Below are 144179 nucleotides of genomic sequence, written 5' to 3'. Positions count from 1 at the left end.
ATATCACTCAGGACCAGCTGGCAGCTGCCCACTCTCTTTTGCCACTGTTTTGGTGGTGCCCATGTACATCCTGGCTAGCGGAATATGGTTGTCACCTTCTGGGGGTAACCAAGGTGCTTGGGTGAAATAAAATGCCACCTGAGTCAGGCTCTTAAAAACATCCCCTGAGTAAAACCCAGGCTGGGTTGTGGGATGGTGCAGGACTGTCTATCCGTGCCACCACCTACCACTGCCTCTGCTTGGAGGCCAACACATGATCCACCAGCCCAGACGGCACCATCTGAGCTACTCCCAGCGCATCCCTCCACCATGATCCCAGCGCATCCCTCCACCGTGACCAGCCACCACTTGTCCTCCCTGGAGAGGTCAAACAGCCCCTGAAAACTGCAGTAGCATCACAGCAGTGAGTAGGATGGTGCCAGTTGAAGTGCTGAGCACTTGGTCCAAGCATCCCTGATGTCCCGCAGTAGCCGTGCCTGCGTGCGCTGCCCGGGCCATCCCCCGGCTCTTTCAGAAACAAAGCTCTTTCCAGTTCAAATGTTCGATGCAACATGATTCCAAGAAAGGAGCCATCAGTTAAATTGATCTCTATGTCTGAGGAGGAATCTTGGCTGAAATCTCTCCCTGCGAGTCCAACAACAACAGCACATCAGTTACTCCAGTGGATTTCATTTCTCAACCCTTTAACATGTAATTCCTGGACAGATGCCCTAAGCTGAAAGAGTAAAATACTCCGGCTCCTGCCCACTTGAATTGCATAAGAGTGCATGCCCACTGCTGAGCCATGTACAACTGGTTATTTGTACTCTGCCTGAGACTGCCACAAAGCCTGCAGCCTCGAGGGACCAGTATTTTTATATTGGTTTTCCTGAACAATTAATATAAATCACTCGGGAAAGACCAGAAAGAAATAGTGCTGGAATCTCTTACTGAAACTGCTGCATTTCACCAGGTTAACAATTATCACACATGAAAATAATATGTAAGAGCTGAAACTCCTTGGTATGGCTTCAGGATTTTGAGGAGGGAGAGGTAAGATCCTACTGGGCTTGGACAGCCCTAGAGACATCCTTTGCTTTGGAATCTCTCGTCCTTGCCCAGGACAGAACAAATCCCTCAGGCTCATCTTTTCTGTATTCCCTTGATCTAGTATTTGAGCTTTAAAAGAATCCTTTCTTTCTCCAAGGGCTGTGAATATCCTGGAGAGTTTACGTGGAAGGTGTCCAACAAGCAGGAGAAACCAGGAAGGCAATTTAGTGGGCTATTGCCTTCTATCACACTTTAACAGGTGTCTGATGGTCTATTTGTCATTTAGCTAACTGATCAACACGTTCAAGGAAGATGTAGACCTTCTCCTCATTTCCTCCTTAGACACCTTAATCATTACTGTAGGAGCCCTTATAAATCCATCAAGGAGAAATCCATTCAACAGTTGCAACCCAAATTGCACAGAGAGCAGCTTACCAGGCACAGTAGGAGCTGCCTCTCCCCTTTCCCGGGGAAGGCTGGATAAAATTCAGCCCCCAAAACTGGATACCAAGGAGGAAGTGAGGGTTCAGCTGCTGTGCCCACTATTTTATTTTATTTTTAATGCACTGAAGTATATCGTGCCTTGAACTGGTCCTTGTAGGAGCAACAGAGCCTTTATATCCCTGGAATATTTGCCTTCTAGTCCTTCCAGCACCCACCAGTGCGGTGTGAGAGCAACGTGCCCCCACTTTCTGCATCCTGACAGAAAGATGTTGAGGGTCCCACAGTCTCACACTCCCCACACCTGGGGCTGTCCTAAGCAGCAACTTTTAGTTAAGTGTCATTTAAATCAGGCCCACCATATGATTTATTGGCGTGTATGTGCCATTAGCTGTGCTCTTGGTCTGCTTTACAAATGTTACTGCTGGTCTTTCAGCAGCCAGAAGTCACCCTTTCCAAAAGATTTCTCTTCTCATACATCAGTGTGAGGCAACATCCAGGCTTAAGTGTTATATCCCATCCCACTACACAAGACCTTAACGAACACCTTATCTGATTGGCCATCACACAGGACATTAGAAATTCCCCGTTTCTTTGGGCATTTCTCTTCATTTTGCTCTTGCCTGGGCTGTATTTGACAGAAGGCATTTCAGGCAGCAGGAAGCGTTTAGATGTATTAGAACTTCCTCACAGCAAATATGTTTAGTTAAGAGAGCGATAAAAGACCCCGGGAGGGTCAGGCTGACACCGGGAGCACACGGTGCCCGCTTGTTCCCATTGTTAGTAGCCGGTGCCTCAGCCAATTCCTGCAGGGACCAGGGACGTGGCTGTGAAACCTAAACAGGGAGAGCGTGCAGATAAACCCCATTACCATGTTTCCCCTGAACAACAGCCGCTTGTTAACACCACTGTAACGGCGCACACGCCAGCACATGCTATTCTCTCCAACGCTGTGATTTCTTCCACCCCATGCTCTCTCTGGCTGCAGAGCCCAGCTTTCTCCACCCATCCCTCCTTCCTCCGAAGAAGGGAGGTAGAAGCTGCTGAACAAAGCCAAGCACAGCCCATAGTTCTGCTTTTTATCTCGCTTTTGAAGACTTGCTGCTTAATCTCTTTCTGAACGGGAGCCAGTTCCAAGAAAGCGAGACAGCAAGGTCCTTAGGACAAGATGATGGATGGAGCCATGGAGTTCAGAGCACTTTGTTCAGCCTCTCAGGTTCTTTCTTTAGATAATGATAAAGTTAAATGGATCAATTTTAGAGCTTTATAACAGCAGAACGACTATGGATTGACAAGTCATGAAGTGCATAACCCACTTAGATATCATCAGGCTGACACAACACAGACTGTACCCAGAATATCCAGTTCTAGTGTATTTTTAATAAACTAATTATCTTGCAGATTACATGTCTTGAATAATACTAAAATCATGGCTTACCTGTTCAACGTTGTCCTGCTTTTATTTTTAATATCACCCCCTACTAACTGGGCTGATACTCAGGCTTTCCCAAGTCCATGCCAAAGCACCCATTAACTGCTGTGAGCTGATACTTCTGAGAACAGGAGCAAATCCCCATGGAAGTGAATTAGTGTAACTCCATTAACTTGAATGGAGCTTTATTTCCTCACAGCAAGTGAGTAGCTCCCTCCCTTGATTTCTGAATTAGTCCCACATGTAAAGCAGCACCTCTTCAATGAGTTAAATCAACTCATTTTGTTCTGGTGCAGCACTGCCCATAGAGAAATGGTAGAGCCATGTCAAGTTTCAATGGACTGTGGGCTCCAAAGACACTTCCCCTTTGCTGTGCTCCTCCTCAATGTGCTCTTTTAGTGAATGTGAAACTAGGAACCCACAGAAGAAGCTGCCATGGTAGTGTGTTGTCCTTACAACTCCACCAGTATTTTATCTGCCCAACTGGAAACCCAGGTGTTCTTCTAAAAGCAGATACTAGCCCATCGTTTTACAGATGAATGGTATTTTCAACCCTTAGTAAATAGACAGAGCCAGGGTCCCCTTTCATTTACACCATTTTTACAATGGTTTAATTTCAATGAATAGAGGGTCTTGCCTCTCAGCAGAGGAAACAGGATCAGATTTGTGTCCACATCATTTTTGCAGTTCAAGGAAAACTTGTTAATTTACGCTGCAAAGGGGCTGGGCACTCTTTGAAGAGGGCAGTGCTGTATAAAGTCATATCAGTTTTTTAGCATTCCCCTTCAGATCTACACCATGGTTCTCTCCAGATCCATCCATTTGTCCCTTTTTCTTCGTGTTTGTGGTCTCCTGAAAGAAGCCACCAAAGGTGACCATGAAACACAAGCTCACATTTTCAACAGAGCAGTTTGTGAAAGTGAGATATCAAAAGATACGCAGATACGAGAAAATAAAAAACCACATTTTGTGATCCACCAGTTGAAAATCTTGACAATTCCTCACCATTGAGGTAGACTGGTGGAATTGCAAAGGAAATGGTGCAGAGGAGAGACACTAAAGGAGAGGGGAAATCAGAGGGGAAACCCTTGGTTTTGAATGAAAGCATTGTAAATTGTGCTGTAAATTGTGCTGTTTGTACAAGTTTGTACAACTTTTCGTCTTTAAGTAGTCGGTTCATTGCTTCCGGAAGAAGAAGCAATGGAGTGAAACTTTGATATTGTTTAACAAAGCAACCTGTGTGTGAGACTCGGGGCGAGGTCTTGGCTTTCAAATTGGCTTCTGGCATGCGAGGAAATCCGAGAAAAAGCAACTTTTCCCAAATCAGGGGAGTTGCTGCTCAATTTCCAGCCCTGATTTAGGAAGAGAGATGACTGCCCTGGGGATTATTTTACATAGCTACCCTGATAGCAGTGGTGTCATGATGGAGGCTGGTAAAAGTGAGATGAGATGAGACTTGTGGAAACACTGTGCCAACAAAATTCTGCATATTGCTTGCAGTGAAAGGAAATGACACTGCAGATTAGGGGTGACCTTCCCAAATTCAGAAGGTATAAACTCAATATATTGAAATAGCCCGGGCGAATTCTGATGCCTCTTACAAGTGGAGAATTCTGGAAACATATTGCTGAAGGTCATCGTTGGACCAGAAGATCTCACCTTCCCATCTCACTTGTGCCCTAAGCTTGTAGTGGTGTAAGTCATCACCTGAGCTCACTTCACTCATTCGTGCCCATTCCAGCCTTCCATGTAGAGCTGGGTGAGATCACTCTTTGTTTGCTTGTCATTATTTCTTGTTTTGTGCCTCTGACAATTTCATAAAACAATATCGAAATTAATGGCTTAGCCCAGCTTACAAAGATTTACAGATTTTAGCCAGCTGAAAAAGCAAATAAATTTTACAGTTAGCTCTGAGACTAACACAATAACTTGTCTGGGACAAAATGTTATGTTTCCCTTCAAGTTTGAGAAATTTCATTAAAATTTGATTTTTTTAATTGGCATGAAGGATGGTGGCAAGTGTTAAGATATTTGTTCTGACTGGAAAATCAAAACATTCTGTTTTGAAGGGTGCTTTTTCTGAATGTTTGTTTGTTTGCCTCAGCAGGAACAGTTCAGCAGAGATGAAGCAAATTCACAAAACGTTTTCATGTTACTGAATCCATGTTATTGCCAAAAAAAAAAAAAAAGAAAAGAAAAAAAAGAGCCTTTCCCAGCGCTACTTCCAAACTATTACAGAAATTAGAGTGAAATGGTACTGATTAAGATGGGGTGGGGGGGCATCACCCTCGCAGTAACTCTATCCAAGGCAATGGATTTACACTGACTCTTGGCTCTTGGTATTTATAAAGCCTATAGTCTTCAGCGGTTCATTTTCAGAACATTCTTCTTCAATGACATGAGAGTGGGATATTGCAGATAATAATCCCAATGTTTAAAAAGACAAAAGAAACAAGATTTACTCAGACAACAACACACAGCCTGGGCGATACTGAGGTGTGGATGCTGATGGGCAGTAGGTTCACAAGAGTCTACAGCCAACTGGTCAGGAGAGCAGTGTCCACACATGCCTGATAGGGACCAGTCTACTTCTTCCTCTTCCTCTCCTCACTTCTTTTATTAATTCTATTCATTGTTATGTCAGGTCCTTCATCTATTAATTTCCTTGTGTCATTAACCCTTGTTTTAAAGGTTTCACTCTTCCATTTTGCCAACCTGTGGCACCCCCATTGCCCACGCAAACCATTGAGGTTCCCCAGGAGCCAAACTTCATACATGGGAGTGAGTGAGAGGACACCCATGTGAAAAGCCCATGGATCTTTCAGACAGAGGTATGTGTCCTTCCAAAGAGTGCACATAGTTCCAAAGGGGATGCAGAGGAATTAGCGTTAAATTAATGTGTTGGTTATGGGACTTAAAAAAATACGCATAGCTGGAAAACACTCTCCCCCATAAACTGGAAAAATATCAGCTATTATGGGCTATTTGCCAAGGATTCAAATTCTCATGAACAAGCTCCTCTGAGCTCATTAGAAAACTCTCCTGAACTCTGCTGCCATTTACCCATTAGGTTCAGGATGAAAAGAAAGCCTGGAAGCTGCTGAGAAACCAGAGGGCTGCCAGCCCTCCCAAATCTGAGCGTGGGACTCAGCCGAGCTCTCCCCACCCCAAGGAAAGCAGATGACATAACGCTTGGGCTCCTTCTGTCCATCCCTGGTGTGGTGGAAGCAGAGGCAGGAGCCAGCTGTTTTTTCTGTGAGGTTTCACAACATGAAGGGGGTTGGGAGAAAACTTGGTGCCTGCATCCACATTTGCAAGTAAGCCCAGGCCCACGGCTGCTCTCCAGGTCCAATTCCCCAGTGGTCCACATTGTGGGCAAACAAAGATGCAGCCCATCAGGATGATCTGCTCATGTGGTGGGTTCAGTCCATCTTCAGGTCCTTGGGCCCTTTTCTTCCTGTGTCCGGTTTTTGACCGAAGCTAGAGTTGGTGACATGCTGTAGAAGCACACGTTCATGAGGCTGGATGAAGGGAAACCCTCTCCCAGGTCCTCACAGCACAGTCAGAGTTGTGACAGCCCAGCTTGGTGTTCTGCAGAGCTTGCTTTTGTGTGAATCACGAGGATGGGCTCCTCTTGTGCCCTGCAGTGTGCCACATGAGGGTCACCATAAATATTTCACTGTTCTTGGATACCTCTCCGTGAGATTAACTGCACCCACAGCCATCCTTACCTGTACCTGATGTAAACCAATGACCAACATATGTTACTGGCCCTATGGACACGTGGCACTACAAGTAGGTAGACGTGTCCACGTGTCAGCCTCAGTGAACCGACTCAAGCGTGCAGCAATGGGGCAAACACCACACATTGCACAAGCTCCCTCAGGTGAGGAGGGAGTGCAGGACCCCTGCCATAAAGTGCTTATTTGATTTCATTTTAGATAAGGACATTCCAAAGTTAAAATCCAAACCTTGATAATGGCGATGAAAAATGAAACGAGTGTTGAATGTTCACTGCCATTCCTTTTGTTTTTTTCGTTTTTTTTTTTTTTTTTTTTTTTTTTTCCTTTTTTTTTATTTTTTCCACAAAGACATGAGCAAGATTTTTCTAAATTAAAAATAAAATATGATACCTGGGGAAGAAGGAAAATTCAGAGGTAAGGCTCAGCCCCATGACCTCCTTGCTGTGCAGCTGAACAGCCAGCACCAGGACACGATCAAGTCTCTGGGCACATCCAGGGCTGTGCAAAATAGCTGTGCACAGCTGAGAAAATAACAGACCCTCAGCCGGGGCAATAACCCAGATAAAGCATCACCTTTCCTCCCCACCCCGGCACCCAGGGGTGTCACTGATTTCCCTGAAGCCACAGACCAGAATCCAGTGTCACCCCCAGTAACAATGTTGGGACATGCAGTGGCAGCAGCACATGCCTCTGAGATGTGCTCATAAGGTCAGTGTCCTCCTGGTTTCCCATTGAGTGGATTTTCACCAGCTCCAGCTGCAAAACTCCAACGTCTTGTGTGTTTTCCCCTGGTGTGGGATGAGTCTGGGGACTGGGGGCACTGAGGGTCTCTGGGTGACCCTGGTGGGGCCGTCGCTGTTTCCAGGGAAAAGCTGCTGAGGAAGGATTTGTAACATCCAGCATTCATTTGTGGATGTCAGTGCCCAGGAAGGCAGAGATAGTTTGGGGGATTTGTTTTGTTTTGTTTAAGAGAAACATTCTTTTAAGTCTTTTTTTTTTTTTGAAGGGCTGCTGATAAACCTCAGCACCGAAATCCAGGTTAATGGAGGAGGGGAGTTTTGCATGGGAGAGCCTGACTTTTGGAAGAAAACCAATAGGGATCAACCTGCTTTTGCCACAAATCTCACACGGGCTTACAGAGAGCCATTGCAGGCTGCTGGCTGCACAAAGGGAGCTTCATCTTTCAAAACCTGCTTTGTCAAAAATCCCTTTTTGCAGTTTGCAAGGGAAAAGCAGTGATTATTTCTGATGCAGTTTGCTGCGGAGGCCACAGACGTCTGCCACTGCTTTCCTCTCACCTCCCCACGCACAGGGGAAGGTAACGCGGGGAGGAGGATGATATTGGTGTTTTCTTTGCTGCTGTTTCAGTGCACGGTTTGCAAATATTAATTCTAGTGATGGCCTGATGGTGTTGTCCATTGACACGTGACCAGAGCGATGTCATCTGCGGCAGGGAGGGAAGAGCCAGTTGTGGGGCAGCTCTCGAGGTGTCCCACCGTGGAAGTCCACAAAGTCACGATGCCTTTCTCAACAGGGAAAAGTTGAAGAGAGTGATTTAAAGGTGAGGAGCAGACACTGGCTCATTCAGGGAGAACCACTCTGCCCCTTCCCTGAGCCTGCCTTTAATATCTAATTATCGGGACTAATGACTGATTATGTGTCTCCAGTCTTTTAGACCTTTAATAATTTCTGTACCAACATGCTCTACCGCTTTCCGGGGGAAATGTTATCTGAAGTGTGAAATTAACCATTCTTTTGTTATGAACTCACCACTTGGCCATAGCTGCTAAATAGTTTCAAACCTGAAACATATTTGAACTGTTTCCAAGTTCATCTAGAGCGTGACCTTGTGTGTTTTAATAATTATAATTTCCTCAGTAAAGTACAACTCTAGAACCAGAGAAAAAAAATGTGCAGACAGCTGCAGGGGTGGGGATGGCTGGCTGTAATGATGAGCTTTACAAATATAGCAGGAGGAAAGCAATAAATCTCCCAAAACAAAGTGCCTCCTCATTTTAACCCTTAGTGTGCAGCGGTGCCCTGCTGGCACAGAGGAACAGACCTTCCCCAGTGACAGTGGAGATGGGAAACATGGAAGGAGAACAGGGAGGAGAAGCAGGTATCAGGTTGATCTTTCTTTTCCCAGTGAAGTGCTCCTGTTTCAGACCTTTATCTCTGCCACACTGGTGTAAATCAGCTGGAAACAGCAGGATTTAGCCCCCTTTGCTGGGAGGAGAGCTGCGCACAGTCGCGGTGTTGCCTGCACATGTGAGTAATCCCATCGGAATCGCGGACTTGAAAGAGGAGCGCGCCCATGAGTAATGTTTTGTAGATACAAGGGCTGGAATCTGGGCCACATGGCTCAGGACAAAGAAGCGTGTCAGTTCTGCATAAATAACTCAGGGCATTCAGCTTTCAAACTTCCACCTACTTCTCTGGGGAGAAAGTCACTCATTCCTCAGGTCTGGGAAAGCTGGGAGCTGTGAGGTGACCCTGGTGGCATCACCAGCTGGGGTGAGCCTGGGTGGTGGGTCCTCCCAGGGAGAGGTGGGTGCACAGCAGCCCTTTGCCCACCACCTTCATGCTCCTGTGGGACAGGGGATGGCATCCTCACTGTGCATGCAAGAACGTGCCATGATCTTGCTTGGGAGAAGAGCCTGCTGGAGGTACCATCCCAGCTGGAGGTACCATCCCTGCTGGAGGTACCATCCCTACTAATGGTACCATCCCTGCTGCAGGGAAACTGGGACACAGACAGAGGAAATAGCCTTTCTTTCTCCTCTGAGCACTTTTCCTCTGTCTAGCAATCACCTCCTAAAACCTCAATGAATCAGGGTTAAAAAACAATAAGAGCAGAGAGCCAGAGCCGCAGACCACCCAGGTCAGGGCACGTTTATCAGGCAAGCATCACTCCGTGCGATGTAAGGCTTCTCTCAGCCACTTCTGGGAGATTTGACCAGGAATATGACTAACACAACACTTGGCAAAGCAAAGACTAATAGTGTGATTGTTCTGTCGGCTTCTCCCCTTCTTGAGTAATATCGTGCTGAGCAGTGTTCGAGTTAGCGATCTGAAAGGCCTTTTCATTATTGTATCGAAAACTCCTCTGACTGCAGATCTCTTAATCAAAGGACTTTTATGTAAAGTCACATTTTTTCCAAAACCAGAAAAGTTCAGTCTCAGAGCATAAACATTAGACTCATTATTTAGAAATAGCAAGTAAGTCCTTTGGGTTCTGGTATCAGATCAAAGCTAAAAAATTAAATTGCTTCAGAAAAAAAATTAGTTCGTTTTGGGAATCAGCATATTTCTTGTTTGCTTTTTCATTATGTAGCTAAAAAAAGGAATAGTGAGATTCTGTCGGTGGTTTTCAAGTGTTTTCCAAAACTGGATGGATGCTGCATGCTAAGTACTTCCACAGGCTGTGGAGGCAGAAAATATTTTGTTGACATGACAATAAAAACATTCTGCAGACTTATCGAATTATTTTCTCCTTCAGCCTGCGTAGCCACAAGAAAGCAGCGTGATCACCACACTCCCGAGGAGCAGGAACCTGCTGCTGCCTTTGAAGCGAAGCGCCCGGGCCTGCCCCGACACGTGGAGGAGGAGATCCCCAGCCAGGTTGTGGGTGAGTCTTGGGAAGTGGCCTCAGTCCAGCAATGTCCCCTTCTTCCCCCTCCAACACGTGGCCTGGCCACATTGTCCCAAAGAAATCACTCCTTTTGGGGCTGCCCAGTGGGAACTGGTTTACTAATGGCAGTTTGGCTAAAGATAATTAGCTAATCAGATCACCAAGTGTTGAGGGGCCATATAATTTCTTAAATGAATCAGTCACATGATACTCTTTTTTTAATGTTTTTTTTTTTTTCTCCTTTACTGGGTAATTGAAACTTCATAGACATTAGGAATTTGAAACATGCGTAGCAGTTATTTATGTACAAATCGCCTTTTCACTGCAAACTGAGGTTCTGGTAGGGAAGACAGTCCTTCTGTGAACACTGGAGCGATCAAGCACCTGTTTTCACAAATGTTACAATTCCCACAACTGGCATGAACAGTTGATATTCAGGTTATAAAAGCAATTTTTCCATCTCTGCATTGCAACTTTAACTGGAGTGTCCCCAACTAAAACCTCCTCAACCAACAAATAAATAAAGCTTTCCAAATTACCATCCCCTTCTCCTTCTAATGAGGTCTGCCTTCATCTGAGCTAACATCTGCCCAAGTCTTTGCAATGAGCATTTCCTATCAGCTCAGCACTCGAAGACCATCTTTCTTAGATGTCCTTTCCTTAACTACCTGCAGCACAGTCTGATGGAGCTCACTGATCACGCCACCAGATCGCTTTGCACCACAGGTGTTCATGGCCAAAATCACTCACTCCATTCTCACACTGGGAGAAAGAAGGGAGTAAAGAGAGATTATTCTGTGTTTGAAGGAAAAACTCAACCAGAGACTTATTTCTCTTTCTGTAATGGAGTAAATTGTCCATATCTGCAAATGAACTGCAGTGATCCACTGCAGCTCAAGACAAATATGGAATTTTATTTTGTTGTAATCTGAAATGTCAGCATTTATGGAAAAGAGAGCATTGATTTAAAAAATAAAACATTGTAAGATTTTTTTAACCTAATACATAAAAGCATAAATTTTTAAGGCCTGTAAATGGCACAAAAAGGCCATTATGAGCCTTGGAGGAGCACATAGGAGTCTAAGACCCAGGAAGACTTCTGGTTCCTTAAAGTGGTGGTCACATAAATATCTTTTAAACTCTGGCCTGCCTGTGTTTTTGCAGGTGGTGGAGATGCCCCACTTGCTTTTCAAGCTCCAGCTTCACCCTTTGGTTCCCCACTTGTTCCCTGCACACCTGGAGTCCAGGCCATTGTTCTTTGCCTCTGTGTCCTGAGCCCCTTTGAGCAATTTTCAAATGTCTCTGGGCTACAGTCTCTCTCTGTTTCGTATCTGAAGCTATCCCTTCCCTTCCATATCTACACTTCTAGAGTGTCTCCTCTTTTCTGGTATTACTTACTCCTAATAACTCTGTAATTATATTGTGGAGCCCTGTCAGGCTTTCAGGAACAAAGCTGGTATGAAGGATGCTATAATGGACCTCTATCGCGGGGAATTTGCGCTATGGGGAAGAGACGAGGAAGTTGTTTGATCATTACTCTTATCTAGAACAAATTGCACATAATAACCGTTAGCATTTTCTATCAGATTTTGTTTCTCAGACAGACACAATTTTTTGGAAAATTAATCTGTATTTAACTGAATCATCTAAGTATATCTGAGTCCCCAAAATAAGGTACTCAAATGTGCATTAAAAAATAAACAAATGACTGGTTCGCTGAATGCAGCCCTTGTTTCGCTGCCCTTGACATAGGCTTAGGAACTCAAAACTTTTGTATTGACATAAGATAAATGCCACAACCATTAAGCAATCCATTGTTCTTATGGTACCCAATAATCTAGTCTTTTTATTTAAATATGATAGTAAGTAATCCCAGAGCCAATGAAAGCATGGAACCGACTAGGTGCTACGTTCCACAAATACTATATTGCATAGAAGAGTTTAACTCCTTATCTGAGAAACAGTTGGCTGGAACCGTATTAACAATTATATTATCAGTTTTACTTGGCAACATTTATGTGTCAAAAAGTATCATGGGTTTCATGGCTTCATTCCAGAAATAGGCAGTGATGGGGGTGACGTCATACCTCCCCGTAAAACCCTTTTTTTCACTTTTCTTCCTTCCATAAACACTCGTGCTCCCAGCCCTGCTCTGAACCCACTCAGGCCATTAAGGCATAACGACCTCTTCCCGCCGTTCAGCTCTTTGCCCTGTCGGAAGGGTTGAAAAGTTTACCAAAACAGGAGGGTTTGAGGCTGGAGGACAGGAGTCTCCGTGGTTCTGCTCTGGTAGAGCAGGGGAAACACCAAGGCCATAATAAAACCACAACCGTTGGGCAATGAGGAGCCACCAAAGGCTGTCGATGAGTGAAGAGGGCTGTTGGCTGGGGAGACTATCAAAATCCAGGAGCAGGCAGAATGGGAAGTCCTCTCGCAGGAGTGTGACTGGGATTTGTAAATAAGAAGCAACCGGATTCTTAAAAACAAGGTGGCAGAAAGTGGGGTTGTGAAATTGCATTGCAAAATTCAATGCAGTGAGGTTGCAAACAGTGATGCAACTGTCGTGTCAGAGCAGGGGATGCTGGGGATTGGTTTGATGATTCATGATCAGATACTACACTCTCTTAAATTTTTTCACAAGTGTCTATTAGGAAAAAAATTCTATAATATTTGTATAGCATTCAAAGGAGAACAGACATAAGGCCTTCTGCTCTCTGTATGTTAATCCTTTCCTTCAAAAAAAGAAAAAAGGGTGGAGTATAAATAAAATATGTAATAAGTTGCCATGGTCAACTTAGTGTCTTCATGAACTAAGCCATAGACCAAAGCATTATCCTTTATTTTGAAGGGCCAGGGATTAAAAAAATCCACCACTGAATTAAAAAGGTGTCCTAGGAATCACTCAGGAAAACTAAAACAACTAACCTAAATTTTGAAATGGAGTGTTTGGACCACATTAAACTCTGGGGCATCGTTACTCAAGTTTTAGCCATTCCAGCTTTGATTTAATTTACTTTGGAAAAGAGTTAAGCACCAGTGAAGTTAAGGCACTTCTGTCAGAAGCTGAAGAGAAGCTTTACAATGTGCTTTAAGGTCTTTAGGGGTTTTTGGAAGCTCCTGTGAGCTTCTTCATGCAAACAGCTCTTCACTGGACAAATAACATCTGGGTATTGGGATGTTCCTATCAATTCCTATGGAAGTTTGGAAGTGATACAAAGCCCAAAATAAAGAAATATTTGAGAATTTCTTCGTCTGTTTTCTTCTTTTCCATTTCCTTTTTTTTTTTTCCCGAAAAGCCAGAGGCAAAATAAAAACGAGAGGGGAAAATACAGTGGAATTGCAGAACAAACAAGATGGCAAAATAACAGAGCTATTTTTTAATAAGCTGGGAATTCACCTCAGTATGTCGTTCTGGAAGGAGAGGCCGTCGCTGCGAGCTGGCCAGATTCCCCGTTGCAGACATATGGACACCTGGAAGAAAAGACAAAAGAAAGTTTTCTTCTTGTATAATCCTAAAGTTACATTTTTTGTGACAAGCGTAAGTACTTCTTATTAAGGAAAGCTTGAAAGATTGCAGAACCCATAAACTGCAGCTTTTACTGGTTAAATGATAAAGAGGTTTAAAACTGGGGTCTCTGCTCTCCCTACAAAAGGAGGATAACGCCGTCAACACTGATGGAGTTACACAGTCAGAAAGTTGTTTTTGAGAGGATAGTCCAGCTGGTGAAAATAAAATACACTGGGAAAAGTGCTGTGAAGATGGGGAGGGAGATGAGAGGGAAATGCTATAAATAAAATCTATATTTGAATTAAATTCTTCTTGATCTTTAATGAGTTATGATTCCTAAGGGAAGAGAGGAATAAGAACTGTGATGATGACAAATACATGTTGAAGATTCAAAAATACATTTTCCAGGGTCCCAGTCTTTCCCTTGCACAGAGCTGGACTCACTCAAGGAAAAATACAAGCTTAATGAGGAAAACTACAAAATCTAAGGAAAAAGAGACATCCAAGGTATGCTTCTCTCACTGAGACTGAGCAAGGGGCAGAGGAGGATTAAAAGCCTATATATTGTTCATGTGTCAACTTTTTTTCAAACCTAAGCTATGGAAAGCTTCTTAGCTCTGTGATGATTGTGCTGGTCAGTTTTTAATTCTCTATTGTGACTAATTATTTTAATCTATTAAATGGCACTGGCACTAACTGTGAGGAGCTCTGCAGCACCATGGCATCTCCTGGAGAGGTGACACAGAGCATGTTCCAGTGGCATGATGCTGTGGGGAAAGGCTGGGCAAAGGGAAGAGGTAGCGCTTGGTGCAGTTTATCCTCAGCTCTTTTTGAGCGTGAGATGACCTGAATTATGCCTAAATATTGGCAATTGGCCTCAGCTGCTTTCCAGGGTTCTCTGGTAGCTCTGGGCACTCTTGCTGGGGACATCTGTGGTGAATAAGCAACAGCAAAAAAGCCAGCATGCTTCATCAAATGTTCTCTGAGGGATGTCTGCTATTAAATGCATTTATTTTGTTAGTTATCTGTTGTTAGGATCCGATGGGCGACTGCACTGAAATCTCCCTTTATTCAGGATGTCTGGAAATGGACATTCGGTGCTGCCTGTGATTTTAACAGGAGCTGAATTTCTAGAAACAAGTGGGAGAGGGGGGAAATCTCAAGCCTCCTTAATGCACCAAAAAGGAAGGAGGGTATTTCCTTCCCTTCCCTTGCAGAGATTTTCTTTAAAATGAAGTAGTTCTATTTCGGGCAAAGTTACGTACTGGTGTGTATGGAAGTGCGTCACTCAACTGGATTTCACCCACCACTTGTGACATTCATTTTTTAAGGGAATTGTGTTTTGCCATCAGGACTTAGAGCAGTGAGATTACCAGCACTCATCTTCATACACCATGAGCTGCAACTGCATCAACTTAACCAGCCAGGCAGCTATTACAAGGCAGTATGCCATTATCTAAAGGCAATATAAAGCAGCTGCACAGGTTGCAGGTGTTTTATTGGAGTGCTTTGGGGGCACTTCCTCATGAGGGGTTGACACAGATGTGTTTGTACATTTTAGAATTCATACGGGGTCACCAAAGCTCTTAACACGTGCTTGCTGGGAGGCATTAAAAACCTTACCCTCACCTTGAGAAGGGCTTACGCTGGCCGTGTCCGTGTCTCAGGGTAAGTACAGCTCTTGAGGTGCTGCTTGGGTGCTCCTGCGTCAGGGTTTAGGACTTTTGAAGGCATCTTCTTCCCACCAGTACACTGGAAACAGGCATTGTGGGAACTGGTAGGATTTTAGCTCCATAGATCTAGTATTCATTTGGCCACAGGACAAGGGTAGAGCTGAACCTCTTCATTCACATAGTGAAAAAGAAGGAGGTGGAGTAAAGTCAGATGTGTCCCCAGCAGAAGGACGTGCCACACTCAGCTAAAATTGATGAAAGCCCCAGTCTTACTAAATCACTGATTTGAACAGAAACATGATGGTGGACATTGATGCAGAAGAGTAAAAAGGATGCTTCTGCCCACCTTGTTGCCAAGGTTTGCTTCTCTCCATGTCAGCAGTGCAGAAGGGCACCTCTGGCCCATAGATCATTCCCACACTCCATGGCTTCTTCACACCAGAAAGGGAGCTGCAGGGGACAGGTAGCAACACTCACAATCTGTCATGAACGTCAGATTTATGCAGTCACACACATCCTGTCCTTGAATGTCGCAAGTCAACATGTGTCAAGAAAATGCATTTGTCAAACGTATCTGTTGACTTTTCTGAACAAGTTGCACAGATGCTCACCTCTTCTTTCTAAAAAAAGGATTGTGTTGCAGCCAACACTGCCATCAGAGCTCAGGAACAAATAAATGTGTGGCTCACCTCCAAGGGGTTTTCCCCCCTGTTTCCTCACAATTGACAAAGAAGCCAATGTTGTTTAAGAGTACAGCAGGATGACAAATCCATGCATGTGCTCTACTTCATAGCTGTCTGAGCCTGCTGCTGCAGAGTTTTCTTAAGAATGACAGTATTATTATATATTTCCTGGCAATCTAAACTGATGCCCATTTTCTTCCTTCTGCCCTGGGAACTGCAAGGAAAAAAAAAAAAACCAAACAACCAAACACCAAAAAAACCAAAACAATTGTACCAGTATGGACTTAAAACAGGAAATAACATCTAAAATGTTGGAAAAGCTGGTTGAAAAGCGAAAAAGAAATAATGTTAAAATAATAATTCAAATCTTGCCAGTGGACAGATTTCTATTGTAGTTTCATAAGTGGATGTAAACCTGGAATAATCTCAGCAGAGCAATTGCATTCTGTTACACCAAGTAGTATCCCAAATTACTTCAGTAACATTCTTTGGGATGTCTACTGGCATGAAATAGTCGAGTGGGGATTGTTTTTATAACAGCTTGAAATACACATCCAGCAGAGGAAATCTTAGCCCGTTAGAAAAAACACAGACAGGTGCCCATCAAACGTTCACAGCATGGTCTTGATGTTTGTCAGGGTTTTCCTAATAACAAATGACAAATTAACGTCGTCCATCTTACCAGGGAACCTGCAGGGCTCGTACACAAAGGGAACCAAGCTGTGGCATGGAGGGATGTCATGCAGTTGGTTGCAGCCAGAAAGAACGGCTCCTCTGCCTCCTGAGCTGCTCTCCTGCATCTGAAATTTCCCATCTCCAGGGAGTCCAGCTTGAAAGTCAATCTGGAAGGGCTACAAGGAGGTCGCCGTGGAAGTTGCTACTGTGAAGTTACGATCTGATAAGAGGGAGAGACAAACCAGAGCCAGCTCACAGCTCTCTCCCTTCTCCTGATTCTGCCACTTACCTCTGGCTGCCCTTCTCCTAGACGGTCTGTTGGGATGAAGAAATATGGATTTGCAATTGCACGAGAACTCCTTGTGACCTCTGACATGATTGCCAGCTTCTCATATCTTGGAAGCCTACTTAAATTACAATAAAACACTCTGAAAGTCACCCCTTCTTCCTCCTGTTTCCTGTAATTAGAATTATGCTCTGCCCTGGCTCTCGTAACGACTGTGGGTTTATTAGCTACCCACATGTCGAGCCATTCCTGCTGGAAGATTCATGGGATCTTCCATGAGAAACAGCAGTACTGAGAGAGCTGGATTGCATGTAGAAGAAAGGTCTGATGGAGTCATCATTGAATTTTGATGGGGAGGAGTGGAGTATGTCCTTGGATGTTTCTATGAAATGGGACCACCCGGACACAGTCCTGGGCAACCTGCTTTGGGTGACCTGCTCAAGCAGGTGGCTTTGACATGGTGACCTCCAGAGGTCCCTTCTGACCTTTACCATTCTGTGATGATGGAAACCCACTGATGAACTTCATTTTGTCCAATCTATGCAATTTCTCACTCCCTCTATTTGCAGAAAAAAAGAACTTCCTCACACATGTCTTGTGCTGAGACAGACCAGTAGATCTGATGTCACTCTCCATTTGACCCATATCATTGGTGTGTGGGGGGAGACTTCGAAGAGAGATGGGGGACTGGAATATCTTTTCTATTTTGTTTCCTAAGGTTAAATATCTTATATCATTTTCTCTTGTTTTAAACTGGCAATTTTCCCATTGACACTCTGGGTGATAACATGGTCCCATTGAATGCAAACTCCTTCTTGGGCTCAGTGGACTCAGAATTTTGGCCAGTGTCTTCTATCACATTGTCCTAGGCCAGCTCTAACATTTAGATCTTTTAAGAATGACATGTAGGTCCCCTGAATCTCCTCTTCCCACTGAAATAACTGAGTTAGGAAGATCTTCACCCCTTGGAAAATTTTTCTCTGTATATTCTAACAACTGAAGGTTTTGTTACATGATCTGGTCTGATCTACTCTATGACTCACTCAATGTCATTTCAACTACAGAGTTCTCTAACTCCTTGATTAAAAAATGTCTTATCTGTAGGCATCTAGTCACCATTTGAAGACTTCAGGAGACAGACAGATAAAACCCAGTCCTTCATCCCTTTGCTGTAATTTTCTTCTTAGACTTCATGACGTCCTCTTTGCAACCTGTCAGTGCACACAGTAATGGGAGAATATGAAATATAGCAAGAGCTCGGTAATTTACAATCAAAATTAATGATATCCCTCAAAATTAGGGATGTGTGAAACTTATCAGTATGTATTAGAATGTTTTTAATTTGGGGAGAGAATTTCAGTAGGGTCATTTGGGAAAATAAACAACCGTGCTTGTTTTCATATTGCTGGGATTTTGACTTTGTTTTTCAGTTCTCAAAACATGTCAACCAGCTCTGAGCCTAATGAGAATTCAACCCACCAAAAACAAATTATGTTTATAATGAGTAGAAATGGCTGAAAATTCTGAATTCCAAGTGCTTGATGAAAGTGTGTTGATCGCTTCATTTTTCAAAAGGGGAAGAACAGATTCTGATGTAAATATTGTCAAAGGCTCTTTTCCATATCAATTTTTTATGTAATTAACAACATGTTGGTTGGTTTAGCTCATTTTTTAAGTACAGAGGTCTTCACAAAAATTGTGGTTCATCCTGAGGTAGAATATGGTTTATATACAAATAACACTCAGAGCGTGGAAGCCATAAATCAGTCTGGTTTACGACTGTAAAAAAAGATTACCTTTGCACTAATGCTTTGTCTTCACTAGCGGGGGAAAAAAAAAAGAAGCTAATTTATAAATAATTGAAATAAGAAATACATGGAGACAACAAAAATTTTTTACTTCAACATGAGTTAGTCACAACTAGTACACCTACCCAGTCTCCACTAGCAATTGACTATTTTGGTGTAAAAACATAATATTTTTTTCCTATGGTTGAGACACACTGAGATCAGGAGGAAGATACAGAGAAAGGTCAGCAAGGATCAGACTTTAAGGGGGACAGATTGCTCATTAGTGAATGCAATTGACTTACCGCCACAGAAAGAATAAAATCTAGTGATTGTATCTAAGAAGTATGAATGTTTTCCTTGTCAAATGTCATTCCCTTTAGAATTTGGCAATAGTAACTTAATGTCATTTTCTTTCGTGTGAAATTCAGCTGGGCTGTGACTCTGCTTGTAATCGTTTTCTCATGATGGTAGTATAATTTGACGTATCGGCTGTATATTTATAATGGAAATAAACTTCATTATGACTCCCCAAAGGGATCTGATCTAAATCTCATTGAAAGAAAAATGGAAAGACTCCCATTGACTTCTCTGATCTTTGGTCAAACTATTGTAGCCGTAGAATTCTCTCGCTTTCCTCCTTTCTGCTTTGCAGCCGGAAACCACACGTATTTTAAAGCTGTGTGTTCGAGTCATCTCTTGTTTTGTTCCCATTGTGTCAGAGACCATCAGAGGTGCACTTGCAACGTAAAACTGACCAATTATCATCTTGTTTCAACGTTGTTATCTCAGTAGCAGAGAGCACAAGTGTGATCCCACTGAAATCTCACGTTGACATGAGGTTGCACGGAGCAGATTTTGCAGGAAGGTAACTCTGCCGAGTTCTGTAACATCACAATCAGTTACAGGGGAGCAGAATTTGGCCCTCTTTTTGGAAAATAGCTGTGGCTTTCCTTAGTAGTCTGATCATGTCATAATTCACTTTAATGCTCATGTATACTAGCCCAAGGGCTTGTATAATTATTACGCCTGTCTCATCATGAAAGACGGATAAATCACACCTGAATACAAGAGTAGGAACTTGTTGTTTTGTTTAGATTTTAAACATTTTAAAATCATTATTAAATGAGCAAATTACGTATGCCCTGCAGTAGAGGGTACAAGTCAAAGGTACCTGGATACCTCTTACTACGGCTGCTGTGGATTTTGAGGAGTGTGCTCTCATTAGAAGCAAACAGTGATTGACAGGGTTGTGATGAGTTTATCTGAATATAATGCAAGGATTAAAAATGAGAAACTCATTGGACATAAACTACAGTCCAGTTGGATTTTAGAATAGCTCATAGATCAATTAATACTTTATCTTAAGCCACAAGATACCGTCTTCATGAGGGACTCTAATTATGCAGACATGTGTCAGGAGTGTTATTTACATAAAGGTTTCTCAATAACCCAGCTGATCATTTCTAGTTAAGGTAAAGTCGCTGAAGGTGGGTCTCCCCTGACTGGGGAAGCAGAGATTTCCATATTAGCTGGGTCTGCAATACACAGGGAAGCAATGAAAAATCAAATATTCTATGAAAGCAAACATCAGAGAGATAAAGATGTCTAGGGTCTGATTTAAACCCTAGGGAAGTGAGTAAAAGAATCACTTTATTTTCCATAGCCTTAAATCCAGGTCTTCTGAGGCGTGCAAATGGAAGTGTTAAAGCCCCGGAGTGTGGTAGAACAGAGAAGATGCTGCAGACATGGGATGATACCAGATTTCTTATTAAGGAAACACGCCATGCTGCTGGGAAAGCACTCAGAAGCACTGAGCAAGCTGTTTCCAATCACTCCACAGTTTGAGTAAATCACACAGTTCCCTCCCTACACCAACTCCGGATACATTCAGACCTTCACTGTTAGCAGGTATATATTTAACTTTGTGATTTTCTCTGATTCATTTAATACTTGTGCAGATAACTCGTGTAATCACCCCGAGTATTGGTTGTGGTAGGAGCTGTGAGGAGTGGGAGTATGGGGCTGTAAAAGGCAGTTTCTTTCTTTTCTTTTCCTTATATCTTACGTTAATGATCTTAATTTTCTTTCTTCTAGAGCCAGATCAGCAGCATTTGTATTAAGACAGATACTAAATGACTGCATTATTCAGGGCCAGCTCCACTCCTTGGGTCACTGTTACAGCAGACTGTAACTGTATAATTATAACATTCTCCCTCTTCATAATGAACGCATGATAACTAGATCAGCTTTACCTCCTGTGAGGAAGAGGACGAGACAGGGGCTGACTGTTAACATCCTGCCTTCTCTGTCTCAGGAAAAACCAAGTTTTGAGCTGCCGTGTCCACTCACGCAACTTCTGCTACTCGCTTGCTTTCACGCCAGCTCCTGCTGGCACCGTTTCATATAATCCTGAGATCTACAGCTTTTCTCTTTCACTCGCCGTGATGGCAGATGCCATGTGCAAAAGACTGGGGGAGTCACGGATATTGTAAAAATCCAAAGTCCTCCTCTGTTGCAAGACATGTGCAAGCAAAAGGAGACAAAAGCTGAGGAGGCCACGAACTCTTCACTACCTGCTCTGCTGATTCAGTTATTCACATCAGCCAGGCTCCTGTCTTTGTCCTTCCCCATGCTAAGCAGGTCCTTTCCTTGTGACAAGGGCAATGTCAGCAATTGGTATCTCCACTCAGAGGTTCCTTCCAATCTTCCCACACCCAGAAGCAAAGCAGGAGGTGGCGGGGAGAGAGGGGAGATTTACCCCAGCAGGAGCGTGCTGCCTGTTTGTTTGTCAGAGAAAGTGTTTATTTACAATGCAGTTAGGTTTTGTTTGTTGCTGATTTAATTGTGAGGCTCCCTAATTAAGATAACGCAGCTGGTATGAGGTGGGGCTTAGAGCATGTCTGGCAGCAGGAGGAGAGGAAGGGGCAGAGTGTGGGCAGCCTGTGGGGCAGTGGGGATGCTCGCGGGGTACTGGGGTAAAACAAGCCCAAACCGAGAGAGGAGGGACCATAGGGAGCCAGGGAGAATGATTTCCCCACTGTTTAGTACAGTCACAAGGATGTTACACCCCCACGTTTCAGCCCTGGCTCAAACTTCAGCTCCAAAGCTGTCACACGGCTTTAGACACAGTGTCTGAGGCTCTGACCATGGCAGATATGTGAGTTGATGCTAATGACCCTTGCTAATGATGCTTGACCCATCCTGGATGCAAGACCTTTTGTCTTTGTGGTAAAGCTAATCCTAAATGAATATTGTCAGGCTGGCATTTACTTTCTCCACCAGAGAAAGTGGAGAAACTTCTCTCTCCAAACCGAAACCTCAGATTTTGGTTGGGCTGTTCTCAGCTGTGCCCTGTGTTATGGTGTTTGGGTACAGCAATATTCCTGAAACCAGCTCCCTGTAAACCCCTGTGACCTGCTTAAATCCAAGCCAGAGTGACATCTCTAGCACCTGCTATAGTAAGTAAAACTCAACAAATTGAGTTCATATCAGTCATTCCCTATGGTTTTCCTCACGACAGTTATCTTGCATTTTTTTTCTAAATGCTCCCCCCACCCCCATCATACTCCAGTGGGAATGAAAACACAACTCAGTCCTGTTTTCTGCTTAATCTTCTTTTTCTACTATTATGGTGACCTGCAATGGCTGTCCAACCTAAATCCTTGCCTTTTGTCAGAAATTTGTTCTTTTGGAGTGAAATCTCTAGGTGCATCTTATGAAATAAGTCGGACATCATTAGGACTTGTAGGAAAGCGAAGGGAAATTTCAGACTGAAAGCAGTGGAGGCTCTGACTGCAAACTTAGGAGGGTGGCAGGGAGTAAATGGGGCGATTTGTCCCACTTAACAGTTTTGACCAAGTTTGCAAAATCATGGTTGGCAACTGTGGAGCATGCGAATATCAAAGGGAAGCACGGGTTAAAGGGAGAAATCTAGTGAAAGAATGCATCCTTTGTGCAGGGAGGGTATGCGTTTAACAGATCTCTACTGAGTTACTCAATAACACACCAAATGCCAGCGACTTTACAGAAAAATGGAATGACTTAGAACTTCCATGTTAGAATGTTAGGGGGCATTCCTCCTGCCTGACCATACATCGCTGGCGTGCGAGACGTGCCTTCTGCCACAAGAGCCCCAGTCCTGTGTTCCCTCTTTTCAGTGTTTTTATTGTGGGTCTATGAAATTGGCCTGGCTCTGTTCACCGTGCAAGAAACAGACATTCACGTTCCATGAAATCACCAGCTGAGGACAGGGCCCTGCCACCCCACCCCAGCTATAAATAGGGGAGCTTTTAGTGAACCCTCCCTTCTCAATCACCAAGTCCTGTGATCTACTGGGGGCTCTGAGTGAAGCCGAGGAGGACGAAAAGAGTTTCTCCAGGACTAATCACATTAAGAATTTCAAGCCTGGATGCCAGAAGGGTGATGAATAAGAGCTAAACCATCTTGATGGACATAGAAGTTTCACTGGAATTTCTCTTGCCTGGAAAATGGAGCTCAGCCATGATAAGAGGTGCCACGGCTTTCTGCACTGATGCACCTTCAAAGAGATTCCTCCTTCAAGGTATATGAGGCTCCAAGGAGAAGGGGGAGATTGGGGCTTTATTGAGGTAGTGGCCAAAACTTTAATTTTATCTCTTATCATTAAGACAGCAAATCTTTAATAGGTGCACCGCTAATACAGCTCCATCAGGCAACTTCAGAGACAGCCTGGGGCTGAAACCACCCACTCCACCTCCTGCGATCATCCTCCTCCAAGTCTCTGCATCAAAATGGTTTTTGAAGCAGCTGCCCCAAGTTCTTCCTCGGCGCCTGACCATTTTTGTCCTTAGCCCAGCACTTTTAGGAGCCTTTACAAATCTTAATGCAGGATTAAACATCTCCTATGGCGTTATTGGGAAACTGAACTTTGGGGAAAGTTGGAATTTGTTTGCAACTTTTAAAATGTCTTTTGTAAAATTTCTGTATTTCTTCATGAACCACAGGGCATGAAACTTTCATTCATTAGGTGTTTTCTTGATGAGGTTTTTCTTCAGTAATGTGGTGCTAGTTTTCCAGCACACTGAGGAGACACTTCCACCAGTCCTTTCAGTGCTTGCAAATATTTTGCAAACAGAGCAGCATCCCACAGGTGTGGTGACTACTGGACTACCGGAGAGAAGAGGATGGCTTCACAGTTAAATTCCCTGGATATGGACCAGAGAGTCCAAAACCTGCAGGGTTTTCATGCACAAGCTGCACAAACCACTTAATCCCTTTTCATCTCAGGCTACAAAATGCACCAAACCCCCAGGATAATAAAGGTGTTTTCTAACCATTCTGTAACATCTTCACAGCCACATCTCCAGCCATCTCCAGCCTGGTCTGGGGACATGAATTGAAGGTACAAACCCAGAGTCACCGTCACTCACCTCCCAACCCCTGCCCTTCCTGGGGCAAAATGGGGATTTATCCTCAGGAGCTACCTCGTTCCTCCACCAAGTCCAGCAGCAGCAACAGCTCTGTGCTCTGCTCAAGAGACATTTTACCCTCACTCAAGTCCTTCCTCAGGACTTTGCTGAAATAAATTCCCCTCCAGTAACTGTTTGAGCTGCACAGGATTTCATGTGAATTAAGTTTTTTATTTTGCAATATGCAGACCAATTTGTCTTTCTGATTTAAAATGTGATGTAGATGCAGAGCCAGTTTTATTCTTGCATGGTGTTACCACCAGATTATGAAAGCTACTAATGGAATAGAAATGATGTCAAACAAAAAATGAAGACTAATCCCATGTCAGCACAACCTTTTAAAAAGTGCTTAAGAAAACACAGTTGTTTTTGATATGACATATGTTTGGTACATAAAAGGAAAATGACATAAAATCTGTGTGCACTTCAGACCAACTGACCTCTGAGCACATCACCCTGTGGTCGCACACATGAAAGAAAGGAAAGATGCATTTTCTTCAATGACTTCACTGAAATGTTAATAGGCACCTGGCTAACGAACCGGCACACTTTCACCAGACTCCAAGCACATCGGGGCTGGATGCTGTTCAATAAACAAAGGTCTACAGGAGCAGAAAGGCTCCCAAATTTCCCTAGCTTTTCCCAAGTGCATTTGTGTTTCTTTTTAAATTCTGGGGTCCTCTTTTGAAAAGTTTTCAGAAAAGAACATATGGAAACAAGACTTTTTTTACAGGTGAGAGAAAATCCATACTAGACAGATCCCATCCACCCTCATGCTTTGTTTTCTTACCTGGTCAGTAACACTTCTGTTATGAGCAGATCCCTCACTTGTGTTGTATTTGTGTTGTAGGTGAACCCTCATTGTGAAGGAAGAGCATGACTCATGTGAGTCATCAGCTTAAGTACCTTAGTGGTTTAATGCTTTCAAGCTGCTTTGAACCGAAGGTGTGAGGATCTAATTAGGTCTTTAATTCCAGAGACTGAATCTACTGGCTGGAAGAGCCATCTCCTTCTGGTCTCCTAAGCAATCAAAAGGAGCAGAACAATAGGAGTGGTGATTAGTGCTCCCCAGGAACGCTGGCAGGGATATTATCTACCTAAATGGGATTAGTATGATGAATACCTTTATAGTGTAAAGCTAAATAAGAAGATGATGATACCACGAAGTAAATAAATAATTAATTTTTTTAAGAGTCAGTGTGATTGGAGGAAGGATCTCCCTGCCCATCTGCACATTTGATCTTATATTGCCAAGTGGTTCGTGGTCCTGTGTAAAAAAAGGGGTTTTATAAGCTTTATAAGTATCCTGTACATTCATTCTGCCTCCTCCTCAGCTCCTCACCTCAGCTGACTTAGAACCAGCACTATCTACCCTATCTGAAAGAAAAATAAACAATTCTTGGGCCCTCATAGTAAAAAAGCAAGTTTAGCTGGTGCTCCAAAGTCCCGCACTGGGAGAAATTGATTGATTTACAGTATGAGGGACCTCACAAGGGGTCTCTTACATCAGTAAATTGTAGATTTAATTCTGTTGAAAATAACTTTCTCATCCCCCAAGGTAAATTAATGAATCAGTAATTTACTGAGTCAGTCAAATGCTAAATCTTTCAATAGAAGGGGAGAGGTGAAAAAGAAGTATGCTTCAGAGGAGCATTAATGTGTTATCCTCTTTATTTGGCGCAATAATCACACTAATTAGGGCAACTTTTAATTAAACTATTTTCATCTAGATTGACTCAGAAAATTGCAGTTATTAACCACAAGCAAGCTAATGGCTCATATGTGCTGCAGTGGATTTTAATAACGGCCATCTTAACAACGAGAACTTGCACCCCACAAGTTTTTCGGAATAAGCGTGTGGGTGTGTTGCACCCACTGGACCGACAGAAATGTCACTATTGTCCACACTGTTTTTATTTATCTCTTTCCCCACAATAGCCTAACTCACTGTATACTTGCTGCCTTTGTCTGCCTTGACATTTGGTCCCACTCGACCAAATACTGTCTGGTCTGAGGTAACCCAGTAGGAGTTGGTTGTACTTGGGGGTGTTTTTTTTCTTTCTTTCCTGAACAGGTCCTCTTGATAGCAGAGCAGCAAGGCATTGCTGAATGCCACAGGGGCACCCACTGTGGAAAAGAAGCCCCTACCTACGCTTTTATGGTCTGTCCACACATGAAAAGGTGCCTTTACAAGGTGTCCTTCTTCGTACTCTAAACACGAAACCTGTAATTAAATGGGAAAAAATGAAGTTACCAAGCAGTAAGCACTAAAAAGGCTCATGCTTCAATAGCGTTCTGTTTCTAGGAGCTCAGGTTTAGCCTGAAAGGATAGAAATGGTGCAAAAAAGCAGGTCACAGCTATTTCTAGAAATTGTGGAAGTGACTGGAGCCCCTTGACGCCAGGAACCGGAATTTCCAGACGCGAAAGTAGCACTAAGGTAGAATATATCTTAGTGATGCCAAAGAGTTCACAATTATCATTAATCCAACCACAAGTAAGTGCATTTCAGGCAGCATTAAAAGGTTGGATTAAGGCTACAATAGGGAGGACAGTCAGCTGAGGGTACAGGTCCAGACGGATGGCCCAAGCTCTGCCCACCAGAACGGCCCACAGAGAAGAGGCACAATGACATAAACAGGGATCAAAATGATTTAGCACTTAGAGGTCTTGTTTTCCCTATGTTTTGCAAATGAAGACACTTAAAATGGTAGAAGCTCTTGTGATTAGATTAGATTAGGTTTTTAATTACTTTTGCAATCTTCCTTAAAAAAAAAAAAAGCCCTGAAATAGAACAGTAACTATTACTTACATATAATAGACTTTTTATAGTCTTCCTAATTACATGTATTTCACCAATAGCTATTATGTACAGTCAATTAAATGTGCAGTTAAAACACCTTAAATTGCATAGCATGGACCATAGTGAGTAAATAAATAATTAGAAAGTTATTAAAATGCAAATTCCTAACATAAAGGAGTGATTATGGAAGAAGAAAGTATTTTAGTTCATGACTTATTGACCATATCAGCTTTTCTGGTGAGTTCTTCTGCATTAATGGGAATGTTGCTGACACAATAGACGCAGCAGCAAAATGGTTTGTTTCGGTCAATGCCTAATTACTTACAGCTTTTAGATCCTGAGGTCTTGACTTAATGGTTTGTAATGACTCCGAAGGGAAAAGGAAAGGGAAAAGCTCCCTGCATGCCCAAAGACTTCATAACGTTCTGGAAAATGAAAACTTCTTTATCTTTATATATTTTCTCTGTAGCTGTCTTTATCTTTCCTATCATTCAAAATTGGTCCATTTCTCCTTTTTTTGCCAGGCTCGTGTCAGTGAAAATTGAGATCAAACAGAGCTTGGTTATCAGAAATTGGCAGAGATCCCATCAGGGTTGTGATCTTTCAAACTACAGATGAGTCCGAGCTGATGCACAGACTCCTCCTTTGGATTCATGGAGCTGCTCTTCACCTCCAGCTTCAGACGAGTCTCCTGGCTCTTCAACACAAAGCCCAGTGATTTGATCACCCTGCCCAAGAGCCCACCCAAAGCAACATCGGGGCTTATCTCTTATGGGCACACACATTTTAATATCTTCAAAAGTAAATCATTGGATATTCACAGCTGGAAGTGTCTCAAAAGTGCTGTCCAGGGAGGTCTTTGCAGTGTTTTTTTCAGTCACTTGTGTCCTGTTTAATCATGAAGAGACAAGTTACAGCTCAGGAGCTTTTTCCCTTGGATTAGCGAAAATTCTGGTATATACATGGTTTCTCTGCATTAATAATCAAATATGCAAACAAGTCCCAAGTGCCACACAAAGCAGTGAAGGCTGTAGACCCCAAAAAGAAGATCTGTCCACTGATGGCCGTCAAACAGGAAGGTTCAGGTGTTGCCTGATGTTCAGCAGTCCCAGAGCCACAGATCAGCCAAAACCCAAAGGAGAACTGAGGTCATCTTCTACCATGTGGGTCATGGCTATCCAAGGCTGGACTTGGCTCCACAGATGGGGCTGTCATAGAATCATAGAATGGTCGAGGTTGGAAGGGATCTTTCTGATCATCGAGTCCAACCATCAACCCAACACTGCCCAAACCCACCGCTAACCCATGTGCCTCAGCAACACGTCTGCCTGGCTTTGGAAGCCCTTCAGGGATGGTGCCTCCACCACTGCCCTGGGCAGGGTCCCACCAGGCAGTGCTCGTGCATCTCGCACTTTTTGCTATGTGGCATTGGCAGCTGCTTTTCCATCACGGTCTACGAGATCCATGTTATTTCTGAAACACAGCACGTTTTGTTTGTTTTCTTGTCCCTACACAGACCAGCCCAGTGAACTTGCTGCATAAATCAGAGAAACTGTTGCCCTTTGGAGTGTGTACAGTGGAGCTGTGTGTATGCATTACTACAATATATATGCTTTGCCATCAACTTCTTTTGTCTCTTTCCAAATGAAAACTAATATGTAATGTATTAAGGATCGTTTTCCTTTGCAGTAAGGCATGCTGTGTAAGCTGAATGAATTTTATTCATATATGGAACTGACTCAGATTTCTTAAACTGATAGTGTTTTCAATATTACCCTAAAAGTCCTCTATAAAAAATGTTTTAAATGAGTTTTGAGTCCTCCACTTTCTTACAAACACTTTTTTTTCCCCCCAGGATCTAGGAATAAATTTCTATGCATTTCTGCTCCTAACAAATGATATTGACATTATTTTATTGATATTGTTGCTTTGTTGCAATAATTTTCTTCTGATGCTGTCAGACTTTGTACACATACTGTTATCTCTCCAACAATTTCAACTTAACAAGTTTCAAGAGGAAATTCATCTAAATGTTGTAAATTTTTTCCTATTTAAAAAGAATGAATAGTTCCTCACAAAACCATGAGAATTAATTTTGTATGCAATGTAACTAGTTTCAGTAAATTAAGGAAATCATGTGTAGCATTCTTCTGTGAAAAAAAATTGAAATCCATATTTGCCATTCTGCTTTTCCTTAGCTCTCCATTTTCAGCTCTATACTTTGCAAGACCATGTGGGTCATATCCATTTAAATGTGGACTCCTCCGATACAGCATCTTTGCTGTGTTTTAGACAGCAGCAGATGTAAGTAACTCTGATGTGGTCCATTTTTCTAAAGCTTCAGTAGACATAACTGTTCTGAAAGGCCTGAAGGGACCTTGAGTTCATGTCCTGAGCGAGTGAGATACCCCCTGAGCGGTTCTTGTTTGTCCCATTTGGGTTTTCCCCATCTATTAAATAACTGCCCCCTCTTACAGCACTCTGGGCTGGCTAAGAATCTATCAATGAATATAAGTATGTGGATAAATAAGTGAAAGGAGGATTAAAACTCGTTATTTCATTAGTGACCCAGTCGTTAACTGTCACTCCACACTAAGAAAAATTTAGAAATACATAATGTGCTCACGCCATGTTATCTTACAAGCAAATGTTAAAGGAGCCACAGTAACCAATTTAAAATATGTGTGAATACATATAGTATGTTTAGATTGGTAAACCCAGCCTGTTTGCACTAGGAAATATTTTTAGCAAATAATTTTATTTATAACTTCTGTGCAAGCATTCCAGACATAGGTGGTCTGTAAATTCCACAAGATACTACTTAAAAGGGAATTCTTTAACTAAAAAATAAAAGTACTAATATCCTCTTGAGGTGCTAGATACTGCTCCAGCTGGTACCAAGTGTTAATCTTTGGAGAAGTGAACTCATTTTTGTTTTGACACTAAGATAATGCTCTATGATTTCACAGAGAAGACATTATCTACCCCTGCTCTTTCTGCCTCCAATAAAGTTTTACAGGCAATAAAAGTCCATCCATCTGGCTGGAAATCAGCGATCTTCCTGTGGGTGCCTCTGACTGGTTCCTTTTGATGCCAACCGCACAGAAACCTCCCCAGGGGATCCCTGCAGGGACACTTCCACACCACTTCTCCATCCAGTGTTTAGTCTGGGCTCCTGAGTCTGGGGATAGACAGACACTGGGAATGGCAAGAATATTCCCAGCCAGGAGGAAACCCAGGTTAAATCTGGATTGAAAGCACCTTTTTCTTTCTGAGTTCTGCATGTTTTCTTCTTGGCTTCTCCTGACTCTTTGCCCCCGTGCCCAGCAGTGGTGCCCTCCCCGGGTGGCACAGCAGGAGCCAGGATGGGCTTCACTCCGCCACGCTGCATGATAGGCTTCAATCTAAACATACAACGACTCTGGAGACGGAGGAACTCCCACTTCCTACCCTAAATAACTCTCCTGGGGATGATCCAGTTTGTTCTCAGCCAAGCACCGCGTCCTTTCTAACTGGTATCGCTTTCTTACTAAAGTAGCAATTAGGAGAAGCATTGCCAATTAGCTAATTGCGTTTCTCGCTGCTGCCTCAGTACAGATTGCCTTATATGTCATAAACTTCTCGGCGCTTCACAAATGACTTATCTCGGAAGTATTTTTTTATAAGCAATGTGTTCATTTATATTTTAATTCCAGGAAAGTTGTTGGCTTTTCCTGTTCCAGCCCGCGCAGAACAATGCACCCGTCAGATTTCCTCAGGGGGTTTGCTAACCCTGGGCTCACGGAGACCTGATGGACACCCTCAGCACCCTCCAGCTCAGGAAATTCCCAATGATGCTGCACGCAGGAGAGTATCCACGGGGACACGTCTCCATAAAGCCACCCAGCTCCTCGTCCCTCGTAAGCATCTGCCTCTGCCCACCCTCAGGAACAGGATATGGCTCTATATGGCCTGTGAGAGCTGGAACTGCCCAAAATGGCAATTCTTGGCTTATTATGCTCTTTGGCTTTTAACTGGAGTGCACCAAGCCATGTTAGTCACTTCCTCCCCTTCCTCCTGGACCCCGTTACAGGAAAGGAGGAACAATGCACCCTCGTGCAGTCCAGCCCTCGCCCGGCAGAAGACACGGGGCAGTGGTGGCACCGGGACACTCACCCCAGCACGGCTGCCCGTGGATGGAGCAGCAGCAACAGTGGAAGAGCCAAATCTGATAGGATGTTCAAGATGATGTCGTTCAGGCTTTCCAAGACTAATTTGAACTCATAGGCACCCTTATATCTTCTTTTTCCAGTAAAGCAAAAGCTGTGGTTGCACTGCTGCAATGTTCATAAAGCTGAGCCTTGAAGTTCTGATTGGCTCGAGCCAGTGACTGAAGCAGAGGGATTGAGCTAAACCACCAAAAAAATAAAGCTTCCACTAGAATCAAATGGCCTAAGCTCTGCCCAGTAAGGTCCAGCCTGTGCTGCAAAGGAAATTTTTGCTGCAAGCTTACTAGGTCCAGCCTGTGCTGCAAAGGAAATTTTTGGTGCAAGCTTACTATGGTTGATGGTTGGATTCGATGATCTGAAAGGTCCCTTCCGATCTGGACAATTCTATGACTCTACCAACAAGTAGGGAATGTTTTCAAAAGGTTTGAACTTCCACCACGGCCAGACCAAGCTGCAATGAGACCCAAACTTGGCAGGAACTTTTAGAGGATGGATATGTGTGGACTGGTGACATGGAGTTGCAGGGAGATAGGGAAATTAGACCTTCCTTCAGGTAAGTAATGAGAACATCTACTCTGTCCTGACCAATTCTGTTGTTGCCTCTAATGGAAAATACAGGCCCTTCCCTCCCATGGTTTATTTCTTCTTTCTAGATTACATAAAATGAGTTATGATAAGGGCAGATCAAGAATTTCACAAGAGGAATCATGGGGTAATAAATACTTATGAACCGAGTGCCAGGTATTGTTGCTCATCATCACAAACCATCACAAGCCCATGTTCAGTGGGAACTGAAGGAGTTAAACTTCTTTATTCCATGTTTCAAAAGGTTTGAACTTCCACCACGGCCAGACCAAGCTGCAATGAGACCCAAACTTGGCAGGAACTTTTAGAGGATGGATATGTGTGGACTGGTGACATGGAGTTGCAGGGAGATAGGGAAATTAGACCTTCCTTCAGGTAAATAATGAGAATATTTACTCTGTCCTGATCAATTCTATTGTTACCTCTAATGGAAAATATAGACCCTCCCCTCCCATGGCTTATTTCTTCTTTTTAGATTACATAAAATGAGTTATGATAAGGGCAGATCAAGAATTTCACATGGGGAATCATGGGGTAAGAAATATATATGAACCAAGTGCCAGGTATTGTTGCTCATCGTCACAAACCATCACAAGCCCATGTCCTGTGGGAACTGAAGAAGTTAAACTTCTTTATTCCACCCAAGAATGAGGATAAATGGTCTTCTTTAACTAAATTGTCCACAGATATATTCTTTAATCCCAGGAATAATTACCATGTTTTCTGGTATTGTGCCGCCTAACCTTTTTTACCTCCTTGCACTGTATCTTTTTAAGTTGCATTTTAGTGGTAAAGATATTTTTGCTATTTTGTGTGAGTTCAACTCCCGCCAGCGTTTCAGGGCAATTGCAAAGTCCTGCACATACTTAAAGCGATAGGCTTGTGCCATCTTTCATCTGAAGCCAAATGGGTTTTAATATAGTTATCTCTTTAAAAGCAGCGTTCCCCTCCTCCTTTGCTGCTCCACCAAAACGGGGCCGGCAGGAAATTCTTTGCCCAACTTTCATTCACAAGCTGGTCCGTAGTAGCTGTTGCAGACAGCCAGATCCAAAGCCCATTGAAACCAATACCCCAAAAAATCCCATTGGCTTAAACGGATCTTGGATCAGGCCCAAATAGCTTTCTGGACCTTTATCTGAGTTTTGGGTTTTTCCAAAATATTTATAAAGTAATCCCACTCCTTGGCTGGCTGAAATGTAACCTTTCACATTTGCGGAGACTCTGTTCTTTACATGGTTGGATAAAAAGTGCTGGAGACCATGTTGGAGGTTCCTAAAGGCAGAAGGAAGGACCTTAATGTCAAAGGGAGTGTTTGGGCCGTGCCTCCCCATCCCGGCGGATGCTCCCCAGCTGGAGAGGGCAGGGGGGGTCAGACAGTGCTGCCTCCCCAGACCCACTCCTTCGGCTCTTGTGCAAATATTGACAGAAAAGGTCGTGTCTCAAACCATCCTTTCTGCAATGAGCCCATGAAGGGATAAGGGAGATCTAGGGATAAGTCCTGTGTGTTTCCACCCATTGCCTTGCTCCATCTGGGCTGGAGGGAGGGAGGAGATGGCACAAGTGATGGTGGGGGGAGAAACTGTCCTGTTTACCAAAGGGAAACACTGAGATAAAATATCTACTTCTCACATAAACCACCTCACATAAAGGCACCTTGTCTGCGGAGATGTGTTAGTGCGGAGTCTCGGGAGCATGTAGCTATCACACCCCCAGAAGAAAGGACCTAAGCCCTTTCTAAGAAGACTGTTCTGTATGTCATTTTCAGGAAAAGAAGGACACCAACATCTGCTTATAGAATGGAAAAGAAAGGATGCCAAACACATGGCTTGCAGAATGGCAGGGAAGGGAAATGTCCTTAAGACTGTGGTGTAAGCCCTGCTGCTTGCCCTTCGTTGCCCCACCAGAGCCCAGATCCTGCTCCTTGCTCCTCCAGGTCCGGTTTTCCAAGCCTGCAAAGGCTGGAGTTACTCACATTTTGGTTTTTGGTTCAGATGACAAATTCCACTTTATTGCCGGGGTGTATTACTAAATCACTGTGTGCCACATTGCGAGTGAGTTGGCCTTTTCAGACGCCCTGCGCTCCAAGGAGAGAGCCATTTGTACGAAAGTCTGTGCAGTGTATGTAGGCATTTAGGAGGGAGATTAATATTAAAATACTCAGCTATCCAATGAACTTATTAGGATAATGCAATGACTTGAGTCTAGATGTTGGAGTTCACTTAAAGTTCACTGACTATTATGGGACTGATGGTATATAGAATAGCTTAATCTTACCGTGGGAAAACTAAAATCATGTAGGGGAAAATTAGGCAAGACATGGAGGATAAACTTCCATTCCTATGAGAGATACCACGGGACATGCCAAAAAAAAAGGCAGAAAAGGAACCATTCAGTTGCACGGCAGTGGGAAAGGCTGGGCTGTCACCAACCCGTACAGTAGCCATTTGCAAGCCCCACCGGTTTTGTGGACATTTTGCAAAAGCAGGGAGGGGAAAAAGAGCTGCTTTATGTTTCTTTTTCAGACGCACAATGCAGAGGGGAAACCAGAGATTCAAAAGGCAGCTCTGTTTTGCAGGCCAAAGATTCCTGCTTCGTTTACTGACAGGACCTTTCTCTGCATAAGAGGAGACCTCCCACACCTTAAATTACTGCGCTGAATGGATTTACATTCTGCTTTATCCTCTGCATTCCAGCTCCTGCCCTTAGCCTTGTGACTGTGTGCATGCGGCTCCCCAGCCACACGCTCGGGTCCCTCCCCAATAAAACCCAGCACCAAACTCATAGGAAAAAGAAAGAATCCTCATGTAGAGGATATATCCTCCCCACGCACCACTGCTTCCCCGGGTGGAATCAAACTTGCAGGGGAAAACATTGGAGAGAAAGTTGGAGCTAATGAAAGCTGCACAGGGTTCTTTGGCTTTGCTTGTCTGGAGAAGAAAAGGATAGCTCAAGGCAAGCAGGAGCTTGCTGAGCTTTAAGAAATGTTACCTGCTTAAAGGCAGGTAAAATCTGGCATAAGCTGTTAATCCATCATTCAGGTTTTTACATGCCAAACTCCTGTAAATGTTTTTCTACCACATCCTGTCTCCTCCTTCCCCAGCTGAAAAATAATAATAATTTTGGAAAGGCATGAATTAGGCCTGCCATTCTTTTTTTTTTTTTTTTTTTTTTTTTTTTTTTTTTTTTTTTCACTTATCCTTAAACTACATAATACAAACTCCCCATCTCTCGGAGGACTTGATCCTGCACTCCTAGTCAGGGGGCAAAATCCATCACCATTTACAATTTGAAGTGGGGCTCTGAGTTTTCTTCCAAGAGAGAAAAACTAAGCCCTCCTCCTGCCCATTACATATTCCTGCCCATCATCAGGACCAGGTGCCAGTGATCCAGGTGGGGGTCTCCAACAAATGACCCTGAAGACTTTCACCTGGAGGGATGCAGGAGGGGAAGGGGAAGGGAGAGGGAGGTTGATATGGATATATAAAGTGGGGCAAGGCCAGATTTGAGTAACTTCAGCCTTGGCAAGGAGAAGTGTTGACAAAACAGGCAGCTGGCTGCCAAGGGGTTGTTCTGGATGAGCAGCCCCTGCGTGCAGCAGGATGGGGCTCTCTGTGCCCACACTCCTCCGGGCGGCACCGACGCCGTGTCCTCTGCACCTTCCCATCTCCTGCCGTGTGCTCACAGGCACGTCTGGGCTCCTCAGAGTAAGAAGGAAGATGATTTTTTTTATTTTTTTTTCTTTTTTATTATGGATAAGAGGGACATTGTGAAGGATTCAGCACCCTGTGCTTGCACAGAGATTAGCGGGGAGGGGTACTCTGCTTGTTGCTCTATGGAGCCTGTGATATGATAGATCCTGTCTCTCTATATCTATGGATACAGAGCTATGTATAGATATATCTATGGATATGCTCTATATCCACTCTTACTACTATAAACCTATGCATTATTTTAGGCCCCAGTATCCCTGTCTAATGGCAGGCTGGGTCGCTCCCTGATGTCTTCCACACTAAGACCAGAAACCCAGTGACTTGAGATGTCTCCAGCGGGTCTCTTTGGCATTGTCTCAGCAACAGACCCCATTCCCCTTTGCAGGAGTTGAGTCCTTCAGCAGAGGTGTCACCCCAAGCCTTGGGACAGCCCCCTCCTTCCCCCCGGGGTGCCCGTCACCTTCCTTTCACAGCTCTGGGGTGTTGCAGGCTCCCTGGTTCACTGCTCTCCTCTCCAGATGTGGGGAACAGCTGGAGCACACAACACCTGGACTTTCTAACACAATTCTGCTGCGAGCCAGACACTAAAAGAAATATGCAGATCTAACAAAACATCTGAACTTCCCAGTGCACCTGCAGGCCCTGAGCTTCCTTATCACTCCTCAGCATTCCTTGGTCAGAGTCCTACAGGGGGCCTGTGGTCCCTCCACCTGCACAGGGCTCTCCCTCAACTCAGCCTCACTTCTCTTTGCTAAAGGTCTTCTCTCCTCTGCAAGGTGCCTCGTAAGATTATGGTCCTTTCTGCTCTCACCCTAAGCAGCGTCACTGATTTTGTCTGATTTCCAGGGATGGGCTGTGATATTTAGTGCCGGGTGGACTGGTTTCCCTGGGGGTCTCCCCCACCAGTAGCACTCCCAAGCGCTCAGAGCATCACCCATGTGCAGGACCTTCTGCCACTACAAGGAGATAAAGTCTGCTGAGAAAGTCAGGGACTCCCACATGAAAAACACAGTTGGCAGAGTTGTATAAAATACGCACCCTATCTAGTTAGATGCTTTGACTTGCCAAATTATGATTCTTTTCCAAGAATTTTATATTCCCCAGAAGTAACAAATTTATGTGTAACACCTTTTATGCAGCTTTTGACATTTACCATATCTATGGAAATATGAGTTGCCTCCCTGATTTCCTGTTTACAGTGTCACCTCACTGAGGAATGCATAGTCTCACAGAGGCATTGGTCTGCTGCAGAATATTTTTCTTTTAAGATTTGCACACACAGAAGAGAGCATTGACACATTCTAACTTTAGGTCTAACTCAAGACCAAGCTCCCCATAGAGTCAATGCAGCCTCCAGAGAGCAATTCAGGATACCTGAGCTTGAAGTCCTAAATTAAGCCACGTGAATGCTTCCCAAAGTGTCAAGGACTCCACACTAGGCATAAGGAGAGATCCCAGTATGAATGAACCAAGAGGAGCCATTGACCTTAAGAAGACCAGGATTTTCATTCACAAATTTCATGACCTTTTGTTAAAGTGAATTCTCGGGGGTTTTTTTTAAGCCACTTACGAACTTCCTTCAGAGCTTTATGAAGCTGCATGGAATAATTAAGCAAACAAATCTAGTCCCATGCTAAGTTAATTACATGCCTTGTGGTTTCATATATATTTTTTCCCCTTTCATAGTTACCTTTTAATATCTCCCCATATTTCTTTCTGACTTTTCTGTATTACTCTCTTTAGTCTTCAGGAAACCCATTATTACTCATGGGACCAAGTAATCAAATAAGTCTCACCGAGTGCAATTAATCTCCTCAGCTCGGAGGCTGGCTGGGAGATGGCTTTCACCTTTATATTTTTCAGTTGCTATGGTTCAGCACAGCTTCCCCCTAAACTCACGTGTTCATGTCCCTCTGGACCTTGTGATATTTAGGACGTCACGCCAGGGATTGTTTCTTAGCGCTCCTGGACAGCCACAAATTGACCCCTTGCAATTGACTATGTTGAGGAAGGAGGGAAAAGAGTGCTTATTTGGGTATTTCAATGATACTCTTAATTAGGCAAATGATTTATCTTCGGGAAGAACAGATTAATGACAGTTCTATCAAATGCGTGGATTTAAAATGTTAATATTGCAGCAGAATTATAGCTAAGTGCATTTTTATGCAGCTGGCAGAGTCATCAACCCGGGGACAGGGCTCTTGGTCTGAGCTCAGAAGACAAATTCTCGGGCCAAAAATGATCATGTGTCCTGCAGAAACATTAGAAATAGAAGATTTAAATCTTCCAGACTGTTTGGAGATATACCTTGACTTAAGTGAAGTTTTGGTAGTGTCTCATGGTCTTATTATCAGTGAGTTTGAGAAACAGATTGAAAATAGACTCATGCAAGATGGGAACACAAAGTGTGAAAAACGGTTCTCAGGAAGACCTATCTTCAGACTACTCTTAGAAGAGAAGGGTAAGGGTTAGGACATTCTAAAAGCCTGTTACTGCTCTGCCACTTTAAATAATAACTCGTACAATTGACTAGATAATATGCTTATTAAATTTAGAAATGGCATTAAGCTAAAAGGTCTGCAATATGCTGAAAATTCATAACGATCTTACAGATCAGGCAAATGGCCAAGAAAGGATGAAAGTCAATAAGAACAAATAGAATTTTCTGCAATCAGTTATAAATAATTGATGGCACAAACACAGGATGTGACTGACCCTCGACATACCAGTTCTGCATGCAAGGACCTGAGGTTTACAGCAGATCAGCAACTAAGAATGGGTCAGGAATGTCCACGTTGATAACAACAAATGCACAAATAGTATCGTGAGACGTAATGCCCAGGAGTCTTGTCTCTAACAGGGACACACACAAAGTCGTTTCCATCCACATTGTGCTGGGAAAGCCTCAGCTGGGAGATTTTGTCCTATTTTAGCACTGCAGTTGAAGAAAGATGTAGGCCATTGGCGGGAGTCCAGAAGACTGCAGGGATGACCAAAGGTCTTGAAAACAGGGACCACTGAAGTTCGAGGATTGTTTAGTCTAGAGAAGGAGACAGAAAGTCTTCAAGTATGTGAGAGCTATAGGGAGGGAAGACACAGATTCTTGTCCTTTTCCATTAAAGATGGCACAAGAAGAAATGTTCATGAGTTGCAGGAAGGGACATACTGCTTAGGCCTTAGGAAAACTTTCCAGCAGTAAGGATAACTGGCACTGGAAGAGATTGCCCAGGGAAGCTGTGAAGTTGCCATTTATTGGAGGCTTTTAAACCACCAGCAGAGCACAGAGGAGGAGTAATCCTCCCCTGGGGCAGAGGGATGAACTAGATGACCTCTTGAGGTCCCTTCCAGCCTGTTTTCTGTGCCTCTATGTAAGTAAGACAAGAAACAAATGAGCATGGGAAAATATCCTGTAGCAAAATACTATAGATCCAGTTCACATAGCTTTGAAGGGCAAGTCAGAAATTAATTGATCTTTAAGGAATTTTAAGCAAAGAAATTATGCTATTACTCTCTTGAAGGCGTTACATGGATTTTTCACAGCAGTGTAGTACTTATAAATTATTCCACTATAGTGTTGAGGTGAGTGGGAGGACAGTGGTGTGGGTACCACCAGGACTTGAGCCAGTATTGAGTATTTGAGTACTTAGGCAATTATTCAGAAGAAATTAACCTGGGAGACATTCACGGGCAGAACCAGCAGGAAAACTGGCCAGACAAACAGCAACCTTAGAGGTTTGCAAGCTGCTGTGTCTGCCCACAAATAGTTAAGTTCTGAAGATGTAACCTTTTCTACATTTCTCTTGTAAGCTATTTAGCTGCCTAAAAATTGAATAAAACATGAGTATTTTTGACTGCACAATCTGACGTTCATCTTTCCCTATGGGGAGGATAGGCTTGCAGCCCTTTCTGAGTGGAGCTCACGCTAATTAAATTGTCACGAAGATAAATATTAAAGTAACAACGCAAAGGAAAAAGTTAAACCAGGCTGTTCGTAGATGGCAGCACAGTGACTAATCATAATTTGTAGTGTTCCCACCACTCCTGGTGGACTAAATACCTCCGCAAAGCTATTAATGCAAACTCATGATGTTTACAGAGCTTTCTTGATTTAATGAGACATACATTCTGATAGCCATATAGGAAAGCTTAACACAAGGCAGAAGGAAGGAGAATATAATACAACTACAGCGATATTCTGAAACTGAAAAGAGGAGAATAAGAGGGAAAAAAAATCATCCATCAGAATTACCCACTGCAAAGTGGATGCTCGTTATGTAATTGAAGAGTTTGCTGCGTTTCAGGCATTTAATTTTTATTTTGGTTTCTTTCTGCAGCAAATATTTATAGCCCTCTCTTTCACTTGCAAGAACATCCAGTGGCATTTTAAAAGGATTTAAATAAGCAGTGTGTCCCTGTTAATATCCACTTTGCAATCAGTTTGACTCAGTTTTCTGGGAGTTATTTTTTCTCAGCGATGGCAAACGAAAACTCTTGCCAGACTGAGATGGAATCTGTCAGTTGGGGGTAAACAGACCATCACATTGACAAGTCAAATGTACTTATCTGTATTTTAATAAAATTTTAGTTCAAGTCATATTGATACGCAAAGTTGGGTGGGGAGAAAATTGTATTATTTTGCATTTCTTAACTGTGTACCTACAGTTATGTTTTAATCCTGTTCTTCCCTATTCTGCTACCGAGGCTACACAAAGGAAATAAGCATGTCTTTTTTTTTTTTCGTTCAGGATGTTAGTTCCCTGAAAATGCACCAGCCATCACCAGAAAATTAGAGAATTGCAACCAGGGTGTGGGGAGATGGGACCTCAGAAATCTGAACCTCTGTTTTTTTCATGCACCTGGTGAACCCCACACTGGGGTTTTCCACATCTATAATTGCAACCAGGGTGTGGGGAGATGGGACCTCAGAAATCTGAACCTCTGTTTTTTTCATGCACCTGGTGAGTATCTGCCATCCCCACTGGGGTTTTCCACATCTACGGGAGATCAGGCCTCTGGACACCATTCAGGGTGCTCAGGATTCATCCATGGTTTTAAGCACGTAGGTCCAGGTGACTGGCCAAGGTCAAGGGCAAATCTGGAGCTGAAAAACACACCTCTGTGCCCATCGCCCTCATCAGTCACTGCCCGATGGAAAGCACTGCTAAGGTAACACCACGACCAGCTGAAGCTCACTCCCTCCATCCCTCCCTCACCCCCTTGGAGGACTGGATGTGCCAACCCAGAGCTTCCCCCAGCCCACCCCCAGCCCTGTTGGGGGGCCAAGCACCCATTTCTGAGACCAGCACCATGAAGGGTGGTGGTAGATGACATTTAATTTCAGCATCAGGTGTTGTACAGAAGGCAAGTTAAATAGCATCAAACTCTTATCATTGTTATAGGAAGGTTGTTCTGTTTTGGAAATACGGTAAAACATTTGCAGCATTTTAGGGGGGGGCTCATTCCTCTGAGTTTTACCACGTAGAACTGGATTAATAATTTAAACAAACATTTTGAACAGTTTTGCAAAATGCGTTTAATGAATTATTCAATGAGCTCTCTTTGATCATCCTCAGACACAATACCGCTGTCAACAGCACTGCAGAACTTTCTAAGTAGGTCTTAAATATTCATTTTTCCCCATTTGAGAAATAATGTGTACTCTGTCCTATCACCCGTGTTAGCATGTCTTAGAGAGAAATAGTTTCACAAGTTGTCATCTCTCCCTGTATTTGTGTTAAACTTTAAATTTAAGATTAGATTATCTCTTACATATATTTTTTTTAAAGATAAGTGTAGAAAAATGTTTGCTGTGCCAGTTAAAACCATGTCTACAATGTAAAAGTGAGTGCATCTCTGGATTCGAATAGTTACATAAAAACACAAGAGAAACAATGGAGAAGGAATGGCATTCCTGGAATGCAGTCCAGATGTATATGGGCTGGGTAAGGCTAGATAAAGTTTTAGAATAAACTCTGCAGTAATAATCACTTAAGACAAAAGGTCTCTAAAGCTCTAATTGCTGATGTAATCCTCGGGTCTTAGGGTGAGATGTCTGAAATTTAGATCAGAAATGAGTGTTATGTGATTTTGCTGACAGGTAGTGAAAGAAAATTGTGGTTATTGAAAGGGAAAGCATGAAAATGAATATTCCCCAAATTTCGCATTAGGAGTGAGAAGCTGCTAAAAGGAAGCCAAGTTCCCACTGGGCTCCTTGGGGAGCTGGATTGCTCCAGATTTACATTTAATATCTGTCTGATGAAGGCAGCTTGATGCTGGATCCAGCAACAAGAAGAGAAATGAGAATAAAGGGACGAAGGGGAGCAAAACTATGGCACCAGACTTTACTATTTACCACAGTCCCTTTTTTCTGCACCTGTATGATAAAACTGACAACAAAGGCAGTTTCCCTTTGCAACCCATTGCTGGGAGGGGGAAGGCAGAAAAAGAGGGAAGATACCTGACGTGCCAGCTCTGAATCTCTGGTTCTTGGGCGGTTTCAGGCTGGGTCTGTTTTTTGCTGACTCAGCAGCAGCACAATGGCTCCACTGGGGTGGATCATCCTGGAAAAGCAACAGCATGGACTGGAGCAGCAGCACGTACTAATGCAGGGCTCTTGACGTGCTCCTAGCCAGCCAACAGCCCTTTGTAAGCCATTTGCCTGAAGGGCTTCTTGTTCTGCTGCCATAAAATAACACAATTCAGGTAGAATCAGGCCCGATGCACAACCTCCTCGCGCCTCAGGAAACAACTGACCTTCATTTAATATCATTCCACTGGCCCCGACTGCTCCATGTCCCACTGTCAGTGTTTCCTCCCCCCATAATGTCCCACTGAATATCAGATGGAGGGATCTGCTGGGCATTTGGCTCCCACCAGCCACTCCACAGCCAGCAAGGAACTAGAGCAGGCAACAGAAACCTGACTCAGAGCCGTGCGAGGAGAACGCTTCCTTACAGGAACATCAGCATTCACTACAGCCTTGAAGAGAGAGTCTAGTAATCGGAGCTCTTTGGTGGAAAAAAAAAGTGTATTGTATATATTTATGCAGAAAAATGATTTTATACACCAAGCAATGAGGGTGTTCGACATTACAGGAAGGACAAAGTCACTCATGTGAGGGCTCATGTGCACTTACTTATTCAACTTGCATTTTTCTAGCTTGAAGCTTTCTGACACCTGTTAGCTCATCTTCCTGAAGAAGCATCTCTTCCTGTAAATGCAACCGTGTTAAAAAAGAAGAAAAACATTCCAGCTTTTACCAAAAACTCTCAAGTCTTTATGTGATGTGTTTTTCTTTTAAGACAAGGTGAAACTTTAAAGCTTCTGAGAGGAAGTTAGTTTAACCCCAGCACCAGAAAGCTTTGTTTGCACGTTAATGTTCTGGCATTATTTGAATTGTAAGAGCACTAGAGCTCCTACACGACTTAGAGGAGACCCAGGATGCCGGGCTCCCGAGAGCCTCTGCTCTCCATCTCAGCTGCTTTGTTCCAAAGTCCTCCAAGAGTGCTGCAGAGCCAGGGGAGGACCCCAAATCCCCCCCATCACCTTTGTCTCGCTACCAGCTGAACCGTGATGCCTGGTGGTGTAACGATCACTGGACCTGATGAACTCATGAGTCTGCAGTGGGCAGAGAAACTGAAGATTTCCCCCCCTCCATGAGACACTGTCCATGTTTATTCCTAGATGGGTACACGGCTGCTCATTTTATATTTTTACATTTTACCAGAATTTGGATTAATGTCATCGAGGTCACACAAAGACCATCAGATTGCTCATGGAGGGCTTTTTAAGTGGTAATTTTAGGCAGCAAGTGGACAAGTCACAGTATTCATTTTCAGTTCATGTCAACCCCAGATTTCACAGAATCTACATCCATGTGTCTAGAAGGTGAAGCCTGGAACATTTTCCCAGAGCCCCGACATTAACAACCTTGCTATAAAACTCACAGGGGTGATTATTTATTAATTTTCAATCCAACCCTTTAACAATTAATACAAAATTGACTTGTGCAGATGTAGCACTGATTTACTAGGGCTTCACTAGTTTGCCTGTTAATCCAGTGAGGCTTCCTGGCTTTCTTTTTCCCTAGAAGTAATGACCTTTCTTGCTAATTTTACACGTTTCCCTTTACCGTACATGATTCTCGATTCTTCATCCACAGAGAAATGTGTCAGACAAGCCCTTGCTGCTGGGGGACATTGGGTACATTGTGGAGGTTTTGTACTAATCGAGTTTCTGTGCATGAATGAACACAGGTAGAAGCTGCATATTACACCGTGTCCCCTTAATACTCTCTTTGGAATGTTCTGCAGCAGCTCCTTACCCTGTTCAAAGACAAAATGTATAACTTAACAATTTACTCCTAAACGGGTATGCTCGACATCCCCCTCCACTTAACCCCGAATCACAGGAACCACAGTCTAAGGTAAGAGGCCAATTCAGTCCCGGTCCTCAACCGGTCTTAATAGCTGTTTTTTTGTAGCAAACACTGCCAAATGTGGTCAAACACATACCGGGGCGGTGGTTTGGAAGTGCTGTTGGCTGCCTGCAAAGCACTAACTTGGGCTCACTGAACTTCTTTAATTTTTCAAATGTTGCAAAAAGAACTCAGGGGACGAGAAAAGAAAAAAAAAAAAAAAAAAAAAAGGAAGCGGGGAGACAGTTAAAAGGCACCCTTGGAATAAACTCCAGGACCATCTGTGTGAATCCCATTGAGCAGGGCTGCAGTGAGACATTGACACACTCATACCCGTGTGCCTTGACTGAGGAAGAGCCCCAGGATTCAGCCCTGGCAGATTATATTTCCAGGAAAGATTTTAGAGCAAGCTTTAAATTAGAAATGTCAGGAAATGCAGCATCTGGTACAGGACGAGGGAGTATTTTAAAGAAATGGAATGTCAAAATAAATGTCTTTGTATCTCTATCTTCCTTAAGGATAAACTACTGGAAAGCTCTGGCTCACCAGCTCACACAGCACAAGTTACAGCTCAGAAATTTATAAGTCTGCTGCTTTTTGCTGTCTTTATACACTATCAGTCCAACTCCAGCTGATTCTGGACTGAGATTAGATACAGCCCTGCTTTCCATCTGTGCTGATAAAATGGGAGAAAACGCACTGATTTCTGCAAGCTTGTAAATCCGTTTTGCTTGCTGTTTATCAAGAGCTGGCGAGGGGCAACGACAGAGGCAAAATCCCCAAGGTCACTCCAGCACACACGGTGCCTCTGAAGGACTTCTCCTGCTCTCTCCTCAATTAGCTCATGCGGAAAAAGAAAGAGACAAGAAGACAAAAACGAAACAAAACAAAAGAAAAAAAAAGGAGTACAGGCAGATCCAATGTTCCAAAAAGAAAATAACGAGGCCATGTCAAATTGCTTTATGTTCCCTTCTGAAAGAACATGCGTGTTCAAACAGGTTCTGCAAAAGTATTTGCCTGGCTCCCTCCGAACAATGGGGAAGAAGCTCCCGTGTGCAAGGGGAAACGTCACTCGGACTCGGATCTCAGGCTGTTCTTGTAGATCAGGAGAAATTTGGGGGGGGTTAAGACCTGCAGGATTTTGCAGAGGATTATACCTAACGCTTACAAGCAAACTATATCTCCTAATGAGAATTATTACACGGGACCTGGATCCACTAGAGTATATGTCTATTACTCACCTATATAAAAGTTATTGCAACCTTTTTGCAAAGCAAATTGCCTTCCAAGTACCCCATCCTCCACGGAAACTGGATTATCTGGGATTCTGGGATGCAATTATCCAAACCTCTACTGATACAGAATCCCAACAGACTCCCGTCTATATAAATGTCTGTTTCATATTCCATGAGGTTTGTTTTCAGTTCCTGGTGACAACAAACTTTCTTGTGAGGTCTATCTGGGTCAAGTTTTCAATCTGTTTTTATGAGCAAAATTTACTTGGGAACGTTGTGATGTGATGAATGTGAGCTTAAGTATCTGTCAATAAAAGCCAATTCATTCTTCGGTATCAATATGGATTCAGTTTGGCTTACAAGCTGCACTAAAAGCTTATTCTTACTAAATCTTCAAGCTATATGTACAGAAAAAAAAAAAGAAAAACAAGTTTGCAGAAACCTGGCACCCAAATGCTTAAATCTTCAGAGCCAGAGCCAGAGCTTTGCAATCTCTCAAGCTGATCGATACAAGAGATAAGCACAAGACACGGACAGATAAATGCAAGAGAGAAAGGGAGGTACCCAGGTCATCAGCTTTGAAAACCAAACTATATCATGCGATGGATTTCAATTGCTTCCTTGGTCACATGCCTTTGCTGAAGCAGATGCCTGCAGGGCCGGGAATGCAGTCAATAAATAGGCTGGAAAGTGTGAACTTCTACTGTAGGAACCTGCAGGGTTTGCTGGCCCACCAGCGCTGATGCTGAGGAAGCAGAAAGCTGCCAGCAACGTGTTTTGCTGCCTTGATGCCCAGAACGGTTGTGGCAGAGGCAGTTTTCCTCAACTGTTGGGTCTCAGTCGTGTTTCTGGGCTCCAGCCATGGCACTGCCCCCGGGAGGAGGCACACACGTGGCCCAACTTGGCCACCGAGCCAACCCATACCTGTGGCTTAGCCCGCAGAACACAACGGGAGGGAGACAGGCAGCATCTCTCCTATGAGACAGGCTGAGAGAGTTGGAGGTGTTCAGCCTGGAGAAGAGAAGTCTCTAGGGAGACCTTGGAGCCCCTTATAATGGGGCTCCCCTTGGAGACCTTATAACGGCCTCCCAGTCCCTCAGGGGGCTCCAGGAGAGATGGGGAGGGATTCTTGATTAGGGAGGGGAGCCCTAGGAGGAAGGGGAATGGTTTGACACTGAAAGAGGGGAGATGGAGCTGAGCTGTGGGGAAGAACTTGTTTGGTGTGAGGGTGGTGAGAGCCTGGCCCAGGGTGCCCAGAGAAGCTGTGGCTGCCCCATCCCTGGAGGGGTTCAAGGGCAGGGTGGAGGGGGCTTGGAGCAGCCTGGGCTGGTGGGAGGTGTCCCTGCCCAGGGCAGGGGGTGGCACTGGATGGGCGTTCAGGTCCCTTCCAACCTGAACCATTCTATGATTCTATGATCTAGAGGAATCATCTCTGCTTCAGGCTCTCTGCGTATTGACATAAAAGGTGTTAACAGGGTAAAGATAATAACAGGGACAATAGGACAGTTCCCTCTACGTGCGGTTGAGGATTAAACCCGAGAAACGTGGGGTGATCCATGTGCAGGCAGATAAATAGCAGCTGCACACTCTGCAGACACCAGCACAGATGGAGGTTACCAACCTACGGGTGTCTCTTCCAGTTCTGCAAGAGGAGAAAAAAAAAAAAATACCAACCTGCAAATTGGAGGAATCACAGTGAAAAGGGAGAAAATAAACACCAAGGATGGGAAGATAATTATAAAAGTATGTTGCACACATTCACAGCAGTGAAGCTTTTTCATCTGTTAAGGAACACAAAGTAAATGTTCACTTCAGAAAACCACATGGGAAATGCCAACAAAGGCTGGTACAACACCGTGTCCTTCCTTTATTTGCAGTAGCATAAAGATCTTTTTATCAGACGTTCTAATCTTGCTTAGCATTTAATAGGACAGTGTGCTGGGATATCCACTCCGCTATTTACTATTTAATTAATTTGACAGAAGTCCAAAAATACCGAAGGCAAAACAGTGTATCAATATTTACTGTACTGATTCACTGGAATTAAAATACTGTAAAAACATAACTGTGCACAGACACCGTTTGTCTTGGCCAACAAAATATTTTGAAGGTTCATGTTCAAAACACAGGTTTGGAGTAAAATTATCACTGGAAGGTATTGATCAAGCTGTTCTGTTCCTACCTTTGTCTGACATCATGAAATATTTTGAACAACTTCATTGCCTATGGGATGTTAATGATCAAGACAAGGTTAAAAAAACAAAGGCTGACATTGGTAACTAAATAAATATTGCCATTAACACACTGGGATCTGGAATTTCTATTGGCCAAAGCTGGACATTTCAGTAGAAGTATGAAGGGAAAGGTGGAAATGCAACACCAATTTCTAATACAGCAGAATCTTACCCAATTGTTTCAGTGCAATCCGTTCTCTTCTCTAAAATGAGTAGAAAATATTAGAGCTCATGAGTGAAAGACCACACCAGAATTTGCAAAGACAACTGATGCATCCAAATGATAGGGGCTTTGATCTGGAGGATGCAGAGAATGTGAAGACATTAACTGAAGGCTTAACAAGCCACTGAAAAACTCCTCCTTTAATCCAGGTTTTTGTCAAGAGCACTTCAATCTGGGTTTCATTCTCAAGCAAGTATTACTCATTAACTGCATCACAGAAGCTCTCTATTGGCAGCCTGTCCCCAAACTGAAGTGCCCAAGTATCAAAAAAAAAAAAAATCAAATGCAGTTCCATTAAAAACATGGAGGAGGGGGCATGTGCTTTAAGGAAACAGTGAAATCCAAGAAAAAAAAAAGGTTGGGTTAAGAGTGACCTTTACAGACAAGATTCTTGGAAGAATCCAGCAAGAAAGTCCTTAAATGATGTTTTTATGTACCATGGCCATGATCCTTCTCTGGTACTGTGTGAGCCCATCCAGTCTCCAGCATACCAATGGAGGCATGATGTCTCCATCACAACACCACAGAGTTGCTCTCTCTCCTCCTTCTCCATGTGCTGACAGGTCTAAAGTGACATGGACAGTCCCAGTGCTTGAGCAGAGGAGCCTCCAGCATGAGTGGGAAGGTGCCCTTAGTCAGGATGGAGTGGAAAGGTGTCCTTTGCCTGGATGGGGTGGAAAAGTGTCTTTTGCCAAGATGGCCAAAGTTTAGGGGGCTTGTGAGAAAAATGGCTTGTGAGAAGAATGGTGGAGGAGGGTCACTGGTGAGTGCTAGAAGTCCACACGTTTGAGAAGCAAGTGTGTGAAAAAGGGAGTTCACCAGCACACGGGGTGTATAATTACTAATCCACCTTTCTTAGGCAGGCAGGTATCAGGACTACATCTCAGACATGTGTTTTCTTTAAAAAAAAAAAAAAAAAGAAAGATAAGTAAGAGATATGGTATCTCTAAAACAGATACGGAGGTTTCTGATTGCCCACAGCAGGGGTGAGCCATTGGGCATCGCTCCACACGTCTGTGGTGGCCTGAATTTGACTGTCAGTCCCTGCTTTTGTGGCCAGTGCACATCAGTGTTTTGTTTGGTTCATTTTCTGTAAGTTTGGGCGGTTAGGCAGGATCTAAATCAGGTCAAGGGAACTACAGCTCCCCACTGCCCTGGCTGGAAACCAGAATCTCCAGACAGGCAGCTGGGGAGAGCAGGGGAGAGCGCTTGTTTAGCACATTCCTGAAGGGCACTGACTATCTACAGCCATTTTCAAGTGGTTCTCCTCAAATCGACCCAGGAATGTGCTGATGGGCCGTGCAGGTAGGGCCAACCTCGTGGAGAGGACCTCCAGTACATGGGCAGGAATGTAACGTCCCTTGGAGAGTTGCAGGGAGAACCATCTGCATCAGGAAGCATCACAGACCAGCGCTCCCCTGCACTTAATTTGTTATTAACTCCTAAATTGAGCACGCTTAATTGCTTAGCCCCCTTCTGCTTTGTGTCAGGAATAAATCTTGTGCAATCATATGAAATAAAAGGAGGTGACAGAGGAAGAGCAGGGTGCTGGAGTGCCACCAAGAAGCCAGCACTCACACCAGCTGGGGAGGTTGTGCTTTTAGGCTTCCCGAGCCTCTGGCCTGAGCTGAAGCAAAGCAGCATTTCTCTCTTTTTGCCGGATCACTGAGTCTGAGGGAGGAAATAGGTTGGTTGAGAAACTGCTTTTCACAGAAGAGCCGACATCCTCCAGGATGGAGCACTTAGAAAAACTTTGCATGAATTAGCAAGCAAATGTGAGGCTGGAACAAGTAAAGAGGGACAAAACTTGTCAGTTTGTCATTCATGCAATAATCCTGTCAAATGTGAAATTTACTAAATCGGTGAATTTTGGCTTTGTTTTTGGAAGGGAGGAAGGAAGAGGGATGTTTTGCTTTGTTTCTGCTGCATTTGTATTTTTCCAAACTGGAGAAACAACCCTATTATTTATGATCATTTTTCATCTTTGGAATGTCACGTGGCAATTTCAGGATCGTCTGTGAGTTCCATACTGATGTGCAGCATCTGAGCAACCCAGCTAGCTATTTCCTTCACTAATGGGGAGAATACATAAATTCTATGCTCATTACATATCGAGAGCAACCACCAATGCCAGTTTCAATTCTTCATTAATTTAAAACCTGGCTGGAATACAAATCAAATCATAACCCTATCTTTTGTGAGACAGTCCAACCTGTTCCAGTTTTGGGTCTTTTACAAAAAACTTTATTCCAAAAAGTCCATTAGAGTCTCAAGATCTAGTGTTATGAAAGGCTAAAGAACTGCTCAATTACCAAAAAGGCTCTCAAAAGACTAGTCTGTCTTCTGATTCCTTGGAAAGGGGAGAACTAAATTCACCCCAATTACATATACATATGGTACTACAAGCAACACTGCAATACCCCAATTACATATACATATGGTACTACAATACTGCAACACTGCAACACTCGTGACAGGTTGGTGTAGGTGCCAGCCATCTTATAGCTCTAAGAGGAAAATGTAAATAGTTAAGAGCATCAGTTATTGCATTTATGGTGATGGAATGGGGACCCAAATCAAGAACTGGAGCTCTACAGAGCATAAGAAATGGCACCTTGATTGTCACCCAACAAAGCATCTTTGTTTGAGAGTTACTGAACTCACTGGCAGAGCTCAGAAATAAGTCCAAGTTTTCAGATTTAAAACTGACACGGAAAAGCACATAGTTTCTGATCTGTGAAGTCAGACAGAGGAGCTGTTATCTGAAATAGTGCACAGCGTCTGAGTAATCTGCCAGACTTAACACATCCTGCCTCAGGAGTCCAGGTGGGAAACTTTACTATAAGGAACAAAATGAAATGCAAAAATACCTGCTAATAGTTCAACTAGTGCGTCATCAACACTCCACAAATAAAGCTGTTAAACTACACGTATCTCCACCGCTGTAACTGCTATGCCAGCTGGAAAAAGTCTGTAAGGATAGGTTTGGGGAAATAGGACGTCCATCACCTGTCCTAATTAGGGCTAGATCAGAAGATGGACCGATTTTTCTGCATTAAACAAAGCAAGGAGCTGGAGTGAGTCATTGGCTGTAGAGTTATGGAAGAAATCCTGGGCCTCTGCTTGGTGCAGCACACGTCCACAAAGACCATCTCATGCAGGAGGAGCAACTGACATCCAGGCACTGATCCGGAACAGATAAGCAAGCAATTCGGGGAGAAAAACACATCCCATCTCCCCGGGAGGACGTCATTCCAAGATCAGAAGGATCCAAGTTCTCTCCTCTTTAGACACTCTAAAGCTTTTCTGGCAGATTCTCCCTCCCGCCGGCTGTGCCAGGTTCAACCACTTATCACAAGCTGGAGGGGGATGTTTCCCCACATTTATATTTGGCACGAGGATTTTCAGCTCGAAACGATGGAGCTGTTACAGAGGTAGCGCTTACAAGAGCAACATCCTCCCAGATGGCCTCATAAAAGAGGGAGAGGATGAGCTTGTCTCGCTGAGGGGAATTGCCAAGTCGGCAGAGCTAAAGAACAGGTTCTGAAAAGAAAAGATCACGTTGCATCATATAAGTGCCACCCTCCCCCGGACAATAGGCAGCCTTGATCCAGCATCACTCAAATCAACGAGAGTTTTTCCAATGACTTGAACAGCAGCAAGATCAAACTTCTGAGGACACCGTCTAATGCCAGGGAAGATAACGGGAGTCTTTCTAATCACTGGGATGGGCTTTACATCAGTCCCTAAATGACTAAGACATGGATCTGTGCCTGGAGAGAGTAAATCTTAAAAGGAATAAAGCATAGTGTTGCCGGTTGATGACCTTACGTTAGTTTAATTTTCACATTTCCTGGGTGCACGAGCAGTAAGGATTCAAAATCCTTCTGTAAGGATTTTGAAAGCAATCAACAGAGCCAGGTGAAGTTTTGCCTTGCACAGATGTCTCTTTGGAAAGGTTTGTAGGTATCAAAGCCAGCTCAAAAGCTGCCATCAGCCGGCAGCAGAACCTGATACTAAACCACACAGGGGTTCCTGGTAGGAGTAATATCGATGGCCTGCCACCCACCAAAGAGACAGAAGCCCAGCTCCCACCAAGAGTGAGTCTTGGCCATGGAAAACTGGCACTTATTTTCTTTTGGGGGCAGCTGAGAAGGATGGATAATGCACGACGTGAGTGCCGCTTTCCTGCCAGCTGCTCTTCAGAAAAACCGGGAACCTCTCACTGCTGCATCAGCTTTTGGGAGAGACCAGCACCAAGCAGCTACACAAGAGCCTTGCACTACACAACTGCATAATTTTTTTTCTGTTTAGTGACAAGGCTGTGGGATTTTTTGCCAAAATAAAAATAATTTATAAAAATCAACCAGACAATGCCTCCTCTCTCTCTCCTTGCTTCCCTTCACTGCTGAAAAGTATGATCCACTGGTATGTGATAAGGGTTCAGCTTCCAGGCAGTTAAAAATTCCCAGTTGGAAATCAAATCCAGACAAATCGAATGAAAAAATAAGATGACTCTTCTAAGTGATGCTGGTTAACCACTGGAACATCTTGGCTTGGCCTAGTATGTGTCAGTAGACTTGTAATGCATATTCCTCTGGCTACCTGCTAATCTCTGATTTGGGAAGGGTGTAGGATAAAGTCTGAAAAAATAAAAAATCATTGATGATGGACCCAAATTGAAGGAATATGTTTTCAGAAGTGAAGCTCCTCTTCCAGCCAGGGCTGCATTGCAGCCTTCAGCTGTTTCACATAATCTTGGTGGCAAAATGCTCGACCCATGAAATTGAGCTTAATTTTCTCTAGGGCAACAATACCCTGAAATTACAGCCCGTACCCTTGTGGCTGACATTTCATCTTGTAGTGGGGTATTTCAAACCACAAGGATGCCAATTGCACATGTTCCCAGATTCATATGTATTTCCTGCTGTCTCTGACAAAAGATTTATAGCTTGATTCTGTGTTTTTTTTTTTTCTGGTGAGTTTATTGGTAACATCTTGATAAATAGGGCATTCATTGAATTATCCTGCATCAGCCATAAACTACTTCAAAACTGAAGATGCCTGTTGTCAAAGGAAGATTTCTCTCCACCCTACTTTATACACAGAAGTTACTTCTTGTACTTGCATAGGAACCTCCCTACACTAAGGCAGATGCAACATGACTAATAGGCTCATCATGACTAATAAGTTCACCCCAGTTACAGCACATTAGTCAAATCAAGTATTGCTTTTCACCAGACATGACACATCATGATGTGTAAGGCTGGGAATTTTGAAAGATAATGTTAGTGATAGACTGCACCCTGATGCAACATCTCAAAATGCAATTTTAACTATCTCCGGGGTAACCACATGGAATTTCTGCTGGGAAGCCTTGGGCCAGGATCTCTGCTGATTCCCCTGCGTGAGCATCAGGTGTTCATGAGGATATTACTTTGCAGTGTCCATGCTGTCTGGTTACACAGGGGATGTTTTTAGAAGCTCGGTCAGACAGGTTGGTTTCCGAGCTTATTTGGATTAAGGTTTGAGATGGAATCATGCCTTAGGTAAAATGCTTAAAAAGATCAAACCTTTGAGTAGCTTTTAACTAGGATTAAGGGGTGAATAAAACAGGAAAAAGCAAAAGTAAGCACCCAGCAAGAGGGTCAGTCAGTGTGGCTCTGGAGCGGGGAGTTCCTTGGTGGCTGTCCAGCAAAGCACTGAGGTTACCTGTCTGGTATCATGAGAGGTGGGTGCACCTGACTGAGGTTTATAGGAATACTTCATATAGAAGAAGAAATAGTTTGGTTTTTTTAAAAAAAAAACAAAACACACCAGAATCTGTTACGAAAACAAAACCTTGTTGCTTTCTGCCATAGCCACGACCCCATTCTCCTACTTCTCTCACCCCCTATCCCAAAATGCATCATTTTAGATGAAGAAGTGTCACCTTTCCTTTAACCCTCACAGCCCAAGCCATGGGAATTATGGTTTCTTCTTTGAGTTTCAACACACAGAGTCCTGCAAAGGTGCGTAGAGTGAGGATCTGAAGCTTTGCCATGAGAGCATCCCTGTCTCTTAGACACCTTCAAGACTCCAAAGTTTTATGTGAAAACCTCAACTCTTTGACATTTCTAGATACTAAATCCCAAATCATAGCATTTGGACTGGCACTGGTAGGCTGTCACTGGTTTGCTGTTAATTACTCCCTAGAGGTGTCCATGGGGATCACTCTGGCTTGTGGCATTCATGAAATATGCAGAGTGAGACATATGTAGGCTGATGGGAACATTTCCTTCTGACCTTTGCAAATGTAAATGGTGATGTGGTGGTCGCACTGATGGTCAATTTGTTTTGGGGATCCTTTCTTCATTATTTCTGCTGCTTGATGCCATAAGGCTAACTGGTGTGGAAGTTAATGGCAAAAAACTCTCCTAAGCTGCAGTTAAGTATGACATAATGAGGACATCAATTAACTTAGGGCAAGCATTTATGATTAACTATGAAAATCAGTAGCATTTAGTGGTGCATAGCAGCAGAGGGAAGACTGTCTTCAGGACCATTATTTCACTACAAGGTCATAATCTCACAGCAATTTCTTCAGTGTCCTGACTGAGAAAATATAAATTTTCAGTAGAGCTTTTATTTTGGGTGTTAACTGCATTTGTAATATCAGAAAAGGACATTACCTTTTCACATAACTCTCTATAGATGTGACTCTGCCTTCTAACTCTTTATTGAAGCAGCAGAAGAGATGTTACATACTATAGATTGCGACTGCTAGCTGGTATTACTGCATAGTTGAGATAAATATGCACTCTATTCGAGCGTTTACCAAGAGGAGCAGAAAACTATCTATTCGGATATTTACCAAGAGGAGCATAAAAATTATCTACTGATTCCTGCATTTATAAACCATCTCATGATCTTAGAAAGGGGGTCAGGGAGAAATCTTGCTAGGAACAAGAGATTTATGGATAGCTACGCTTCAGCCTGGATAAGAATTTGAAAGATGATGAGGTAGCAGAAAAGGAGATTCTCTTGAGAGCTGGTTTCCCTCAGCAGAGACCTTGTAGACACAAGGCAGAGAAAAACCAGTCTGTTTGTGTCCCGCTCCGATCCCGCTCACCTGGCCAAGAGGTCAACCCACGGCCCATAAGAGGCTGGCAGACCTTGGGTATCCAGCCCAGCCTTTATTCCGGGTGATTAACAATGAGAAAGACAGTGACAAGCTAGAAGGTGTTCAGCAGAGAGCAGCAAGAGTATTACAAGGTGAGAGGAATTGAATTATAGGGGGAGATTATAACAAAAATGAAATATTTCTCTAGGCCAGGTCTGTGCCTAGAGCAAAACTTAACACATATAGAGCTGCACTGATTTAAATTAGTAAAGGTTTTAGCTTCTATTATCCTTACTCGCTTTGCACAGAACATTTTGGTCCTCGGGTGGTTATATGGAATTCAAAGGGAATGTTTTACCTCTTCTCAGACCAGGATCTTAACAGATTATCAACAGGAAGAAATCAGTTTGTTTTTTGAAGTACAAAAGCTGTAGCCAGTAGCAGAGATTTCTTTAGAAATTAAAAGGGAAATAAAATCACACAAAGTGTCAGTAACAAAAGTGGGGATTTGTTAAGGCCTAAAATTGAGGAATGGTGTTTATCTACCAAAAGGTTCTCTGGCCCGAGTGAGAGCTGTTGGTGCTAATGGCTGAGCAAGGTGTCCCACGTAGACCTCATTTGTGTAAAATAAGTGTCAGCCCAGCAGCAGAACCACAGCTAAATGCCTTGATAGCAACAAAGGCAAGAAAAGCCACAGCAGGATAGAAGGAAATACCATAGTGAGAGGGAAAATGAGGTCTGCAGCACTCACACGTACAGATATTCATAGTTCCCCCCACCACCCCGTAGCAGATTGTTTGTTACGGAGCTAACAGGTCAGTAGACTGGGTACAACAATAGCTCTGTAGCCTCTGTGATCTACTGCTGAGCTTCTGATCAAATGCTGCTCACATAGTGCCTAATAGCCATTTCAGAGCTCATTTCTAAAACTGCACAGAACGTTTTATAAACGGAAGCGCACCACAACATGCCATTGACAAAGATGTCTCAGTTGCTCTGAAAAAGGGTCCACCATGAGGGAAACAAGTGTAGCTCAACATCTAAATAGCCCAGACAAGCAGTAACAGCCAGAAAAATGCATAAAATTCCACTTGCAGCAGCTGCCAAAAAAATAAAATAAATAAGAGCAGAATTACTTCACCCATTAAATCCATCAACCCCTAGGAGATCCATTAACAAACCTACTCTCAACACCCCAAGGGTCCCACTCCCCGGGATGTTTTGCGTTGTGGCCAGAATTGCCCTACCCAGATACATGCAGAGGTGTCTCCCCATGTTCCTTCTGCAGGAACCGAGGCTCTCCACAATGGATATTATTTTTTTTCCCCCCCTCCCTGTACTCTGGCCAAGTGTCCTGCATGCTGCGTCTTCTCCGCACACTTCATCAGAGAGGGGGCTGTGCCACCCCTCCCTCTGCGCTCCCATCCAGGGCTGGGGAGCTGGGGGCTCGAGCACAAGGTGTCAGACCTGGCCGGGGAGCGGTGCTGGCAGCCTGTTCTGCTCCACTTGGCTCCAGGAAAGGAAATCTCCGACAGTTTGTAGCCCTTTTACAGGAATCCTACGGGCTACGCCCCCCCGGGAGACATGAACATTAGAAGTGCCTGTGTAATGAGTCCCTCGCTGCCTGGTGGGACTGGTGTAGGACTTGCTGTGAACATAATTTTCCACAGCTCTGGGACATTTTGGGGTAGGATAACCCGTAATGAGCTGATGCTGACACACAAGGTGCCAGACACTGTTGCACCCAGGCGAAGTCCCCATCCTTTGCTACTCTGAAAGTCAGTGTCGCGTGTGACCACTCCAGCTCAATGTCTCACTTTCCCTTATTGAACTTCCTCAAGCCTATGCCATGTAGCAGTCTCCAGTTCATGGAGAGTACCTTCTCTTTGTGCCCATGGTTTCCTGTTGCCATCCAAAAAGGCACTGCAGAACATGGGGAGTATGGTTATGAGCCTGTCTCTTACTGCTTTTCATTATGTTCTGCATAAGCATGGTTGATTCCTGGTTGCTATCGTAGTTTCACTAGGTATCTAGAGATATAAACATAAATCAAAGCAATGTTTCCCGTGGTACAGGCAAATCAAACCAGCAATTATTTTCTCATTTCATTTTTAACCACTGAACTCCTGTTTTATCTCCAGATAATGATGAATTTGGTTCTGACACCAGAGGTCCACACGCTCCTGCTGCACTCATTCAGCACGGAGCACAAATAAGTTACTTGTTAATATATGAACTGTCATGTAAGAAGCCACAATTATGCATGATTCACCCCTACGAGCTATGTAAATCTGTGGTGTGTGTATATGATAACAAATGACTGTTACTTGATGGGAAAACACAGGTGCCAAGAGCTAGGACTCTCTGCGCTGCGGATGTCAGATACGGCATAGGTGTTAACACCTCCACCAACCCTTACCTTCAAGCAGACGTGTTTCCAGAGGCTTATCGAGCATCCTCCATCACCACAGCCTGTCAGGGGGCTGGCAGGGAGCCAGGCCAGGTCCCGAGCACGCAGCAGTGGTGGGTAGGAAGGCAGGGGAGCAGGGAAAGGACGTGTCTCCTTCCACAGACCAAAACTTCAGCTTTACATGGCCAAAATTTGGACCCATGCCTGTTCGTGCCACAGCAGTTACTCAACGGTGGTGACACACCATAACAGAGCTCTACCACCTATTCATGGAGCACCAGGGTTGTGGGTCTCACTGAAGACAGCCACTGGCAAGGGAATCATGGAATTGCAGAACGGTTTGGGTTGGAAGGGACGTTAAAGATCATCTAGTTCCCCCCCCACCTGCCCTGGGCAGGGACACCTCCCACCAGCCCAGGTTGCTCCAAGCCCCCTCCAACCTGGCCTTGAACCCCTCCAGGGATGGGGCAGCCACAGCTTCTCTGGGCAACCTGGGCCAGGCTCTCACCACCCTCCCTGCAAAGAAGTTCTTTCCCACATCTCAGCTCCATCTCCCCTCTTTCAGTGTCAAACCCTTCCCCCTCCTCCTAGGGCTCCCCTCCCTGATCCAGAGTCCCTCCCCAGCTTTCCTGGAGCCCCCTGAGGGACTGGAAGGGGCTCTAAGGTCTCCCTGGAGACCCAACTCTCTCGAGCAGCTTTCTCCCCAGGTGTGCCCAGCCTGGTTCCTGTGCCCCCGTGCCAGGGACAGGCAGCAGAGGTGAGTCTGAATTACTGACAGAGCAAGAATGCAAAGTTATGCTCTTCATTCCAGAGAATAATTATACAAATCCACCAGTTGCTGGACACATCCTGACCACTTCAAAGTAAAATTAAAGGTTACGGTGGTGGAGAGCTTCATATCAGCACAATTTTTAACATTTTGGATCCTTGATGAAGCAGCTATTAAAAAGAGTGTTTTGTGCTATTTGGCTATGATTTATTAATGTTATAAATTATAGTGTAGACCACCCTCTAATCAAGTGCTTGTGAGCCCTGTGTGTAGCACCTTGAAAATGAGCAAGTCGGTAGGTAACAGAAGCAGTTTCCTTCTTTAGATAAAAACGTAGGGGCTTGAAACACAAGCCAGAGCAGTCCAAGGGTCAGAGTGAAAAAAAACCCTGCTTTTGCTCACAGGTTTTGAATTCTTCTTCGTGCCATTCTGTTAGTTATGGTATTGGATAACATCTTGGGTGTTTTCTTAGCCCCCGGTGGACAGTAACACACAAACCCCAGCTCCACACGCAATTGGAATAATCTGTGCCTTGGGGAGACAAAGGGCTGCATTGAGCCCCCGTTACCCTCTGTAAACAGGAGCGGGCACGGCGCCACTTCGGGCAGGGGATACATTTTGAGATGTGTCCCCCTTTCTCACCCACACAAAGGAAAAAAAAAAAAGACCACTTCATTTTTCCTGCTCCTTGCTACAATGCTTCACGCTGTAAAGGCTGGGAAAAAAAATAATTAAAAATCACTGATTTCTTTCCTTTGAAAGGAATAAAAATGCTTCTAATTTGTGCTCCCAGTAGGGGAAGAAGCCGGTGGGCAGCATGAGTGAAACACTGATTAGGCTGACGGTGCAAAGACATAGCAAGGGACTGGAGATAATTACGCCAGACACATCGCGTTCATTGTAAGGTGCTATTCGCGGGGCTTCTTATCTTCTGAAAACTTTAATTGTCTGAAAATGACTTAGAAGTGAGAGTGTATCCAGGTGATACCCTGACAGGTCAGGTCTCTCTCAGGTATTTCGGTATTGTCAATCAAGGCAACATGCCGACACCAGAGCATGCCATAACTCGGTTTGATCTCCCTTTTCCTCTCCCCTCTCGCCCTGCACGACCAGGTGTGCGGGGCTGCCGAAGCAGGTTCCCCTCTGACTGCTCCTGGTGCACTCTTGGCACTTGATTTACAGATGAAAGATGAATATATGTGGCCGCATCCACACAAAGGAAGAGCAGATCTTTGGCTTTCTCTCTGCCGTACAAGTTTTGCGGGGCAATCACTTGTCAATCATGCTCCATTCCTGTTCACATCCCTGAGGTGCAGTTTTGATTCAGGGAAACACAATGTACTTTGCTCTGTACCCTGAGGAACAGCATGTGCATCAGGAAACTATATCTCTTCATCTCTGCATTCATAGTGCCTCCACTTCCAGTTTCAGAGCTGCTCGCAGATTCTTTGTGATGTTTCTCCCTGCAGAACATGCTTAGTTAGCAACAGCATCTTAGATTCACAGATTTGCAACTAAGACTCAAAAAAGAATGAAATTTCAAAGATCTTTAGGTTTCTACATTGCATTTTCTAGTTTAATTTTGAAAACACTGAAGACCCAGATCTCCATGACCTGCCCAAGGTCACACAGGGAGTCAGTGGAAGAGCCAAGATCTGAACTGCAACCTCTGAAAAACTGGGAGGAAAGGACTTTCAATCCTTCCATAACATGTACATTAGATTTCTCACCAAATAGGTTGATGGACCCTGAATACTCCAGGCTACAGGAACCAGAGCACTGAAGGTCAGGTAAACACTTCCCAGAGTGGCCTTCGTGAGTCCCTCAAGTGTTTAGCCAAAACAAGGTCCTCCTGAGAGCAGCACCCCTTAAGCAGAGAAACCAGCTCTCCATCCCCCAGAGAAGGCAGCAGGGGATGTTCGTTTTCAAGCCTGTGGTCCAAAGCCCATGAAGCTGGCAGCAGAAACCAGTATGGCATCATCTCCAGAAGAGAAACAGCTGTCAGAGACACAGCTGGCAACTCAGCCAAGTGGGCCAGACAAAAGGAGATCCAAAAGGTGTCCAAAGTCCTGACCTCCTCTCTGAACCAATGAAAATGTTTTTCTTTTTGATTTTTTTTTTTTTCATGACAGCCTGGGATCATGGTAGAAAACTCACTGGGGTTATCCCTCTTCCTTGCTTGTTTTTCCTCTCAAGCCTGGATTAATGTTTTTGTTTGGAGGACTTGCTAACAAGCTGAGGTTTTCATCTTAGTAGGTCTGCTAATAGTACAGGACGTTCCCCTGGATTTGTGATTTCAATGCAGGGTTTTCTTTAGAGAGTGAGGAATTTTTTTATTAGAACCAGCCAGCCTACAGAACTGAACTGTACCTAAAAATAGAAGGGATTGCTTTTTTTTCAGATGTTAAAAATAGAGATGCATAGAAATGGTCATGTATAGGCTGCTTTTTACAGGAAGGCAGAGGTGCTCCGAGTGGAAACATTTGCTATCTGCCATCTAGCCGAGAAGCGTTGCATTTCACAGGGCCATGAGCTGCCACTGGTGAAGAACAAAGAAGAACAGAGTAGCCCTAGATGGTCTGAAAACTGAACTGATACCATACTGACATGCACATGTTTCCAGGAAAAGAAGGAGACATTTGGCCTTTTGAAGCATAAGCACACCCAGATCTTCAAAGATGGGGAGGTGCAATGGGATGGATGAAGCAGGATCATCCCATGTTGCTACTGAGCTCACCTAATTCTCCTGCTGGTGGAACCTACCTCTGTCCTTGCTCTGAGCACTGTGGAAAGTTGTATTCCTTCCAGTTTTGCTGAAAAAAAATTATCAAGCCCACTTTTTTCCTCTGCAGAATCCCTCAGTGTCCACCCACGTCACTCAGGCCAAGCAAGGAGGAGAAAACACAGGTCCCAGTGGGGAGAAATGCTCCCAGAGATGCTTTCAAAAGCAAACAAAACTCACACCCATTTAGAAAGCTGCATCCTCTGCTAAGCCCTGTCTTTTTGGGTGATCTGGCGAGCTGAAGATCGTATAAAGACAGACAGATTGTGTTTGCTGTGCTCTTCTTATTCCATGTTCCTCACAGTTAATTCATGGCCCTATTAATCTGCCATGTTATAGCTGAGATGTTCAAAGCTGTTAAAGTGATTTGTATAAAAAGTTACCAATAACTGGAACTGGAACTTGGCATCTAGATCAGTTAAAAGGGGAAAAAATCTGAGCCCAGAGGTCTATATGCCATTTGAAATCTGCTGTATTCAGAGTTTCTGTTAAGTATTAATAGCTTATTTCAAATGCAAAAACCCTCCACCCTTATTTTAAAAGGATATTTGCAGTAACGAACTGCCCCATAAAGACTCAAGGTAGATTTCACACAGCAGGGCTCAGAGGGTAAGAAACACTGTAATGTGCTACCCCAACTCAACTAAATGAGTAACTGACTTCTTTTTTTTTCTTTTCTTTTTCCTTGAGCATTATAAATGATACACCAAGTTCTTAAGATACATTAACCATCACCTCCCCAACCTCCCATTACCACATAAATCCCACCCTGGAGAACCAGCTGTGTCTCCAAAAATCTCAGGTCAAGCGTTCATGACATTTTATGAGATGTCAGCACCGTGTGTGTCAAATTCAGTCCTCGATTGCCTCCAGTTTAGAGACACTCATATTTCCATCAAAGGATCCGATACTCCTTGATTTAATAGCTGGGGCAGTTAAGTTTTTATTGTCGTATAGATGTCCTTTCAGCTACAGTTATGTGAAGCAGCCACAGCTCAGTTCAATCCTCTCTGATACCAGCAAAAGAAAGTGCCCCACAACCACCTAATGTCTCGTGAAGCTCAGCGTGCTGCTTGACCTCCTGGTCCATGAGGACTAAAATCCAGAATAGAAGCTTCCTTCCAAGAGAGAGCAGAAAAGAAGCTTAAAAAACCACCATGGGACATAGAAAACAGGGAATGCCTTCTGCCTGGTGTGATTCTCTTTCCCTTGCATGACTGTTCCCTGTACAGATAAAAGGAGGGGTAGACGCACAAACACATAACCAGACCCGGTCTGAAGATATACCCAACAGATGTAGCAATTTTGCATATGATCATCAATTATGCAGAGGAAAGATTTTGACTAGGACCTCTGAGATGGTCTCAGGAGTTGGAACAAACAGCTGTGGATGGATTTGCTGGAGAAGGAGGTCCTACCATTTGGGTTCTTACTCCTTTAACTGATTGTAAGTTGCCTACCAGCCATGCTAAAATGCACATCTGAACAAGTGCTGGTCCATGCTACATGGAGCTAGGGTCTTCTTGCTCTTTACAAGTGAAATGTAAAAGTCCTGATGATTTCCAGAAAAAAAATTAGTTCATTACACTGTTTATGCCTAGATGCACCATATATTTATAGCCTCATACATATTCCAAAAGCAAAGCTGAAGTTATGTTTTGTTTTACATAACTATAGATAGATTTGGCAGGGAATCATTACATGAATGATGTTCCTTTTGAAATGACATCGGTCCCCCAAAACAGAGTAAGTAATAAACAATGCAAACAATACAAACAATACATTTGTGAAGAGAAGTGTGCATTCCCATGACCAGCAGTAGCTCCAAACTGAATACTTCCCTCTTAACTCCGAAGCTATAAGTCAAAGGGCTTTTCCTGGACTTCATGGCTACTGAATCAGCAGCATCTCCTGAGCAGACAGAGAATGAAGTGCTATAAGAGAAGGCATGGGGAGGTGGGAACCCTGTGATTGAATCTTCTGATACAAAGCATTTGCCCCTGAGAACTTAGAAGTTGAAGGAAAAACTTCCCCTCGTCCCCTGAATGATGCCTTTGTGTCTACCATGTGCATAATTAATTGTAAGCAAACTATACGTGCCCAACTCAAAGCTGCTTCATACACAGGACCACATGAAAGGAGCTGCAGGCCACAGAAAGACCAGAGCTGATCTAGGCATCAATTATGGATGAGAAACTTCTTCAGTATAAATAAACTTGCTGGTTCACCACTGTACACAGAAACCTCTAAATATAATAATTGAATATTCAGAGGCAGAAATCTTGCAGTTCTTCTCAAGGACATGTGTGCTGTTTGAGAACACGCACGCACACACGCCACCATGAACACACACTCGGTGAAACCCCCAAACCTCAACCAACCAGAAACCATACCTTAGTCTATTGATAGACTCCTCTGGCTTCCTTCTGAAGCCTCCTGCCATATTTGCAACCCTGGATGTCCCAACTAAATCCCACCATCCCTTCAGAAGTTCTCATGAAGGGTGAAACTGCAGTTCTCCCTCGAATGTAATTATTCCGCTTATTTGTCCAACTTCAGGGCATTCCACACACACACACGTGTGTATATAAATATATAGCTTTGAAGGTGACCTATTTTCCAGCTGCAAAATACTGTCGCTATCAGGGGGTTTTGCCAGCAAGGAGGGGATCCGACCTGGTGAGGTGAGAGCAAACTGCAGCGTCTGCGTTATGGAGGGGCTCAGCACACCAGGTCCACAGGTGTTCAAACTACCCAGGAACCATTTGGCCCACTGGTACGGAAAACATGATTTTAGAGATTGAAATCAGCTGGCAAGAAAAAGGTGTTTAACCCACTAGCGACTGCAGGACAAAGCAAAAGAGGGAAGGTTTTCCTTTACATTTTTTTTTAATTGTTTTTGTTATTTCGCCCCCCCAGAACCTGCAATCCCGCTCACCTGACATCCTCAGAAACTGCTGGTGGTGGAGGAATTTATTAGCTAGAAAATTCCTGAAGTATCTGTAGGAAATACTACTCACAGTTGCAAGGGTGCAGACAGAAAAGGACTTGCAGGAGGGAAAGGGACAAAAATTCAGTTGCTGAGGCTGGACTGGCTCTCTGACTGGAGAGACCATGGATATTAACAAGACACATAATATCTTAGAATATTTTCCATGTGTAGCTTTGCCAAGGCACCCACAGACCAGCATCGCTGGGGAAGGAGGGCAGGAGAAAACAGGCAGGGGGTCTTGCTCTTTTCAAATGGCTTGCTTGAAACTGTGGATGAAACTGGGGGAATGATGCCCAAAGGATGATTTCCACCATATTTCTGTGCCAGACTGGGTTTAGGGAGAGGGCAGAATTATTCTCCAGCAGAGACTGAAGCCCAGTAGCAGCCTTTTATGGGGTCACAACTCTAACTGGGTGTCCAGAGAACATGCAAGTACCAAGCAGGGGTTCTTCCCTGAATATATGTTGCCTGGCCCACCTGGGAGGTACCAGGACCATTCAAGCCCCATGTGCTCTGTCTCCCTCCCCACTTCAGCAGCTAAAAATAAAGCAAGTCGCTCTCCTGAGCTAGAAGTCACAGCCACTGTGCAAAGTTGCTCTCAGCTACCTCTTTCTGCCCTTGCAAGTCTATTATTATCGAGCAGAGAGAGAAATATTATCGTAAATATCTCTCTGAATATGCAGAGGCATCTAAAAAAAAAATCTCTTTTCTCTCTCTGTTCCTTCAGTTCCAACTCACTGCTAAATATACACCCAGAAGTACAGGACGAAAGCGTATAAAATTGCCTCACTGACTCTGAACTCAAAATCCAATTTCTAAAGGAATTTGGACCTGACAGCCAAAGAAATGTAGGTACCTGAAGAAGCGGTTAAGAGTATTCTCAAATATTCAGACATGGTCAAGCCCTATAATCCATTGATTTAAAAAGACTTCAGGCTCCTGAATCACCTTTGAGAACTGAAAGTCTGTTTCTGCATTATTTAGACATTGCAAAATATGGCCATATATTTTTCCTCACATTTCCTACTTTGCAGAAACCAAATTATTTTCTTTTCCCTAAATATATATTTATAAATACACACGCACACACTGTAGTTCTGCACTAATTGGTATTTGCAGTGTAAGCACTGGCCTTTCCTTCCTTTTCGTCAATGAAAGTAAACATGATCAAAGCCTGCCAGCATTTAATGATGAAAATGTACCGTGTCTCTGCAGTCTTAATGTCATTGGAATGAACTTGAAGATAGGTTTACAACAAAAATAATTTTAAAAGGATTTAATAACAAATTCAGGGGGAAAAAAAGCCATATTTAGCTTTTCTTTCCTTAGTATTTTTATTTTGTCTAAGGAAAACAAGAAATAAACAAAGATGCTTTAAAATGACGAAGTGCAGGGCAAAATAAATGCATAGAGATTTTATCCAGCACTTCTAAGGGTCTTGGAAGTGCTACGACTACACTGTAGTTCCTTTGTGACGGCTCTGTACACATTTATACAAAAGAAAGATGAAAGGGGGGAGAGGGTGGTTGATAGGGGCTGTGAGGAGTTGGAGGAATGAGATGGCAAAGGGTCAGGTTACAGACAATGTAAGCGAAAATGCATCAAAGGGTACGGAGCAAAGGACTAGATCAAAGTCTAAGAAGCCAAGTACAAGAATAAAAGAGTGATAATTGTAGGCAGCGAGAGAAAGCCCTGGAATAGAAATGTGATAATGGTATGACCTCATGACTCAGACTTTTTTTCCCCCCCCAAGTCACCAGTTTCCTTGCACGGGGCCAGGGGCTGGGGAGGGCAGGGGGTGGGTGGCAGAAGGGAGCGGGGAGGGGGACCAGGGAGAGGAGCCCTGGGGTTGATAACCCCCCTGGGCTCTAGGGAAGAATTCACTTTGCCTTTTTGCAATGTGTTTCATCCTTCAGTTTTCCATAGGATCAGGGGGCTGTCCTCAGGCACTGGTATGAAACGGGGAGTGTAAAGCTGGAGAGGGAAAACTGGAGGTCGGGTCCTGCTCTCCTGCAGCCCAGCAGAACATAGAAGGCACCAATGGGAGTGGGTCCATCTTAAAGTGACAATTGGCCCCTATTTTGGAGAAATTATTGAGCACCAATGCCTGTCTGTTCTGTGGCTGAGACATCATGGCTGGGAAAGCTGTGGTCATCCAGAGAGATCCAAATTCATACTCATCTTCAGCTGTAGGCTTGTTCTGAGGACACTTGCATTAGACACTCACTCATCTTCAGCTGTAGGCTTGTTCTGAGGAGGACACTTGCATTAGACACTCGCTTCAATAGGAACCAAATACATTTTATTGCCAAGAAGAAACTTCCCCTTTGTATTTAACAAGGTCCCTCAGTCCTCACTGTTGTAGAGCATGGAGAGCAGGTCCCTATACCCCCAAAACATTTTGGCAGACCTGGGGATCTCTAAGCTTTGCTGGACTGATGATGCAGAGTCTTCTCAGCTCTCCCCATGCCCCAGCAGGAGTCAATGGCATCACTTCAGCTACTGCATCAAGGGTAGGGTTTGTTCTATGATCCCTGAAAGGACACATTTCCCCATTCACACGGGGTTTGGTTGGAGACTGAGTGATGGCCTTCATCCTCCATCACGGCCAGCCCATACTGATACATTTCCTGGTGTCTTCGAAGGCTGAGGCCAAGGCTGCCCAGAGTGAAAGCTCCACTTGTGAACTCGTCGCTGCACTTTGCTCCACGTTTGATCTATGGGAGCGGGTCACAAACAAGGACAGTCACCACAGGCAGATCTCCTTCTGCTGACCACAGGGCTGAACTGGTGCCAAGACCCTACCCACTCCAACAGCTTTGGAAACAGTGGAGAGAGATGCCAGAGGGAGACAAAATAGCAGCTTCTCTGTCCCCTCCTTCAGCAATGCAGACACCTATGTCTGTTTTACCTGAAAGGCAAAGGAGACACCACTCTCTTCCCCTCTCCAGCCCCTTTGCTTGCAGGCTGCCTGTGTCTCTCCAGCGAAGCCTCAGGACATCTGTTGTCTCTTACAGGGGTGAGCAAATCAAAGTAAACCTCTCACTGGTCGCTCAGAGCTCCATTTCTGCACCATTTATCTCTTCAGCTCCTTCCTTTCAGCAGACCACTCAGAGTCAATTTGGGCAATGTATTTGTTTATTTTTCTGACTTACTGGTTGAGCTCAATCTCAGGACAATGTTATGGGACAGGGGATCTGTCAGAGGGTCCCAGATTAGTAGATTTTGAAGAAGCAAAAAATCTTTAGGAAATTGAGTGTAGGTTAAAGTCTTTCCTTGCTGGACCCCAGGCTCATATTCAAGTCTTTTCTCCTTGAAAAAATAAGTTATTGAGATGTGAAAGAGTCAGACAGCTCCTTCTCTGCCTCACTGAACTATCTCTAAGCCTGACTTACCCCATCTTTGTGGAGTTTCCCCCGTGAGCGCTCAGGCAGCTATGGAGCTCTCATTGAAATGTCTGTGTCTGGCTCATAGACGTGTCTAACCAGAACTATTCTTGAATGTGTTGAACTATCCTTTAGTTTATACCCGTGTGAAACAGCTCAGGAGACATTCCAGACAAAGATTTCCACTTTATCCATGTTTGAGTCAAAGATTTTAGCTCCTCTGGGCTGGATTCTTGAGAGAAACCAAAGGCAATTAAGACGTTGACTGACTTGGATGAGAAAGGTCCTTGCTTTCCAAAGCAATTTTATTTCTCTGTGTATTTCATTTCTTGCATTTTCAGCCTCCATAGAACACAAAATCTGTGTGATGCATCTCTGACATGCTGTTCTTGAGCTCAGACGCCAAACAATATTTCCAATGTTTAGAGGTTCCTCTGCATTGTCCCCAGGAGCTGGGCTGGCAGAGATACTGGAGGAAAATCTCAGGCATTTTGAGGACATGGGAGGGTGTGGGAGAACAGGCAGCAGTGTGACAGCTTCGGGTTTGATGTGTTTGGCACAAAGCGTGTGAGAAATTTGACAGGAGGGTGAAAATCCTCAGTGTTGCATCTTCTCTGGTTCCCTACAGGATTTGGCGTTCGGGTCGGTGGCTGATGCTCCCGAAGAGCAGGTCATATTTGGAGCCTGGTTTTGCCGTTGTCTGGCCCCAGCGCACCTGTGGGGCAGCAGCAGCAGGTTTTTGGCCAGAACTCCAGTAGGCCAGAGCTGTTGACTAGTGGTCATGGCTGAATGCCAGGCAGATACGCTGATGTTGACATGGACCAGAGGTGGCTGTGAAGTGCGTGCCATGTGCTGCTCTCTGCCCTCTCTAAACCCTCCTGCCCTGTGCTGATAAAACAGCTCCAGAAACTTTGCCAGGGCTGATCATGGTTCAGTTGTGTAGGGCCTGGTATAACTAATGTGAGTCATGGAAGATAAAGAGAGTAAACGTATAGGAACTTTTGCCTTAAACCTGCTTAATCCTATCAACTGTTCAAAACTTAGCATAGAGAAGCTGCAATTACAAGGTCTAAAACATCTTGTAAAGCTGAAAAGAGACCACTCCTCTACCCACTCTTGGGTAGCCACATTGGCATCACCAAGACCCAGAGCCACCAAAGATTCATCCTGTTGTGCACTGAGCCACCAATGGTCCCCCTCTGAAGCCTTGGGACCATGCAGAAGTCTGGAGGAACCTACATGGAGGGTAGAAGGAAGCATGTGGCCTGCACAATGACATGGAAATTGGCTTGCACATTGATGGAGAACTAGCCATCAGGAAGAACAGAGTAAAACCCATTTACATTATTTTTGTTTGAGGTGAATTTATGCTGTGAACTCTGACCTTTATAGATGTATTAGAAACACAAAATTTCATAACCAATGGTCTTCCTAAAACATTATCTTGATAATGTGTATGTGCTGATTCCCAGATGTGAAGGGTGTGGAAGGGTTAAGGAACAGTGGATCAGGGATATTTAAAGAAATCCGAAGGTATGAACAAGAAGCGAGTCTGAAAGGTTGCATTTTACCAGTCAATTGCTTGTTTTTAGACACCTGTACAGTTCCTGCACCCAAAATTGATGTCATACAGTGTCTTGTGGTTGTCTACCCCGGAAATGTGGGTAAAAGCAACTTCCCTAAAACCAGTTCCTGTTTTTCTTTTCCATTTCCATTCTTCTTAGGTTTCTGCAAAACTTGTGACTTGCAATGACTCACATCTTGATGAAATGGCAAATTTTGACAGGAATTTTCCAGAATGCTGTTAATTTCAGTGTTGGTTGGTTTGGATTTGACCGTATCAATTACTTTCCAAAATATCAATAGCTATCGATCCCTGACCCTGGGAGACAATAGAGGAGCATAGGATGACCCAGCAGCCACCCTGCAACTGCCACCCTACATCTGGCCAGGGGACATAACACACAAAGACATTGACACTCCTCGTTACTCAAAAAGATGAAGCAAGCACAACTCACAGCTGTAAGAGTGGGGTCAAAAGGACAAAGAAGCCTTATGTTCTTTCACACAAGCGCCATGGGCTTTCTGAAGAAGTGGAAGGTGAAGATTCCTCTGACCTAAACCAGCCTGGGCAGTTTCCTCAGCCAGGAAGCCCCTCTATTTTATTGCATCCCACAGTATTGTCATGAATCTGGAAATTTTTTACTCCTTTTTACCTAGTTGTCTTCCCATTGACACATTAAGAAACTGTAAGAGATATCTTAAATGTTTCTTACTGGAGGGTGCAAAGGGAAAGCAGTCAGTGATGGGTGTTGGGTGTGCACAGGAGTGTGAAACACTTGTAAGATCTTCCAAAATCACCAAAGAGAAAAAATTTCTTATACATAAATCGCATTAAATATTCTTTCTTTCGAGGGTATTCACAAAAAAAGTTCTAATTTGGTCCTTGTAGGTTCACTAAGCAAGAGTTCTATACTCATCAGGTAGTTTGGCCAAAGTCTTCAATGAAATCTCTGTCATGAGAAAATTGTCAGGTAGTTACTATCAATCCATAAAGTCAGATAAGACTACAATGGGGGAAGTTTCCTTGACTGGAGTGCAGCTGGAGGGACAAACATCCTCTTAAATTCATGTTTGACAAAGTTGAGCCTTTTTTCAGTATAATTTCAGTGGCTTAAGTAATGCTATTATATGATATTCCTTCAGTGTCTTTGTTCATTTGGATTATTTGACCTCAGTTAGAAAGAAGAACCATGTTTACCTGGATTTGGTCCTCTCAGCACCAAGAATTAAGGTCACACCTGCATACAGTTTCCTCTAGTCCAACCCTGCTTGCCAGAGCAGAGTCACCCAGAGCAGTTTGCATAGGAATGCATCAAGGTGGGTTTTTAATATCTCCAGAGAAGGAGATTCCACAGCCTGTTCCAGGACTCTGGCCCCCCTGTAAAACTTTTTAGATGTTAGAATCATACAATCATAGAATGATTAGAGTTGGACCTTAAAGATCATCGAGTTCCAACCGCCCTGCCCTGGGCAGGGACACCTCCCACCAGCCCAGGTTGCTCCAAGCCCCCTCCAACCTGGCCTTGAACCCCTCCAGGGATGGGGCAGCCACAGCTTCTCTGGGCAACCTGGGCCAGGCTCTCACCCCCCTCACAGCAAAGAATTTCTTTCTAGTATCTAATTTAATTCTCCCTTCTTTCAATTTAAAACCATTACCCCTTGTCCTACCACTACACTTCCTAATAAAGAGTCCCTTTTGCTCTTGTTTTAGGGTCTTCTCTCTCCCTGTACACTCTCCTTTGCACCTAAGCATCCCCTTCAGCTAGGAACCCCCCAACAGTGAGGAGATTCCCACTGGGAAACAGCGATCATACACTTTGCAGATTGATTCAAGCTATTCTTCACCTCCTCTCCTCCTTTCTCCCTTTATGTTCCCATTTTGGGGAGATTAATTGCCTTGCAAGTTTCTTTGCTTTCTCAGGCCAAGAATGAATCTCTCCACTCAGGCTGCATTAATGGCTCATCCCTGTGACACTGAATTTTAAACCCTGGCTCGGTGCAAAGTTACAATTTCTACCATTTTGCAAAATGAGAAAAGGCACAAATTCCATAAGGCCTTGTGACTAGGAGTTAAGTTCAATATAGCTGGCAGCTTCTCTTAGGCAGGTCTGCAGCAGGACTGACCTCATTGACTGAATGAATCACTTGTCCCCCAGGGGCAGGAATGTTTCTTCCAGGACAGGATTGAAGCTGCTTTCTTACAAAAGCCCTATCAAGTCCCAAGCAGGGAGTTGGAAGCTGCCTGAGCCACACACCTGCCTTGTAGATAGTTCCTAGGCCTGCCAGGCATTTACCATTCAAAAATATACATTCTTCATCAACTTGAGCTGAACTTTGGCAAAGGGTGGAGGGGGGAGAAAGGAGAGGAAAGCAGGGGGGGAGGGATTCCAGGGGTTCAACTGGAAGTTTTTGTTCAACCCCTGGCAGAAATAAATATCCAAGTCTGTCCATTTTGTGCATTTGTTAAATGTGCCAGGGCTAGAATTGTTACCCCATACCAGATTTCCAGTGATTGGTTTCAAAAATAATTGATTTCTCACTGACAAGATTATCCCAGCGTCTTCAAGCAGAAGGAGTCAGAAGTAACCTTGAGGGAGAAAAGTGTGAAATGGACCAATCTGGTCCCAAAAGCAGGTACTGTCCATCCTGCCCCAAACAGTTCTGTAGGTGTCCCAGAAGAGAACCTCTTTGCCCACCACATCAGGTCAGGAATGGTCAGAGACTGAGCTGAACGTTTAGACTTGTCAGCAAAGCAAACGTGCACAGAAGTCCAGCATTTTCTGACTTTTATTGGTCCTGGTTACACTCCAAAGTTGGGTTGTGACACACTCTGTGAACTGGCACTGGACACATCAAACCAGACACGTGGTGGGGCCCCTGGTCTGTGCTGATCACCAGGATTTCACTGGGGCAGAAGCACAGAAAGATGAGAGCTCAGGAGAGCTCGATACATCCCAGCTCTTCAGCCTATTTTCAGTTCCAGACATGGGAAGGAACTCTTCAGGAGATTCCCACTGGGAAACAGCGATCATACACTTTGCAGATTGATTCAAGCTATTCTTCACCTCCTCTCCTCCTTTCTCCCTTTATGTTCCCATTTTGGGGAGATTAATTGCCTTGCAAGTTTCTTTGCTTTCTCAGGCCAAGAATGAATCTCTCCACTCAGGCTGCATTAATGGCTCATCCCTGTGACACTGAATTTTAAACCCTGGCTCGGTGCAAAGTTACAATTTCTACCATTTTGCAAAATGAGAAAAGGCACAAATTCCATAAGGCCTTGTGACTAGGAGTTAAGTTCAATATAGCTGGCAGCTTCTCTTAGGCAGGTCTGCAGCAGGACTGACCTCATTGACTGAATGAATCACTTGTCCCCCAGGGGCAGGAATGTTTCTTCCAGGACAGGATTGAAGCTGCTTTCTTACAAAAGCCCTATCAAGTCCCAAGCAGGGAGTTGGAAGCTGCCTGAGCCACACACCTGCCTTGTAGATAGTTCCTAGGCCTGCCAGGCATTTACCATTCAAAAATATACATTCTTCATCAACTTGAGCTGAACTTTGGCAAAGGGTGGAGGGGGGAGAAAGGAGAGGAAAGCAGGGGGGGAGGGATTCCAGGGGTTCAACTGGAAGTTTTTGTTCAACCCCTGGCAGAAATAAATATCCAAGTCTGTCCATTTTGTGCATTTGTTAAATGTGCCAGGGCTAGAATTGTTACCCCATACCAGATTTCCAGTGATTGGTTTCAAAAATAATTGATTTCTTACTGACAAGATTATCCCAGCAGCTTCAAGCAGAAGGAGTCAGAAGTAACCTGGAGGGAGAAAAGCGTGAAATGGACCAATCTGGTCCCAAAAGCAGGTACTGTCCATCCTGCCCCAAACAGTTCTGTAGGTGTCCCAGAAGAGAACCTCTTTGCCCACCACATCAGGTCAGGAATGGTCAGAGACTGAGCTGAACGTTTAGACTTGTCAGCAAAGCAAACGTGCACAGAAGTCCAGCATTTTCTGACTTTTATTGGTCCTGGTTACACTCCAAAGTTGGGTTGTGACACACTCTGTGAACTGGCACTGGACACATCAAACCAGACACGTGGTGGGGCCCCTGGTCTGTGCTGATCACCAGGATTTCACTGGGGCAGAAGCACAGAAAGATGAGAGCTCAGGAGAGCTCGATACATCCCAGCTCTTCAGCCTATTTTCAGTTCCAGACATGGGAAGGAACTCTTCACAGGCTTCTAGCTAGGCATGGGCTCTATTTAGATATTTATGTCCTGATTATGCAGAATAAAGGCATAAATAAGAGTCACCTATTCCTCTGGCTATGGCTCAGAGATGCTGCATCCAAGACTGAAATATTTTTGCGTGCCTGATCCATACCTCCCATGTGCTAAGAAGCCTTTAAGCTCTTTTTAGCTGATGAGACATGAGCAGGTGGTCCAATTGTGAACAAAATGTCAGAATCCCTTCCCAGGTACAAAACCCCACTTAGAGACACAGTCGAGCTATGCTGATAAACGTCAACTAGCCCCAGGCACCACCAACCCCCAAATCTCTGCTTTCAGTGCTAACATTAACTCTAATTATGTTCATCCTAAATCTGCTTCCAGTCTGTTTTCATTACCTTCATTCACGTTACTTTACCATCACTTGTCCCTGCTTGCTGGTCTGATCTATGACCAGATCCATTAGCCCATCTGATGCAGTGTATTTATCTTCCTCATCAGTTTCCAAGTGGCACTTCTCTTCTCCTTGACCTGCAACGTAGCTGGTACACTTTGGATGCAAATTTCTTACATTGGAAAACGGCTCCATGACTGGTTTCAGGATATTATTGAAATGTTCCTCTTTCACTGAGGTCAGCGATGAGAATAAATGTAAACCCTGATATGACATTAGAGGGAAGCTGTCCTTTACACCACACAAACAAATAGTGTGCATGTTAGACAAGGCATGTAAATAAGGTACCTTTGTACCTTATTTAGCTCTGGTGGCTTAGAGGTGAGAATAAATGTAAACCCTGATATGACATTAGAGGGAAGCTGTCCTTTACACCACACAAACAAATAGTGTGCATGTTAGACAAGGCATGTAAATAAGGTACCTTTGTTGGACTTCCAGGAGCTCTGGTGGCTTAGAGCTCTGCATAAAAGCAAGTTTGTTTTTACCAAGATGCTCGCTCTCCAGCAAATGGGTCTTTCTAACACGTGGAGAGAACAGTGATGGAAACATACTTGGGACATGGCAGCTCTGCTCTCTGCAGGGCAGCCACATACAGAGCTGTGGGACAGCAAAGACCTTTTCTGATTTCCCAGTTTCAGTTGTCCTGTGCCGGACAGTGCTGTCACAGGTCAGCGTTCTCCCCCTGCTGTTTTGCTGTTTTACTGTTTCACACTTGGGCAAGAAGTGAATGCAAGAAATATGTCCTGGACCCAACCCTGAGCCCACACCATTGCCACCGAGGTGTGGAGTCCCCCGTTGTGTGAAGCTTAGCGCTTTCCTGGGTTGGACCCTCAGAAAGTCAGCAAAGAGGAGTGTCATTTGGGGTTACTTTTGTGAGAGGATTAATGCCTCTATCAAATGACTTTGCTCGGAAGAGAAATTAGCAGATGCTGTGGCTTTTCAAGTGTCCTTCAAAACACCAGTAAAAATGCTTTATGCTCGCAAAGATCAGATACATGTACGGCGGTCCCCATTCAACTTGTGTTTGCAGTTTGCATATTTCTGTGTAAATGTGTGTCTTACAATTAGCTTGAGGATGTGCTTACAGTTGCTTTTACAAGTCCTCATTCTTGACAGTTTTACGGATGTTTGCACTAAGTAGCTTTTAGTGGCACACTGGTGAAACTAGGCACCTTGTTTTCCTTTCTTAAAGGCCCTTGGTTCTAATACCTACAAAGACTAATCCATTTGCCTCAGCTAATCCAGTCTAAAAGTACCCCAGCGCACTTGAAAGGATGTCCTGTGAGCAAAACATCTCACCTTGAGAATGGGGAAAAACTTGTTTTGGAGGTTGCTTCCCTCTGAAGCAGCAACTCCAATTGGCTAATCTATTTAGCAAAATTAATTAGAGGGCCATGGATTGAGTTTCATGGCAGACTAAAGCCCAGATTTCTCAAAGAAAGGAATTCATTGTTGAACCTTTGATGGTCTAAAGGAGGAGAGGTGCATTCATATGTTTTGGGTAACTCCCTCATCATTACTAAGATAAAATAAAAAGGCTTTAAGGTCTCTTTCACCAATCACCCCACAAGTTGGCAATTATATAGGATTACTAGTATCCCATAGACCTGAGCTACCATCAGCTATTTTATTCACTTGTGTAATGCATTTTATGGTAATAACAAAAGAGCCCTTCAGGCTATTTTGTGGTCCATACAGATTTTGAAGGAGGGGGAGCTCTTATTTTTGTTTGTGTTTTGAGTGGGGGTGACGGGCAAAAGGGGGTTTGTTCTGCCAAGAGATTAGCGAGAAAGAATGAAATGAAATGTTTCGGTCTTGTTCAGTTCTAGTCTAATCAAGCCTACTCTCAAATTAATGAGCTCTTACCGGGGGGAACATCTCTCGATGCTGGAAGGCAGCAGTAAAGCTATGCACTTCTATTTCGAAAAAATGTAAAGCAATATCCTTTTTGGCTTCAGATAAAACAGTGAAAGAAGCATTTTTCATCTTTTAAGGTTTGATTTAATGCTACACTGACTTGCTGGGTTTGTGTTTATTGGAGGCATTTTTCTAGAGAGCTGAACAAATTGCCAATAATTTGAGGGTTAGTATTCTGGTCTATTTTGGCTCATGGTGAATGAAAAGTGTAGGACAAGGAAGTCTAGTGAGGGAAAATAAATTCCAGTTATTTTCTGAAAAGGACTTCAGATCATACCAATCCCCCTCAAGTGCCATCTTCTAATAGACCTTCCTTGCTCTCTCCCAAAGTTGTTCTGTGCTGCCCTGGCCAGCTACAGGAGAGTCATTCCACCTGGAGGGATGGTTCTTCCATGAAGGGAGAAAACTCCCCTTAAAATGTCCCATGGACAAATGGGTCCTGAAACCACAGTTTGAGGGGCTGCCCCTGGCCTGGGTTAAAGCACAGGCTCAGGTTTGCAGAGCATGTGAACAGTAGATCCTGGTGTTGGTGAACAACACCTCATGGGAGAGGTTTCTGTGGGCCAACAAATTCAGGTCACCTTCAGGTATTCCACACTGCTTGGAGCAAAATCCAAACATTTTCTATAATAACACCTGCACACAATTTTATGCTCACAAAAGCTAAGGCTGGCAGATCTCACACTTGCACAGTAGGAAATGCCCATTGAAGTCTCCTGTGCAATTGTCACTTGCCCTTTTTCTTGCCCATTGTAGCACTTTTATGAATTATCGCAACACATGCTATTTTTCTCATTTTATTTAACACAAAGGGTGGCTGGGCTCACTGAATCTCTCTGTGGTTTGTATTCTCTTGTAACTTCATAATTTCAACAGTATTTTCAGTTCTTATCTACTGTTCTCTATATCCAAGCATTGTACTGAAGCAAGGTGTGTTCACACATTCTTTGAGTTTCCAATTATATTGCTACTATAGTTTGAGAATATTCCACTAGCATCAGTTAATCTTTACAACATCCCTGTGAGATAAGACCCAGAAGGATTAAGCCCAAACTTGTCACGTTTTCTAATGTGAGTCACATAGGGGCTGACTAGAAAAATATTCCGTACCTTGATAGGATGAAAGTAGAAAAGCACAAATACAAACCTCATTGTTCCAGATCTAGGTGAGATCTTTATTTATTTTTTTAACAGACTGGATCCTTCTGTGTATCAGGGGAATTCAGGAAAGGAGGAATTCAGCATGAGTGAGGTTACGTGGAAAGTTTCCTCTAAGTTATTTATCCAGCATCACATCGGAGCTCCCTGACAGACTCCAGGAGAAAAACAATGATTCTGGTCAGGCATTCAGGTCCCTCAATCTCACCATCATCTGTGTTCTTCACCAAGGTCCCTGCCTCATTTACTGTCTGCATTCCAGCTCCTGGGATGTGTGAGGCAACGGCCAGGCTAGCAACAGCCTCCTTCAGCACAAATCATGATTCATTTCCTCAATATCATTCTCAAATAGTGCTAGAGGCCAAAATGCCAGACACTACAATTCACTTCTTCTAATGTTTGCTAACAAAATACCGTTGGATTACTTTTTTAAGAAGAAAACAAGACAATACCAGGGCTTCCCACTGATAGAAACCTACTGAGTTTCACCCACCCAACCAGCAAGACTGAACTTTGAGAGAAACAAGGTGTACCTCTACCTTTTGAGCTAGGAGAGGAACTGATATCAGGATTTATGCAGCATTTTCCCCTGTGGGCAAGCCCTGATGGGGCATGAGGCGTTTGCCAGATAGTCTGCAAAGTAGCAGCTTGAAAGTGTAGGCAGCAATGCTCAGTGGCCTCAAAAGTCCTCCTTTGAAAAGCCATGTCATGGTCCCCAGGTGAGTTCCCCAGCTCATTTTCAAGCTCCTACTCCAAAGCAAAACAGCACTGCAAGCTTCTGGATGAAATATCTGCAAAAATTGTTTTAAAGTTGTTCAAATTATTTTTTTCCTCATGTTTCATCCCTTCAAAATAATGGAACTATTTTTGCTAGAACATTCCCCAAAATATTCAGGCAGAGGAATACACCCAGCATGGAAAATTCCAGTAGAGACCATTACAAGGCCTTGTTACCCATTCCTTGTGATTTTGCCAAGCACTAACAGGAAGAGACCGGCTGCTGTAGCGATAGCTGCTGGTGTCAGCCCCATGTGGAACGACACCAGCAGCCAATGTTGTTGAGTTATTTCTACAAGGGCTCAGAAAACAGAACTTTTTCTTAGTAAACACTAACATGCCAGGCCACAGTCTATTTTAAATAAGTGGCTTTACACTTATAATGAGCTGTAAAGATGGAACAAAACGAGGAAATCTGTAGGACAAAGTCCTGAGGGTTTGTTTGCCCAGAAAGAATTGCTGTGCTCCTGCATCCTGGCTTCCTCCTGATCAAGGTCAACAAACTAGAGCCTGAAAGCTCCAGGTGAAATGTCTTCATTGCTGCAGAGCAGGGACTGATTGCAGGCAAGGCATGTCAGTGCGAAGCTGGATTTAAGTTTATAAAATGTAAATAGGAGCAAAGCAAGACAGATCCAGTGTCAGAAAGGGCTGGGAAGAGGAATCAGTGCAGCCTGTCCGCAGGCCAGCACGAAGGTGCAAATTTTTCTGGGATGTGGCAAAATCAAAACCAAATTGTCTTTCAGCTACAAGACTTGCCAAAATGCAGCAAGTGCTCTTTTCAAATAAAACCTCCCTTTATTTATCTACCTCAGCCACATACGCTTTTAATTAGACTGTGTGCACAGCTTCATAGACAGCTCCCTGAAAGCTGGAAAACTCCAAGAAAGCTTTTCCAAAGTGAAAGCCATATCCAGTTGCTCTTGTTCACAGCATGCCCTTCTCTGGAGAAAGAAGCAAAATCAAGAGTTCAAAGCAAATGACAAACACCAACACACCTGAAATGGCTTAAGAGCCATTATTATTATTTTTATTATTCCTATGTCTCGCAGCAGTCGAATGCATTTCAGCTCAGAGACTCCAAAGTCCAAAAAGGAAAATCCAGCTGGAAGTACTGTTGGCTCTTTCTCCTTATTTACCTTCTCAGATGCCATCTCGCACGTTTTTGTGCTTGCTTTCATGGCCAATGTGAACCATTCGTGCACAACAGTGTCACTCAGACGAGCACAACGTCTCTGGCTCAGCTCTCCCCACAGCCATGTTAGGGGGCTGTCTATCACTCCACACACTGGCAGTGATGCGGGGACTACCACGGGTCTGTTTCTGATCATATCTTCCAGTTACACTGCAAATGAGAACTCCTAATATGGGGCTATCAGCAGACAAATTGCTTAAGCCTGACAATGCCACATGAAGAAGTGTAAACAACTGGAATCTGCTCCATTTAAGCAATGCACAATGCTCGCCTTGTGTGCCCAAAAACAACAACGGGAAGGATCGTTTCTGGATTTTTAAGCCGGCCTGTTGCCAAAGCAGAATGGGAAAGCACACAAAAAAGGGAATGTTTTAATGCATCCACTGACACCACTTCAAACTGGAGCAGGATCACAGAAAACTCCAGCACTTGGAAAAATCAAATGCTTTGCCCTTGAAATTCTCCCTGTGAAGTAGTTTTGGGAAGACTGGGAGGACTGAGAACAAGCAGTAAACAGAAAAACATGTCAGGGTCTGGGTTTATTGGCACAAACAAACGAAGGTGCAGCTGGAAAACTGGCCATTCCATGAACCTTACCCTTCCTCCAGCCACCACAGCTGGGGGGAGCGGAGGGCTGCAGTGCAGATTGGTGGTCCTGGCTTCAGAGTTTTTCTTCTTGTGTCTCCCCCCAGTAGCACTGACACATCCCGGGCCATCGTATTTTTGCCAGATTAAATGTGTAGGTTTCTCTATCGTTTTCCTTCTGTCCCAATTCATCTCAAAACATGGGCAAAGAAAGTTGGCTCGCTCTCAGGTGACACGCTGTGGAGCTTCATCCTCTCCCCAGTCCAAGTTATTTAGGAGAGCACTGGAGGCAGAAGAAGGGGGCATACATTGAAGGAACCTGCTGAAAGTTGCTGATACCCAGCTCCAAGGACCGAGAACTTTACCCCAGGAGGAAACGTCACATCTTCAATGCACATTTTTACTCTTATAAAATTTAGAAAGTCTTGCGGATGTATCTATCAACAGGGGATTGCTTGCTGATAGGTGGTACACACAATTTTCATACAGCAAACCAGAAGGAAATGCATCAATGTGTTCTTCAAAATTTCAGCCACCGGGTCTGGAATCTGAATCTGGAAGAGGAAAACTTTCCATAAAATCTGAACTGCAGCATTTGAAACAAAACAAAGGAAGTGAAGTTAGAACCCAAAAGACTGCAGGACTCCGGGAAATGAATGCGTTGCTTGATGCATCAACACATTGTTTGCTTTTGGGGGATCTTTTTCACCACTGATAATTTTGCTCCTGAACAAAATGAAGCAGGGAATTGAAATTTCATCGCACAGAGATTTGAGGGTTCCAGCAATTATATCATTCCTTTTCAGTGAAAAATTTATTTTCTTTCACATGGAAAACTTTTGCTTTGATAGAAATTAAAAGTTATGTTCCACCCATGGCTGTTTTCTAATTTAAAGTAATATATAATGTAGTATTGATTTTTAAAAACAAATGACACAATTTCAAAAGAAAATAATATATCTGCAGGTTTTTTTCAAGTATGGAGCTAATTTAGGATGTTTCAACATTGTTGGAACTTTTTCATCACTTTTTTTGAAATGAAATTTCCCCAAAAGCAACATGAGCTCACAAATTGCTTTTTTATTATTATTATTTTAGCGCTACTACATTTTACTGATGGGAAAAAAAAACCTTTCTCCATCAAAGTTTTTTTCCAATGAATACTACTCCTGAGTCAAGTAGGAGCGTGTCTGAAAATCTTTCAGATGGAAGATTTATTATGTATCATTGGGGGAAAAAAAAGCTATTCAGGGCCAAATTCTGATACAAGCTGGTTTGTGCAAATATACTGAGCTCCAGCCAGTGAAAATGAGATCTTTTCAATGTACTTTGTGCTCCTAAAACAGAGAAGTGCCCAGTAAAAAGGGCCAGAAATGTTAGCGTGTGCATGTGCACGTGCACACACGTATGTGTGGTAACACAGCCACGCTGTTCCTGCTCCTGGCACTCCAGAAAAGCTTTCTAGATCGTTTCAGAAATATATATGTTCAATGGGATGGCCCAAAGCAATATGATTTTCAGGTGTTTTTATTCTTTAATGTTATTTTATTGACTTTCACTGTTTTTATTGACTTTCACTTCTTCAATGTTCTTTAATGTTATTTTTAAAAGGTTGTTTGTTTTTTTTTTTCTTGTGAGAGAGAATTTTATAATCCTATGGCCAGATACATCAATTAAATATTGATACCAGTGAGCGAGACCACATTTACCAAGAAAATCAGCACGGAGCTTGCCTGTCACTGAGAGCTTCCCCACAGGACCCTCATTGGATGTTAACAAAATACTCACTTTATGGAATAACGACAATTTGTGGGTTACAGAAGTGCCCAAACCAGCCAAAGGGTTAAGGAAGTTGTGGTAGAAGTAACCCGGCGTGTTTTTTGAGCACAATTAATTACCCTCACTGCAACAACTTTTATTTTTAGGAAGATGGTAAATAGAAAGATCTCTCTGCTGCCAAGCTCCAGAAACCCACTGAGGGCGAAGGTTGTCTGAGAATGTTAGTCTGATAATACAGCTTTACAGTCAAAAACATCGTGATGTGTATCAAAATATGGCAAAGGGGTAAGTGCTCTGCCAAAATGAAAGCCAGCCCTGGCAGATGTGAGACACAACAGGCCAGGGTGATTCAGCCCCTTCCTATAAACAAGATGCAATGGAAAGAGGTTGCATAATTAACCCACTGCCCCAGTAAACAATATTTAATATGCCTCCTATTTAAAATTAAGCTGCTGTCAGAAGCAGCGTTTTTATTTCTCATTTTATTTCTGTTCAAAGCAAATAAAGCCCTGTCTGCGGTATCGCCCTGGGCAATGACATTAACTGTTCCAAATGTGGGTTTTTGCAGCCTGATTTACAGTGTTATGGAATGACCAACATTATGTTGCTGTTTGAGTGACCTGGATACCCCTGAGAAACACCCGGCGCTCCTTTGGAGGAGCCGCGGCTTCACGCTCGGCTCGGGCCACCTGGATCCTGTCGAGTGCAGGCATAAATCACAGCAACCTTCACGTGATGAAGGCTTGTCCGGGCTGAGACTGGGTCAAACCCACTCCTTCCAGCAAACTAAAGTGAAACTGTAAGAAGTTTGTGGCTTCGTTATTATTTGCTTATTATGTGGTGAATTATTATTCGCTTTGTAGTAGCTCGGAGAGTCGTTCCACCGTGCAAGCTCGGGGGGAAGTCACAGGCCAGAAGAGTCAAACTTGTCTTCTCTCCTGTGCTTTGGGCTCATCCGCACCTGCATCCAAATTTCTTGGGCAAGTTTGGCCTCAAACAGAAGCTTGGCCTGGACTGCAGATGTAATATTGACACTACCACAGAGGACAAACAATTTGTCTATTTTCACACCCAGAACAGATGGCAAAGGCAAGGACAGGACTCGGTGCTGGAGGAGCCAGTTCTTGGGCTCTGCCCTGGCCCCCAGGACCTTCAGCAAGAACAGAGATTCCAGATCTGAGCTTTTCAGAGGAGCTTGAGTCTAACTGAGGAGGATTTCTGCAGGTGGTAGGACTTCGAAACAGCACCTCTCTGTGTGGAGGGAAGCTTCTAGTTTCAGGAACCATTTACCAACTGCACAATTTTTAGCCTTCCCTAACCTAACCAAGATAGACCATAATAAACACTCATCTGACATATATATTTCATTTTAAAGTAGTAAATATTTATTCGCTAGAGGTCCAGAGCTGAGCAGCACTGGATAATTGAAGTTATTCCTGTACATACTGGCAGTTTTCGCCTACCCCAGCACTACCACATGTTTACTCCAGCCCGGACATGCAAGACCACCCTTCCGTATTTATCCTCCGTTGTGGCCATCCTGTGAGCTGAGAATGCCCATCACCCCGGGCTGTGCAGAGCTCGTGGTAGGGCTGGTGTTGCGGTGACAGCTGTCCTCAGCAGGCAAGGAAAAGATTCTCCATAGGTGGCCTCTAAAAAACGGTAGGTTTTGTGGTAGGTGGAAGTACATTGGGCACTTCTCATATTCAAATGGAGAGAATTGTGGTTGAAATTGTGTATAAAAATGGCAGAGAGAGAGCAACAGGTAAAACTACTGAAAATAAAGAAGAGTGGTTGAAATTGTGTATAAAAATGGCAGAGTGAGAGGCAGGAGCAACAGGTAAAGCTACTGAAAATAAAGAAGGTGTAATTGCCCATTTACACATTTTCTCTTTTCCCTGTTGGTGGAAAAGGCTAATAATTACCCATAAAAATCCATTTAAAAAATCCATCCCCTGCTGTGGAATTCTGCTTTATTTTTTACTGGCTCCTGTGCAGTCCTTATCACCAGAGTATAAACCATTTCACTTCTGAAGCATCATAAAATCACTGCCATTAAAAAGCCCTGGTAATTAAAGCTCGTTTGAGGTGGAATGGCCGCAGAGTTTGTAAACCGCATGAGAAAATTCCTAAAGCCTTCTTTTACAAAGGGCTTTGATCAGAAACTCTTCCCAGATATGGGCAGCTGAAATGTTATAGAGACAATCTCAAGGCAATCTTAATTCATGTAACATTGATTTACTTAGGAGCTCATAGCTCGAAACAGGCTTTGATGGCAATAGCTTATCTCCTCGAATCTGATAAACTCTGAGGACAGATGTATTGCTACAATTAACATAAAGTATATACTGCAGAAATCATGGAGGGAAATAACTAGGCTAAGAAAACAGGCACTCCTTAATGCCACCTCTCCGACAGCGTGCACTTCATAGCCAGGCTCCACGCTAATTGTAGGACTCTCGAGTCAGCTCCAAGGAAAGACACGTATACTGGGAGGCTCCCCATCACACCTGAGCTCTTTCCAGAGGTGATTTTTACAGCTTAATTAACATCTGTCACCAGTCTCTTCCCTCATCTCCTCCTAGGGAGGCAAGCTCTGCTGTGGTCTTGTGTTTTGCGAGGCCAGGGGCAAACCTGAATCACTAGATTGGATTTCTGAATCGCTGCTTCAGCGTAATTTTGCTGTGTATTTACATTTTAAAGGTCCAGGCACTTGGAGAAGAAACTGAGGACATCTGTGGTGAGGCTACATTCCTGTAGAGACTCATCCCACGCTTTCAGACCCACCTGAAGAAAGCTCTCCATTGTCCCGCAAAGACAGGTCTGGTAGAGAAGGTGTTCCATGGTGTTCATATATTGAGTGTACCAGACACAGGCCTGGGGTTTGGACTCAGAGAGAAGGTGAAGGAAAAGAGAGGCTGGGAACTATGCAAGGACCATAACAATGGTTTTATCAATCCAAGTAGTGCAAGGAAGACAGCCCTGTCTGAGTAAGTCTCCAGCAAGATAGCATGAAACACTATCTGAAAACCAATGTCTTCTCTAACACCAAAATTCTTCAAAAACTCTTCAGCAATGGTCAGCAATGGTCAGAAATTGCTTCTTGGAGCTATCCCTCAAAACCACACGAACAAAATCAAACCCCAAGTTACCGCTATGTCTCGGTAACTTGATGAAAACACCATGAGGGTGGTGGCAAAGCATTTCCAATGACCCATCGAAGGTTGCCTGTGCCACGTCGTGTCACAGGGATGGATGGACAGGGCAAGAGAAGAGGTGCTGCTTCTCATGCGCTTTTCTCATGACCTGACAAAATGGGTGTTATTTGCAAGGAAATGTCTACTCAAAGAAAGAAGGTGGGAGAAGGGAACAAATATAACATGGTAATTCCATAAAATTTCTCAGGAGCCTGCCGTGGCGCTGGCCCAGTGCCAGTCAACAGTTGACAGGTGTTTAGTAAAGCTGTTTGAAACCTGGAGTTTCCCTTGGAAGCCAGGGATAGTAAAATCTTCTGATTTTTTTTCATTCCTTACCGGAAAAAGAACAGGAAAAGTTGAAATTTCCTGCGAAATGGAAATCCTGAGCAATTTTGCTTTAACAGCATCAGAACATTGTATTGCAAAGACCTGTTTGAACATGCCTGCAATCTTAACAAAGTCATGATTCTTCACTTCCACAGAATCGTTTAGAGTTTTATAGAAACACAAATTCAATGAGAATTTTGCAGTGAAAATCAGTTTTTATCAAAATGGTGGTTTTCAGTAACTTCGTCCTGAAAAAAAAGAAAAACAGCTTGGTCATAACTTTCCTTCATTAAATGAGTATAGTCTGCTGGAAAATTTCCACAATCTCAAGCCCATTTCCAGTTAAGCCCATGCAGAGAAGTTTTGCAAGTGCTTACATGTTTGCAGAAGCCACGCCATGGACATATCATTACAGTTCCAAGTTATTTAATCTTTTGTCTAAATATAAATAGATGAGTGAATATCTGTAATTTCCTCTGTCCCTCTAGCTCTAGGGAGTTTATCTGAGCGAGGGAAGGCTTTAGGATTAGGGCCAGCCGTTGGGGCTGTTTCCAGCCTATCTGTTCAGGAAGGCTCATGAGCTGTTCGAAGATAACACCCCCTTCATATTTGGCCTGATCAGCCCCGCTCCAAAGGGCACCCCACACCAAACTGCAGCTCTGATTTAAAGAAACAACAGCTCGGCTGTTCTGGGCTGTGCTGCTTCTGGTGAAAAACGGGAATTTTCCCATGAGGTTCAACTGACTAAAATGGCCTCTTTTCCTCCATTTTGCTGCTTGGGCCAACCTTCCATTTCTTTCATTCCTTTGCTGATGTGGGACCTGCCGGTGAGCACAAATCACCCATTGACCTGACTAGGCGAGTAAAACTGGAAGCTCTAGTTGGTGTTCTTCAGGACAGACCTCCTGGAGTCTCATGCCGATTTACAGAAGCTTTTGTTCCTCTTGGCCATGGTCACTGCTCTTATCTTTTCCCATAAGTGTTATCAGTGTTTTCCTTTTCAGCAGAAATGTCTTCTTTTTCTCTGATGGGTCTCTCACTTACCAAATATTCAGCAAAAGGATGAGCATTCGCCCTGATGAACTTGGATCCACATTTCTTCCCAGTCCCACCACTCTCCTCACACGACCCCAGTTTCTGCTTTCCCCGTCCAAGTCCTATAGCTAAAAAAAACATCCCCATCACGGTGGTTAGCTGACACCACCAGATAAAGACGCCACAGCTCATAAGGAAAACTTGGAAGGGAAGCCCTAAAGTTTGTATTGCACTACACAGGGAGTTAAGCACTATCAAAATAAAAAGCAACCCTTCCAAAAAATAGGTTCCTTTGTGATCTCGTTACTCCCATAAGGGTTAAAACCTGTGCTTAAGCTGGGCACCTCTCCGGCTCGGAAATGCCATAATTCAGAAGTTTGCTGAGCTGCAGCTATTTGCAGTTGTTAGATTGAAACGTCCTTTCATCTCTGCAATCTCATTCAGTCCCCTGGCATTGTGGGGATGCAGGCAAACCACTATAAATAACTGAGCCTTTTCATGTCAGCTGGTACAAATACCAGCCACTTCGAACAATCTGACCTTTCTTGGGGATCCTGACCAATCTGCAGTAGAAGACGGCTAATATCTTTCAGGATTTTCCATGGTTAAGGTATATATATATAAAAATTGCTGGCTGTTTGTGTGCACTCCAAACGCTTTCTGGCTTGTTTAATCTGGCTGTGACACTTTGTTCTGTGGTTAAAAAATCAAAGTAACGTCCCAGTTAATGATTTTTGATGAAACCCATTATTCTCACGACTATTTTTAAACACCAAGGAAGGCAAATCAATCTAACACACCTACAAGACTAATATTTTAATAAACTAACAGAGACAGTGGTCTAAAGCTGTGGTATTTTTCCTCTGAACTCTTGTTTTTAAACTAAACCCTTTGAGGTTACCTTGGCATTCCTTTCATGAAGAAAGTAAAACTTAGAAAATAAATTGCTGTTTGTGTCTCCTGAAGTTCATCTTCAGCTTTAAATGGAAAACAAAATAGAAAATGGCTTCAGCTTCATAATTAGCAAAAGCTGATGAAGGATGTTACTGTAGAAGGTATTAAATGATTATGAGATTTCCCCTTCTTCCACACACCTGTTAAATGGAATGTGATAATGCCTCTCTCTTATTAATATCTTATGAGAAAAGTCAGAGGGGATGTATCCTTGATCAAGAGATCCATTTTGTACTTGCTGCTATAGTTCATTCTGGAATAGAGGACAGATCTTGCTTCTTTGAGAAACCAAAGATATTGACCCTGTTCCCAGTCACTGTAAGCAGAAAACTAATGAGAAAAGGTTATAAAATATGGAAAATATTGTAGTCTGTGGGTTGCTTCCTAGCTTTTCTAGAAGCTGTACTGATTTTTTGTGTCTGGCATCCCCCCATTAATTCAGGCTGCAGCTGAGCAATTCACCCCCAGCCGCCCCATTTATAGGAAGGATGGCAAAAAGGATCAGAGTCCTCATCCACTGCCAGAAACAGCTTAGGGAGGTAAACCTGGGGAAAAAATGAGACTATTCACAGAGCGAGGCAATACCTGACAGGAGCGAGAGTGGATGTATCTGGCTCGCCAGATTTGTTTGGTTTCTTAAGCCACTTTGTGGTTTCTGAGATGCATAATGCATCTCAACTATAGAAGTTCATCTTGTTTCAAGATAACAAATATCAAAAAATGTACAGAGAGCAGAAATTTATCTTTACTATGCCCTTTCTTGGGGCTTTTTTCCTTCCATTTTGCCCTTTTGCAGCTTAAAGACAAGTTCCTTGTTGTTATAGTTAGCTGAGAAGCTGTGTACCTGATAGAAGATGCTCAAGAAAACCTTCATCCAGTTCTGGGCTCCCCAGTTCCAGAAGGACAGGGAACTGCTGGAAAGGGTACAGCAGAGGGCTACAAAGATGATGAGGGACCTGGAACATCTCCCTTACGAGGAAAGGCTGAGGGACTTGGGTCTTTTTAATCTGGAGAAGAGAAGACTGAGGAGGCATCTGATCAACACCTATAAATACTTCAAGGGTGGGTGTCAGGAGTATGGGGCCAGTCTTTTCTCAGTGGTGCCCAGTGACAGGACGGGGGACAATGGGCACAAACTTGAACATAAGAAGTTCCATCTAAACATGAGGAGGAACTTCTTTCCCGTGAATCACTTTGTTAGCCTTGGTTCTTCCTGGTGCACATCCCAGGGAGAGAGTTAAGGAAAGCAAGAGGTTTCATACCTGTAGTAGGTATGAGTTTACGATGACGGGGCCCTTGTTCTCACCGCTGTCCCAGCCTTTAGGGGCCACCACTCTGCTCACAAGGGCTGTCCCAGCAGTCCTCTCCCAGACCCACCACCAGCACCCGAGAAACAGCAAAGGGCTGCGAGGTGATGACCCAGCACTGGCAGCTGGGCCTGTTAACTTATGGGAAGGGATGACTTTTGTCACTTGTCTCCTCTCAGACACGCTGCAAAGTTCAGCTGCAAGCTTTTTAATGGTCCCTTGATGCTGAGCCTGCAGATACAGAGAGATAGAGAGCATAATAAACTTTCAAAATATGATCTAACTGCGTAACACATCAAATGTGTATCTCAACTGTATCCAGTGGAGCTGAGTGGAAACAAACACACCATTTCAAACCAGACCACACACAGCAAGATAGTGCACATGACTAATTTTGATGACTGATTTCATATAAATAAAGTACCAAGATTAGTAGACGCACTGTAACATCCCTTCATTTCACTCCTATAATTAACTTTTCATTGAGACTCCGACTGGAAGTGGCTGATTAATAAAGTGCTTGCTTTTTACTACTGAGATTAAAAGTACATCCTGTCCTTACCGAAAGCAGTGAGAAACTGCATGAAACTTAGGGAATAGCCTGCTTAATGGCATTGAAAATAATGCTGGCATTATAGCTCTTAGCTGGGTGGCAAAGGAAGAAATAACAGGTGTAGATAAGGAGTGGGAAGAGTAGAGTATTATGGGTGCTACGCGTTGTAAATTGCTATGGGAACCAAACAGTTGTGTTCTAGATCACTTTTGCCACCTACACAAAAGGGGAATAAGACATAGATAACCCTACAGCTGAGTTCTGTTCTGCTGATGTCTGGCAATGTTTAAATGAACTCATGAAGGAAGTGTTGAGTAGCGAAAGACAAATGACCTTTTCCATCTGGGAAAGGTCTCAAAACCTTAAAGCTGCAACGCCTGTGTTTATCAGAAGGGAAAGAAGGGAAAATGCAGGTGAGGAAGAGAGAAGCCAAATCCACGCTATCTGCATTCAAAGAGGATGGCAGGATTTAAAAGAGCGAGTGACCTTCAGGAAATTGATCCTGGTGTTGATGGATCACTATATTTAGGACGCAGACTAATAGGTCAGCTGTTGCCTCTTCACTGCAGAAAAAGGTAAGATTTCCTACCCCTCCAAAGACAGAAACTTTAAATGGCTTTGAATGAAGCAATTTTAACACTTATTACACCATCCCCAGGGATTTTCAAACTATTTTGCAAATAAGGCTGGCAGGTAGGGCAGATAAGTCCTCCCATCCTGTCATTACTGATGGAAAAACTGATACACAGAGATGTGACATGACTTGTCCCAAAAAACCTCCCTAAGAGGGACTCTCATCGCTTCCTTCTCAGGTACGTGACTAACCACCAACCACCTTTCCCTTTTAACAAGTTTCATCAGCTTTCACGTTGGAACTGTGCAGAACCATAGATTTCACGTATTTTTTTTAATACTAAGCCATCAATTAGTCCAGGTTTACTCGAAACAGTGCCTGGGATCTCTTTATAGGTCGATAAACCTGAGAGGACCTATTTGTGATCTTGGGCTGAGATTCAAGTTTTAAAGGAAAAGTGAAACTGGGGCAATTTTTTTTATTACTTGAATTTTCATACTGAGTTCTCATATTCTGCATTTGAGTGTGCCTGAAGGGCTTGCGGGGAAGGCAACTTGCAGGTTTCCAAGGCCCTTTTCTATTTCAGCCTCGATCCCACATTTTGAGTCTCCTAAGGCTGGCAGCCCCTCCACACAGCACTCCTAATACTAACTTCTCAGATATTGTTTGGGTTGGACCTTCCAGGACACATTGGCAATCAAAGGCCCATTTACGAGATCCATCTGTAATGGGCATTGCCCCTCCGTCCCACCATGCAAAATACCGCAACAGCAGTATCAAAGCTGGATAGGGGAAGCTAATAACAGCAAACAGAACAAGAAAAAATAAATAATAAAAGGATTACCCACTGCATGGAAAGCTTCCCAAGGTTCAGTACGACTGTGGGAAAGAATTCATAATCCCAGGTTTCATTCAGACCATGTCTGGGAACAAAGGCACCTGTATTAAAATCAGTGTTGTTGATTTTGGCAAATGGTCATCAAATAGAATAGGAAAGAATATAAAAGATGGTAGAAATCTGATTATCCTTGGACATATAGTTCTTGGTGCTGCACACATCCTCTCTACCCTTCCCACATACATCTTGGCATGACCCGATATCCTTTGTTTTGAGACGCATCTTTTTTGATTGAGTGAAAGCTGAGATCTGAAAATATCCTTAAGATGGAAATGGGGTGAGTATGAGAGAGTGCTCTGTAGCTGGAGCGAGCAGGCTTCACGGGGGCAGCCCTCCTACCTGCCATGTCTCACCACAGTCTCCTGTCCCCTGGATCCTTTTGGAACCCACTCTGAGAAAAATTCAGTCATATGTTTAGTTAATTTTAAACTGAAAGCCAACCAGAAGACAACCAGAGTTAATAGTACTCATTTAAATTAGATGTTCTCCCATAAATGGAAAAAGTCCTTGGCCGGGTTTCTCAGCAGCTGGAAAGGCTCACAGCTCCTCGTGGTCCATAGGCTGCTTCACAGCAGCTAAACACCTTCCCAGCACTTCTTCCCGAAGGCATCAAGGAAAGCAAGATGAGAAAATGAATAAATTTTGGAAGCATTCAATAAAATGTTAGAGAGATAAGAATAGCTAGTGATAATAATAGCTATTATTAAGGAGGAAAGGGGGACAGGATCCTTCCACGGCGAGGTGTGGAGCAACTGGGGACCATCGCTCTGTGGGCACCTCTGCTGAAAATAAACCTGTAGCACCTTCACATGCCCCCAGGACCCAAAGCATTTTACAAGCAGAAAGAAGTGCTACCAGCTTAAAGTGTCATTCACTGCTGAGCTGTAGCATGGAGTGCAAAACAGCATCTATTCAATGGCTGTTTGGGACAGAAAGTGAAAAACAACAGGAGCATTGAAAGGGCGGGAGGAATTTCTGGTAGGCAGAGCGTGATTAGCTGAGTTGGCCCGTGGCCAGGACATGGAGGTTAGTCATCTCCTTTTGTGAAAAGTGCCATCAGATCTTCAATGACTAAGAGCATTCAGGACCTTGGGTTTATGTCTAATCCAGAAGATGGATAACAATGCTGAAGAGGAAACATCAGAGGCGAGTGTGATTATAAACAGGGAGGATATGCGAGATATCTTCCAGATAGAGGGGGAAAAATGGAGCTGTAGGCACTGGCCAAAACAAACACAAGTCTCCATGAGCGGATGGGGGTCATTCCAGGCTACTATGTGGATTACATCAGGAACCAACATTGCCCCCCGTGCGGCGTCACAAAGTTTGGCTTTGACACCCAAATGCCACTGGCAGAACAAGAGAAAAGTCCTGCACCCATGGCCAAAGAAAGCCAAGAAGGAAACTCGGGAAGATAGAAATTAGGAGTCTGATTTCACCTGGGGGAACAACTAAGAATTATTTATCGAGGATGAACTAATGGATCTTTATTTTTAGAGGAGAGCTTTGGGGAATTTTAAGAGTTTCCCGCTCTTAGCGTATATGTAAATAATAAATAACTATCTATCTGAGTTCTAGGGAAGGTTCAAGAGAGCAGTTCATTCAGTTGCAGCCAGGCCACGAGAAATTGTTCTCAAAATTGAGACAATAAGAACAACTAGCATTCCTGGAGCCAATTCAGATCTTCTTCCATCTTTTCAGAAAACACAAAAGTAAATAATTTCACCTAGTGGTGTCATTGCTGTTAAGTGCTGTTAAGACACATTTAGGGAAGAATCCTTAAACATACTTTTCTGAAACTACAGGATAGATCAGTAACACATCATTCAGCAAGGAAATCTGCAACTGTGAAAAACAAAACCTGCAAAAGTAATCCTGATGGTTTTTCAGCCATCGACAGACTGAAGAAGCCTGGGTACAAATGTACATAAATTGAACTTAGTCTGTGGCTCATATTTGAGCTGAAAGAAGGGTTGAAAATCAAATCTGATGCTTTTCATCTGCCTTGAACTCTGACTAAAATGCAGAAATACAGAGCTAGCTCTAATTAATTACTTTAAAAACTTTATGCAGTTTTTTTAAGTACAACTTTTAACACGGTCTGTAAGCTATTTATAGGGATTGTGTCTTTATCCTTTTCACATACACACTCCAGCAAAAGGTCTCTCATAAGCACATATCAGAAGTGGAAGAGAGCGAAGAGGGATGCTAATCAGAGTTGCTCCTAACCACTTGCTGTTCAAAGAGCAGAGCGGGGCTGGGTACTAATGCATTTGACCCCGCAAAAGCTTAGTAGCCAATTAGCTTCCTAAAGGCTGTGATGAGCTGCACTCATTTACTGTGCATCCACACGTTCAACCGTCATGTTTAACGAGCAGCAGGACCACCTACAGCTGCCCAGCAAGACCCCTCGCAAACTCAACGCTGAGGCCAGATACGCAGTCAGCAGAGAGGAAAAAAAGATGTGAAAAGCACAGCTTGGGATGACTTCCACAAAGAAAGCAATGTCATTTGCAAAGCGCTAAGATTCCAGTCAGTTCCGTAATTTTCCCGTTTTCCTTGAATTCTCAGGAATGGCTCCAGAACATCAGTCCTCTTTGCTGCATCAGGGGCAGGTCTTATGTTTCCTTCCAGAGTTCTGTAGACATAACCACCCTGGAAAACCCAAGGTGATCCTTGACATCTTCATTGGAAAGACCATTACTAAATGCCAGGCACATCTAAAGACATTCACACACTTGTTTGAGATGTTGAGCTCATGTTTCCCTCTGCCCTACCACAGCAGGCTTGGCCAATATTGGAGCCCATCACGTCAGAATGGTTCATTCCCATCCAAACTCACAAATTAGCAGTGCAGATTTGCTGGTTTTCTTCTTAGCCATCAAAGCAAGCCAACCAGGGCTCATGAAGCAAAGTCGAGGTAGATAAATGCAGAGACAGATTATCAGAGGTTCCTTCTATCCCTCAGTGTCCTTCAGTCAATGCAACACTTGAAGATGGGCAGGGCACAGCAACCAAACCGTACAGCTGAGAACACCCTTTTTCTGAGAAACAACTGCACATAATTAGTCAGGTTCTTGGGAATGGCATTTATGGGTTCGGTACCACGTTGCTAAAGACACTTGACATATTCTTAAGTCACACATGTCCCACAAGTGATGTATGTCCTTGGCAGGAGGCTGGATACGAACAGACTTAAACACATGCTCAAACATAAGCACATACGTAAGTGTCTCACTGAACTGTGGCCGTGCTGACATTGGTATTACTAGCCAAGGTGTCAAGCAGAATCATTTATTAGTTTCTTTTCTCTCCCCATTCACTTTTATTTTTTGTACTGGAGTCTTCATGAAGAGAAGTTGCGTTTCATGCCAAGTAGACACAACTAATCAGTCCTTTTTAATAAGGAGAGAAATTAGGCAAGAAGGACAACGGCGACTGTGAAATTGGAGAGAGATGTTGGTGTCTTGTTTTTAAAGCCCCTAATTTTTTAAGAAGTGCTGTATTTTAGCCCTTGGCACCAGTGACTACGCAAAAATAAGGCATTGCGTTAGGCTACTTTGAGCTAAAGTTTTCTTTTTATATTTTCAGTATGTTAAACTCAATGGAAAGTCAGGGATGTTTGTTTCGCAAATTGAAAGGAAAGTTTCCCCTTTCAAGAAGGGAAGTGAGAGATGGGGATACGTTGCTTTTTTCTCAGCATATACCAGTTATGCTGCTGTACTCCCAAAACTTCCTATGCTTTTTATGTCTCTCCACTGAGCTGCCATCATCTGCCTAACAGCATTTCAGCCCCGTGTCAATTTGAGGGCTATGTCTAAGACTCAGCCATAATTCATCAGGATCAGATGGCAGCCAGTCCCGAACGCGTCTCCCGGGAGCTGGGACACTTCTCACCCGGCATGGAGCAAAAACAATTATCTGAAGCTCCCCACCTGCTCCAGGGCCGCTTTGTCAAATACGATACTTCGGGGGGTGATACCTACCTGTCACACTGATTTTTTTGGATGTTGACACAGCAGTTGGAGCCAACATCTGTTGCTGCTGCTCTGCTGTGAGCTCATTTAGGCGCTCCAGAAGCAAAGATGAAAACATGCTTCGGTGCCTCCCTCCTGCCTGCTCCACCTGAGAAACCCTCTGCGTCTCACCCGAGCGGCTGAACAGCTGTGACCAGATGACACCTTATATCCCCTTCCCTCTTAGGAACACCAGTTTAATTCCCAGCTACTGGCTCACCAAGTCCTCATGGCTTGTGGCATTTCTCTGGGTACCATTGTCCCATCCTTCCCTATAAATATCTTGGCACCCAAAGCAGGGGGAAATTAGACCATTTTTTTTGTAGCTGATAGAAACTATGGAGAAATTTTAAAAAAATAATAATCCAAAACAAACAAAAAAAAACCCCTGGCTCCAAATCACAGGCCAGGTGTCCCACGGAACAAGAGTGTGTGGAAATAATAGGACAGGATAAGGGACCCAGTCAGAGCAAGGTACTAGAAGCAGTGTTTTGCAGCCTGTTGTCCTCCCTGCTATGTCTTTGTGCCTCATGCAAACCATTTAGAATGCTGCACACTGTTCCTTATCTCCAGGATTTGCTCATTATTCAGGTTTTGGGGCTTTTGGGTGGTTTCTTGTACCCTTCCTACCTTGTTCCAAGCAAAAATACTTCCCTTACCAAGCAGCTTCAGAGCATCTGGGTGAGCTGAAAAATGTCAGAGAAGCCCAGGCTCCACCACCATGTGATGCTACTGTAAAAGAGCCACGGGCAGCAGAGTCAGGCTGGGTGATGTAGAGAGGATGGTCTCTTTGGTTACCTGCTCACAATTAATCCGTGGGAAGCTGCCAGGGTCAGTCCTCACTCTGCATCTCAGCCTAAATGACTTTTTTTTTGGGCTGCAGAAGTGAAAACTCAAAGCAAAGCAGCAGTCCTGCTGGGCTTTAGGCTTAGATACGGTATCAAGCCCTCTTTTCCAAAGCTGACAGCAATTAGAGGAGGATGGCAGATGCTTTCTCCCAACAGCCTCTGGCTCTAATGAGCACCTCCTCTGCGTCTAACTTAAGATGCAGCTGGAGACCCTCCGTGTCATGCACAAAGCTTACATGCAGTGTCACTCGGTAAATAATAAAGACAGCGATATAATCCCAGCTACCTCTGGGACAGACGTTTTCTCAGCACGACAGCTTCCAGAAGTTCAAAGCTTCGCCTGAACAGAATACAGGCAGGCTGTGCGTGTTCACTAATCAGCCTCTCCATCTCTATGTGATCATTTTCTAAATTGCCATAAAAGTGGTACCAAGAGCACTGAAGATGAAGCTCCTCTGTCTGGGTGCTGTAATCACACTGAGCAGACTGCATAGCAAATGGGCACTGGAGATTTTAGATATCTCAGTTTTCATCATTAAGCATCGCAAGCTAGTTCCTGTTTCCTTCTCAGTCACCTCTCCTGACTCCGTCAGGCGACAGACACAGCACTGAGTGATGTGTGGCAGCACATTACTCTCGGTGGAGATTAATTATTTCTTTTTTTTTAAGGCTTCTACAACCCCCGCCCCCTCTGGGTCTCTCCTAGTTGGTAAAGCAGCACGTCAAAAACTAATGGGAAGGTGTGAGACACGACGTGACTTTACAAGAAAAGAAAAATTGGGCCAAGGGAGATGGAGTTTGGGTTTTGACAAGGGACTTTGTTTTTCTGTTTGTTTCTTCCCCTAAGAGTAAGTTTCTATTTTCAAACCTGAATGCACTGCTGTGATTCATGCTGTAATTGCTACAGGAAATCAGGAGGGACTGCACCTGCGTGGGACCGTGAGGGACCACAACGTGATGCTGGTTCCTCCCCGCGCTGACTAATCCCCGTTGTCTGCTGCGCACAAACACCGCTACCTGCCCGAAATCCCCTCAGCCCTCAGATTTCCATTTACAGCTGTCTCCGGAGTGTCGCAAGGAAAGATGATGGATGGGCAGAATTTTATTTCCATTAGAATGAAGCCAACTGAGTATTTCCATCTGCTTTATTAAAAAATACTAGTTCTCGCTTTGCTTAATCTTGAAAAATGCAACATGTTTCTGCAGCTGAGTTTGCATTTTGTCTAGGAAATGGATGCCTGAGGTGGAGTGATTTTCTGCAGGAACAGGGCAAGGTGGGATTCAGTGCCTTCCCTCCCATAGGCAGAAGGCATCCAGCTTGGCAGAGAGAAGCTGATAGCTCTGCAACTACCATCTCCCCGAAGGGGTCATACTTGAGGTTTTTGGCAAGGTGGCCCCTGAAGTCCAGCATAAAAGCAGTCAGGGAGATAACTGGAACTGGAGACCTCCTTGTCATCTCAACCTTGCCCTCAGGCTCGCTGCTCCACTCCCTGACCACGTCCCAGCCCTGCAGAGCATCGCTCTCCCTCCTTGATGGGTTTCTGTAATTCCTCCTGCTGACACACTGCTTGTGATTCGTAGTTGGCATCAGTTACAGAAGATCAGTGGAAGAAATGAGCACTGAAGTGTTTGGATTCAATGGGGTGGGAGGGATGGGGAGGGAAGCATATTAGAAGTGCAAGAGCTTGGCATCTAGTGTAGGGACCTGAGGGAGTCAGCTGTGGGTGCAGAACCACTCTATCACAGTACTTTAGAACTCCATCCAAAGAATAGAGTTTGTTCAAATTTTTTGGTGTTTTTTTTTTTTTCTTGTTGCTTTTCCTACTTCCCTCTTGTTTTCCCAGAAATAGAACATGACATTTATTTTTATGGACAGCATGATCTTATGGCTATTCCCCTGTGACAGGGTAATCTGAACACAATTATGTTCTGTTGACAAAAAGTGATAAAACTGTATTGTGTCAACACTCTGAACTAACAGATTTGTCATCTGCTCTACTCTCAGATAATAGAAACAGATTTAGAAAATGCTCTGACAGACTCTATCCTCTTGTACAGTTAGGTAAGCCCCAGCTCTGTGCTTGGTTACTGTACCCCATGTACCCCTTTTCCAGAACAATCTGCCCGGTTGTGTTTTAGATTCAAATGTAAAGTTTGCTTCGATGGACTTCTTTTGGCAGCTTATAGTAATTCAGCCTAAGTTCTCCACTTCACATATATTACTCCTATTTTTTTCCACAGCTTTGGAGACCACAACATTTTTGTGTATCACTTTTTGCCATGCAAATTTCCTTTTAGAAAATGTATTTGACAATAGTACCTGCAGTACATCTTCCCTCCAGCTGACTTCTTTGTGAATTCATGTACAGCAATCTACGTGGACTGTTGTTTTCCTGAGAGAGGCACCCACATCTGGCCAATGTGTAGGGGCAGCCCTTGGGACACCCACTTTTCAGCAGAAAGACGTGTGTACATCAGACATAAACCACTATCCCATCCTAAGTCTGAAGACAAGTCTGCACTTCCAACTCTTGGTTAGTTGGATGACAATTACTGCTTGAGAGTTAAAAGAATGATGATAGCATTCAAGCAAAATACAAAAAGCTTTTTCATGGCCAAAAAAAAAACAAACCACCAAGCCATTTCCAAAATTTCTGTAAAATATTTTGTTTTGCAGTTTTGCAGCTGTGAGTCCTGGGCTGTTAAATGCCATCAAACAGCATTTCCATTCAAAAGGTGCATGTGCAATGTCTATTAAGGCTTTCCAAAAATAGGAATCAATAGCCACCAGGTGCAGGTGTGCCATGAGTCAAGCACGAGAGCATCTGGCCACCGGGCTAATGCCAGTCTGAAAGGATCACAAACATTGGCCTCCTCATCAGTGCAAGAGATGAGGTGCCATGAAGATGTTCTTAGCTTACAGCTCTGGTCCTTCCTCAGCTCATTCCCTCAGCTTCCAGGTTAAACACTATGTCAGACGGGGACTCCTAAAAATCAGCTCTTTTAGGACCACAAACACCAGGGGAATCCAAAGTCTACTCTAATTTGAGGTGCAAGCTGGGCTCCCCCTCTCCTCTCACTGGTCCACCACAGACAGCTTTGCTCCTCAGCTTCTGCCCCAAAATATCCAGCCACAAGGAGCTTGTCCCTCTGTAAGCAGCTTTTTGCACAGACGTTTCCTTCGGTTCAATACATTTGTTGTTTGAACAGAAAAATGCAATCATTTTTGACAGCAGGGAGAAACGAACTGAGTATGAGCACACGAAGTGCTATTGTTTATTCCTCTCATCCAGCTCCTGCCAGTGGGATTTTCCAGTGCAGGGGGTGGAATCGAGGCATTTGCATCCTGAAATGAGAATAATGGTCTGGAATAGTGGTTTAAGGTAGTTTGGCACCATATTCTGATACCCATAGCAATCTTTAGAGAAAATTGAGCTGGACATTGCAATGGAAACTTAGCACCATCTACAACTGAATTCACAACCCAAATTTCCCAGGAGAAGCCCCAGCTCGTTACCGCACCTACAGAACCGCTCTCGAACGAGAGCACGGATCTGACTCCTCTTCTTCCTCCTCCTCTCTGACTGACCGCCAGACCTGGTGCTCAAAAATACCATGCTGCTGTGAGAAAACATCTAAGGAAAAGAAAAAAAAGGTGCTAAAGTTCTTTTCTGAATTGACTTAGTGAATATATTGTGTAATGACAAGTTTGGATAAAATGAAGATATATTGCTATGGACAACAGATTTTTGGATATCCACCGGATTGATCCTCTCCGTGTTGCCACACCTGAGGCCCAGCATCATGTAAATCTCCATAAATTTCTATCCTAATGCATTTGACCATATCAAAACAAACTGCATATCCCTAATGTAGCTTATTTTACCAAAAACACTTGGTCCTAACTCTAATCATTTTGCGAAGTTATGCTTAAGATTATTTTTTCAGTAGAATTTGGTCATGATTTTAACACTAGTCCAAAGTGTCTTAGAATCCAAGATACTCAGCTTGTAGCACTCGAGTTTTCCACTGGAGTCAATGAAGCCATTATTCACATGCTTAGAATTAGGCATATGCTCAAGTGCTTTGCCTTTGGGATAAAGAGCCCATTTGGGACTCTTCGGTACTTAGCTCTGATAAAATCCATCAATCTTGCTTAGATGATTAAAACAAAAGCATCTTTCTCAGAACTTCCAACAGATGTTTTCATAAATTTTAACATACTTCTTTTCCCTGTCTCATTCATTTCCAGTACAAGTATTCCCTTAAAAGCTGAATAAGAAAATCTGTAAACTTAATGGAGGAAATTTATTTGGATAGAAAGACATCTAAAGAAGTATAACAGCACTTGCAATGATCTCTGGCCAAATTCCGCACCCATTAACTTTCTTTATGCCTTTCCCCACTGCCAGATGTATCTGTGCAAATGAGATTTTCCAAAGTAACTATTGTCTTCTCCGAATCCCACAAAATCCTTTCGAATAGTCTCCAAGTAGAGTTTTTACCAAACCAAGTGAGTGTGTAACTGCTCCCTCCATATGCCTGAAGTGTATTCTTCCTTCCACCCGCCCCGTTTCACTCTGTCGACAACATGCATTTTGTCAAACCTCTTACTGCAAATCATTCAGTCAATGAAACTGAAAGACATTTCAGCACATTTTTATCAACAGAATGTAATTTTGTGCAAATCATGCTGTCAACGGGAAAGAATGCCAAAAGAAAAGTGAAAGAACCCAAACTCATTTTGTCCACAAAAAATAAATTACAGTTTGCTTTTATTTTGTGCATGTAGACAAAATGGAAATAGCAAAACTTCCCCATCTGTGGACAGAATTAAGATTGATCTCTTAATTCAGGAAACCAAATGGTATTTGGTAGAAAAACACCACCACTACGAAGGACGGCCGAGATGCTGAGTCAGAAGAATTTTTCCAGCTCTCTACACCTCTCACTGTTTTTGTTGTATCAGTGAAATGCCACCTGAGATATTTAATCCATTGCAGCAAAATATTCAGTGATGGGCTCAGATACAGGCAAGTGGGCTGAGCTGAAGGAAAATGCAGATGCTGTTTCATTTTCCAGGTGGTGAACGGCTCGGGGAGCGCTGCAGGTGCCTGCCCAATGCTGCCTGGACAGTGCTCTCTGGTCACTGATGCTCCTCAGGGCTTTGCGCTTCCATTTTTCTCTGTTCTGATGCTTTCATCCTTCTGTTGCTGTAAGGTTTGCTCTTGTTATTACAAAGCTTGTTCTTTGGCAATCAGGGGTAAACCTCAGGGTCCTGGGCCCACCGATGGCTGGGACCACACCACACAGCCCTGTGGCCACTAAAGCTCTACAGATCAAAGTAAAAAGAGTAGGTTCGATAACTGATTTACACCTTTTCTCCATCACAGGACTGACACCAGCTTCCACCTCCCAACAGCTAAAAGACCTTTTTTGCTGGTCCACAGCAGGGACAGGGTTCCTGCCTGACCCTCCCTTAATGCCCAGCAAAACCCACCAGGGCAAAGCATTTGGCTTCTCTAAAGACAGAGTGAAAATTGGCCCCTGGGAGGAGAAGATTACAGGAGGACACTAAACCATTTGCTTTCCTACACGTACTCAGGCTTTACTTCAAGGTGTGCTCAGCTGATTATGATTATAAGCTTATTTTTTTATAAGGATGGCTGTTCAATTCTCTTTAATATTTTGACGCTATTCTTCTATGGACTGGAGTTATTTCTTAATATGGTAAAAGACAACAAGAACCTTCCTGCGTTTTTTTGAGGAATTCTGCTGTGTTTTCAGATCACCTTGTCCCTTCCAGTTTTTCAGTGAATTGTTCAAATAAGGCCTTGGAGAACTGACAGTCCCAAAGAGTTTGTATGGGGCTGGAGGAGCAGAGTGGGTGGCTGTTATCCAGCATTTTAGAAATCAGAATGAGACTTACCACATGCCATTTTGGTACACCCTGTGGGGGGAAAGAAGATAATTTTCTCCATCAGTCCCCAGTCTTTTACTGGGGGAAGCGATGATCCAGCCAAATTCCCGGAGTCCTGCTCATCCACAAAGGAGGGAGGCGCGGAGAGAAGGTACGCATTGTGCAGCATTAAAAATGTAACTGCTTTGAGACACGGGCCAACGGGCTGACACCAAGAGCTGGCAGCAAATATGTCAGAGGGATCACGAAGTTGGCATGAGCGGGTTTCAGCTAATACAAGAGATTATTTTCAGGGCCTCGTTGCGTGCCAAGCACAACACAAAGCTGGCCTCGGAGAGCAGCGCTTCTGCCGGAGCCGTAGGGGGTGGCAGCGGAGCGGAGCAGGCGCCCGGGGAGAAACCAGGCTTTGGGTTTTTATCTGGGACAGCACCGGGGCTCTGCAGGGACCAGCTACTTCTTGGCTGCGTGTCCTTGCTGGTCTCCATCTGCAACGGTATCTGCACTTCACTGTCCATGGTCACCTTTTGGATTTCTACGCTCCCATTGACGTAGGAGGGGACTTGGTGCGTCCCTTCAGCTGTGCCAGGCTGCTCAAGGGAATTTTGGATTTGAAATCCTTCATCTTTGATAACATCAAGGACCTCTTCCCATTTAATCCTTACCTGCTGTACTATCCAGAGCATCCCCAAAGGCGAGGAAGTATTCATTAAAAGCATAGTGTCACTTTAAAAGTAGAGGATAGATTCAATGGGAAGAAGTATCCTGAGGAATGAAAAAACCATTTCGGACCATTTTGCTGTGCAGTTCTCATGGTACCTTCTTGCCATTTTGGTGGTGCCAACAGTGCTGTGTATCAAGAGGATTCATATCGGTGGGACCCAGACAGAAGTCCTGCAAAGCATTTACTTGGTCTGGATCAACAGGCTGTTGCCCACAGAAGCACAGAACAGTTCAGATTGGAAGGGACATGAGTCCAGCCTCCCAACAACACTGAATTCAGCCCATGACTTTGTCCGGCCCAACCCTCCAAATGCAGCCTCTCTGGGAAACTTCTTCAGATGTGAACAGGTCTCATGGTGAATTTTACTTTTCTTTTTTTTTAACTCTTTTGTTAGTTGGAACCTTCCCTCTTTCAATTTATCACCGTTATCTCTCATGGTCCCCCCATTAACCTCCTCTCTCTCAATTAGGGCTGATTTTCTTGCATACAGGTTACATGATAGAAGCTTTCGGTAATGGGAATCAATCAACATGCCCCAGTAATTCTAAGTGCACTATGGGGAAACAAAAATACAACTTTCAGGCAGAGGTATCTGCTATGCAGCTAATGAGTGTATCGTGGCATTACGGGGGAGTGTGGCCCCATGAATCCAAAGTGATTTACTGCCTTCTGCTGTACATCAGCAATCTGCAAACCCTTTAAATGTCGAACATTTAAAAATATGTATATCTTCCAACATGCAAACCTAGAACAGGCTTTGATGTTGGCACTTTCATTGCTGTTTTTTTTTTTTTTTTGTCGTAATAAAATCAGTTCTGCTAATCACCATTCACCATGCAGAACCTATTTCATTTGAACTGCAGTTCAGAGGAAAACACTTCTCAGTTTTATTCCTGCCCCAAAATATCTGCAACTGAATTCAAAGATGGACTTCAAACCGCATCCTTTGCGAAAAGTTCAGTTCCCTGATGCTAGTAGTTGGATCCAAACCTGATGTCGCATCAGTCTTGGCAATCTACAAAAAAGCAGTGACTTTCAACCCAAAAACCACCTGTATGCTAAATTATTTCTTCAAAAAACAAATCTGGAGCAGGTATCTGCAAGGGTAGGGAAATCAGCAGCGCCTGGCCTCTCTGCCTTGCTCAAACAGCTGGCATTCCAGGAAAGATGCCAATAAAGGACTCTGGGGCGATTTTTGCCAAGTTGAGTTTTTAATTTGTGTAGTTATGTGACTGAATACAAGATAAATCTTTGTGGTTCAAAAATGAGAAAAGAAAATGGAAGTTCACCAAAATCCTGCAAGATTAATTGGGCTCCTTCTTCCCCTCACTCACACACCTCTTGGCCAAGCCGGAGGGCCAAGGGGCAACCAAAGTATTTTGCCCTGAAGGGTATTAACAGGGGCTGGTGATGTCCCCGTGTCATTTGTAGCCAAATTAAAAGCCTGGGTCTCTTCTTCGCTGTGTGAAAAGTTAAGCCCTGCAAAAGGAAGGGGAGGGAGGGCAGTGGGAAGGGATGGAGCCTTCCAGCTCAGCAGCCAGGGTGGGTTATTCATTAGGGCAAAGCCAGGGAGAGGTTTTTTGACACTTGGGCTGCCCAACCTTCTCACCACCTCAGTTCCATGCTTTTCTCCTAGTGCTAGTGACACAAATCCCTGCCAGCATGCCCTGCATTACCCGGGACACCTTGTGCACAGGTATTTTAACCAGCAGGAGTGATGCTTTCCTCCCATCTCTCACCCAGGGCTTCTTGAAGGCTCTGAGCTGCCCTCACTCCTCCTGCTGCCAGCAGGTTTCCACCTGCCTGTGGAGCAAGCCAAGAACATTTGGAAATTACCTGGCCTATAATTTTGGCCACCCTTGGCCCACTGTGCACTTCCCTGGTACACAGAATGAACTCATTCACTCCGGCTGTGTGCATACACACCTCTCTTTTCCAAAACTGGTCGGTCTATTTTAGCATAACTTCCAAGAGTGTCTCTTAGTACAGAGAGTCATTGAAAAGTGCAGCACCACTAAAGCACCCGACAAACCAGCTGTGCTGCTCCAAAACTGATTTATTGAAAAATAGTGGGAAAAGGGATTTAAGGTGCCTACTCTTCCAATATAAATGACAGCTCAAAGCTGATCTGCTTTCCAGGTTGTTTGACTCACACTTTTTATACGGCACATGTCCCTGGAGGAATTTATTAAAACACACTAACAATTACAGTATGGGAGGAGATGTTGTGCCAGCAGCCAAGCACCTCTTGAGTTCCAGGGCTGACAGTGCCACGCAGTTGCTGTGTGGCCTCTGGAAGTCACTTGGCCTCCAGGAATGGAGTTGTCCCAGCAAAAGGTGTCTTCAGCCCCCCCTTCCTCCCTCCAGCACCCCTGGGCTTGACTGGGCCAGGTCAGCGCTGCCTCCGCTGCTGCCTGCACTCCCATCACTAGCCATGGCCACCAAAGCACCAAGAAACACTTTCCTTAGGGGTAAAAGGTTAATAAATTTGCATGGACAATGGCATTTTGGAGATGCTGCACTCTGTCTAATTGCCAGGGATGGTAGTAGGTCTTCTTCTCTCCAAAAGCGATGCTGCACAGGCAAAACCATCTCCAGGCCCTCAGAGCTGCTGTGTTATTCCTGTGGTAAGAGCTTCTCTGACGGCGAGGGCCCTTTGAAGGCAGCGGCGGAATCAGCTCCCAGATATCAAAGGTTTGTTCTCGCTGCCACAACAGATTTCTGCTGCAGCATCACTGGGTTAACTTCTCCACCACAGTAAAGGTGGGAGCAGAAATGTCAAGACCCTGCTGGTGAAAGGGAATTTCTGTGAAACTCTTCACGGTGTGGCCAGAAATTGTCCCGGCAGGATGCTGTCCCTCAGGAAAAATCTGAGGAAGGAGATGTGAGTGATCCTTTCTGGGGTTGTTCCTCAGGCTCAGCCTGCATTAGCATTTAAGAAATCAAATCAAAGAGGCAGAGAAGCTGGAGAACAGACACCTCAGAGCAAAACTACAATTCAAACGTGAGATAAGAAAGGAGGTGGAAAAATGTCAGGGTTTCTCTGCGGAGTGTACAAGAAAGAGCCGGCACTACCTGCTGTGGCTCTTTCGAGACATCAGGTTGCCTCCACCCCTGCCAGCAAGCCTCAAACAGAGAGCCGGCACTACCTGCTGTGGCTCTTTCGAGACATCAGGTTGCCTCCAACCCTGCCAGCGAGCCTCAAACAGAGGTGAACAAATACATCTGCCTTCTTCAGGTCTCTGGGATCATCGCTCTCACCTTCAAAACGCTCCCCAACCCAACCTGCCTCATCCCTGTGTCCCTGAGCAAATGTCCAAGGGTGCAGAACACAACAACCCACCCACAGCACCACCATGAGGAGAACCTCAAAGAGCTGCTGAAGCCAGGGAAGAATTCGCCTGTTGGAGAAGGAAAAAGTGAAAAGGTGGGAATTGGAGTAGGATTTGGAGAGCTGTGACAGTGCAGGGAGATGGGCTCAGGCACGGTGGTGGAAGGACCTGCGAAGGGAAGTGTTAACAGCTGCTTTAGAAGCAAACCATGGTGGTCTGTAAGAGAATGGCCATCGCAGGAGCCACGTCTGTGGGAAATGTCACCTGGGACCTCCCTGTCTGCAGATCCAAGCACAGAAGCAGAGCCCACAGCACTTCTGGAGCCTGTTTAGAGGTGGGAACACCCACAGCAATGGGGACGGGCTGCTTTTGTCACGTACAAGCAGGTTTTCTTGGTGCTCTGATGGGCTCTCAGGTACACTGCTGAGATTTCACATCCTGAGAGCACTGTGTAGGCATTCACTCAGTCCTTCCCCAAACATGCCTAACTTCTTTAGAAAATACCTTGTGACTTATAGGTGCCTTGGCTGGGGACCTGTGAAGATTTCCACCATATCTCCCTGTGTATATTTGGGGTCCCTGGTCCCTTCTTCACCATCTCCATCCATCAGGCTCACGCTACTGCTCCAGTGATGAACGAGCCATGGGGATTGACACCAAAGAAGGCCCTGGAGAAACACAGGTATAGGACTGGAATCATACATGCCATGTGGTGACACAAAATAAAGAAATAAAGAAAAGTCTGCGGCGCTTTCTCCATTCTTTCTGTCTTTCTCATTTCCTGTTGCTATGCCATTCCCCAGGCAGGCACAAAAGACACAGCTTCCTCTGCCACAAAAATGAGATTATTCAAAGAGCCCCTCTGTCTTCTCATATTTATTGTGATAGGCAGTGTTAGAAGTGTTTGACAACAACTCAATTATTCGCAATGAATAGAAGCAGGATAGGCAGGCAATTATCCACTTTACCCATGTGAGAGACACCCATATTCAAAATCCACATTCAGAGAGATCAGCATTATTTCCAAACCATTTTGCATATTTTTAATTACCAGCTTCAATTTAGCTGGATGGTTATGACTCCAATCAGTGTGCTTTGGAAGGGCTGAGCACTTGGGCAGAAGCCAGGCGTGCATTGTCTCACTCACATCAGCACGCTAATGTGCAATATTTGGACTGTTTGGGTTACATTTTAAGAAGCAGCCTCCAGAATGCTGCCCATCACTGGAAAACCTGATAAAAAAATTTAATCAAAATGCAAGAAATGAAAAAAAATCCCTTAAATTGAGATGGAAAGTCAAAAAAATTTCAATTATTTCAATTATTTTAAGTGATCTTTTAACTGGGGGAGAAACTTCACTCAGTATTTTGAGTCTAGAACTTTACAATGCCAGTGCCATAAATTTAATAAAGTTATTCCTAATTTGCTGAGACATAATAAGGATCAGAAGGTGGCCCAAGATATTTTTTACACCTTCTTTAAGCTTTTACCCAATCCAATTCAGACTCAAAGTCCTTCTAAGTGCTTACACATCCCAGAGCAACCAGGCTTCAGGCACGTATGTTGCTCCTGAATGCACAGATCTAACTGCAGCAAAAAGTCCTCCTTTCCAGGGAGCAGAGACAAAGTTCCCTGCAGTCAATGAGCCTTGGCTCAGCCCTTGAAAGTTTCAGTGCCGCCACTATTATTTAATTTTTATGTTTTCCTTCTGGTTCTCCCAGAACGTCAATAAGAAAACTTGTTCAGGGAAATCGGGGTCTGTATTTGCATATTTATCCAGTCACATTGTGGGTAACATTGGCTCGTGTTATATAGCGTGTTTGTTTTCATTGTGCAGATTTCATCTGCTCAGGGGGTTCAGTTATTTGACCTATATTAATATTTAATGATACAAATCCTTAAAATAAAAGTCCAGGCACAGCCAAGGCTTTTGGTAACTCAGCTTTAAACAGCCACCCTTCATTAAAGTCTGGCTCCGTTTGAAAGGGTTTGATTTCTTGCAGGGACTAGAACAAGGAGCAGGGTTTCTGATGACTGTTTCATGACTGAACACTGTCCTGGCTGATATTGGTCTACCTCAAGCCTACATTGTAAAGGACCTTTATGCAGCTCTTGATTTACTGAGCAGAAGAGAGCTGCAGAAAAAAAAAAAAATGAAAGAGAAATATCTCAGCTGGAACAATAAAATCGATCATTATATCAAAGCAATGTCTGGTTTTACTTTGCAGTCAGGCTGGACCAGCATTTCAGCAGCAGCAGTTACTGACTATGCAATAAAATGTTGTCTCTCTCTTCCTTGTTTCCCCAAAACCAGTAACTTAGATTTTTCACTAAAGACTGTAAAAAAAGATACTATTCCACTAACTCTATCCTCTTCCAAAACAAAGTTCTCCTGGGTTGCCTTAATCTCCCGAATTTCAACCAAAAAAGCAACCTTTCCTGGCATGCCTGTAAAAGAAAACTCAGCCCGTGAGAAGGGAAGAAGGCTTCTTGGCATCAGGAGAAATTACCTGTATTGGACGGTGCAGTCTATAGATTTATTATTCTTTTTTGCTGTGAAGCAGCATGAAAGCAAGTGAATGGCTCGCTATGAATCAACCGGCCGCTTTTCAGTGCCTCTTTCATTCGCCCAGCGTATCTCAGCTTGCCTTTCCCTCCCCACACGGTGAAGAATATCCCTGTGTCTACCTTCCGCGAACAAAATGCACACTTTTGCCCCGGGCTAGGGATGTGTCAAGAAGTGGAGGGAAAAACGTAAACCTAGCCTTCTAAAGAAAGAAAAACAATCTTTAGAAACACGCTCAGCGTAACTGTATGAGAATCCTGAAAGTTGACGACATAAAGATAAATAAAAACCCGCAACTTAGAGCAAATGTGCAATCAACTTGGATATGATGCAGTTAAAAAGCAGACAAAAGCTTTATACAAACTAATGAATTGATTTAGGGCTCGGCTGGGTGATATACAATGACATATTATTTATGTAACCTGTAGTTTACTGTTCACATAGTAATTTCCACCTCCCACCCTGTCAAATAGAAGAAACCTTTTCCACCTTAAATCTTAGATGGTGATGAGACCAAATAGCAGGAGAGGATGTATAAATGAAAGTAATTTAGTGAAGAAGGTTTGAGTGACATGAAAAGACAATAAAAGTTATGATAATGTTGGGGATATCAAAGTGAAAGCCAGGTGGGCAGACGAGAATAGGCAAGTTCCCAAGTCAATCTGAAAGACGTTCTTCAACACTGGGGAAAATCCAGCCATTTATTTTCCAGCTTATCACTCCATGGGTCAAAAACTATGTATTAGATTTGGAGCACAAAGACCTGCCTTGTCTAACAATTGTACTTATTGTAGAGACGGGCAGGGAGGAGGGGGAAGGGGAGAACTTTCAAAAGCTCAGCACATGCTTTAGAGAAGATTTGGGATTTTCTGTCTAAAAAAACCCAGACCATACGAATCTCGCCTCTCCTACTGTTAGGGGAGGTGTATATTAAACTGCCCTTCTCCGATGTTCGTGATGGGCTTTTATTAGAATATGGTTTCCTCTGTTTCTCAGTTCACTGGTGGTAGTCACCATCCACATTGACCAAACAGCCTGGCTCCCTGAAAGCGTCCCCACATGGGATTACAAGACCTGGATTTTCAGAATAACTTAGAAGTGAAGCTCCGAAAATCATCTGAAGCTCTGAAAATCACCTCTGAAATTATTAAATTGCCTACCCAATGCTGAGAGGGTGCATGGCTCAGCCCACAACCCAGTGGGTCTGCAGCTGAAGTGATGTCGTTTGGATAAGGCCCTTGCAGGTGGCAAGTGGCTCAAATCCAGAGGATCTGTTCCCAAAATCAGAGTGCTGCCAGCTCGTGGAGCAGCTGGGCTGTGTGAGCGATGGGTGTTGGGACCAAAGGGCTGAGAGGTTGGGGTCCCACAGCCCCTGAGGACTCCCTGCAACCCAAGAGGAAGGGAGTTGGCACAGGGACCACCAGCAGCTGCCAACGCACAGAGATTTGGCTACTGGATTTGTAGAGAGAGCACTGACATGCAGTTATTCATAGAAGGGTCTTGCTCTCCCTGAGATGGACTTGACAGATGTTTAGGCATTTTATAAATATCACAAAAAATAAGCAAACACTCCAAAAACCCACGGGCACTCCAGTTATGTGGGGGATCCTACACTTCAATAATATTCCTTTTCCTTCCATAAGATTCATTGATGGTTCTGTCCCTGTTTTTATAACTGCCCTGTGAAAATATCAAAAAAACAGTCTGGGAGGAGAAGGTTTTTCTAGAATCTCTTTCCATTTTAAGTTTCCATCTCCCCAGACAACAAAAAAAAACCCAGAAAGCCCCGCTGAGAACAGGGTAAGTAACAATCGCAGTGATTAACTCCTCTCCTTTTAAAGCACACAGTCAGGTGCTCTGAGCATTAAGCTGAGCCCTTCCAGCATAACCCTGCCAAGCTGGAAGCAAAATGGGTTTTTTTCATAGTTGGGGGGGGGAGAAAAAAAATGCGAGACATTGTTCTGCAGGACAGAAAGGGCACGAAGGTTTCTATTCTGAAGGTGCTATTTCTGGGAGCCGAGCGGTGAGTCAGCGGAGAGCCCCTCCGTGTGCTGACATGAAGGAAATCCCGGCTCTGGGTGTTGCTTCCGAACGTGCTCTGAGCTCATCTGGGAACAAAACCGGAGCGGTTCCAGGGGGGGGACTCGGCTCAGACAGCTGCCAGGGAGAGAGGGAGGAAGGGAGAGATGGATGGATGGGTGGATTACCAGGCTGGATGGGGCTTTGAGCAACCTGTTCTGATGGGATGTGTCCCTGCCCATGGCAGGGGGTGGGATTGGGTGATCTTTAATGTCCCAACCCAAACCATTCTATGATTTCATGGATGGATGGACAGACAGACAGGTGGATGGATGGATGGACTGCTGGTGGAGCAGCAAAGTACATGGCAGGACTGGAGGGGACACAGTCAGGTTGTCTTATTTAGCCTGTTTTAGCTGGCAACAATTTTGGGATGCCCTAAAGGCAGGGAACTGAGGGAGCCACCTCTGTGGGACCAAGTCACAGCATCGTTCAGATGGCTATAGCTGGCATAGTGCTTCCCAGTGGCACCAGTGCCGCTCCTCAGAGGAGAGGACTGGGCAACTGCACCTCAACCCTGTCTCCTCTCACTTACTCGAAGGATATTGCCAAGGAATAAGAAGATCAAGCTGGATGGTGAATTTTCTATTAGCTGCTTTTAGGGCACTTGAGAGGTAGCCTCACTGACATCCTGGCTGAGGTGGCAGTGGACAAGGGGCACATGTTTTTGCACCTGTATCTTATATTTCCTTTGTACATCTACAAAGTCGGCATATTTCCTTTACCTCTTTTTTACAATAAGAAACAGATCCGGGGCCATAAATTTCACACATTAACAAAACTTACATGCCTGTTTGAAAAAAATTCCCTTTGTGCAGAAGTGCATAATAACCAGCCAGAATAACATGGAAGTTTTGAGCCAAGAGCTCTCATTCTGTGCAAACATTTGAAACACTGAAAATTCAGAGTCTGTGAGTCATCGTGACGGCACAACCAAGGTGTTAATCCACCAGGTTTCCTTCCGAGTAGGGTTTCACTTTCCAGCAGCCACTTCCTCGAGAGGGTACTGGGTAACTAAAGATAAGGCCAAGTTTGCCAACAGGTTGGCAGCATTCAGAGTCTCTAGCTTTGGGCACCTAATTCTGTCGCTCAGGCTGAGCTCCATAAGCAGCCACCTTTGAAGACGTGCATTTAGCAATTCCAAATTGCCCCCACAACAACAGAAAAGCACCAAAACAATGTTATTGCACAATGAGCAGACCTGTGGCTCTTTTCACACTTATTTTTTTGAGCTTCTTCAGATTGATTTGAGTATTTTAAATGCCTTCTGGTTGTTGGGGAATAGTCTGCACTGTCCTGGTCAGTTTTGTTGTGTGTTTATTTTCAGCATCTCGATCAGTTGATCTTCGCCTTGAGTAAAGAAAGACAAACTTTGGGGACCAGACTCACCTGTGAAGCAGCACTTTCTGAAACCATTGGCTTCTCATCTGCAGCTCAAGGAGGCTGGGATCAGCAACCAGTTCACAAACTGCTTTATGGGCAAGTGCTTAGCCTGAGAAAAAGAGCTGTAAACCCCAGCAATTCCTCAGTCCCATGAAGGGAGTCACAGCACAGCTCCTTCTGACGTGTGTGTTCTGCAAACACTTGTGTCAGTACAAAACTGTCGCACCAATGTTCATGGAAAGCAAAGGCACAGGAAGAGCAAAAATAGATGTGATTCATTTTCAGACACAAATAAATATTTCTGGAGGGAAGAAAAACATTATTTATCCATCCAGCTCAGCCTGCATCCTAAAATCAGAATAGGGTTACTAGGAATGTTGGCTGGAAATAGGAAAAGGTAAAATAGAGACACCTTGTTGAGGCTGTTTGATCGATAAGCAGGTTCCACCTGCATCCTTATAACTAAAGTGAGTTTTTTCCTGCTTCTTCACCAACTGATGGAGCTCTTTACTGAGCAGTGTCTAGCAGTGATCAAGGTGATGCTGTATCTCTTTGGGGAGGCAGCCCTCTCCCAGGATCTGTTAGTGTCATGACTTGCCAATGATGTATTGCTCTAAAAACGGTGCCTTCTACAAAAGAACAGGTCCTGGAGCAGATTTAGCCCTAATTACAGGAAGGAAGGAACAGGAGAGGTATGTAGATACCAGGAGATTCATCTTGCCAAAATAGAAAGTGTGTTGCTGCAAGCTGGAGAATTTAAATGGTGATGCTTTGGGGAGAGACCCATGTTAAACAAATACCTCCTCTGCAATAATCAAGCATTAGGCTAGAAAAATGCAGATATCTGAAACTGTAATGTATGTGGTTTTTTAGATAAGAGATTTACTTGTAGCCAGAGAGACTCGAAATACCTTTTTACTTCATCTTCTAATATAGCACAGCGTCTCACGTTGAATCCATGACTCAGTATCATACAATCACATCCTGTTTTTATTAGGTAATTTAGTCCTAAGTAGCAGCTGAAGAAGTCCCACTCCTGTCTCGGTACCTCTCAGATTTCCTGTATTTATCACCTGAAGATGATTGTTTGATATCCTGTGTTACTGCTAATTATCATTAGCCTTTACACTACACTTTTGCATCAGATTACTATGCTAGTCTAATAACCATCACACTCCCATATAATGACACACGAGGGTGCACATCTGAGGGGGCTTTATGTATTTTCTCCATTTTACAGAATAAGACATAAAATGGTTGAAATTATTCTATGGCCTTAGACAAGTCCTTTGAATCAGCAGCAAGCCCAGGAACAAAACCCAAGGAGTCTAAATCTCCATCCCCACTCCAACCAGGGAACAACACAAATGTACCTCTGTATCGCTCCATTATTCTGTGTCGTGTAACCACCAGTACATTGTCTTTGGGAGCTGAGCGAAGTAGGGATTAAGTTACTAAATGCTCTTATCATAAAACAGATATTGCAGTCCTCAGGTTTCCTCTGTTAATCTGTTTGTTTTTCTGTATCTGGAGGATAAAAAATGTGGGAGTATGAAACATTATCTGCTAATTAGCAATTATAAAACAGTAATGGAGCTTGTGTGTTTTAAAATATGTGAGACAATGTTTGATTTTATGCTTCATTTAGCAATATCATAAGGATCTAAGCATATTCTATAAATAATTTAAACCACTCTGTATAAGGAGATACATGTAATCAAATGAGAGAGAGACAAAGTCTGAAAATAATGACCTTTTTAGCAAAGGTGGGTGTGTTTGTATAAATGCAAATGTCCGGGCACTAGCTTCAGCGTCAGCACTTCCCTAATTCATTTAAACATATGCAAATGAATACAAGGTGTCGGGCTATGCCAGCTAATTGCACAATGAGTTGAGTTTGTCAGCAAAAATCTCCTCGGCTCCACTGGTGATGGTGACAGAGCACCCTCACACTGGGGTAGCTGTTCCTTCGGTACATCCAGGGCTGAAGCATCTGTGTTTGCCCATGGGCTGTGACTGTCACCTTGTCATCCTTGGGGAAGAGGAGAAGCAATCAAGCCCCTGGTCCGTGGAGCAATTTCCATTGCTACTTGGTGGGATCACGCACGTAAAAGGTTTAACCTGGCAGAACCGCTGCCCCTCCTGAGCCATAAGCTCCTGACAGAAATCCCCACGCTGAAAAATTTACCCTGAGCCAGCAGGAAATTGAGCCATTGACAAGTACGTTCACCAGGGAGAAGCTGAAGGGAAAGGTGACATTTGGAAGAGGGTTGCTGTGTCCTGAGTCTATTGAGAGCCATATTGTGCTGGTTGGGGAATGGCAAGCCTGGAGCTTGTGGAGGGACAGGGCTGTGAAGGGCCAGGGGCAGCAATGCCTCAGCGTCAGACAGCAACAGAAAAACCACTTATTGTCAAAGGGTTGGCCCTTATAGACAACATGTATCCACTTTTTTTAGTTCCTATTGTCAGACAATAGACCGCCGGTGCAAAACAACCTCAAAGAGTTCTTTCCCAAACACTCACAGCAGGTGAGGACATTATCTAATAGAACCACATTATAAAAGTATATATTAAAATATATTAAATCATATACAATATATAATAGTTCATTTTCTAAATCTGTGCTAGGCCCAAATCTTGAGCACGGAGCAGTACCCAGGTGGAATTGGGCTTTTCCGCCTGCAAAAGAGAAAAATGAGGGAGACAAAGAGGACTCGAGGAAGCCCCAGGTGGCCTGAACCTCCAAACTGATCATGAGCTCTGTTCATCTCACCCAAGCCAGCCCACCAGGTGCACACAGCAAGATGCACAAAGCATCCCTCACTGACACGGGCAGCTCTGCTGTGAGGTTCCTGCTGTCTCCACGCTTATAATCTTATTTATTGTGCTTTCTTTGTCACTACTGCACATCTGGGGCCTTCTCCGAAGCACCGAGAGCTTTGCAGCTCGGAAGGGCTTCCTCACAGTCCAGTGAAAGGCTTTGTACCACAGCAAAACTGCCTTGTGAGAGGGTGGGAAAGATCTGAGCAGTCTGTGTGATGACCAGATTACTCAAGAGTATGGTTGAGGTGTTGGGCTGGCACAAGTAGTGACCTTGGGAGGGACCAGACGGACTCTGTGGCTCAGCTGCTCCCTCATTTTCCTGATGAGGAAGTGAGGCATCAGCATCCATTATTTCTGAGACTTCCTTCTTCGCCACTGCCTTCAGTTCCAGATCCAGCTAATTATGAGTGTACAGGGTAGCTTTGACGAATTTTCCAAGATCCTCACCTACACAGAAATGGCAAGCTTTAATTGCAAGCCAGAAGGAGCTGCTTTCCTTGCCATTAATGCCATCTGAGGATTAAAAAACACAGGAATAAGTCCAGTAGGATGCCAGCCAAAGCATCCTATTGTTTCAGAAACAATGTGCATGTCATTAAAGCATGGCAGGGCAGTGATTTCATTAGCTCCTTGAGATATTTCTCCCCATCACCATTTCCTTCCCACCACCACCCTGCCAAGGGCCTCCAGAAGTAGACACTCTTTATAACACACGCTGCTCTCCAGTGGGCTCGGTGTTATTTGTATTAATCCCAATATTAATTATCACTATTGATCCCAGGGGAGCTGGGAGGGCAGTTACCAAGCTGCATGCCAGAGCAATGCCAATGGCATCTCACCTCTGCAGAATTTCATGCCCATCCATCAAAGGCAACACAAAGAGCAAGATTTTGAGAGGTCAGACATTGTAAACCCATAAAAAGCTTATACTTCCCTGGAGTACTCTGAATCCTCTTCCCCTCCTTACTCTGCACCTTCTCTCGCAACTGCCCGGTATCATGGCAACCAGCTATTGGGACTGTGCATTAATAAAAATAAGCTCTGCAACCAGAAATAATTGAATATTACATATTTTTCCTGATTTTTGGCTTTCACAAGCCCTTGCTTTCTTTTTGCTCTTCCTGCTGCCTTTTCTCCTGAGGCTCTCCCAGGGGCTCAGACCCCAGCAAGCTGGACACACTTTTCAAATAAAAACAGCCAGCTTACTCATCAAACACATTCAAACAGACTTTTTATTTTTTTTTATTTTCTGAATTGGAGGGTTGGGGGAGTTCTGTGTATGTTGAATCTGAAGTTCAGAGGTCCCATTTCACGAACCATGTGTCATGATGACATCCAAGTGTCCTGGCTCTTCCGTCTTGGAGGAGCTTCCCAGGGGAAGCAAGTCTTCCTGCTCTTTGGAGAGACTTCACCGGGGCAGATGGGACACCAGTTGTGCTTTACTGCAACACACGAGCCTCTGCTGACAACAAAACTGTGCTCTGCTAGAAACAAAACCAAAAGAGAGGGGGGAAAAAAATAAAGTTAGCTTTTGTGGAAGGGAGTTGCTCGTTAAGAACCCAGTTGCTGGAAACTGGCTTAAATCTTTACTGGCTGGGTCCCTGCTGGAGTCACACGGGGTGCCTGGTGTCTCAGATGTCCCTCTGCTTCTTGTAATGTCATCACCAGCTGCACCGAGTGAAGAGGCTTCTCATCCCTTCCCTGCCTTGAGAGACACCCAAGAAATAAAGGGGGAATGTATTTGGCATGAAAGTCCTGCCTCAGAACACGCTCTGCTGGCTCTATCTGCCACTGCCCATCACAAACGCCACCAGCAGTGATGGCAGTTCAGCCCCCAGATTAACCTCACAGCAAACTGCTAATATGAATTTTAGGTGATGTAGGATGTTCTGAGCTCTGGCCATGTTACTCGTCTCCAAGAAGCTCCTTCTCCTCCACCTGCTTTAGCACCCCTCGTGTGTTTGCCATCGCTGCTCTATGGTCCTGCAAACCCACAGGGGGTTCCTGCTGGTGGAGGAGCTTCAGTGCTGCTGAAATGCAGCCCCAGCCCCCGGCAGGACTCACAGAAGGTCCATGAAGCAGTGGTGGGATGGGAGAGGGGCTTCCAGAAGCTGCTCTGCAGGACTATGGCATTGCACTTGGTAACAGAAGGAACCTTTGGCATCGTACTACGCTGATCCTCACTCTTTGTATGCAGGTAATAATAGTGGGAAGAATTACAGCCCCTTCCCTGTTCACCCAAGGTACCAGGTGAGCCTGGTTTTTCAGACAAAACCCTAATATTCACAGACAGTTTATGAACAGACCCGGTTTACAGCCATCAGCTGTAGCACTCAGTATGCAGCTCACGCGGCTGGAACAGGGAGACCAGCCCTGTGCTCTTCTGCTGCTGGTCTTGGGCAATTGAACATCTGCTTTCCACAGAGAAATAATCTTTTTTGCATAACCCTAAGGGGAAAAAAGCTGGTTTATTTCATTTTTCACACTATGCTTTTACTCCTCATTAAGACAGATTACAATTAAGGCAGCCCAGCATAACTCAAACCATCCCTTTCCACCAATAATGACAGGGACAATTTTTGACCGCTGGCCACTTCAATTGCCAAACTATCAATCTTTTCACAGTTACTGCCTCTTTATTCAAAGAGCCTTTGGGGAGCTACCAGCTAATGTGCTAGCTCCAAATTCACATCCCAGTCTCTTTGACCCACTTCTAATCATTACATTCAAATAATTATTTTTAGATTGTGATTTTTAGATTATGAAAAATAACCTCTGTGCAAGCCAGGAAAGCCAAACTGAAGACAACTTCCAAATTCAAACCATGTCACACTGTGGCAACATCCAACAGCGGGGCCACAGAATCGGAGTGGAGGTTGGATGGCACCCCTGGGCATCATCCAGCCCAACACGGATGGCTACGGTCACCATAGCTAAAAGATACCAGAAATATTTATTAATATAAATCTGTGCCCTGAGGGTGCGTGTGAGTGTGCAAAAGGAAGAGAGAGCACTCACGAGCTCAGGGTGCACCCAAGACACAACAGTTACTCATTGCCAGAAGCCAGCCAGGCTTTGCCTACTTGAGGAATTCCCATCCCTAAACTCTGCAGATAAAAAAGAAAAGAAAAAAAACCCCATCACATTTAGCCAGCCCCTCATCATCCTCTCGTTTACCAAACACAAACAACTGTCTCTAACAAATCAACTAAAGCATACAGGGAAACACAACGTTCCCAGCTCTTAAAGCTGTAGCTCCCAAGCACAGAGCAAACAGCAGAGTCATCGTTCAGAGCCCAATTGGCTCCCTATCTATTCTGAGGGCGCCTGCAAATTCGCCGGTGATTTATTAACCACCATTGAAGGACAGAGCTGTTAATAACAGCTCACCTCCAAATACCTCAGAAAATGTCAATGCTCACCAGCGACAAGCTCCTGAGTCTCCCATTTAGCCCCAATCAGCAGAGCATGGTGCAGGAGCAATCGTTTCCCTTCAAAAGGTGCACTTGAAACCAAGTTCAGTGTTGCTGAACTCCAAAAGAAGGGGTCCAGAAGCAGTGCCCAGAGGCTCGCACTTGCAAAGATGGCTCAGGTATTACAGGTTATTTGCATGAAAACTCCAGGTTGGGGTATTTTTCATGTACACTGGTCTAAATTTGAAGTCATTCAAATGAGAGCAGAATTTGGCTTCGTGTCAGTGAAAGCGTTACGGGTATGATCTCTTAGGGCTCAAAATTCTGTGCGACTGTGCTTTTGTGAGAGCAGGGCATTAGGCTAAGGGCCCTCTCCCTTAGTTTACAGACTTCTCTTTTAACACCTGAAACATTTTAATAGTGCCAAGGTCCATAAAGCTGTTGTGGCAATTAAAAAAAAAAAAATTGATTACGTTTGTAAGTAAGGTACCAAAATTCATACTATTCGTGACTGCCAAAAATAGCAGCTTTGGATTTCTCATAAGAATTTCAGTCCTGAAAGGAGGGAAAAAATGTCAGAGCAATCATTCCTCACTCTGGGAATCAGCAAAAAAGCCTCGTGGTCCAGACTGTGAAAGATTCACCGTCCAGACTCCCACCGCTTTGTCCCTCCTGTCCTCATTTAGACACGTGCAAAGTAGGTATAAAATTCTATTGCATCAGGGAAATATTCCTGCTTTTCCAGTTACCAAAAGTGTAAATGACAAAACGTACTATAGGCCAGGGGAGAATTGGCCCCATAATAGCAGTTGTTTCACTGAAATTCCACAGAACTTTCATTATTTCTTTTTCAAGAAGAATAATCCCCTGAGATTAGCTTTTTCTTCTGTTATTACTAATAAATTCTGATCCCAAACCAATGAAAATATATCGAGCAAATCTTTTGTCAAACTTTTCCTCTAAATTAAGGAACAGGATCCAAGTAAAGAAATTAAAGGAAATTTTAAGAACTTAAATTTAACATCAAAAATTCTTTAATTCAGATTTAAATTTATATTAGAGGTAAACATTTTGTAAAGATTCCTCCTTATAGTCAGTTTTGCTGGTTCTGACTTACAGATCTTCAAATATTTTCGTTGCATTTGTCCCATGTGAGGGTCCATTAAACTGTTAAATCCGTTTTCAATGAAACATGTGAGGCTTTATCCATGTACAGACTAATGAATGTCTATGCAATAATGATATGAACTCTATCCAATACATGTGCTGTTCACAGCATATTAGTAAATATCAGGCAGAATATAAGTCATTTGTCGTAAAGGAACCCATAATTTAAGACACCTAAGGAATTCCAGTGCTCTGCAAGGCAGTACATGAAGTAACATGCAACTTATGCTGTCATTATGGCTTATTTGAGAGGTTTAGATAAAGGGGAAAACTGCCAAAAGCAAACTAACACTTCAGAGGCACAGTTAAAAAATGACATGCTTTTTGGTGGGGGAGGAGGGGGTTTAATTTTTCCCTTGCTGGTTTGGTTTTGTTTTTTTTTTTCTTTTTTTCCAGATCTGAGTAATTATGACATTCCATTTCTTGCACAGTTTAATACCTCGATGTATTGCCCAGTCTGTGCTGCTCAAATACATTGTCAGGACAGAAGATTGTTTTTTTCCGAGGGCACAGACTGGGTGATCTGGTCCCTCCTGTCAAATGACCCGGTTTGTGTCTGGAGCAGGACCCAGTGGGGAATACGCAGGAATCCAGCAGATCAGCCAGGAAGCACTCCAGCCCAGGAGAGACCTCCCCAATTCCCTTCTTAGGCGCCAGTGCCAACATAATGTTCTTGGCTTCCAGAAGTGTGAGTTTCTGATTCATTTTTATTTTTAAATGAACCATTGCATGGTGGAAACCCCGAATCTTTCCGCTCCAAGGATTGCCATTATTGTTGGGAACACTGAGCATCACAAAAGAAGGGCAAACTTTATCAGAGGTCAAAATACTATTTCAGACCCAAGCTGATACTGCTGTTTTGTGTGGGTGCCAGTTGAAGAAGATGTGGGGAAGTCCTTCTGTCCAGAATAAGCAGGGTGAGGAGCAACATCTCTAGATTCATGATTAATAGTCCAACACAAAAGTGAGCTGGTGTGCAGCCCTAGGTGGAGGAACCAACCTAGCTTTGGAAGCCTAATGAGATATGTCACTCTTAAGCGATTAACTCAACAGAAGAATGGGAATTTCTTTGGAAATTTCCTTTTCTTTATGCCAGAATTAGCCTCCTGTAAAGCAGACTGTGCGAGGCAAAGTCAGGGTTGGGCAATCAGAGCCTGGGCTACAACAAACTCCCAAAGCAATTGATATTAGCCAAGATGAAGAAGCCATGCAGGGAGTCGTTCAGCATATCTTGTTCTAGGATATTTATTTGTTTCTTATTTCTCTTGATCGCCCTTCAGGAATAAAAGAAGTAGATAGTTCAGAAGCTTCATCACCCTACAGCCAGCTGGGTGCAGCTCTTCCATCATCTGGACCTACCACCCAGGCTTCAAGGTGCAAGTCTTGGTCAGCTCAAACCCATGCTCTTTCACACAGGGATGTTTCATGACATCTTGGTCTGTACGTACGCAGCTGACAGCTCTCATTCGCATTTTACTTTATAGAGACAGCAACTCAGCGGGGACATCAGCATTTAAATCACTCCTGAGTTAGTGTGTGTGTCATGGCTCATGTGTTTGTGCCACCAGCAGGCCTGGCAGAAACCCAATATCACTCCTGGCCATGTGGCAATCCTGCGTTTAATGATCAAAACTGAAACAAAAAGCTTAGATAACATTAAAGTCACGTTTCAGCTCAATCTCCGTAACTTTGAACCACCAGGTCAAGGCTGAAAGTTTCCTGGGGAATTTTTCAGAAGGACAGCGGGTAGCTCACTTCAAAGGCTTTAAAACCTCATCTTTTCCAGGGGATCATTTAAAAACTGCCCGGTGTTGTTGCGGAGCAGAATTCAGGTCCAAGAATGAAATAAACCATTAACTTTCAGACCTGGGTGCCATTCTGCTGGGGAGAGGGAGCCAGAAATTCACTCCCCACGTGCTTTGGGGCTTGTCACTACTTTTGATTCTCATTAATTGCCTCACAGTAACAGGGAGGGCCCCCAACAGAGATCAGTGCCTGATGCTATAGATAGATATGGAGGGTGACATTCCTCTCACCTAATTTTAACTGTTTAAAGATTAGCTATCTAGTTTAAACTAGTCGTCTAGACTCCCTTTATAGTCAATGGAGAGAGATAGGCACCTTTGTGGTAGAATTTGTCAAGGGTCGCAGCTGATGAATTTAATGTGTGTATTTAGGCCTGAATTCAGCAAAGTACTTAAGCAAACGCTGAATAATCTGATCTCTGTTAAGTGGAGAGCTTCAGCCTGTTATGAGTTTAAAGTCCACCATGGGCTTTGCTGAGTCGCTGAGGGATGTGATGAAGCACATCAGAGCAGAAACCAAACACACGGCGTTAAGCTCAGAAGAAAGAGGGATTCAGGGAAGGGTGAAGTGGGGAAAGACAATGTTCAAGGGATGGCGGGTGCTCCCAGGTGAATAAAAGAGACTGGAAGGATTAGGAACAACCCTGCAGGGGTATCTCTGATACCTGTAAAACAGCCAGTGGCCAAGGGCAGGTGCTCTGCCCTCCAAGTTGCTGCCAGAGAAGAACAAGGTGACATTCAAAGCAATGGAAAAGCGACAAATCCAAAGCCAATAAAAAGGAACATAGCTTAAATCCAGGCACAATGTATTTATGGACATCACCTCCATGGGAAGTCACAGAGGGCTTAACAGTATCAAAAATGAGGCTGAATATTTCTGAGGATATCCAGTGAGTGTCAAAAATAATATGAAGAGAGGAGATTATAATGTGGTTACTCAGCATCCTTCTTTAGGGCTTGGCACAGTTTCTAATTGCTAGAAATCAAGATGCAACCCACAAGGAAACGGCAAGGGAGGGCAGTAGCATCACGGCAGCCTATGCTCAGGCCCATCCCATCGTGCCAAAACTTCTGGTACCAACCACTGTCGGGTTCACACTGACCTGGTGTGTGGATCCATCCCTCCAGCCATTCTTTTGAGCCCTGGTACATGAAAAACCCTGTAACCATTCCAGCACTGAGTTTAATTTTAAATCTCAAGCTTCCTCTCCAACTAACGGGTGTTGGTTGGAGCACAGCACCGCGTTAGCAAAGGTTGGGTTGATACTGTAAGGTAAACTCAGTGAGACAACAGTCATGTCTATAAAATATCATTAATGATACCTTCACCTTTTACATATCCTGTTCCTCCAGTCTCTTCGTTCTGATTAAAGGGAGATCTTAATTATTTCCTACAGTGTGGGACAGAAACAGTAGCTGAGGGTTGGTCTGTATGTGGATGCACGTTCCAGGGTTGAAGATGTCCATACCCATCATCAAACCCATTCCCTTGAACAGAGGTGTCTTTTCTGGCAGCTGTTTTTCTGATCTCAGGATCATTCTGCCTGCAAACTGTTGAAGAGTAGATGTCATGAGGCTGGGGAAAGGAGGGCAGCAGAGACCGAGCTCAGCACAGGGAGAAAAATACCAAAGAGGCAGAAGACCCAAAGTAGATGGGTCTTCAAACTCAAATCCCACAGCAAATCCCACGTTCAGTAGCACTACAAAGAGGTAGGACCTCTGTGTAGGAATGGGTGTTTCCCCAATTTGGGTTTGTGACCTTATTTTATAACCAGGCTCTCCTTACAGAGCTCTGCTCCAGGAGACATCTGTCTCCCCCTCTCCTTCAGGAAGGCCGAGTGATACAAACATCTGGCAGGTCACCTTGCCTACAGCCCGGATTACAAAAAGTCACAACAGAAGCACGAAAAATTACTGCTGTGCTTCAGATCAGGCGTCTCAGATACCGGTGGCTGGGACAGCACAAAGGCTGGAGAAATCTGAACTCCGAGGAATAAATTCCCCTATTTTCTTACAGAAAATCTTTGAGTGACAGGGTAATTTGCCCATGAGGCTCCAAATGGGAAACAAGCCTGAAAAACATCAGCATCTGGAGATTTTAGCTGTCTTGGTCTAAGAGACAGAGCAGACAAGGAAACCAAGATGATTTACTTTTTGTGGGGGAAAAAAAAGGACGCTCAAGCAGACAGTCAGAGGAATCTTTGCAGAGTCTGATGCAGAACCACCTTCACAATCATTTTCTCTCTCTGTCTACACTATATTCCTTCTCTTTTTTTTTATGTGCGTGACAGTTACAGGAAGCTGATTGGAGATGTTTTATAGTGCATGTCAGGAAATATTAATATCACCTTTTAATTACCATACAACACCCTGAGTGCTTTTACAGGATGTGGTGAGGGGGAGAGCTGGGGGAGAGCTTTACAGATAAAATGAGTAACAGAGCACCTTTCCGTACCTAAGGCCTTTTGAGTGCTGAGCAGAAAATTAAATTCCAAAAACACCAATCAATATTTCTAACATAAATACATTGCTTCTAACTCTTTTGAATTGTCTCTCATCGGTTGTTTTTGGGTTTTTTTTTCTTAAATGGTCTCCCTGGAGACAAGCGGTTGCATGAGAATCAGAGTTTTTCTTTAAAATAGAAGAAACTAAGTTTTTAACTCCTGGTGCCTATGAAGAAAAACCTGAACAATGTTTGTAACAACCCAGAAGCTGAATAAAAGGATTCCTGTGTTTCACAGCCTGCATTTGCTGTCTCCATTTTCTAGGCTCATCTCATTATACTCAGAAACTTGCCAGATGAGATACGACTGCTCACTCTAAATTATCGAAACACCAAGTATAAAAATGGAGTGAATAAACCATTTAGGCACTAGACTGGCACATTTTGGTAAGTATTGCTGGGTTTTGCTGAGCACCCAAGCAGAAACCCGGCTGCTGGAGCTACCCCCAGCAGATGCCCACACCAACACACAGGTCAGTCCATGGTCACTGATTTCAAAGGACTTCGGGGCAGGTTCAGCTAGAAAACTCCTGGTTTTTTTACTGTTCCTTTAAACTTTATTCCTTCTGCAGAAGGTACTGCCACTGATTGATTAAAAACTTGGATCATTGGCCCAGGCTTACTCCACTCCTGCATTGCAATAACTATGACAATTACTGCTTCAGTTCCCCACAAAAAATAGTGTATTTGTCTCTTTGTGGAGGAAAAAAATAGTGCATTTTCCCCTGTGATCAGCAATCCATTTGGATTTCTAATAATCAAAGGGTTTCCTCTGGTTCAGCAGCATGTTGTAAAGTTTATAATGTTGAAACAGCAATTGCTGGCGGCTTTCTTCCTCATTTCTTGCATAAGCGAAGTGCAGAGACCAATTTCACATTTTACTGTTACCTTCAATAAAAATTAGCATTTAACTTGTCAGAAGGAGCTACCTCTCGTGCCAAGCAATGTCACAATGTTGAAGGCTTTGCAGTAGTATGTTTCTGTTAGAGTTTTTCTCCAGCAGCAGGGCAGCTCACAGAATGAAAGAGCCAAGACTCGGTTCCTTGTAATTATTGAGAGACAGTTCTCGAAAGGCATGTGCTGCACGAAAGGGCAGGCGCAGCAGCAAAGACTGGGGCCAGGCTTAAGGGTCCATCAGTGATAGTCTGTAACCAGTGGGCACTTAAGAAATCCGTAGGCTGCCTGTGAAATGAGTGAAAATGGCTTTTTAATTATGCATCGGCTGTATAGGTTGTTTGTAGCCAAGCCATTTAGAAGCTCTGTGTTGGAAAGATCACGACAAGAGCTTTCATCCTGGGAGCCCTTGAGTTGGGTTGCGATTGTCTTGTCACTTGAGCAAAGCCCCAACCTTTTCTGGTGGTTACAGCTTGATTTGGATGCCGCTGCCACTGTCACCTCCAGGCACAAGGGCTTTTTCTTCCTTCCCTCACCCCTTGCTGTCCCTCTCCACTCTATGAGGAACGGTCTCTGAAGGTGAACCCCAGCAGGCAGACTAGTGACACAGCCATGTGGCCATGTTGACTTTGAAGAAGGTTGGTTGGACATTCCTAGTGTGACAGGTCACGTCGGGCCAACTCCCCGACTCTACATCCCACACCTTGTTGCCCACCCAGCAGTGCCTGAGCTGGCTGCCGTAAACACAGGGATATCTGCAAGATCTTCTGTGACTGCAATTAGCCACGTGTGAGCAGCCTGGGTGGGATCCATCTCACCCCACTTCAGCTGCCTCACAGGGAGGTGTCTACCCATCTGGGTGTCCCCTCTCCTCAACAGAGAGAGGTGAGAACTGCCAGAGGGTGCTTCGTCACACTTCAGTTATAGGTCAGATGTGGTGAGTTGACTTCTGGAGGCAAGTATTTCTCTCCACGGGTTGTAATGGGAGTCTAGACACCTGCCTGCAGCCAGACAGCCTGGTCTGAGGCAGCGAGGTGAGAGGGAACTCACCCCACGTACCTGCCAACATTGAGGGTGGGCTGGTGGGTAAAGAGTTTCTTCCTCCATTTGCAATCATTTCCCTTTGGATTATCCTTAGCATTAAACAGTGCTGGAAGTACAATTTGATTTGTTTTCAATATGAAAAGGAGGAACCAGTGATAGTCCCCATCCTGGGGCCATTGCTCAGGAAAAAGCTTCCTTTGACCTGACCAGACTCTGAATTAAGACTTGGTCCCCGTGAATCAAACCGAGATGGAAGCAACCGTGGTTGAACTAATGAGATAAAGATCACCATCTCAGAGGGCTTTTAATCAAAAAGATTGTCTTAGTTTCTGTACAATGGGGGGCTTCTTTATATCAGCCCATTGTCTTTTTGGGTCTGGGAGGGATTCTGTAGGTTTCTGAAGGATTTTCTCATGCAAAAAAAAACCCCAAACCTTCAATAGCAGACTACGTTGAAGTTTAATCACCTTTCATCCCAAATGCTCTCTAAGCCTCTGTTTTAGGGAAAAAGAAAAACAAAACCAAAAAAAAAAAAACCACAACCCCAAACAAAACATAAAACTCAACAAAAAAAAAGCCAAACCCATGCATAACTCCTGCTAATAATAAATCAAATGACAACTTGTTTAGACTTTTTCCTGTCATTGTTTGAAAAATTTGCCAAAACTATAAGGTTTTGAGAAGTGCCCAGATTTAGCTGAAATCCACACCACTGAAGGAAGGGTAAAACTCCAGTTGACTTCAAGAGGAATAGGAGTAGGTAAAAATGAGTGCTTCTGAAAATCCCACACCATTATTTTTATCAGCAATGTCTGAAGGGAATGTGGCAGACGCTCACGATTCAGATTCACTTCAGATGTAGATCCCAAACTTAAATAATGAACTTGATTAATTCCAAGAAAATATAATTAGAACATGTTTATAGGCATTAAGCCATTTTGATGAAAGAAATATTTTCCAGCCTTATGAAGAACAAGTCGTAACAGACTAGTGCAGGTTTAAAAATCTCAATATGATTAATGAATTGGATTGTACTTCTATCCGTAAGCAGAGCAGTAATTTAATTCACTGATGAATAGTAAGAGGACAAAAATTAACTGAACCTCTAGTACCTTCAAGTGCAAAAAGACTTAGTAGCCCTACAGCACTTGAAGCAGGTCTCCATTTAAACCGTGTTCTATGAGAAATATATATACCTTAAAAACGGAAGACATCCCTTTAAGCCGAATTAATTACACTGATAAAACTGTATTTCTAGCCTTCAAACCCCAAGGAAGAAAATTATTTTCTATATTAGAGAATGATCTGGGCTTTCCAGATGTGATTTTGCAAGCTTTAGCCTTACTGCTAAGGCTGCTTAAGGCATTCTTCCTGGAAATGACAGCCAGCACAGCAGTCCACCCAATGCCACCAGTGAAAAGCTCCGTAAAGTCATTCCTGGGTTTAAAGCATTGCTTTGCATTAGGCCATTCAAAAGGGGGAAAGGGGACTTTGGGATTTTAAAGCTGGTGACTACAAAACCCAGTGAAGGTGGCTTTCTGCGGTTGGCAGCAGGGAACAAAGGGAGAGCTGGTCTCAGGAATTCAGCCCGGGCTTTGACAGACTTTCAGGACTTAAAAGGTAGGAATGGGAAGGGAAAGAGGTTGGACCTGAGCCATCCAAAGGACTTTCTGACCCGGAAGGATTTCTTCAAGCTAGAATAATCGTTCTGCGGTAGGCTTTGACAAACGTGCTTAAATAAACAAGAGAGCCACCCAAAAAAAAAATAAATTACACTTTATGCTGTTTTCTGGAGACAAAAGGACAACTCAGTTGGAAGAAAGAATATCTGTTAGTTTGTTGTGGCTGATTCTCTTCAACTCACAAAGTCCTCGGTAATTGGGAGGGATTCACAGAAGTTCGGTACATTCCTGATTTTTGTGTAACAGTGATAACAATGTTGATGATACACTTGGAAACTCTCACCACTTTACATGTTCAAAGCATTGTAAAAACATCGCTTAATTAATAGATGCTAAACAGTGCTTTATTCAAGTGGTTCAGATATGCCTTTGAAGGGTGCATAAGTACTTATATTGTGAAAAAATGTGATATATTTGTTCATTTTAATTAAGTTTTTCCGTGTTTACATACATGATACCAGGTAAGAAAACATGATTGTACAGGTGCTAGAAAGGAGCGGAATCACTGGGGCCCAAGGGGATAGAGAGAGCTGTAATAGGATGAAACTGGAAAGGCAAACTAAGCAGACTATCAGGCAGTGTTTCCTACTGACTGAAAACTGGAGAACTTGGTTAACCATGTGCGACGCTGTATTTATGGCAGTAAAGGTATCAGCCAGAATGATGCATGAGAACGCTCAAGGAAAGCAAGTGAATTTCAGACACACGTCCCAGAAATGCCATGGAAATATAGGGTCTGGTCCAAAGGCCATCAAAGGCAATGGAAAGATTCCTACTGAATGCAGAGACCTCTGGATCCCAGGTTTCCCAGGGGAAATCATGGAGGCGTCACTTCTGGCTCTTTTTTAAAGCAACACAAAACTGTAGAAGAGAAGTCTGCACCGAACAGGGGTCACAACCAGGGTCTGAATTCTGCTTCTGCTCAGCCGGTGATCGTGTAGCTGGCCAGCCTCAGCCTTCCTCCTTTATTTTTTGTATTTGCATTAAAACCGAGTTAGTAGCATTGAAGTGTAACCAGAGCTACTCACCTAGTAACAACCTAGTAACAACTGATAAAATCAGTTCTTTCCAAAAATTGGTCATAAAAGGCTGTTACAGCAGACAGAGCAAGTGACCCAAGAACAATGAGTATTGCCCTTAAGTGTAGTCCGTAAATAATGATACCAAGGTCACATCTGCCACAAAAAGAACAATTCTACTGCTGTCCTTTGTTTACCATGGTCTTCAGCGTTTGGTTCAGTGAGCAAGAGAAAGAAGTTTACATGGCTGTTAGAAATAACTGGAAATGTCCAGGGACTGTGGTCTTTACTCTAGATTTTAATTCTTCCCATAACATATTTTTCAGAGCTAATCTGATTTAGGGAGGAGACATAGTTCCTCTCTAGTGTGTTCCCAGAGACTTTGACCTCTTCAGCTCCTGGATTCCACCCCTCTGACCACCGCTAAATATGAAGACTATCCACCAAGTACAGTGATGTATTTACCCCCACTCATTCACAAAGCATTTTTTCACCCTGTTCCCAGCTTCCAGTATTCCCTCTGATTTTTTTTCCTCCACTGAAGTATCTTCCCGAGTTGTTTTTTTTTCCTTCTGTCTGTCCAGTAAACCCCCAAAGTCTGCCCTCATACACTTACCATGGGAGTTTCTGTAGGACACTTAACTTACTAAAATGTGTGGAATTTCTTGGTCCTACTAGTTAGAACATGATTTGGTCTTCATTCAAAGTGAAAGGCAAATATTTGTCTGGCAAGGTGACTCTAAGCATTTACTACGTGTTACTTATGCAGTTGAGTCTTGGCAGTTCTCCCTGCCCTCATACAGACTCACTCTCCTCTATTTTTTTAATGCTCTGATACAGTTAAGTAAAACTTCTCCTGACTTGCTCTGCTGCTGACACCAGCAATGCTGATGTCCAGTCTCTCAGTGTGGGGTGAGATATTGCCTTCCCATTCATGTCTTCACCGTCTGAAGCGTAAATATCAGCCCTTCCTACCCACAAAAATAAATGTGCTGAAGACTACGACACACTCGGGCAGGACACTAACGGAGCCCATATAAGTACTTTGCTGGATAGACAAGACCGAGTCCTAAAATGGGATAAACTTTCATCTCGCTCTTCACGAGGAGAGCACAGCCATGCCTCTCTGTGGGATCTTAACACGAAGAAATTAGTTCTTGTGAACGTCTCATTCCATCCACCCTCATGAAGGACACTTGTTGGCCTGCTTCCCACCGTGCGAGAAGATTGCTGAAGCCTCCTGGCTGCGAGCCAGGCCATGTCCCATCCAGGGGGCCCACTCTGCATTTTTGGCTTGTATGTGATTTTTGTTTTCGACTATGGTGGATAAAGTTTTCGAGTATATGATTCACGGTGCTCTGTGTCAAGCCTACAAATCTCTGCTTCTGAAAGCCTTCCCTTGCTCCTCAATTATATGCCAGCCAAGGCCAGAAAAGCAGAATTGTCATTCAGAGACTCGCATACGGCTCCAGTGAAAATTACTTAGTAAGGGGTGACGTGACTTTATGATACCTATGCTGTCAACTGAGGAGGGCTTTTTTTAGTTAAATGTGATGACAACTGCACCCTATTTATACCAATGAATTTAGGCGTATCAAAATAGTAACATCAAGAGGAATATCCTGGGCAAAAAATTCATGCTGCTCAGTTTACACTTTAGAATAAATATTTCCTCAGCTTACAATTGATCACTGGCTGCAGTCATCGGAGAAGTGTTTTGTGGCTTTGACTCCACCCCGAGAACAAGGGAGGTTTTGGGGCTCAGCTGGTTCAGGATTACAGGACTGACCAGGCAGCCTCACGTGGATGTAGGTCCCCATCCCTACAACCGAACACCCGTGGTACCACCAGACATTTCACCCTGTCTCCAGGGCAATTTGAGCAGAAAACAACCAGCAAGGGAAGAAAACTTGTAATTTTGTGGTTTGCATGGCTCTTAACATAATTATTATTAAGGGGCTGCGGTGCCCCTCTTCTCCAAAATTGTGGAGTGCCCTTTCTGAGGCAGAACCAGCAGAGTGCAGGATGGCAGGATCGAATCTGGAGAGGACACCCCTTTGTACCGTGGAATTTTTGGGGTGTCCTTAGGCCACGCTGAGAGGAGCAGCAGCATTCCCCAGCTCTCAGCTTTCACCCTCCCTGCCCGGAGCCTGCCCGAGCAGCTGAGCACGGTCGAGCGGTGCCGGGCTTTTAGAGGCATCTCATTTCAGCAGAGGTGGTGGGACCAGGACGCCATCAGCTTGTGGTCCCAGAGGGGTTGTCCCCTGCTCAGCCCATTTCGGGGGGAGAATTCAGCCTCGGCGTGTAGGCAAGGCTCGTCTGCATGGCTGAAACCAAATTCTTCTTTTAATGGTCAGATTTTCTCTTTCATGCCCCGTGGTACGATCACCAGAATCCAGTCTGGTCCCAAATCCCCCTTCCCACCCTCTCCCACAACTTCGGAACAGTGTAGAGGTCACCCTGCATTCTGCAGTATAACCCTAATTACTGCTCAGCACTATAATTGATACGTTAAAGCCTATTAAAATATGGAGCTGAGCCACTGCTCTACAGTCACTGCACTTCTAATGCCAAAAATCACTTACAGTTTGTTTCTGTGCTTCATTTCAGCTACTTTTAAATAAATGTCTCTCCCCAGGACCTGGACGATACCAAAGGGATTTAGTCTCAGAGTGTGAAACTTGCAGCCTGCAGCACCAGAAAAATAAAGCATTCTTACAAGGCTATTCAAATGGATTTCCCTCACTGATTGCTTCAACCAAAAGTAAATTATAAGCCAGACATTATCAAAGAAAATCGCTGTAGCACATTCCAGTTCATTTCACTGTGCAGCGAGGATTTGAAGGCAGAGGTGCAGGCCTTCAGTCACATTTTCATATTTGCAAGGCAAACTCTCACACTAGAGCAAACGTTATTTATATATGTATACTTTAACTATCACTTCTGTTATTTATTATGGCAGAGGATGCCTTCAGGACATTCTTGAGGGGATGAGCTGTCTGGCATGCATATAAAAACGAAGCAGCAAAATCAAGTAAAATTAAACTTAGCAGAACTATTAAAAGACTTAGACACCCAGCAGCCAGGCGAGGCTACTGCAGGACGTTTCCAAAAGCTCATGAATACAAGATAAGGGGGGAAGGGGTTGCCAAAAGCCAAGGTGAAATGTGTGCTCTTGCATATCATTTCAACAGAAGCAGAGGGAAACAGAGGGAAAGCTCAGAGGGCTGACCCACTCCAAAGCAACTTGCGTCAGGGCAAAGAATAACAAGGAGAAAATACAAATGACAAGATAAATATAGCAGAAATTTATTAGGGAACAGCATTCTGAAAACCCAGGAAATAGAGGGGGCTTCTCCAGGACATGCAAAATTCCACAAACACGGGAGGACTAAATGAACCCTACTTAAATCAAGGGAATTAAATGCTCTGCAGCTAAGACCGTGCTGGGAAAACTCCAAGTCAAACTGGATTCTTTAAAGGCCTTTTAAGAAATGGTTTGGCCAAAGTTCCCGAAGGCATCTCAAAAGTCACCGGGCACTTCTACCCAGGCATATAAATGGGCATGCACAGGCTGAAAGGCTTTTTTCTGTCACTATGTTAGTCTCTTCCATCTGAGTCTTTTAAGGAGGTATTATACACATGGGAATAAACCTCCATGTGGCATTTACTCCCCGCACCAGGGACTGCCACCAAAGGTGGTCAGATGCAGCAGATAGCAGAAACAACCTCAGCCTTTTTAGATCTTACTGCTTTTCAGATGTGACCCTCTACAGCTGTATTCCATATCCCAACTCTGCCTGTAACACTCAAGTCTCTGATAAGGAACCAGCTGCTTCTGCAGCTCTTGGTTTGGCTGTAACCAGTTCCTTAGGACACTTTGGCTCCCACAAAATTCTCCCTGCCCTTGGCCACACTTGGGTCGGCATCCGACTCCTCTCCCACCTCCTAAAAGAAGGAGGATTTTATTCTGAATCCGTAAGAAGAGAGAGGTCTCTGTGGGTGTTTGTGGGATACAGCTCAGCTTTATGAAGATTAACATTAACAATATTTGAATACCTAACACTGTCAGCTCTCTGAGGAGGTACCATCGTAGCTTCTGGAGTGTGTTGGACTGACAGACTTATATATATGTATATAAATATATAGATATATGCCTTATACATCACCCCTGCTACACGGTAGCACTGAGCCAGACCCAGCCAAAGTCAATAAAGTGCCATGAAGGCACAAGATAAATTTTAGCTGGAATAGCAGTAATTATGCCTGTCACCCTCTGGAGATGTAGAAAAAGCAAAAATCCCTCTGATGCTGTGTAAGAACCTTTAAAGTGTGGGGCAGACTGGCTGTGGAAAATCCTCGAACTGAATGAGATTGTCCCAAGGAGCTGCTGGAGAGGCAGTGGGCAGGAGCTCTGGAGCAGCAATTTGTTCCAGTTTTGAGATATGGTAAGAGACTTTTCCATGATTACTTCCAAACCGGACAAGAACAAGCCTTTTCCTGCCATCTGAAATAGTGTACTACTGGTTTAGGGGAAAAAAAAAAAAAAAAAGAAGAAAAAAAAAAAGAACTAAAAAAATTATCCTCCCGTTAAGCCGTGCCCAGGAAACATTGTGGAAAACAAATTTTGTCATGTGAGCGCTGGAACACAGAGGGGTGTTTTTAACCAACAAGATGATGGTTGTGCTAAGCTGGCTCTCTTTGTGCTCATCAAACGGACTATGGATTTCAAAATTAGTCATTAATAATAAAATGTCAAAGGGTGAAGGAAGTGCAGGTTCCTCCGCATAGCTACGTCCCTGTTTGGGAGCTTCTGAGCAGAAAAAAAAAAAAAAAAAAGAAGAAAAAAAAAAAGAACTAAAAAAATTATCCTCCCGTTAAGCCGTGCCCAGGAAACATTGTGGAAAACAAATTTTGTCATGTGAGCGCTGGAACACAGAGGGGTGTTTTTAACCAACAAGATGATGGTTGTGCTAAGCTGGCTCTCTTTGTGCTCATCAAACGGACTATGGATTTCAAAATTAGTCATTAATAATAAAATGTCAAAGGGTGAAGGAAGTGCAGGTTCCTCCGCATAGCTACGTCCCTGTTTGGGAGCTTCTGAGCAGTTTCCACATCCATTTGCTGTTCAGCCAATGCTGCCAACACGGCCAATAAATGGAGCAGTCATCGCCGTGCTTTTTGTGCCATTCATCCCCAGTCGCTCCACATGGGACAGACACAACTCATTCATTTCACAAGGGCCACCACACAGAGCCCGGGTGGGGAAGGCATCCGGTCCCAGAGGAGTTGGCCCAGGGCTTCCCTGGGGATGAGGGTCTCCACACGCCGCCGTTGGCCCTTGGAAAGTCATCTCACAAGGGCCACCACACAGAGCCCGGGTGGGGAAGGCATCCGGTCCCAGAGGAGTTGGCCCAGGGCTTCCTGGGGATGAGGGTCTCCACACGCCGCCATGGGCCCTTGGAAGGGCTCAGCCTCCCAAACCCCTGTTCCTTTCTTCCGACTGGTGAAACAGAACCCCATTGTCAAGGCAATGCTCGCAGTGATCTAATAGGTCATCCCTAACTTTAAACTTCTACCATTCAAAATAGAAGGAAATTATTTTCCAAGCATTTGAAAGTTCGCATTGTGAGCAAAATAAAGCAAAGTTCACCAACCTTTCATTTGCTTTGTGAGTTTTTTCCCTTATGAGTATTTAAAGAAATCAGATGTGACAATCCTGGACAATTAAAGTCTTTAAGAAAGGTCAAAAATCTCCCAAATATAGAGAAAATGCAGTGTTTCCAAAAGGCTGCTAAATCCTTTCCAGCAGATTTTGAAATAATAATAATTTTTTTTTAAAAAAAAAAGCCCTCTGTTTCTCTGCCAAGTGCCACCAAACAAATCCGTATTAAAGCCAGAACCCTCTCTTACAGGCTAGTGCTGCACAGCAGAAAGATAAGTTTCCTGATCTGAAAATTAATCTGAGTCATGTCTGCGTTTCAGCATTTGTGAGGAGCACTTTTGTAATACTGCTAATTCCCTGATTAGTCTGACAGGACTTTTTTTTTTTTTTCCAGATAAAGAGATTCTGTAACAGAGCAGACATTACCACATTGTTTTTGTGCTGTGGTAACTGCAGCAGGCTGGGATGTCCAAGGGCACGTTTGCCATTCAGCTCCAGCTGGGACCCGCCAGCCTTGGGCACCCACCCCGTCCTGTCCCCGTCACCCTCCAGCTCCCACACCGTGTAGAGGGGTTTCAGCCTCCTCTGGCACCAGTTCCTCAGCTAACCTCACCTCTTACGTTAATATCATCAAGTTTTTCCTTCTCCAGCAGAGAGTGGGACTGGGATGAAATTCAGCTCTGGCTTGCGTGCTGCCGAAGTCCTATTTTGAGAGCTCACATGAGACTCTGCTAGAAGAATCAAGAAAGCCTTCTCGGCCTCCAGCTATTGTGCACTTCACAGCAGGTGAACACGGTCTCTGCAGCCCCTTGCTTGTCTTCCATGCAATCCTTCGTGGTTCTCTGGAGGCTTAAGGGATGGCAAGGGGTGGGAAAAGGGAGGAGAGCAAAAGGGTGGCATCTCTGCAGATGCTTTGGGAAGGTCCTTTGGTATTGGCATCTTGAAACTTAACGGTCTTGTGTGTGTGAGCACCTCCAGGAGGAATGAACAAATCCTGCTTGAAGGACTTAGGGGGAATTCAGTGAACCAGTGACATGATTTTGTTTTAATACTAACTTTCTACAGCGTCACTCCTGGGTGAAACAAAGTAAAAGGAGAAATGCTCAGCCCAGGGTGAGGAGCAGCTCTGGGCTGTGTCCTGGTAATCCAAATGGCAAATACCACCAGAAAAAAATGGAAATTTAGAACAAAAGACCCAGGCAGATTTATCCTCACTCATGGGAAGGGTAAATCAGGCCTTGGTCCAAACACTGATTATTGCTACAACTTTCTAAAAGTCAGTGGTGACCGAGGAGATTGAGCAACGCGGCATCCCCTTTGCAACACAGCAGCTCTGATGCAAGGGATGGTATTTCAGGCTCCAACCGTGTTCGCTCTGCTCGGGGCTGTCACAGCCAGCTCCTCCTCTTCGGGCAGCACGTGGGGACCAGGACCAAAGGCAGGGACCCACCGTGCCATTGAAATGCCTTGGATATTCTCACTGTCCTTCTCCAGCGACAGCTCTTCACCCAGGGAACAAGTTCCAGAGCAACAAGAACAATGGGCAAGAGAGGGGTTTATCACAGTCTCCTAATTAATTGCTCTGTAATGGAAAATACTTATTCCCCATCCAGGCAATTTCCAAAGATATATATTTTTTTTTTAGTTACCTCTAATCCTTCTCTGGGGATTAGGAGGCAAACCAGCTGACTGCACCTACCACCACAGTTAACATCAAATATTAGGAGGCAAACCAGCTGACTGCACCTACAGCCACACAGTTAACATCAAACTTGCTCTGTAATGGAAAATACTTATTCCCCATCCAGGCAATTTCCAAAGATATATTTTTATATTTTTTTTAGTTACCTCTAATCCTGTTGCTCTGTAATGGAAAATACTTATTCCCCATCCAGGCAATTTCCAAAGATATATATTTTTTTTTTTAGTTACCTCTAATCCTTCTCTGGGGATTAGGAGGCAAACCAGCTGACTGCACCTACCACCACAGTTAACATCAAATGCCCTCACTGCAGCCAAAATCCACCTCTGAGAAGCCTTTCCCAGCTCATTCATTTATGGCAACCCCCTTAATGGCACACGGGTTGGGGCCAGAACCTGCGCAGCCGTAGCAGAGGTCGGCTCCTCTTCGCCCTGATGAGGCCAAAGGGGACGTAATTTAAACAGTGACTCAGCAATGATTTCCTCACAGATATTAATTAACACTTTGGGCTCCTGCTCCTCCACCTGCCTCCCCCGGGAGGTTCCTGTGGCATCTGATTTACACTCTCTGGCCCCGATATCGCAGGGGAACGGTGACAGAGATTTCAACATCTTTTTTCATTATTTTATTTTTTTAAATGATGATAACTCCCCTACTGTGACTGCATCATAAAACTATTGGCAAGCTATCGTTTAGTAGGACACTGAAGAATTCACCCTCTGCCTAAGTATTTTTGGAAATATTATTGGCTCAGCAGGGAACTCAAAATGAATAAGGGAAACGTATTGAAACATTCACAATACCTGATAGATAAATCGGCCGTGCAAACCCAGTCCAATTGCTTCATTTCCTCCTTCCATTTTAGAAAAATCTTCTGTAATCATCCATTCTTTTCATAATCCTATAAACCTATTTTTTTTTCTTTATAGAACTTGCTCTTATTGGGTCGACAGGAATTTAGCCATGGATTTTAAATAAAGAACAATCAGACCTAAATACAATTAACTCCTAGGAAATGCAGTGATATCTTGCTTCCAAATTGCCAGTTTTATCCACAACAAAATAAAAAAGTTTATTTTCAATCAGATGATGTCAGTGCAAAAATGCGAAGAAGAAAAAAAAAAAAAAGACCAAGAAAATATTTCAAAGGAAGTAGACCCCTGGGAAGATAAAAGTGCTGTATATTAGGAGAATGATAACAGGATTGGCACAAAATAGGAAATTATAAATATAGACCAGTGGTTCTCAGCCTCTTCTGTACCACGACCCCATACTTCAAGAGGGAAAAATTTGGAACTTTATCCATGTAGCCATCAAGTAAAGAAGGATGTCGCTTACTCCTTGGGGATGGAGAACCACAGGCTCCACACAGAGGACACTGCAGCAGAACCCCTTGGAAATCCAGCAGTAGTTTGGAACTACAGCTGCACAGCTTTTTGGAGGATTTACCTTGGCTATTTCTTAATCAAAAGCAATGATCTATCATCCAAGCTACAACTATTGTTGCTAAAAAAATGTTAATACTAGAAAATAGGCCCCTAAGTTATTTAGATGTCTTGGGAAATGTTAATCTCGGATCTCAAGGCCTATTTTCCAGAGAGGCCTGGAAATCAGGAGTGCCTTGCTGAAAAGATGATGGGCAGCTGAGAACAGCCCAATTCTTTGTGCAGTGGCTCAGGTTTCAAAGCAGATGAGAACCAGGCTGCTGACTACCTGTGTCCCTCCAAACGATGCCATCAGTCCCCTGCAGCCATTACGACCCTACACGCCAATTATCACCAAAGCAACCCACTCATCCACGTTTTATCTCAGGGGCATCTCATTTCCTTGCCTTGGCCTCACCATGGCCTCAGCAGCCAGTTGACCCGGGGGACCCTCTCCTTCCATTTGGGAAAGCGGCTGCAAGAACAGCTCGAGCTGGCTGCTCCTCTGCTGACAGAGGAGGAGGTTGGCTTAGTCACCAGCGCAGCTACGAAGATGTTTAGAGTAACTCACATCACATCATGACCAAATGTTGAACCCATGGGGACACTTTCCTGCTGTGTTTTGTTCAAAATGTGAATCGAGAGCTTGTTGCCAACGTCTGTTCTTCTTTGTCCATCATGTCTCGTGGTCTCCTGTTGCTGAGCAGCTACGTATCTATTGGCAGGGTTCTAACACTGATGGCTTCTCGGCTTTTCCTTCCTGCCTCTGGCTTTGGTCCAGGGAAAGGAGCAGAGGTGTAGCCAGAGAGTGTCACTGGCACTAACATCCTTCTCTGACCACCTCAGTGGAGGGGAAGGTGGTCGTGAAACCACTCAGTCACTTAGCTCGAATGTCACTTCGGTTCTTCCCTCACGTATGCTCCCCTTGTTTCTTTCAGCAGATATGGAGAGTTTAAGCTAGAAAGCTGAAGATGCCATGGGCTGGTTAACTTCAAGGGATTTTGTGGTAGTATGTTCCCCTAATAACCAGGTTCCCCTTGGTGGTCTTACCCAACTAACTGAAGTGTCCAGTGAACACAGAAAGCCACTGGGAAGGCACTCCACATGCAGAAAAACTAGATTTGTGTCACAGCTGTCCTCCTGTGCAAGGGGAGGACCGTGAGTATGAAGTGCACCTCCTTCCCCTGTGAAGCTCTGTGAACTTCCACCGTTCCCCACTGTTCTATGTTGATGTCTCCTTTTGGGGAAAGAAGGGATTGGGGTTTTTAGCCAGATTAGGAACCAAATCCCAAATCCCTTGCAGACAGGAGATCTTCTGCAAAGACTGATGGTGCAGCCCTTTGCTTGTGTCTGGCCAAGCTGCAGGAAACGAATGGGACCGTCCCCACATGAGGCTTCTCAGAAGTGTCCCCAGCTTATCAGCAGAGCACGGCACATAAATGAGAACTTCAGCAAGGAAACAGAAAAGCTCCTCGAAATGTCAGCAGGGCCCCCACCCCCACACACAGGACAAAAAGGACTTTCATCCACACAATGATTTTTTTCTTGCATCTGACTCAGACGGCCAAGCACAGAGCGAATTGCCACCAGCCAGCCAGACTTGGGTGGGCTCCATCTCCTCCCAAAGAGGGAAGTGTTTATTGAGGAACAGCCCTTAATGGCGTATCCAAGTGGTGTTTGAGTGAACAGGACTTGGGGACAGCTGGGAAGCAATTCAATGACTTACTAGGGAGAGCTGGTGAGAGCCAGGACTGCTCCTTTGCCCGTGACCTGCGTCAGGGAGATGGCTTAAAACCAGGTGTTTCTGTTACGTGGCTCATCATTGCTCAGAGGAACATTCTGGCATTTCTGCTTCCTCCTGCAGGCTGGGTTTGCAGGGAGAACCAGGGCACCCTGCCCCAACACCCACCTGGGACAGGGCTTTCCTCCACCATTGCCTGTGAAAATCTTCTCTGGCTGCCTGTGCTCTGCCAGGAGATGTTGGAAATAGACTTCTAGCACTCCAGGACCTGCCATGTCTTCCCCTCACCCTCTTTTCTTCCCCACGCCACTGCTGCAGCGTGTCTGTATGAGCAAGGTGATGAAGGAGGCCATTTGGAGGTCTGGGGACCTCCTGCCCCAGGGTGCTACCTTCTGCTGCCAGGGAGGTGGCGATGTCTTACACCACTTGGATGCAATTCACCCAAAGGTGTTTGTCACCCTCCTCAAACCAGTGAGGCACTTCTGTGATCAATTTTTCAGGTGCATTTCTCCCCATGATATGGCTGAAGAGGTTTTCTGATTTATGTCTAGTCAGAACCAGAAGAGAAACCTAAGCAAATATGAATAAATTATGGCCGGCACACTTAGCTGGCCTGTGGACTGTTAATGATTTTCTGTTGTTCTGTTACATTCCTTCATCCATGATGTGCTTTTGTGTTACAACAGAGCCTCCCTATTCCCTGCTACTGCAGAACAGCCTCTCCGGTGGATTTATATAATTCATATCAGTAAAATTTTCATGTGTGCTAATACACCAGACAGCCAGAGAGAAGAAAGTTAGTTTGCTTGGGGCCAGGGGGCGAGGAGGGGGGGGGAGGAAAAATACCATCGGCATCAGACTTAGATGTTTCACTTAATAGCTTTCCTGGAATATACCCATCTTGCCAATAAGAGATAGTAGCTTCAGCAAAGCCATCTCATTCACACAACATATGGGAGCGCGGGGTGCGGGGAAGATGAATCCTCAGAGCTACCTTTTGAAATGTAATGGGATCGCCCGCCCGGGCTGCTGGGGCCGACTTAATAGTAGAAGAATGACATGCATCTGTGCGTCTTTTTCCACTGCAGTAAATACTTTATCTGCAGCTACCAGCTTAACCACACCGTGCACTGTACCCTGCTCCCCACGGGCAGCCCACCGGGAGCTCCAGGGAGGGTGAAAAATCACAGCCTTCCAGTTCCCACCTTCCCCTCCCAGAGAAACCTGTCCGGGACACAAAACTGGGGGACCACACAGACAGAAAAGCAAACGCCACGGGGAGAGGCTCAGCTCTGGTCCCCTGCCATCTCCCCAGCTCTGAAACCCCAGCCTCTGCTCCCCTCATTTGCAGGGACACTGGCTGTGGGGTCCCCTCCACTCTGCTCCCTCCCGTCTCTTCAGGTCCCCCATCGCTCTCCTCACTTTTGGGTTTTTTTTTTGCCCTTTTCTGATCTCTCCCTTCTCTCTATCAGTTTCCTCCCCCTTCACACATCTCCTCTCTTTTCCACCATTATTTTTCCACCGCTCTTCCTGCCTCAGCCATATCATCCTCTTCCAAATGCCACCCCAAGGCACACATTCTCACCAGAGCTCTTACGCAGGAGGCAATGACTGGGCTCACAGAATCTAACTAAAAGTCTGCCCATGCACATCCTTCCTCCTTCTCCTTCCTCTCCCTTTCTCCTCTGCAAGCTGTGGGGGCAGAGACATGATTTTCCTGCCTATCTGCTGGCACACACCACACACCGTTGTTCCACGGAGCTGAGAACCTGCCCAGTGCTGTAGTAAAATCGAGTGGCTCAGACAAGGGACTCGGTGGATATATTTGCCTTGTTTCTTGGAAACCTGAAAGCTAAAAACCTGTTTAGTAGAAAATGGTTGGACATTTTTTGCGCTGGGAACTGGAGGAGGGAAGAACTTTCAGCCAAAAAAATATCAGTTTTCTAACAGAAAATGGAAATGTAACTAAAGTAGACGCTAATAAAAATGTTCGACTAACAATCCAGTTTCCATCTTGATGGAAAAATTTCCAGCAGCCTTAGTACAGTGTTTTGTATAACTGAAAATCAGTTTATAGTATTATGTTTATTCTCTGTGAGCTATTTATGTACAGAAAAGCAAATCTTTTGTGGCTTACTCTTGGTATGAAAGATTTTTCCAAGATTAGTCACTGTAGTCAGCCCTCCTGATTAAAAATATTCATTGGAAATCAGTAAAAGATCAAAACATTAAATGTGAGGTTCTGATAGTTCATTAAACTTCTAGTAAAGAATCCTTCCAGAATGTATGATTTTCCTTGAGTAAGAAAGCTTCATATAGTTGTTTTAAATTAATCAGGTCTCGTCCCACTCTCAACCTCCCAAAAATCTTGAGAAAATCTCATTTCACAGTTTCCCATAAAACCAGGTGCAAAACAGCTGCTTTGGGCATGGAAGGATTCCTGAAGCACTTCATTGGTATCAGTAGCCAGTGAAAAACCATGAAATCGAGGGGATTTTGATAGGTACATTCCCAGTCCTCCAAGAAGGTGCCATGGAGGATAGTATGGCTGAGCTAGTGTTTCCCACATTTGGGGGACGGACATTCACGCAGTCTAGTTTTCCAAACTCTGTGAAATTTCTCAGTAATAGCTTCATTCAGCTCCGTGTTATTGCTGGAAACACCCTCGGTTTGCTCTGTGGGTATGATGTGGGTGACTGCACTGGTTTCCCAAAGCTCTCTGAGACCATCCACTGGAGAAAGGCACTTTCCAGACCTTCTTTAATGACCATCACTAAGACAAATGGCTTTGGCTATTTCGTGTAGCATTCAGGGGCTGTTGCTGCCTTCCCCATGCACCTTCCACTGGGTCACTTGGTCATTTATGTCAACTAAGACCTTAGGTAAGAGCAGGATTTTACCTATAACTGTATCTAGAGCCAATTAAAGACAAAGTCTCTCCATAATTCATCCTCTTCAGCAGTACTTTGATTGATCACAAGGTTTCCTTCCGCTGATTACCTGCCTTCCTATGAGCCTCGCTTTAAAATTGTGCTCTCCAGGCAGGTTCCACAGAAACTGTAATTTAATTTAGCAGTAGTATCAAGAGCTGCATGATTCAGTCCTAGAAACATTTACCACCTCTGTCCCCTTCTTCCTCCACCAAACTGAGCTCTGCAGCTTCAGGGGAAGATCGTTCCAATGAACAAGTTTTCATCCACCTGGAGAATGGAGAGGGTGAGATCATGTAACATAATAAAGCCTGTAAAATTACTCCTAAATCATTGAGGAAGCAAAAGAAGCAGCTGCAGGTTCCAGTTTGCTAGCTGTTGGGTTTTTGGTGGTTGGGGGTTTTTTTTGTTAGAACTCCATTGAACTACTTAGTGTTCAGCGTTGATTTAAAAATATGCCATTCTTAACTACTGGTTAGGCATTTCATTCACTCTGTATGGTATTTGAGGAAGACATAACAAGAGTCAAAACAGTGGATCAAACGTTGGTACTCGAAGAATGACAGTTCTTTTTCCAACCTTACTTTAAATGATTATTTTTAAAGAAGAATGCTGAGCAAATTACAATGGCTTTAAGGAGACGGGTCACCTCCTGGGGTAAATTCTGACTCCACTGTATTGTAAAGGATGTTTTCCAGGGCCGGGGGGGGGCAGATGGTCATTCGGGCTCTAAGACTGATACCAGTGATATTCCTACTGTGAGGAAAGTATTCAATTTTCATCATTTGCTTAAAAAAGTACCGTTTTGTTTTAACAAATGGGAACATAAATGAAAGATATTTCTGTGTGTTCTGCTTACATGAATATTTCCCAGTGTTTTTATATCTCAGCTCTCTAAGGAATAATGTTTTCAATTTCCTTCAGTCTAGTACTGAAATGTAAAATAAGACCTCTGGGCTTAAGGACTCTATAAACGATAGTTTTTACTCACTTTCTATTTAATTAGCATGAAACAGATCATGTAATCATTCAGGGATAAATCCTGACCTCTCTGGAGGGAGAGGGGAGAAAAGAAAAAAGGAATTTTCTTCTCTTGTCAACAGCAAACAAACAGATGCAGGAAATGTAGGAGGGTGAGCTGGGGTTTGTCATTCTATTGGGAAGCCAACCTCTGATCAGAGGGACCAGACGGTGGTGACAGGATCTTACCAGCAGTGGTTGGAGAAGGCATTTAAAATACTGCTGCCCGTGCTCCATGCCATTACAAATCTTTCTCCTGAGCAAATAAGAGTTTTCAACCACTAAACAGTCATTTACCTTCCCCTTCCTATACTACCAGCATATTCCATGGTGACTTTTGGTTTGGAAAGGCCACAGAGGATGAAGAACCATTATATACCTGTGTCCATAGGCAAGAAGAAACCTTGGCCCAGTGCTCTCAGAACTGTCATTATTTCTTGACACTTCTCACCATTTTCCATTGAGAAACCTACCTCTGGAAAAGCAAGCAGCGATGCTAACACAGCCTGTAATTGGTTAGAGACACACAGCTGAGCTCTCAAGCCCATGAGCACAGGAGACCGGAGCAAAGGGACTAAAACCAGGACGTTTTCCACAAGCAGTTCTCATATCCAGTGCCACATCCCCTCCTTTTCCAAGCAGAGGACAAAATTGGTGGCACATGGGGCTTTCTTCACACGCTGGGTTAACCCTAGGCAGATGAGGTTGGGAAGAAGCTCTGAGATGCTGATGTGAGTGGAAGGGATTACTTTAAATACGACTCTCACCCTGCTTGGATACCGATTGCTTTATCCCTGGGTATCTCCGAGTACAGCACAGGTTCAGCATTAGCTGCAAAAAGGAGACTGTTCCTCAAAGTCTCTGCTCCTGCAGGAGCTGCATCCAGGGTCTGGCCTGTGGATTTGTTGGATGTTACAAACCTGACCTCCTGGGCTCTGAATCGCTGCCGGTGCCCGTGCAGCACAGAGCAGGTACAAACCCAGCCCCGTCTGCCAGCAACTCCGCAGTTATTTTTCCCTGGAGAGGCTGCTACAGACTGGAGATGCAGCAATAAACATCTGAAACGCCAGGAGAGATGGTCCACTAAAAGGCAGGAGGGTGAGGACAGAAATGCATGGAGCAAGCAGGTACTGGAGAAGCAAATTAGGAACTTGGCTTCCTGGAGCTAATTTAAATGGGAAATGGGAGTTGTTCCAGGTATTCAGTAAACAGGCTTGCAAATTAGCTTCCCACAGTTTCCTTATGCTGCTGTACATGCATAAAGAACACGTACTGCAGTTCGCTGCTTTAACTCGCTTTGCTCCCAAAATCAGAGCATTTCTCCCTTCTTTTCAGCTACTTACAGACATGTTTTCCTACCTGGTTGTGAGCAAATAGGGTAGGAGATAACCACGAGTGACTGTTAATAACCAGGCAGCCAGCTTCTTTATTTGTGAGATATTTCCTGAGCCTGGTGTTACCAGGGGATACAAAACTGCTTTTCAGTAGCTGATACCGCCCTGTATGAGAGAGAGAGGCTCAGAACAGCTTCATACCTTCACCACCTCCTTTAGGTCCATATCAATTAACTGGAGGCCAGTTCAGGCTTCAGAGGAGCAGCGCAGAGGGAAGGGGAGGACCTGCCAGAGCAGAATCAGCTCCTGGTCATGGAGAAAAGGGCTCTGGAAGGACACCCGTTATTTAATAAGGGGGAAAAATGGTGTAAACCAACCCATTGCTTCAGACTCCCAGTTTAGCCCTAGATCAGCTTCAGTCCCTAACCCCGGATTAATCTATATGACAAGAGATCTAACTGCCTGTGCTTCCCTCAGAGTATCTGTTCTCTGGCTAAAGACAGCAGTGAAGATGGTGCTACTGAGCTCAGGAGAGTCTTTGGCGAGTAGATACACGTCCCATCAGCTTCAGCCAACAGTCCCTACCCTCACACGGGGTGTAACACAGGAGGGAAGGAGCCCTGCTTCCCTTGCTTTCAAATTGGCCAGAACCAGGTCTGTTTTAGCAATATCATGTCAAACTTGAGGTTCTTGGCTGTCCCAGCAAACGGGCCAACAAAGCTCAGAGCAAGACACGAGAACACCAGAACTCCACGTTAGCTGGTTTTGCTGGGAATGTGCAATTTGCCACATTGTCCATTTAATTTAAATGCTAAAGGCAAAAAAGAAATCAGCATTTCCAGTTCTGCTCATTCCTTATATGGTGAAATGTTAGATAACTTGTGTTATTTATAACCTGCACATTTGGTAATTTTTTTAAAAACGGGGGGAGGAGGAGGACGTAGTGGGCAAGAAGACTCTGGATTTCTTTCCAGTCTAACCGAAGAATTAAGAATTAAACTGTGTCAGGAGAGCAGTCAACTTTATACCTGTGCCTTGTAAAAGAGCAAATCTTGAGTTGGGCAGTTAAAATTGATGGGGTTTATGACTTTAAAAAGGGGACTTAGAGGCATAGCACATACAGCATGGGAAGAGGTAATGAACACTGATCTGAAAGCTCTGAGCTATAAGGTGGTCTTTAGGTGTTTGTACTTCCAGACCTCCACATTTCCCAACTCAGTAACACTTCTAGCAATAAGACACAGGGAATGGTTTTTGGACTTGCAGAGGTGGAAGATGTCCCACCCAAGCTCCTGACCTTCTCCCTGCCATGACCCTGTTGCACGTTCAACCACGATGAGGTGCCCGACACGGCTCCTTCCCAGCTGAGGTGCTCTCCATCCCTCTTGTCGCTGCCATCCATGCCACGCTGTGTCACCCAGTCATTTTATTTTTCACCAGTGTCATTGTTCTGACGCTAAATCCTG

The sequence above is a fragment of the Calidris pugnax genome, unplaced genomic scaffold (assembly GCF_001431845.1).
Source record: "Calidris pugnax isolate Ruff unplaced genomic scaffold, ASM143184v1 scaffold198, whole genome shotgun sequence".
Classification (NCBI taxonomy): Eukaryota; Metazoa; Chordata; class Aves; order Charadriiformes; family Scolopacidae; genus Calidris; species Calidris pugnax.
The sequence above is the reverse complement of the archived record's forward strand: the minus strand, read 5'-3'. Positions refer to the sequence as shown.